Genomic DNA, 144,179 nt, shown 5'->3' with positions numbered 1-144,179 from the left:
TGGTGGGTATGATGTGTTTCAAATCAACCCTAGTGTACTTACTGAGAGTCTCCACTGGAAAGGTGAAGATCATGTGTGCTGTGTCCTTTTTATATGGGTTGGTGTAATGCTCCCCTGTGGTAGTGTCACCTCTGTGTGTATCGTGACTGCCCATTGGTCGTATCCTATCTTACTGACCTATTGGTTGAATGTCTGTGTGTCATGTCTCTGGTGCTCCCTCTAGTGTCTAGCTAGTCTACGTGTATTTACATTAACCCCTTGTGTATTTACAGTGATGTAATCACCACGTCCCCCTTTTTTTCGTGTTACATATTTTCTGTACCATGTTAAAGAAAATTGAACAAAAACAGGTCGATAAGTGATGCTATGTACAAGCCATGATAACAGTGATCATCAAACAATAAGTCCAAATCATATGTATGAGTTCAAAATTCATTAATTATTATGGTCGCGTGTCTTTTTTGTTTGGCTGGTGAGGTGGTGATGTTGATGGTGGCATTGCTTTGTAAACGCTGTCAGTGTCCCGGTGTGTAAGGAACCAAGAAGTGGGCAAATCACTTTGTTGTCTGATTTGGAGTCTTTTTTTCTTCCGATGCTTGTGATAGCGACATTTGCAATCTGTGTCCTCCTCCTGTGGTATGTCATTGTACTGAGCTGAGCAGTAACAGTGTCCCTCATGGGCAGAGTTGTACCATGCCCTACCAGTCGTTGGCCCATTGGTGTTGTTTTTGTCATACTTGGGGCATGGGAACCTGGATTGTAGTTTTGGGGTACGGGAGATTGAGAGTATAGAGGTCAGGAGCACAGATTTGACTTCGCAGAGGGTGCCAGTGTTCAGGTAGGTGGTTTGAAGTGTGTCTACTTCAATGCCAGGAGTATACGAAATAAGGTAGGGGAACTGGCAGCATGGGTTGGTACCTGGGACTTCGATGTTGTGGCCATTTCAGAGACATGGATAGAGCAGGGACAGGAATGGTTGTTGCAGGTTCCGGGGTTTAGGTGTTTTAGTAAGCTCAGAGAAGGGGGCAAAAGAGGGGGAGGTGTGGCGCTGCTAGTCAAGGACAGTATTACGGTGGCGGAAAGGATGCTAGATGGGGACTCTTCTTCCGAGGTAGTATGGGCTGAGGTTAGAAACAGGAAAGGAGAGGTCACCCTGTTGGGAGTTTTCTATAGGCCACCTTTGGTTTGCACTGAGTGCTGAGCTTGTGGCATTTGAGTGCTACAGTGAGAGTTTGGTGACTGAGGGAGTTAGGTGAGGAGGGAGTAAGGTGCTCCTTACATTTCATTTCCTATATTTATCAAAGAGCGTGAAGGGAACCAGGAGTTTAGAGTACAGCTGACTGGGAGCAGAGTCGGAGGGCGGAGGTCCAGTTGGTCCACAGGGCAGCTAATTCTGTAAAGTAAGAGGGGATGGAGGCTAGGGCAGTTGCATGCTCCTCCTGTAGGATGTGGGTGGTGAGGGATACCACTGGTGTCCCCGCTGACTATACCTGCGGGAAGTGCACCCAACTCCAGCTCCTCAGAGACCGTGTTAAGGTACTGGAGCTGGAGCTGGATGAACTTCGGATCATCCGGGAGGCAGAGGGGGTCATAGAGAAGAGTTACAGGGAGGTAGCCACACCAAAGGTACTGGACAAGAGTAGCTGGGTTACAGTCAGGGGAAAGAAAACTAACAGGCAGACAGTGCAGGGATCCCTCGTGGCCATTCCCCTTCAAAACAAGTATACCGTTTTGGATGCTGTTGGGGGGGATGACCTACCGGGGGAAGGCCCCAGCGACCAGGTCTCTGGCACTGAGTCTGGCTCTGGGGCTCAGAAGGGAAGGGGGGAGCATAGAAAAGCAATAGTAATAGGAGATTCAATGGTTAGGGGAATAGATAGGAGATTCTGTGGTCGTGAGCGAGACTCCCGAAAGGTATGTTGCCTCCCGGGTGCCAGGGCCAGGGATGTCTCTGATCGTGTCTTCAGGATCCTGAAGGGGGAGGGTGAGCAGCCAGAAGTCGTGGTGCACATTGGTACCAACGATGTAGGTAGGAAAAAGGGTGTGGAGGTAATAAACAAGTTTAGGGAGTTAGGCTGGAAGTTAAGGGCCAGGACAGACAGAGTTGTCATCTCTGGTTTGTTGCCGGTGCCACGTGATAGCGAGGCTAGGAATAGGGAGAGAGTGCAGTTGAACACGTGGTTGCAGGAATGGTGTAGGAGGGAGGGCTTCAGGTATTTGGATAATTGGAGCGCATTCTGGGGAAGGTGGGACCTGTACAAGCAGGACGGGATGCATCTGAACCAGAGGGGCACCAATATCCTGGGGGGGAGGTTTTCTAGTACTCTTCGGGAGGGTTTAAACTAATTTGGCAGGGGAATGGGAACCGGATCTGTAGTCCAGCAACTAAGGTAGACGATAGTCAGGACGCCAAAGCACGTAGTGATGCAGTGGGGAAGGTAACAATGACAAAGGAGAGTACTTGCAGGCAAGGAGATGGGTTGAAGTGTGTATACTTTAATGCAAGAAGCATCAGGAATAAGGTGGGTGAACTTAATGCATGGATCGGTACTTGGGACTACGATGTGGTGGCCATCACGGAAACTTGGATAGAAGAGGGGCAGAAATGGTTGTTGGAGGTCCCTGGTTATAGATGTTTCAACAAGATTAGGGAGGATGGTAAAAGAGGTGGGGGGGTGGCATTGTTAATTAGAGATAGTATAACAGCTGCAGAAAGGCAGTTCGAGGGGGATCTGCCTACTGAGGTAATATGGGTTGAAGTTAGAAATAGGAAAGGAGCAGTCACCTTGTTGGGAGTGTTCTATAGGCCCCCCAATAGCAGCAGAGATGTGGAGGAACAGATTGGGAAACAGATTCTGGAAAGGTGCAGAAGTCACAGGGTAGTAGTCATGGGCGACTTCAACTTCCCAAACATTGAGTGGAAACTCTTTAGATCAAATAGTTTGGATGGGGTAGTGTTTGTGCAGTGTGTCCAGGAAGCTTTTCTAACACAGTATGTAGATTGTCCGACCAGAGGGGAGGCCATATTGGATTTAGTACTTGGTAATGAACCAGGGCAGGTGATAGATTTGTTAGTGGGGGAGCATTTTGGAGGTAGTGACCACAATTCTGTGACTTTCACTTTAGTAATGGAGAGGGATAGGTGCGAGCAACAGGGCAAGGTTTATAATTGGGGGAAGGGTAAATACAATGCTGTCAGACAAGAATTGAAGTGCAGAAGTTGGGAACATAGGCTGTCAGGGAAGGACACAAGTGAAATGTGGAACTTGTTCAAGGATCAGGTACTGCGTGTCTTTGATATGTATGTCCCTGTCAGGCAGGGAAGAGATGGTCGAGTGAGGGAACCATGGTTGACAAGAGAGGTTGAATGTCTTGTTAAGAGGAAGAAGGAGACTTATGTAAGGCTGAAGAAACAAGGTTCAGACAGTGCGCTGGAGGGATACAAGATAGCCAGGAGGGAACTGAAGAAAGGGATTAGGAGAGCTAAGAGAGGGCATGAAAAATCTTTGGCGGGTAGGATCAAGGAAAACCCCAAGGCCTTTTACACATACGTGAGAAATATGAGAATGACTAGAGTGAGAGTAGGTCCGATTAAGGACAGTAGCGGGAGATTGTGTATTGAGTCTGAAGAGATAGGAGAGGTCTTGAACAAGTATTTTTCTTCAGTATTTACAAATGAGAGGGGCCATACTGTTGGAGAGGACAGCGTGAAGCAGACTGATAAGCTTGAGGAGATACTTGTCAGGAAGGAAGATGTGTTGCGCGTTTTGAAAAACTTGAGGATAGACAAGTCCCCCGGGCCTGACGGGATATATCCAAGGATTCTATGGGAAGCAAGAAATGAAATTGCAGAGCCGTTGGCAATGATCTTTTCGTCCTCGCTGTCAACAGGGGTGGTACCAGAGGATTGGAGAGTGGCGAATGTCGTGCCCCTGTTCAAAAAAGGGAATAGGGATAACCCTGGGAATTACAGGCCAGTTAGTCTTACTTCGGTGGTAGGCAAAGTAATGGAAAGGGTACTGAGGGATAGGATTTCTGAGCATCTGGAAAGGCATTGCTTGATTAGGGATAGTCAGCACGGATTTGTGAGGGGTAGGTCTTGCCTTACAAGTCTTATTGAATTCTTTGAGGAGGTGACCAAGCATGTGGATGAAGGTAAAGCAGTGGATGTAGTGTACATGGATTTTAGTAAGGCATTTGATAAGGTTCCCCATGGTAGGCTTATGCAGAAAGTAAGGAGGCATGGGATAGTGGGAAATTTGGCCAGTTGGATAACAAACTGGCTCACCGATAGAAGACAGAGAGTTGTGGTGGATGGCAAATATTCAGCCTGGAGCCCAGTTATCAGTGGTGTACCGCAGGGATCAGTTCTGGGTCCTCTGCTGTTTGTGATTTTCATTAACGACTTGGATGAGGGAGTTGAAGGGTGGGTCAGTAAATTTGCAGATGATACGAAGATTGGTGGAGTTGTGGATAGTGAGGAGGGCTGTTGTCGGCTTCAAAGAGACATAGATAGAATGCAGAGCTGGGCTGAGAAGTGGCAGATGGAGTTTAACCCTGACAAGTGTGAGGTTGTCCATTTTGGAAGGACAAATCTGAATGCGGAATACAGGGTTAATGGTAGGGTTCTTGGCAATGTGGAGGAGCAGAGAGATCTTGGGGACTATGTTCATTGTTCTTTGAAAGTTGCCACTCAAGTGGATTGAGCTGTGAAGAAGGCCTATGGTGTGCTAGCGTTCATTAGCAGAGGGATTGAATTTAAGAGCCGTGAGGTGATGATGCAGCTGTACAAAACCTTGGTCAGGCCACATTTGGAGTACTGTGTGCAGGTCTGGTCACCTCATTTTAGGAAGGATGTGGAAGCTTTGGAAAAGGTGCAGAGGAGATTTACCAGGATGTTGCCTGGAATGGAGAGTAGGTCATACGAGGAAAGATTGAGGGTGCTGGGCCTTTTCTCATTGGAACGGAGAAGGATGAGGGGCGACTTGATAGAGGTTTATAAGATGATCAGGGGAATAGATAGAGTAGATAGTCAGAGACTTTTTCCCCGGGTGGAACACACCATTACAAGGGGACATAAATTTAAGATAAATGGTGGAAGATATAGAGGGGATGTCAGAGGTAGGTTCTTTACCCAGAGAGTAGTGGGGGCATGGAATGCACTGCCTGTGGTAGTAGTTGAGTCGGACAATTTATGGACCTTCAAACGACTATTGGATAGGTACTTGGATTAGGGTAGAATAAGGGAGTGTAGGTTAACTTCTTAAGGGCAGCACGGTAGCATTGTGGATAGCACAATTGCTTCACAGCTCCAGGGTCCCAAGTTCGATTTCGACTTGGGTCACTGTCTGTGTGGAGTCTGCACATCCTCCCCGTGACTGCGTGGGTTTCCTCCGGGTACTCCGGTTTCCTCCCACAGTCCAAAGATGTGCAGGTTGGGTGGATTGGCCATGACAAATTGTCCAAAATTCTATGATTAACCTAGGACAAAAGTTCGGCGCAACATCGTGGGCCGAAGGGCCTGTTCTGTGCTGTATTTCTCTATCTCTATCTAATAGTTCTAGGGATGTAGAGGAAAGGATGGCGAAGATGATTCTGGAAAAGAGCGAAAGTAACAGGGTAGTTGTTATGGGAGACTTTAACTTTCCAAATATTGACTGGAAAAGATATAGTTCGAGTACATTAGATGGGTCGTTCTTTGTACAATGTGTGCAGGAAGGTTTCCTGACACAATATGTTGACAGGCCAACAAGAGGCAAGGCCACATTGGATTTGGTTTTGGGTAATGAACCAGGCCAGGTGTTAGATCTGGAGGTAGGTGAGCACTTTGGAAACAGTGACCACAATTCGGTGACCTTTACGTTAGTGATGGAAAGGGATAAGTATACCCCACAGGGCAAGAGTTATAGCTGGGGGAAGGGCAATTATGATGCCATTAGACATGACTTAGGATGTGTAAGTTGGAGAAGTAGGCTGCAAGGGTTGGGCACACTGGATATGTGGAGCTTGTTCAAGGAACAGCTATTGCATGTTCTTGATAAGTACGTACCAGTCAGGCAGGGAGGAAGGGGTCGAGTGAGGGAACCGTGGTTTACCAAAGAAGTGGAATCTCTTGTTAAGAGGAAGAAGGAGGCCTATGTGAAGATGAGGCGTGAAGTTTCAGTTGGGGCGCTTGATAGTTACAAGGAAGCGAGGAAGGATCTAAAGAGAGAGCTGAGACGAGCAAGGAGGGGACATGAGAAGTCTTTGGCAGGTAGGATCAAGGAAAACCCAAAAGCTTTCTATAGGTATGTCAGGAATAAAAGAATGACTAGGGTAAGAGTAGGGCCAGTCAAGGACAGTGGTGGGAAGTTGTGTGTGGAGGCTGAGGAGATAAGCGAGATACTAAATGAATACTTTTCGTCAGTATTCACTCAAGAAAAAGATAATATTGTGGAGGAGAATGCTGAGACCCAGGCTATTAGAATAGATGGCATTGAGGTGCGTAGGGAAGAAGTGTTGGCAATTCTGGACAAGGTGAAAATAGATAAGTCCCCGGGGCCTGATGGGATTTATCCTAGGATTCTCTGGGAAGCCAGAGAAGAGATTGCTGAGCCTTTGGCTTTGATTTTTAGGTCATCATTGGCTACAGGAATAGTGCCAGAGGACTGGAGGATAGCAAATGTGGTCCCTTTGTTCAAGAAGGGGAGTAGAGAAAACCCCAGTAACTATAGGCCGGTGAGCCTAACGTCTGTGGTGGGTAAAGTCTTGGAGAGGATTATAAAAGATACGATTTATAATCATCTAGATAGAAATAATATGATTAGGGATAGTCAGCATGGTTTTGTGAAGGGTAGGTCATGCCTCACAAACCTTATCGAGTTCTTTGAGAAGATGACTGAACAGGTAGACGAGGGTAGAGCAGTTGATGTGGTGTATATGGATTTCAGTAAAGCGTTTGATAAGGTTTCCCACGGTCGGCTATTGCAGAAAATACGGAGGCTGGGGATTGAGGGTGATTTAGAGATGTGGATCAGAAATTGGCTAGTTGAAAGAAGACAGAGAGTGGTAGTTGATGGGAAATGTTCAGAATGGAGTTCAGTTACGAGTGGCGTACCACAAGGATCTGTTCTGGGGCCGTTGCTGTTTGTCATTTTTATAAATGACCTAGAGGAGGGCGCAGAAGGATGGGTGAGTAAATTTGCAGACGACACTAAAGTCGGTGGAGTTGTAGACAGTGCGGAAGGATGTTGCAGGTTACAGAGGGACATAGATAAGCTGCAGAGCTGGGCTGAGAGGTGGCAAATGGAGTTTAATGTGGAGAAGTGTGAGGTGATTCACTTTGGAAAGAATAACAGGAATGCGGAATATTTGGCTAATGGTAAAATTCTTGGTAGTGTGGATGAGCAGAGGGATCTCGGTGTCCATGTACATAGATCCCTGAAAGTTGCCACCCAGGTTGATAGGGTTGTGAAGAAGGCCTATGGTGTGTTGGCCTTTATTGGTAGAGGGATTGAGTTCCGGAGCCATGAGGTCATGTTGCAGTTGTACAAAACTCTAGTACGGCCGCATTTGGAGTATTGCGTACAGTTCTGGTCGCCTCATTATAGGAAGGACGTGGAAGCTTTGGAACGGGTGCAGAGGAGATTTACCAGGATGTTGCCTGGTATGGAGGGAAAATCTTATGAGGAAAGGCTGATGGACTTGAGGTTGTTTTCGTTAGAGAGAAGAAGGTTAAGAGGTGACTTAATAGAGGCATACAAAATGATCAGAGGGTTAGATAGGGTGGACAGCGAGAGCCTTCTCCCGCGGATGGAGGTGGCTAGCACGAGGGGACATAGCCTTAAATTGAGGGGTAATAGATATAGGACAGAGGTCAGAGGTGGGTTTTTTTACGCAAAGAGTGGTGAGGCCGTGGAATGCCCTACCTGCACCAGTAGTGAACTCGCCAACATTGAGGGCATTTAAAAGTTTATTGGATAAGCATATGGATGATAAGGGCATAGTGTAGGTTAGATGGCCTTTAGTTTTTTTTTCCATGTCGGTGCAACATCGAGGGCCGAAGGGCCTGTACTGCGCTGTATCGTTCTATGTTCTATGTTGTCGACATTGTTGCCTCTGGTACGCCTCTTGCTATTGTTTTTGATGTTGCTATTGTGTTGGTTGGTTTTGTTGTCGTGTTTGCTCCACTCAAGGACCACACTCTGTGGATAATATGAGTCCTTCACACAGTTATTTGTGTCAGCATCCTTTGTGGCATCTTCTGTTTTCTTGAGCGTGCCGTCACTGAGTTTGCGGCGCTCCCCATCTGGAGTCATGTCCGACTTACTTGAATCAGCTTTGGCTTGTGGTTGCTCCCCGTCTGCAGTCTGGTCTGTTTCACCTGCGTCAGTTTTGGCTTCTTGCCGCTGCTCCCTGTCTGGAGTCATTGGAGGTTCACTTGCATCTTCTGAGGTTTCTTGATGCTCCCCGTCCAGAGTCATTTCAGGTTCATTTGCATCTTCTGAGGTTTCTTGATGCTCCACGTCTGGGGTGGCAAATCCAGCGTCCCGGTCAATTTGCGTGTGAGCAAAGATGGCTACTCACCACTTGGCTCCCCACAGAAGCCCTTCCGCAGGCTCACGTTTTTCAAAAGGAGTACCAATCGGCGCCAGTGTGGGCACTTGCTGGTGAGGCCACTGAATGATGTGGGGCCGTTGAATATGGCGTCGTTCTCATTAATTGTATGGAAATGAGGCTTAAGTGGTGATAGGGGGCTGGTTTAGCTCACTGAGCTAAATCGCTGGCTTTGACAGCAGACCAAGCAGGCCAGCAGCACGGTTCGATTCCCGTACCAGCCTCCCCGGACAGGCACCGGAATGTGGCGACTAGGGGCTTTTCACAGTAACTTCATTGAAGCCGACTTGTGACAATAAGCGATTTTCATTTCATAATTGGTTTCTCGCCATGCTACGGCAGGATCCCAATTTCTCCTACTGGAGCGAGCCAGTTGCATCGCAAACTATTTGGCACCTGGCGCGGATCTCATTTTTGGCCTCTCCCACTATTCACTGGCCTCGTTACGCTTGAGCGAGACTGCAACGAGGCCGGAGAATCGCGCCCCTTAACTCTATCTTCCCTCTCCACAGACCCTGACACATCTGCTAAGCTTTTCCAGCACTTCCTGTTTTTGTTCCACCTCAGGTTTTTGTTTGTCCTCAGGTTTTTCTAAATTGGCTCTTGGGGTTTAGGCAATGTTGGAATACCTCATTCATTGCCCATCCCTAGTTACTCGAAGAAGATGCTTGTGGTTGGCTTTTTACTGATCATTTTTCTTATATTGCTGAGGGCTTTTCTGGGATAGTTCAGTGGCATTTAGCCATTCAGGCTGTGTGGACTAGAGCTTCTTTCAAGCTAAATTGCATAGGCATGGCCTTTCCCTTTATTCCAGGACATTTGTGAATGATTTGCATTTTGCAACAATTCCACCAGCTTCGTAGTTGTCTTCTCTGGTACCCGCATGTAAATTATTACCATGGCCTGTGATGTTCTACAACGATCAATTGTCCATTAGAACCAGAGAACACCTGCTCCCCACAGCAGACATTCTGCCTTGTCTTATCCTCCTTACCATTATTTTAATGCTCCCCCACATTCTTCTCTGTCCAAGGTTTGAAGAATCTCTTTGGCCATGAACCATTAATTGATCATTTCATTATGATTATCTTTTTTTTATAATAATCTTTTTATTGTCACAAGTATGCCTTCATTAACACAGCAATGAAATTACTGTGAAAATCCCCTAGTCGCCACATTCCGTCAACTGAGGGTATCAACAGAGGGAGAATTCAGAATGTCCAATTCACCTAACAGCACGTCTTTTGGGATTGTGGGAGGAAACCGGAGCACCCGGATAAAACCCACGCAGGCACAGGGAGAATGTGCAGCTCCACACAGGCATTGACCCAAGCCAGGAATCGAACCAGGGACCCTGGAGCTGTGAAGCAACAGTGCTACCCATTGTGCTATTGTGCCGCTGGTTAACATTATGTCGCCCTGTTATAGTCTTGGAAATAATTTGGAGAAAAACAGAAAAGACGAATTGTGTGACACATTTTGAACATTCATTTTCCAAAGAGTTAAACCTTGTCAAAAGAGGTCAGGCATCACTAAGCCGCCACATTGGGTGACTATCTGTGTGGAGTTTGCACATTCTCCCTTTGCCTGTGTGAATTTCCTCCAGGTGCTCCGGTTTCCTCCCACAGCCCAAAGATGTGCAGGTTACGTGGATTGGCCATGCTAAATTGCCCCTTCGTGTGCAAAATGTTAGGTGGTGTTACTGGGTTGCGGGGATAAGGTGGGGAAGAGGGCTTAGTTGGGGTCCTCTTCGAAGGATCGGTGCAGGCCCGATGGACCGAATGGCCTCCTTCGACACTGCAGGGATTCTATGAGAAGTAAACATTCTCAGATTGGCTATGAGCTCCTGCACAAAGGTGTCAAGCTGATAGATGCCCCATTTTCGAAGGATAGCCTGGTACCTTCTTTCAGACTGAAGCAAGTTTTGATATCACTTACTATTGGAAATGGGTGGACTCAGATCTGCTTGCCTCTCAGCATCTCCTTCCCAGTTGCTCACAGTGCACAACCAAGACAAATTGGACAACAGCCGTACTCAGAACAGTGGTCATATCCTGCAGGGCAACCCAGCCGAATCCACGGCCGTTCGGAGTGGACTGATACTGTTGCCAGCACAAAGATATCAAATGGTTCTTAACCTGAGGCAGCCTCTGAGTTCATTAAACTTTCCCTCTCCCATTTTATTGAAGTTAAAGAAAATCCAAGAGGAAACCACTGGAGACGCAGGAAAACAAACAGAAACTATCCAAGTGTCAAAGTGACAGTGAGGAAATTGGAGTGATTTATGGGTAAATAGAAAATGCTCTCACAATAAATTTAAACATCAGTTATGATGAAGGCTCACACCCGAGACACAAATTTCTGATGTTGCCTGACTTGCTGTCAATTTCCCTGCATGTTCTGTTTTGATTTGAGGAAGACTGGAAGCGGGTATTCAGTGAGTCTGGGGAAGCTGTTGGTGAACCAACTCATTAAGTCACACTCATGTTTATGGAAACTGACCATGTTTGCGCAAACTCATTTCACTAGAACCCTGAACAGTATAGGAGGGAAGAGGCTTCCATTAACTCACATGTCTACAGCTCTATTGTACAGCCGTCCTTATCTCTTAATTAATCTGGCACTGTAGTGTGATCCGCTAAGGAGCATCAAGCTACATCATTGAAATCACTGGATGCTCATTCTGGACATTGTTAGAATTTAATTGATTAGCATGCTCACAATCAACTCAGAAAGTTTATGATGGTGACTTCCATAATTATTTGGCTGTCATTAGATTATCAAATGCATCATTGTATGATGTTTTAGTTTGCTAGTGACTAAGATTGTGTCAATGAGCGATGGCATTGTTCTGAGTTTTGCTCCAGGCAGCACGGATGCAACCACTATGTGAATAGGCAGTAGCCTACAGTGGCAAAGGGAGGATGGCCTATTAATTGAACCATGTAAGTAAACCAACAGGCATCAGCAGTGGAGATGGAAGGTCGAGATCTATTGATGTCCATCCACAATTACTGAGAGACATGAACATTTTCATGTATTTACATTGCAGCCTTTCCCAAGATATCACATTTTATTCCTCATTCTTTTCATGCAACGGTTTTACTCGTTTGTGCATGACCATTCGAAAAACTGAGAACCAGTAAATAATATCAAAGATCGCAATTTAATCTGGCCCACTGAATCATAATGATTATTGATTGAGGAAATCGTGTATAAAATCATCCATAACTGTTGCAGGGACAAAGTATTACATCATGTGAACCATATTACACATTATAATGCGCATTTTTTCCAGTACATTTCCTCTGATAAGTGTAGAACAATAAGAATGTACAATCAATTTCATAATATTCTCCTTTTTCATGAAAGATGAATCTGTAATAAATACAGAAATTCTATTCATACTAATGCACAATATTAATTTTTGAAAGTTAATTGTGTGTGTGGTGTGTGGTGAGAGGGGGTTGGTGGTGGTGAGTGGGTGCGCCTGACTGAAGGTTCGCATAAGGTGCCTTATACTTTTGTACCAGCCTGATAATATGTGTTTTGTTATGCTCTTGACGTAGCATAAGCTGCTTCCTTGATGTGCACTCTGCCAAAGGAAGGTTCAGACTTGGAGATAGCTTTAACACATTTATTAAACTGTTAACGATTCTCCTACATGGATTGGACTCTCCTGTTAACCCTGTTATAGCTACTCAGACTGACGAACCAGTCTGCTACAATCCAGGTGGTGGGCATGATGTGTTTCAAATCAACCCTGTGTACTCACCGTGTGTCTCTACTGGGAAGAGGAAGATCATGTGTGCTGTGTCCTTTTATATGGGTTGGTGTAATGCCCCCCTGTGGTAGTGTCACCTCTTGTGTGTATCGTGAATACCCATTGGTCGTGTCCTATCTTACTGATGTCTCTGGTGCTCCCCCTAGTGTCTAGCTAGGTGTAATGTATGTACATTAACCCTTTGTGTATTTACAGTAATGCATATCATCACAATGTGTACTCTTGTTTCCAAAAGCTTTGACTATTCATTTTGCCCTGGGATTTGTCTTCCCCCACAGATGGTGGTACGGTGGCACAGTGGTTAGCACTGCTGCCTCACAGCGCCAGGAACCTGCCTTAATTCCAGCCTTGGGTGACTGTCTGTGTGGAGTTTGCATGCTCTCTTCGTGTCTGCGTGGGTTTCCTCCGAGTGCTGCAGATTCCTCCCACAGTCCAAAGATGTGCAGGTTAGGTGGATTGGCCATGCTAAATTCCCCCTTAGTATTCAGGGATGTGGAGGTTAGGTGGGGAATAGGACAGGGTGGATGGGGGAGTGGACATGGGTTGGTGCAGACTCGATGGACTGAATGGCTTCCTTTTGCACTGTAGGGATTCTAAGATTCGATGAAAGTGCTTCTTTTCCTAGTCACACTTTATCCCCTTGGACATTATCCCAAGTGCAAAATATGTATGTTTTCTTTTCCATCCCTCAATCTGCTGAGAGCTCTACTCTTTCAAACTGCAGGGATATCCAGCGATCTGACTAAAAATCAACTTTTGGGAAGGAATTTGGATGCATGTTACCACTCTGTGCAATCTGGATACCAAATTCTGGTGCCTGCGGGCTGCCCATGGCAACACCACATTCCAAGGGGTCTTTGAAATTGGACAACAGGGACTGTACTTGTTTAAAGAGACACACAGCAGTTGGCATTTTCTCCAGCATGGCAATGTACAAAATAATTGGAAATAATAAACGCTGACTACAATCTTAATGTTGATTAGTTCTCATTAAAGCCATGGCTGCTGGCTGAGAACAACAGTGTCATGATACACAACACAACAGTAGATGTAATTTTCTGGTGTAAATATTGTTGATGAGTAAATCCTAGCCAAAGATTAAAAATTGAACAGAAGGTACAGACTGAATGTAGCAAATCAGGCAGAACGTTTGCGGTTTACTTGAGCAAACAAGTCGAATGTAGGCAGTAAATGACCTGGGTGATGTGCAGAATTTTGTCCACCGCTATAATTTTTTTAAAGGTTGGAGAGAATCAAATCAAATTTTTATTATATAGCAAAGGGGAGTGATACCAGATAAAAGAAATGAGTCAATTTGGGTCGGTATTGAGCCTGAGGGTAGAGCTGAAGAGGTCGATCAGAATAACGACTTTGAAAGCACAGGAGCAACTATTGTGCTGCTGAATGGATACCTGGCTTTGATCTAGGCACTGACTATGGCGAAGACACAGCCTGCCTAGCTGACTCTGCAAAGTCCTCCTCACTAACATCTGGGGCTTGTGCCCACATTGGAAGAGCTGTCCCCAAGACTGGCCAAACAGCAGCCTGACATAGCGATAATCACCGAATCATACTTTATAGTTAATGCCCCAGACTCTTGCATCACTATCCATGGGTGAGCCCTGTCTCATTGACAAGACAGAACCATGAGAGACGATTAGACAGTGGGAGACAGTTAGGAGCTTGTGGCCCTCGGAGTTCTCAACATTTGATTCCAGACTCCATCCAGCCTAATGGCATCAGATCAAACACAGGCAAGGAACTTTCCAAAGCCGCAATCCCTACCACCTAGAAGGACAAGGGCAGCGAATGCATGGGAACACCACCACCTGCAAGTTCCCTTCCAAGCCACACGCCATCCTGACTTGCATTCACTCACTGTTACTGGGTCAAAATCCTGGAACTCCCTTCCTAACAGTGCTATGGGTGTACCTACATCACGTGAATCGCAGCAGTTCGAGAAGGTGACTCACCACCACCTTCTCAAGGATAATTAGGATGAGTAACAAATGCTGGACTAGCCAGCAGCACCCAAATTGTGTGAATGAATAAAAAATATCTCCTGCTGATTACTGCCCATTGCCATCTTTCAACTGATGAATTGGTTCTCCTCCATATTGAACACATTTGGAAGAAGCGCCGAGAGTATGAAGAGCACAGAACTGACTCATCATGACAAATGGCTTAATAGCACCACTGCCAGCAGAGCTGGCCAAGCCCTGAGAGACGTATCTGCCAGACTGGGCTTGCAGAGGTGGTGACAGAACCAATATTGTGAATATCATGTGGTTCATGTGTTTTAGAAGATGAATTTTAGTTTTAGGAATTAAAGTTTAGCTTTGAAAATATGATAAATGCAATTAACCAAGCTTGGCGTCTATTATCCCAAAAAAGGTTGGGGTCATGGTGTCTTAGAGAAATGTAAGATTACAAAACAGCAGGTGGGTGTTTACAGCAAAAGGACTACAATTACAATCCCAGTTAGTGTTATAACTGGACGGGAACATCCCAGATTGGAAACCTGGCTCAAAAGACCAACTTAAAAAAATAACAAAATAAAAGGAACAGTAAATAAAAGGAATGTACTGCTAATTAGTTTCAACAACGAGGGGAAAAAACATTTATTTAATATGGAAAAATTGGTTTATAATACAATACTCCTTTACACCTCTCCTAGCTTAAGAAACACACACAGATTTAAAGATTAACATGAATAACAAAGTACGTTTTAAACTACGATGGTATCATTAACACAAAAAGTCAATTTTAAGCATTACTGTGTTCAAATACGTTCACTCCGCTTTGAACCCAAGTTAGTGTGGATTTCGCTTCAGAATCCCCGCCAGATGATGATCACATGAGAGTTTTCAAATTTCAATCCCAAAAACGCGCTTTAAAATCTTATCTTATAATTATGCTTTCCCTTAATGGTTTGCATTCCGAAACCCAGTCCAGGATTTACAAATGACTCTTTTAACCTGTGCTTCTGCTCCACTTTCAACAACAAATCCAATGCAGGAATTTACACCAGCCAAGGACAATCAAAGATCGTTTCCCGAGGACGGTGCCATATTTGTGGGTTGCGCTTATAGAAGTAAATAACTTTAAAATTAATGGGTGGGGTTCTCCGTCGGCCAATGCTGGAATCGCATGTCAGCTGTAAATCGAGATTGGCGCTGGGCGCCAAATAGAATGCCATGCTCCGGACCCTCGACAACACCGTGCATATGTTCTACACCAGCGTGGGCATGAAAATTGTATAGTAAGGCCGGTTGGCATATCATTTATGTGCCTGGCCCAGCATTTTCCGAGCCTTTTGCACTGCTCTGCCTCCGCAAGGAGGAATTACCTACGGCAAGGTTCACTTGTGGTATTTCAAATCGGGAAAAACTTGCTGTGGCTGCTGAAGGTGCGGGAGGCTATACAAACAGTGCTGTGTTAGATCAGAGGATTAGATAGGGTGGACAGTGAGAGCCTTTTCCTCGGATGGGGATGGCTAGTACGAGGGGACATAGCTTTAAATTGAGGGGAGATAGATATAGGACAGATGTCAGAGGTAGGTTCTTTACTCAGAGAGCAGTAAGGGTGTGGAATGCCCTGCCTGCAACAGTAGTGGACTTGCCAACATTAAGGGCATTTAAATGGTCATTGGATAAACATATGGATGATAATGGAATAGTGTAGATAGGCTTTAGAGTGGTTTCACAGGTCGGCGCAACATCAAGGGCCGAAGGGCCTGTACTGCGCTGTAATGTTTTATCGGTTGCTGACAGTTGTGACGATGGTAGGGGGGAATCTGCTAGGGCCAGGGAGTGCAGTGGGGGGTGGATAGAAGGTGGGCCGTTGGGTTGGGATAGCAGGGCATGGACTGTCATTGCCACAACCTTCAAGGAGTCATGCGGCTGTGCATGCCGCTAACTGCCCACTGGGAAAGTAGCGCCACGAGTATGGGTCGCTCCCCCGCCCCCCCCCCCCCAGACTATCCTCCTAGGTACCCTCCGGCCCAAGGCGACCCATCAAAGCGATTGGCATGCTCCAGCACAACCAGTGCCATCACCTTGGCTAGGTTGAGGGCCATTCAGCCCATCGAATCTGCACCAATTCTCTGAAAGAGCACCCCATCTAAGCCCACTCCCCCATAAGCCCATAACCCCACCTAACCTTTGAACACAAAGGGACAATTTAGCATGGCCAATACACCTAACCTGCACATCTTTGGATTATGAGAGGAAACCAGAGCACCCAGAGAAAACCCACGCAGACATGGGGAGAAATTGCAAACCACAGAGTCACCCGAAGTGATAATTAAACCCAGGTCCCTGATGCTGTGAGGCAGCAATGTTAAACACTACCACTGTGCTGCCCAATCAATTACTAAAACTTTTCTGGAGAGGGAAGATTCATCTCCTGAGTGATTTTCAGCAATTAGGTAATTACATTAGCAGAAAAGTTGAAGTTTGAGTTAAAAGCAGGGGGTAAAAAAACAAGTTGTGAATATTTTAGTCCAGCATTTGGAAGTGGCAGAAAACAAATAGTCCAGAGAGCAATTCAGTTGAATTGGCGAGAATTCAGTTGCAAATTAAGTAGCTTGCGATAGAAAGGGGAAATGAAATGTAAAAACTTGACAGACAAAGAAAAAGAAAGAGAAAAACAAAAGCTTTAACTTGAGAGAGATGTTAGCGACCGAAGATGGGCAGCACGGTGGCACAGTGGTTTGCGCTGCTGCCTCACACGTCTAGGTCTGGCCTCGGGTGACTGTCGGTGTTGAGTTTGCACTTCCTCCCCGTGTTTGTCTCGGTTTCCTCCGGGTGCTTTCATTTCCTCCCACAATCCAAAGGTGCGCAGGTTAGGCAGATGATAAATTGCCCCTTAGTGTCCAAAATGATTAAGTGGGGGTTACTGGGTTACAGGGATAGTTTCATAGAATTTCATAGAATTTACAGTGCAGAAGGAGGCCATTTGGCCCATCGAGTCTGCACCGGCTCTTGGAAAGAGCACCCTACCCAAGGTCAACACCTCCACCCTATCCCCATAACCCAGTAACCCCACCCAACACTACGGGCAATTTTGGACACTAAGGACAATTTATCTTTGTGACTGTGGGAGGAAACCGGAGCACCCGGAGGAAACCTACGCACACATGGGGAGGATGTGCAGACTCCGCACAGACAGTGATCCAAGCCGGAATCGAACCTGGGACCCTGGAGCTGTGAAGCGATTGTGCTATCCACAATGCTACCGTGCTGCGGTAGGTTGGAGGTATGGGCTCCACCCACATTGGGCGCTCTTTCCAAGGGCCGGTGCAGACTCAATGGGCCGAATTACCTCTTTCTGCACTACAAATTTTATGATTCTGTGATTCTGAGAAAGAGTTTGGGAAGGTAACAACAGACTTCAAATTTAGTCAAAGGAAGATCAAAGAGAGGATGGAATTATGAATTGTCTGAGGAAAAGCTTAGGTTGAAAGAAGAGACAATGGGCAGGATTTGCCGGTTTCATTGCATCCATCTTGGTGACGTGACAAGGCCGTTGAATCTCGTGAGAGGCCACGTGCAATGCTTGAGACGTCTCACGAGATTAAATGCAACCTCACGAGACATCATGATCTGGATCTCGAGCTCACTGGGCGTGATCCAGGCCAGCATATTTAATTGAGTCATTATGCTCATTTAAATATGTCTGCACCGTATACGCCCTGGGCCCGGGAACTAATGGCCTCCCCAGCGACACCTCAACCAGGTAGTGTTTAGTGCTAGTCCACACAACGCGGTTAAACAGGTTGACTGTGTTAATTTGCAAATCCTTCCAACATGCCAATGGCTGGCAGGAAGAGTGGGAGAAACTCCTGGTGAGCCACGCTTGATGTGGAGGGATTACCTTCAAGCTGTAAACTCCTGGTGGTGAAATAGCTGTAGTGATATGCATCACTGTATATACACAAGGAGTTACTGTAAATACACTACAACTAAGTAACCACTAGAGGGAGCACCAGCGATGTGTATATACATAGACAAACAGGAAGTCAGGCTCTCTCTTCACAGGCACGGCGGCTGGTGAGCAGGAGACAAATAGGCAGCTCAGATGTAACATAGTATAAGTGCTGGTGAGAGAATGCACTCATACAAATAAAGCATATACTTCAACTGTAAGACTACGAGATTTATTCAGACACAAGGAATAATACATGGTACCAAGTGACTTCAGAACGCTTACTAGAAAAGTTACGCAAGATGTAGACAAAGCACGATCGAAAACAGAAGAAAACTCGGACATGGGGAGACTTCGCTGAGTCAATGCAACTTGTTGGAACTCCACTGCAGCTGAAAACAACTGGTAATTTAAGTCATGGATGAAAAATCTTTAAACAAACATTCGAACTGTATATCGTAGCTAATGGGTTGAGCGCAGCCTCAGAAGAAATGAAAATAGCACTTCTACTAGCAGGATATGAAGCTAGACAAATATGTAACTGCTTTAATTACTTGAAAGGTGAAGACAACACCAAGTTAGAAGTAATACTTAAAAAATTTGGAGATTACTGTAACACCAGTAACAATGCTGCTTTAAGACATTCAATGCACAGAGACTAAATTGCACAGGGGATGAGTGATGTGAAACTCAAATAATCATCAGAACAGAAAGGTTTAATGCTGGAAATCGCGATTGACAAGTACAGATCGCAAGAAAAAAATAACTACGTTTTTAACAAGAAAAAACGGGAAAAAAGTTATTTTTTATTGGTATGAAGAAGTTAAAATGGCATGCGCAGTTGAAAAAAAAGACGCACAGCTCGAAGAGGGATCTGCGCATGCGCAAGCCACGCATGCGCAGTTTACAAAAAAGCGCACAGGAAAGGAAAATGGATTTGCGCATGCGCAATCGATTCCTACGCTTTACGTCACGATCGTCATGATGTCGGAGGCCCCAGACCATGCCCACTTAAAGGGGAAATGCCCTAAAATTGAAAGAAAGAGTTTTAAAACTACAAAACACAATTTGTTTACCTCGAAAGACAGAACAATGCCTGAACTTCTACCAGACATTGAAAATAACCTCTGCAGCACCCTGGAACAAGCAGTTTGCACCACCTGAAGTGAAGAGCACAATGACAAACCCAAAACAAAAGAAGATGATTTATTTATCGAAGAATATTATTCAAACATGGCCGAGTTATTTGAATATGATGATCATAAAAGCATCAGCCCCACAGTTTAAAAGCTCAACAAGACTCGACTCATGGTAGATGAATCCAATACCATGATGCAATAGCAGATCGTCCAGACACTGGATGACAGCAACCTGTCAAATACCCAAGAAGAAAACGATGCCACACAGCGAGTACTGAACGACTCCGTTGGGAGAGCACAGATCTACTCCACAGAGAGACCACTGCACGACTTCACACAGAGAGCGATGAAAGACTCCACACAGAGAGCGATACAAGACTCCACAGAGAGCTCGTTGACAGACTCCACAATGGAAGCAACTCAAGACTCCATAGCAAAGTCCGTGCATGAACAAGACCATGAAGGTCTACCAACCTTATCTGAGCAACCAGCAGCAGACCATGAAAGTCTACCAAACTCACGTGAACAACAAAAAGACTATGAAAGTCAACCCAGCTTATTTGAGCCACCAGAAGAAGACTATCAAAGTCTACCCAGCTTATTTAACCAACAAGAAGACACTGAATGTCTACCCACTATATGTGAGACAAGTGACGAAGAAATCACAATTCCCATACAAGATGTGCAAGATCACAGCGAGACTGACAGATCTCAGCTCGTCTGTACAGAAGCACTCAACAATCAAAGTGAAACTACTCTTGAGTCCAGTGAGACCACGTCAATTAAAACCTCATCTACTCTGTGAGCTGTTTAGCACAGGGCTAAATCGCTGGCTTTGAAAGCAGGCCAGCAGCACGGTTCGATTCCCGTATCAGCCTCCCCGAACAGGTGCCGGAATGTGGCGACTAGGGGCTTTTCACAGTAACTTCATTTGAAGTCTACTTGTGACAATAAGCGATTTTCATTTCATTTCATTTCTTAACTACCCACAAGAAAATTAAATCAAGAAAATGAAATCTTGAAGATTTTGACTCCAGAAGAGGAGCACCAAGAAACCAAAGATGATTCAAATAAACCTGAAATGACTCCAAAAGAGGAGCACCAAGAAATAAATGATGATTCAAATGAACCAGAAATGACTCCAGAAGAGAAGCACCAAGGAATCAAAGAGGAATCACATCAACCACAAAGGAGTGATGTCACCAAGATCAATGCAACATCAGATCATTCTCACAAACGCTCAATGAAACATCAGATACCACAAAGGACACAGGCACAAATTACTTTGAGAATTACTCAATTATCCACACGGAACAATCATTGAGCGAAACAAGAACAACGAAAACCGCAAGAAGCACAACAGAAACAAGAACTACAACAGCAGCAAAAAAAAAACAAGAAGCACAACAAGCACAACAACAAAAACTACAAGCATGACAAAAAACTACAAGAACAACAGCAAAAACATCAACAAGAAGCATAACAAAGGCAACAACAGCAACAACAAGCAAAGTTGGACAAAAGGAACAACAACAACAATGGAAACAACAAAGACAGAAATGACAAAAATAACAACAATAAAGCAACAACTTGTACGACATGGTACAACTCTGCACATGGAGGACAATGTAACAGCACAGCTCAAAACAATGGCAAGAGTACAAACATACCACGGCATAACAAAGAATCTCACAGATTCAAATTTGTTCAACTACAAACAAACAAACCAGCTTTCAAGGCAGATGACATACATAATCAATACCTTAAACATAGGTAAAAGTACAGGTCAGACAACAAAGATGACATACAGAATTGCTACCACAAGCATAGAAATTAAAATCTAAATCGGACAAAAAAGTGATTCGACCATTTGAACACCTCATGATGACTTCTTGGTTGCTTAAACACAAGAACACTGATGACTTTCACAAAGAAATGACGATATAAACATCACCACTTCAACAACAGAAGAAGAAAGCAACTCAACCGAACAAATTCATAAAGTTTGGACTCATAATTTTTTAAAATTAAGATTGGAATCATAAATATTAATTGGTTTTGTATAATCATCAATATCATCACAACTTGTACATATCTGTACAATATACCTGTTTTTATATACCTGTTTTGTACAATTTTTAACAAAGTAGAGAAAATATGTAACAAGAAAAAAGGGGGGGTGTAGTGATATGCATCACTGTATATAGACAAAGGGTTACTGTAAATAAACTACAACTAAGTAACCTCTTTTTTTTAAGTGTATTGCAATAAGGCAATGGATGTTTATACAAGTCTTTCAGCAGAGCAACCCTCACCTTATTGGCAGCATTTTACAGCCCCATCGTAGCAGCGTAGGGACCGTGAAATACGGTGAGCCATTGAAAAGTCTGTTAACTTGGTGGGACCAGACAATCCAGCCAGCGAGAAGGCCCAGAAATTTCTACCAATGGACGGAATTTTTGCAAATGGCAATGCAGGTGCAAAGTCCCGAGGGAATCTCACTGGTGAAATCTCGAGATGGGATTGTCCCTTGTTGCTCGTTCTGGGTGAGTGTGCTTAACACTCAATTTGGCTCTGTTTCTTTACTTAGCTCTGGAGTCGCCAGGTATCGTTAAGATACCGCCACAAGTTTCAAGGTGAAGTTCAAAGCAATAAACCATACACCAATTAGTAAGTTCAAACAACTGAGTTTATTATAATACAATTATAATAACTACCCATGCACACGCTAAAAGGATTAAACTATTCCTACCACTAAATAAACTAATACTTATCTCGAAGGAACTGCCGGATCAGGGAACAAGGCCTCTTGCTCTGCTCTGGTCTGCAGACTTCAGGTTGGTATAACTTAAAAGGGGTCAGGAGTGTCTATCTCTGGTAGCGATCGTTGTGAGACACTTGCTGGCGGCTGCTGTCCCAAAACCTCTCTCTCTCTCCTTCAGGGTCTTCTTGGCAAAAGCTGGTCGAGGTGCTGGTCCACAGGGGAGGGTTGGTCAAGGAGAGAGGAGGGCTGGACAAGAAGACTGAACCATGTGTGGGACCTGTCTTTTAAAGGTCCCAGGGATCCGCGCCCCTTTGGGCGGACTCCCTTACCTGTGTGGAATCGATTGGGTCTCTTCCCAATCGATATGTTTGAATCCCCCCCAATACTGAGGCTGTTCCTTAGCTACTGGGCGGGCCTTCAGGCTCTTTGTTTTCGAACCCTGCTGGTGCCGGGGTGTCTGCTATTCTTTACAATGCTGCAGTTACTTCCCCATTTGTGTCCATTCTCTCTGGAATCATTCCATTAACACGCTAACTATCTCGGAGATTGCCTCATTAGTATGCGGAATGTTCGTTTCGGTGCTGTCTGCTTTCTTAGCAGACAGAATCCATACCTGCTTGGTGCAGCCTGCTGGTGCTGCAAACATTGTCCATTTATCCTATATGCTTTGCGTTCCTCCATTTTGTATTCAGGCCAACTTCGGTGGCTATACCCTGCTCCCTGCCATCGACGTAATGTTGTTCCTGCCCAGGAAGGTGATGGAATACCCTCCACTTGCCCAAATAATTGCCTCTCCAGCCACACTCAATTCAATATCACCTGTAAGAAAGCAGTCAGCTTGATTGATGCCCTGTCCACCAGCTTAAACATTCACTCCCATCACTATAGTGCACAGACACAGCAATGTCTACAGTCTACAAGATGCACTGGAGCAATTGGTCAAGGTACCTTTGACTGCACTGCTGAACCCACAAATTTTACCCACTCGAAGACCAAGGGCAGGGGAACATGAGAACGCCACAACTTGCATGTTCCCCTTCAATCCACATGCCATCCTGACTTGGGAATATATTACCGTTCCTTCACTATTGCTGGGTCAAAATCCCAGGTCACCTCTCTAGCACTGTAGATGAACCTACACCACATGGGCTACAGTGGTTCAAGAAGGCAACGCACCACTACCTCCTCAAAGGCAATTGAGGATGGATAATAAATGTTGACCCAGCCAGCAACACTGAACTAATAAAAGTCATCTTTATTTATGAATCTTAGATAAATAATTGATAATGTTCAACATGCCAGCATTTCCCTTTCTCCCGTACATTTTTAAAAGTGTTATGGACTACAATTTCTAGCATTTGGGGTTTCACCAACATGTTGCTGATTTATGGAATTTCTTATATATTAGCTAAAAATTACCAATAGCTGATTTGATGTGTTTAATTAACTATCCAAAGAGAAATTGGACAACCACAAGACGAGTTTAACATGTTAGTGTAACTTTGAAACAGGTGGAAGGGCCTCAGGAGGCAATTAACTAAAATGGCCACATCATTTGACATCACATAATAATAATATCCTTGGTTAACAACAACTTTGTTTCCAGTCTGTGTGGTTGAACATACATACGAATTAGAAGCTGGAGTATTCGTCTCTGAAGTTTACTCCGCTATTTGATAAGATCACAACTGATCTGCTTGCGGCCTCAACTCTACTTTCCTCTCTCCCCAGTGTGCCTTTTGACTTTGCCAATCAAAGATTATCACATTGGATTAATTGAACCAGGAAAGACAGTCGTACACTGTCACTCAGCTGATTGAAGTTCCCATTTATCAAAGGGAAGAAATATTGGTTTGAATGGTAACATTGATTGGAAGTCTGACCTGACAGACTTTCTTTTACATGCACAAGAGTTAAGGGACAGTTCAGAGAACAATCTTTCTCTTTCTCTCTCTTTCACATACAAAGTTACCTACGACAGCATGCAATCATGTTTTGCTTGCATTAGCAGAAATCGTCAACAAAGGCCCAGCTAGCTTTAACCTGGAGCAGCACCAAAGGGAAATTTATGTTGTTTTAAATGCCCTAATTCCTTACAGTTAAATTCAGTGGGCTGGATTCTCCACACCCCGACGCCGAAATCGCCGGGGCGGAGAATCCATTTCCGCGCAAGTAATCAGACCTGCACCCGTTCCCCGATCTCCGGGGCACGAAAAGCGATGCACTCTCAGAGTATGCTTTGCCGTGTATCTCATACCTGTGGCCATTGCTGGAGCCCGCCACATTCCCGACCAGCCAAATACCCCACGGCGTGGATCTAACATGGTCCCGCCGGTCAGGATTCTAGCATGGCAGCTGCGGACTCATTCTGCAGCCGCCATGGTCGGGGTGGGCCGATCGGAAGGCAGGGGGCACCTTATACGGCACCAGGCTAATTTTGGGCGAGTGGTCCGGGTCGGGCGCGCGGCTGATCGGGGGCACTATTTGAGAGGTCCAGCTCTGCTGTTTGAGTCCACCATGGAGAACGGCGCAGCTTCTGGAGGCCGCGGCTGTGCACGTGCGCAGCCTCTGACCCGGATGTGCGGCGGCCCATATTTGCATCAAAAACTGCGAGCTTCCCGACGGGTCACTGCTAGTCCCCTGCAGGGCTATGAATAAGTGGCTCTTTCACACCAGTTTTTCTGTCGTGAAAGGCCACAGTTTTTACGACAGCGTGGGGGCATAGTCCCAAAATCGGAGAATCCAGCCCAGGGAGACAAAAAATATTGCCCTAAGCCAATATCATAAATTTGTAATGTTACCAAATTTCCAGACCACACCCCTTCTCTCACAAAGATTACGCAGTCCAACCTTTGCCTGCCTTAACGCGACCTCTGCTATCTTCAGACTCAACTATTCCAGTGGTCAACTGGCCAGACTCCCTTCCTCTATCATCTGTAAATCTCAGCACATCAATCTTCTGTCTTTATTCAATCCCATGCTAAACCCAGCTGACCTATTGCCTAATTCCTTGTAGACCTACATTGAGTCTCTCACAACCCCCAACTTGAAATTCTCAGCCCTGCGGTTAAAATGTTTCATCGTCTTCCTGCAACCTCGTCGTACTCCAGAACTCTGCATTCTTTCAACTGCAGTCTCTTGGACCTCTTTGTCACATTTTAGTTCTTTATTCGTTCATGGGATGTGGGGTGTCGCTGGCTGGGTTAACATTTACTGTCCGTACCTGAGGGCATTTAAGAGTCAACCACATTGCTGTGGGGGTCTGGAGTCGCATGTAGACCAGGTAAGGACGGCAGATTTCCTTCTCTAAAGGACATTAGTGAACCACATGGGTTTTTACCACATTTGACACCAGTTTCATGGTCATCAATAGACTTTTAACTGCAGATTTGTATTGAATTCTCATTCCACCAACTGCCCTAGTGGGGTTCGCCTTTCACGATGGCGTCAACACTTTGCCTCAGGATCAGAGAAACCCGGCCATTATATATTTCCAAAGATGCTGTATCCAGAATTGCTCACAATACGTTTCGTGCTGTCGATTCAGGGCTCTATATGGATAAAGCATGACGTGCACCATCTTGTATTCTAGCCCAGTGAACTATTTACATTGTTGATTATTTTCTGCACGCATTCATGACATTATAATGATCTATTGACCTGCACACCAAGTTTCTTTGGACTTCCTGCTGTTTCTATGTTTCCACTATTTAGAAAGTGGCCTTTTCTTTCCTTTTTAGGAAAACCTCTCATCTTCCTTAATTGAAATACATTCGTCACAGTGTTGCCCAATCACTTAATCTATCAATATCTCTTTGTAATTTTATGCTTCTATCTACGCTGCCTACAATTTTCCAGCATGCTTTGTGCCATCAGCAATGTAAGATACATAACTTTCTGTCCTATCATCCAAGTCATGAATAACTCCGATGAATGATTGAGGTACCAACTCAGATCCTGCCAATTAGAATGCAGCTCTATATTCTTCCTGCTTCCACTCAGCCAATTTTCTTCCCAAATCCTGGGCGGGATTCTCTCAGCCCGGGGCCAGGCCGGAGAATCCCCATGACTGGGCCACGCCGCCCCGACGCCGGCACGCGATTCTCCGCACAGTGGAGAATCGGCGCCATTGGCGGCAGCATGTTTGGCACGGCGCCAGTCGCGGGCTGCTCTACGCGGCTGGTCTGCCAATTCCCGGGCCGGGATGGGCCAAGCGCCGTTGAGGAAATGCTGAGTCCCACCGGCGCCGTTCTAACCTGCTCTCAGCCGGCGGAACCTCAGCGTGGAAGGATCAGGTGACGGCCTGTGGACGGGGAGACGGGTGCCTGGCCCGCAATCGGGGCCCACCGATCGGCGGGCCGGCCTCTCTGGCTGGGGACCTCCTTACCTACACACCGTCTCTGTAGTCCTCCGCCATGTTGCGTCGGGGCCGGCGCGTTGAAGGAGGCCACTGCGCATGCGCGGATCCTGCGGTAACCAGTTCTAACCAGGATCGGCAGCTGGAGCAGCGTGAACCGCTCCAGCGCTGAGCTGGCCCCCTGTAGGAGCCAGGATTAGTCCTGGCAGTGGCCTGTTCATGCCGTCGTAAAACGCAACGTCGTTTACGACAGCGTGGACACTCAGACACAGGGGCTGAGAGAATCCCTCCCCCTTAATTTGCCCTAAATTACATGAGTTTTAAATTTATTGTAAGGAGCTTTATCAAAAGCCTTCTTGAAGGGTATGCAAATGGCTACGATGAAAGTCAAAGGGTGGGATTCTCTGCGAACCGGCGGACAGGGCCACTCCGGCGCCGAGGAGTGGCGTGAACCACTCCGGCGTCAGGCCGTCCTGAAGGTGCAGAATCCTCCGCAAGTTCAGGGGCTAGGCTGGCGCCACAGTATTTGGCACCGCGCCAGCTGGCGCGGAAGGGTTTGCTGCCACATCAATGGGTGCCGAAGGGCCTCCGCCGGCTGGCGCGAGTTGGCGCATGCGCTGGAGCACCAGCGTGTGCTGGCACCATCCCAACACATGTGCAGGGTGGTTCATCTCCGCAGCAGCCATGGCAGAGGCTGACAGCGACCGGTGCGGAGGGAAAGAGTGCCGTTACGGCACAGGTATGCCCACGGGTCAGTGGGGCCTGATCACGGGCCAGGCCACCGTGGGCGCACCCCCCACGGCCAGTTCCCCCGTGCCTCCCCCGAGGACTCTGCAGGACGCCCGTGGAGCCAGGTCCCGCCGGTAACGACCTGTTGTGATTTACGCCGGCAGGACCCTCCGAAAACGGGTGGACACTCGGCCCATCATGGGCCAGAGCTTCATTGGGGTGGGGGGGGGGGTGCTGCCAGCCACCACCAAAACGCAGGCGCCAGAGAATTCGGCAGCCGGCGGGGGCGGGATTCACACTGCCCCCCGCCGATTCTCCGACCCGGCGGGGGGGTCGGAGAATCACGACCAAAGTCACCATAGTCCCCGAGGTCTATAAGCTACTCGTTCCTTTTGACCACACTTCAGGCAAGGGACAAGGTTTAGAAGGCAGGGGCTTCATGGAGAACCTCAGCCGGTAGGAGAATGGCATCAATCTGCATAACGGACCAGCCGTCCAGCCAACTGAGCTAACCAACCCCCGAAATGGCCACTATAAACCTTCCTCGGTCCACTACTCTGGTCACCTCTTCCAAAAAATTCATCATCCCATTAGCTGTGATGTACCTTTCACAAATCCAAACCGGTTCTCTCAGATCAGCTGAATATTTTCATGGTGTTCAGTCACCCTGTCCTTAATTACAGGCAACAGATGTTCAGCTAACTAATTTATAATTTCCTGGATTTCCTCTGTCGCCTTTCTTAAATAGCGGAGTGGCAAGCAGTTTTCAAACCTGCGGGAACGGTTCCTGAATTCAGAGAATCTTGAGGCGTGAAATCACAATATAATTGCAAGTTTTTTTTCTTTATGTGAATTTCATCCTCTTTTAATTTCTTTGACATATCAGGTTTAAAATGAAATATAAAGCCTGTTAGTGTGTAACAATACTTGTCCCAATTATGCCTGAATTAGTAACATTGTGATGTTTTTTTTCTTGTTTTCATTCATTCTCTCATTGATCAGTTCCTGTATATTTTAACCCTGGTACAGTGAAATCGCGATGAGTCAAACTCTTCTGACACAAAATTCTGGTGATGCTGGAGTCGTCAGTCATTCCCACTGGCAGAATAGGAAATCCCATAGAACGATGCCTCAGGATAAACTGAAATTCCGGACTGGCTACTCTAGATTAGCCAAACTTGTCGAAGCTTATCATATATGACCGTGCCGACCAATCACAGCAGAGTTAGACAACTCAAGACTGCGATCATCATTTGACATTAAGCTCGCTTTGTGAAAGGACATGTATGTAAAACCTGAAAATGTGGCTAAACCTGTGAAAAAATTATAAGTGTTGGCGATCAGAGAGAAGGTAAAGTTGTGACAACGGCCGAAATTTTATGGTCGTTTCCAGCTCCCGCTGATGGCGATCTCCACCGCACGTTTCCTCCTGAGGAATGGGAAACCCCATTGACAGCGGCGGGACTGGAAGACCCCGCCACTAGCCAATGACAGGCAGCATCCGCTGCCGCAAAACACGTCGTGGGGGGCTGGGAAATCCTGCCCATGTGGAGTGGAAAACCAAGGAGAAAAATGAACAATGCGAAGGAGCGGAAGATTTCACCATCGAGCTTGTTCACAATTATGAAATGCAAGGCGACCATTTTGGAACAGCTCAGCAAGCAGGAGTTCTCTCCGGCAAGGATTGGCGATACGAAAGGCTGTCTGTCCTGATACCACACAAGGGCTGTGAAGATGCTCTGAGATTTTGCACAGCAGCACAAAAACACCAAAAACATTTTAAGGCCTCATTGAAGATATGGTGGACAATATTGCTCATGACGGAAGACAGCACACCAAGCAAGGAAAGTTAAGAGAGCTCTTCCGGAGATATATCTCCTGGCAATTTTCATTGGAAAGCTCCAACATTTTACAAGATCAGGCCATTGTAAGGTGCGAACAAATTGAATAAAGGTTTTTTTTTCACACCGTCAGTACTCTACTGTGTTTGCATTCGGCATTCAAATCTGTTCTTGACCTCAACCTTGTTTGTGAGCATGGAGTTTGTGTTCCACAGAAACCCATTCACATGGGAATGAAACCTCCCCGGCTACCACAAAGCTCCGCATAATATTCATTTGTGGACAGATCCCCTGGGATTCAACTCACTGAGATTTTAATACAATTCTTTAATTTTATCCTTCTGTAATTTTGATACACAATCCCACTGCGGTATCTGTTTGACACACGGGCCTTGTTTATCCCAAAATTTACGGCAAGGTGGAAAATGTAATCTGCGGTCAATTTTGGAATAAATCACAAGATGGAGGAGAAGATTTAAAAGTTGCGACCTGTAGCTTTGCTGCCAGCCTGGGTACTTGTACATGTACAACATTAAAGCAGTAACGTGAATTAAAACTAATTTTGCGTGACCAAGATAGAGTTTCCTCTAAGGCCCTGCATCTCTAATCGGCCTATTTGGCTCTCTGCCTCGAAGCTCAGTGCCACCAGGTACTTCCAGCTCTTTCCTTGCTCTTTCTGCTGCAATTTATTCATTGAAGGAAGCAGACTCAGTTCGCGAGAATATCAGAAAGAAGGAGTCACCGAGTGAAAGGAACTCAAAACTGAGGGATTCAAAATGTGACACGGGAGTTCATGCAAATCAATCAATATGAACTCAAAGCAATTGGTCACAAAAAACTGTCTCACTTAGTATTTTATGCCAGGCCCTGGGAATGTGACTGAGATATCCTCACTGGCTGTGACAGAGGATTGTTAAGCTTGTATACGTATCACGGTTTCATGGAACAGGATGATGATTAAGTCAAGCTATGGGTACATCCCCTCCAAGCAAACGTGCACTTTGTTTTGTTCATTCAAGGGAGGAGGGTGACGCTGGCTCGGCCAGCATTTATTGCCCATTCCCTAATTACCCTTCAGGAGGTGGCCGTGAGCTTCTAACAAACAACAATGTGATCATGGCCAAATAGTCTGCTTTTAGTGACAGTGATCCAAAATAAATGTAACCTGGATACTGGGGAAATTCCCTTGCTCTGCTTTGAGGCTGAGCCAGGTGTGTCCTTGAGGCTGGATTTTCTTTTTTTTTTTTTTTAAATAATTTTTATTGAAAGAGTTTTTCCATACAGACATTTACCCCTACTAATTTTTAAATTATTTACAACACAATCCCTCTAGGCAAATGTCCCTCCCTCGCCCGCCCTCTCGCGCGCACCAGTCCTCCCCCCCCCCCCCCCCCCCCGGCAACCTTAGCAACCAAGGCAGCCTACAGTTTCAGACATGAGCAGCGAGCAGGCTTGCCCGCGTTACAGTCGTGCGTGTCCCCCCACGACCCTTGCTGCCCCCCCCCCCCCCCCCCCCCCCCCCCCGGGTTGCTGCTGCCACGACCCCGAACGTCTATCTCTGATCTAAAAAGTCAAGGAAAGGTTGCCACCCGCCTGGCGAATCCCTGTACCGACCCTCTCAGGGCAAATTTGATCCTTTCTAGCTGAATATAGCTAGCCATATCGTTAATCCAAGTTTCAACGCTTGGAGGCCTCGCGTCCTTCCATTGAATTAATATCCTTCGTCGAGCCACTAGGGACGCAAAGGCCAGTATTCCGGCCTCCCTAGCCTCCTGTACCCCCGGTTCTACCCCGACCCCAAAGATCGCAAGCCCCCATCCTGGTTTGACCCTGGACCCCACCACCTTCGACACCGTCCTTGCCACCCCCTTCCAGAACCCTTCCAGCACCGGACATGCCCAGAACATATGCACATGGTTCGCTGGGCTTCCCAGACATCTGACACACCTGTCCTCACCCCCAAAGAACCGGCTCATCCTTGTCCCCGTCATGTGAGCTCTATGCAGCACCTTAAATTGAATGAGGCTCAGCCTCGCACACGAGGAGGAAGAATTGACCTTCTCCAGTGCATCCGCCCACGTCCCGTCTTCTATCTGCTCTCCCAGCTCCCCTTCCCACTTGGCTTTCAGCTCCTCCCCTGATGCTTCTTCCGCCTCCTGCATTATCTTGTAGATGTCTGATATCTTCCCCCCTCCGACCCAGACCCCCGAGAGCACCCTATCACTCGCCCCCTTACTGGGGAGCAGGGGAAACCCCTCCACCTGCCGCCTAGCAAATGCCTTCACTTGTAGATATCTGAACATGTTTCCCGGGGGGAGCTCAAACTTCTCCTCCAGCCCTCCCAGGCTCGCAAACCTCCCCTCTATAAACAGGTCCTTCAGCTGCCGTATGCCCACCCTGTACCAGCTCTGAAATCCCCCGTCGATGTTCCCCGGGATGAATCTATGGTTCCCTCTTATTGGCGCCGCCAACAGACCTCCCATTTCCCCCCTATGTCGCCTCCACTGCCCCCATATCTTGAGGGTGGCCTCCACCACCGGGCTCGTGGTGTACCTCGTGGGGGGGAGCGGCCATGGTGCCGTTACTAGGGCCCCCAGGCTTGTGTTGCCACAGGACGCCCTCTCCATTCGTTTCCAAGCTGCCCCTCCCCTTCCATCATCCACTTGCGCACCATTGACACATTTGCCGCCCAGTAGTACCCCGAAAGATTGGGTAGTGCCAGCCCTCCACTGTCCCTACTCCGCTCCAAAAAGACCCTCCTCACCCTTGGGGTGCCATGCGCCCACACGTAGCTCATGATGCTACTCGTCACCTTTTTGAAGAAGGCCCTAGGGAGGAAGATGGGCAAGCACTGAAATAAAAACAAGAACCTTGGGAGGACCGTCATTTTGATTGACTGCACCCTCCCCGCCAGCGACAACGGTACCATGTCCCACCTCTTAAACTCCTCCTCCATCTGTTCCACCAGCCTGGAAAAGTTCAACTTGTGGAGGGTCCCCCAGTTCCTTGCCACCTGCACCCCTAAGTACCTAAAGCTCTTTCCTGCTCGCTTGAAGGGGAGTCTCCCAATACCCTCTCCCTGGTCCCCCGGGTGTATCACAAAAACCTCGCTTTTGCCCAAATTTAATTTGTACCCCGAAAAGTCCCCAAACTCTGCTAATAGTTCCATTATCTCCGGCATTCCCCCTTCTGGGTCTGCCACGTACAGCAGTAGATCATCCGCATACAGCGATACTCGATGTTCCTCCCCTCCCCTAGTCAGTCCTCTCCACCCCCCTGAACCCCTCAGTGCCATCGCCAACGGTTCAATCGCCAGTGCGAAAAGTAGGGGGGATAGGGGACATCCCTGCCTGGTCCCTCGGTGGAGCCCGAAATACTCCGACCTCCTCCCGTTTGTCACTACACTCGCCGTCGGGGCCGAGTAGAGCAACTTCACCCACTTAATAAACCCTTCCCCAAACCCAAACCGTTTCAACGTCTCCCACAGGTACTCCCACTCCACCCTATCGAATGCCTTCTCCGCGTCCAGCGCTACCACTATCTCAGCCTCCCCCTCCACTGCCGGCATCATAATTACATTCAGCAATCTCCGCACGTTCGTGTTGAGCTGCCGCCCCTTCACGAACCCCGTCTGGTCCTCATGGATTACCCCTGGCACACAATCCTCTATTCTAGCTGCCAGGATCTTTGCCAGCAACTTGGCATCCACGTTCAGAAGCGAGATAGGCCTGTAGGACCCGCACTGCACGGGGTCTTTATCCCGCTTCAATATCAGGGAGATCAGAGCCTGCGACATTGTCGGGGGCAGAACCCCCCCCTCTCGCGCCTCATTAAAGGCTCGTACCAGTACCGGTCCCACCAAGTCCACATTTTTCTTATAGAATTCCACCGGGAACCCATCTGGCCCCGGCGCCTTCCCCGCTTGCATCTGACCTATTCCCTTGACTAGCTCCTCTAGCCCTATTGGCGCCCCCAGCCCTTCTACCAGCCCCTCCTGGACCCTTGGGAACCTCAATTTGTTTAGGAAGTCCTCCATTCCCCCTCTCCTTGTCGGCGGCTCAGACCGATACAACTCCTTGTAAAAATCCCTGAAGACCCCGTTCACTTCTTGCCCCTTCTGCACTACCTTCCCGCCCCTCTCCTTCACTCCCCCAATCTCCCTAGCCGCATCTCGTTTGCGAAGCTGGTGTGCCAGCATCCTGCTCGCCTTTTCCCCATACTCATAGACCACGCCCTGTGCCCTTCTCCACTGCGTCTCTGCCTTCCTGGTGGTCAGCAGGTCGAACTTGACCTGCAGGCTGCGCCGTTCTTCCAGCAGCCCCTCCTCTGGTGCCTCCGCATATCTCCTATCCACTTCCAATAGCTCCCCCACCAGCCTCTCCCTCTCCTGCCTCTCCTTTCTTTCTCTATGCGCCCTTATGGAGATCAGCTCTCCCCTGATCACTGCCTTCAGGGCCTCCCAGACCATCCCCACCTGCACCTCACCCGTGTCATTCAAGTCCAGATAGCTCTCAATGCTCTTCCGGACCCTTTTACACACCTCGTCGTCCGCTAACAGCCCCACATCCAGCCGCCACAGCGGGCGCTGGTCCCGCGCCTCCCCCATTTCCACATCCACCCAATGCGGTGCATGATCAGAGATCGCAATGGCCGAGTACTCAGCTTCCCGTACCCTCGGGATCAGCCCCCTGCTCAACACGAAGAAATCGATTCTGGAGTACACTCTATGGACGTGGGAGAAAAAGGAATACTCCCTCGCCCTCGGCCTACCAAACCTCCATGGGTCTACTCCTCCCATCTGCTCCATGTACCCCCTCAGCACTTCTGCCGCTGCCGGCCTCCTATTGGTCCTTGCGCTCGATCTGTCTAGCCCGGGGTCCAGCACTGTGTTAAAGTCCCCCCCCATGATCAAGCCCCCTGCCTCCAGTCCCGGAATGAGGCCCAATAGGCGCCTCATAAAACCCGCGTCATCCCAGTTCGGGGCATATACGTTGACCATCACCACTTTCTCCCCCTGCAGCTTACCCTTCACCATCACATACCTACCCTCCTTATCCGCCACCACCTCCTCCGCCACGAACGACACCCTCTTTCCCACCAGAATCGCCACCCCCCGGTTCTTTGCGTCCAATCCAGAGTGGAACACCTGTCCCACCCACCCCCTTCTCAGGCGAACCTGGTCCACTACCTTCAAATGGGTCTCCTGTAACATTGCTACATCAGCCTTCAGTCCCTTCAGGTGTGAGAATACCCTTGATCTCTTGACCGGCCCATTCAACCCCCTCACGTTCCAAGTGATCAGCCGGGTCGCGGGACGACCCGCCCCCTTCCCCTGCCGATTAGCCATGTCCTGTTCCCTGCTCGCCCCGGGTCGACCCTCCCCTTCTGACCCGCTCCCCATGGCGATGTCCCCCTCCCCCCACCTCTCCAGTCCTCCACTTCCCGTTTCTGGTCTTTCAGCAGCAACCCGGTGTCCCTCCCTAACCCCCCTCCCCCCCCCCCAGGCTAGGACCCCTCCTAGCCGCGATGTACCCTCCATCGTACTCCCGTAAGTCAGCTGGTTCACGCTGACCCGGCTGCTCCTGCCCCACTCCGACTCCCCCCGGCTCGGGGGGGCCTCCCCCCCCCCTTGCCACTCCTCCCTGGCCCCGCTCCAGCGCGGGAAAGGTCGCCATTGCTAGCCACGCCCCGCACTCCTCCCCTCCCCCCTCCTCTGCCCCGCGCGCGGGAAAACAGAGGAAAGCCCGCGCTTTCGCCCTGCCACACCCCACCCCGCCATCTTCAGTTCCACCCCCGTCCCCGTCCATGCCTGTAAAAGAACCCCCCCTAGGAGCCCAAATCCCCGATCTGCTCTCCCCCCGTCCCACCTCCCCAACTTAACATTATAAATAACAGATAAATAACAAATAACAATGTACTTAACAGTCGCCCTCTACCAAACAGCATAAATAACCATAAATAACCATGAATAACCACAATAACAATAACTAAGGGAAGTTGGCAAAGGGGGAAAAAACATCAGAAGAAAAACCACAGCAAGAGTTCAAAATCCAAACAAAGAATTCAGCTGAAAGTACCCGAGCGGCTACGGCCGCCAAGTATCCCCTGGGTCTAATTCGAGTCCAGTTTCTCTTCCTGTACAAAGGCCCACGCCTCCTCTGGGGACTCAAAATAGTGGTGTTGGTTCCTGTAGGTGACCCACAAGCGCGCTGGCTGCAGCATTCCGAACCTGATCCGTTTTGCATGTAGCACCGCCTTCGTCCGGTTGTACCGGGCCCGCCGCTTTGCCACCTCCGCACTCCAGTCCTGGTAGACCCTCACCGTCGAATTCTCCCACTTGCTGCTCCTTTCCCTCTTGGCCCACTCCAGCACTCTCTCACGGTCGCTGAGTCGCTGGAACCGCACCAGCACCGCCCTCGGGGGCTCATTTGCTCTTGGCCTCCTAGCCATGACCCTGTAGGCCTCTTCCAGCTCCAGGGGCGAAGGGACGGCCCCTGCCCCCATCAGGGAGCTCAGCATTTCTGCTACATATCCCGGGAGGTCTGACCCCTCCAGGCCTTCTGCCAGGCCCAAGATCCTCAGGTTCTTCCGCCTCATTCGGGTATCCAGCTCCTCAAAACGGCTCTGCCATTTCAGGTGGAGTGCCTCGTGCACCTCTACCTTTCCCACGAGGACCGTGGCCTCCTCCTCCCTCACAGTCATCTCCTGTTGCAGCTCCCGAATCGACGCCTCTTGGGTCGCCTGGGCTCCCATCAGCCTGGTGGTCGTCGCATTCATTGACTCCAAGAGCTCCATTTTCAGCTCCGTAAAGAAGCGCAGGAGAGCGGCCTGCTGCTCCTCCGCCCATTTCCTCCATTCCTCGGGTGCTCCACCGGCCGCCATTTTGGTCTTCTTCCCCCGCTTTTTTTTGGGAGCTGCTGTTGCTTTCTTTACCACCCCACTCCGGGTACCGACCATAAAGTTGGTCTGGTTCTCTTCAGGGAGCCTTCCTCCACCGGGATTTGTCCTTACAGCGCCGTTGGGGCCCTCCAATCGGCCCGAAAACACCTTTGTAGCAGGAGCAGCCAAACGTGCGACTTAGCTGGTCATAGCCGCAACCGGAAGTGAGGCTGGATTTTCACTTGCAAATCGGGACTGCCGCTGTCTCACACCTGAAATCCAGTGCCATGTTGTCTTGCTACAAACTAATCATTTTTGTGGATCTCATTAACAAGTGTTTACGCTTGTTTACAAGCCAAATGATTGAAAAAAAATGCCGTGCCCGCCATAATGCAGGTGAGTGGGTGGGAAATGCAGTCAGCGGGAGGTGCTTGTCTTTTCATGAACCGGTGAAAAGGTGGGTTGAAAAAGCTTTGATCCTGCGCCACACAAGGGGCCAGCATGGACGCTACGTGATGTGCGGGTGGAGCGGCACCAGACCGGCGTCAGCTACACGGGCCGCTTAAGTTGCGCAGAAGGTAGGAGTCGGCGTGGGGGGGGGGGACCTAGGGCTGGCGGAACAAGCAGGGCCGTGGCTGGGGGGTGGGGGGCGGGGGTGGTGAGTCCCTCCAGGTTCGGGGTGGGACACGACTGGCTGACAATTTTTAAAACCGCATTAGAACCGTTGCTGCGTGACCTCGGGACTTCGGCCCGTCCGGGTCGCAGTAGCGCCGGGAGCCCGGAGAATCGCTCAGCGGACCACCTCAGGCAATTCATCGGGCCGGGTGGCGCCTTTCATGACCACGCCGTTTTCGCTTCTTCGGACAATTGCGAAACGGCGTCGGACCGGCATCGCGCGACCTTCCGCCGTGAATCTCCCTCTCTAGCCTTCTAAACCAACTTCTTCTGGCAGATCTGTGAGAGCTGCCTTCTCTATCACTACTTACCTTCAACTGCAATCAAATTAGCTCAAAAAAAACTTTGTGTACGTGGAACATTTTTGCTGATTGGTTACTTGGGCATCTTCACTTAGCTCTGCATTGTTTTATTTCAAATGTTCTCTATCGTGACAGTAATGACACTCAGTTTTTTAAAACCTACATGATTCAGGAGCATGGCCACCCCCACAACGATAACATTTCACCTTAAGAATCATTGTCTGTCTCTGCTATATTTTTTAGTTCTGCGGGTGACTGGAAATGTTTCCTGTTTCGCGATTGCTTCAGTGCTTTTGGTACCACAGTTGGCTGCAGGCTCCGACCCTGCTGTGATGTGTACATAGCAACTCCTGTGAATCTTTCTCAGTGCTTTCCATGGCCAGCGCTATCTCCATAGCCCGTTTAAAATTTATGTTGACTTCTGCTGGCAATCAACACTGTATGACATTGGTGATTATGCCACAAACTAACTTATCCCACAGCATGCTGTTTAGGGTCACTCCAAACTGACAATCCCCTGATCATTTAGCAATGAAGTAACGATCAATTCAATTGCGGCCTTCGGATTAATCTTGGATTAAATCTGAATCTCAGGATTATGATTGATGGTTTGGGTTGAAAATGACCCTTCACTAAATCCACTAGCTTACTGAATGAGCTGGAGTTAAGCATGCTTGGGGGCTGTGAGACTGCGAATAAGATTTTTTTCAAATTAATTTAGGTATGTGGGCATCGCAAGTTAGGCCAGCATTTATTGCCTATCCCTAGTTGCCCTTCAGAGTTGGTAAGTTGCCTGCTTGATCCGTTGCAGTCCTTGAGGTGTAGGTACACCCACTGTGTAGTTAGGGAGGGAGTTCCAGGATTTTGCCCCAGCGACAGTGAAGGAATGGCAATATTTATTTCCAAATCAGGGTGGTGAGTAACATAGAGGGGAACCTCCATGTGGTGGGGTTCCCAGGTATCTGCCACTCTTGTGCTTCTAGATGGTAGTGGTCATGGGCTTGGAAGGTGCTGTCTAAGGAAACTGATTGAGTTACAGCAGTGCATTTTGTGTGGATTGTAGGTCCACAGGTGCTCAGGGTAATTGCTTTGAGCTTTACCTCCTCCCTTACTTAGTTTGCCTGAAGATAAAATGGAGGTGCTCGATCTAATGACTCCAGTTCCTATTGGGGGAGTCAAATGGGTCTATTCTCCAAAGAGTGAGTACATCGGGCGAGATTCTCCGCAGTAAAGGCTGCCGTGGGACAAGCCGTGACCCACGGCAGCCTTCACGCCCACTTCCGGGGCCGATTCTCCCCCCCCGGGCGGGGCTAGGAGCGCGGTCCGGCTGACGCGGCCGATGACGTCAGCCGCGCATGCGCAGGTTGGACAACGCCAACCCGCGCATGCACAGTTGGCGTCTTTTTCCTCAGCCGCCCTGCAAGACGTGGCGGCTTGATCTTGCGGGGCGGTGGAGGGAAGTGAGTGCGTCCATTACGGACGCACGGCCCGTGATCGGTGCCCACCGATCGCGGGCCTATGCCCCCCTTGGCACCACCGTACCGGGCCCCCAGATGCCCCAAACGGGCATCTGGCGCCTGTTTCATGACGGCAGCAAGCAGGTGTGTTTGCTGCCTTGTTGAAACGGGCGCGAAGGCCCGGCCGCTCGGCCCATCGGCCTCGGAGAAACGCCGCTGGCCGTAAAAAACAGCGAGCACCGATTCGTGGCGTGGGTCGGGCGTGGGGGGGGGGGAGAATAGTGGGAGGGCATGAAAAATGTCGGGAGGCCCTCCCGCTATTCTCCCACCCGGCGTGGGGGGCGGAGAATTGCGCCCATAGTTTTTTCTTCAGTCTTCATTTAAAATGCAATATTCACATGTTTAGGACTAAAGGCAGTGCCAGGATTATTTATCCTCAACACCAGATGTGAAGATTGTCGTGTTAGACACACTGGTATAACACTGGCTGCAGCTGGATGCAGCTTAGATCAGAAAGATACTCCAGACCTTGAAGTTCGTTCAATCAGGTTTATTGAACTAGTAGCACAGTTAGCACAGTTCTCTGAGTTCGACTCTCTGCTAACTTAAGTGTGGTTACTGTCTGACTGAACCAGACTAGCTCTTAGCCACGTGGTGGAGGTGTGAGATTGTAACAACACCCCTGACTGACTCTCCAGATGTTCATCAGTGGAAAGAGGCAGAGTGTGAGTGCCTCGTGTCTTTTATAGTCAGATCCCACCCCTGAGTGTCCTGCCTGCTTATTGGTCATGTCCTGTTCTCTGTGTCCATTATCTGCTTGTCTATGTCTGCCTGTATATCATTATGTGTATGCCTGCATATCATGACATCTCCCCTTTTTTTATGCTTGGATGACATATGTGAACGTATTTACAAGAATAGGCCAATATTAACATATATATATGCAGTGGATGTGAACATTTGTACATGTGAAAACAGCTGTCTAATGCGAGAACACAGAACATAGCAAACAGAACAAATGTTCAGAAGTCCAGTCTCTGTGGCTTGCCCTGGTCGACTGCCGGAGAGGTGGTGGTGGGGATGACAGTGCCTTGATGGGGGGGATTGAAGCCTGACTGGTGGCCTCGTGAGTCGACGTATCAAGAGGTGGCAAAACAACCGAAGGAAACGGAGAAGAATGTGGTTGCGGGAATGCAACTTTGCGCAGTGCCTGCATCTGTTTCGTCGCACAACATACGAGCGGGGGGCAGCCTGTCGAACAATGACAGCTGGAGCTGATGAGCCTCCATCAGGAATCTGGACCCAAACAGTGTCTGACGGGGATAACACGGGCAAATCGGTGACATGAGCATCATAGCCCTGTTTTTGTCGGTCTTGGAGTTGCTGCACCGGGAGGTGATCCAGGGCCGGCACGTGTATGGCTGGAAGCGTCGTCCGCAGGTCCCTGTTCATCAGGAGTTGAGCCAGCGACATGCCAGTGGACAGTGGGGTCGCCCTATACGCAAGCAGCGCAAAGTGAATGTCAGACGCAGAATCCGTGGCCTTGTAGATGAGCTGCTTCACTCTGTGCACCCTTTTCTCAACTTTTCCGTTTGAATGTGGATAGTGTGGACTGGAAGTGACGTGTTTGAACTGATACGACTGGGCAAACAGAGACCATTCATGGCTGCTGAAGCACAGGCCATTGTCACTCATGATAGTGAGTGGGATACCATGCCATGGAGAACGTCTCCTTACAGGCCTTGATGACGGTCTGAGATGTGAGGTCTGAGAGCTTCATGACCTCAGGGTAATTGGAAAAATAATCAATGATTAACACATAATCATGACCATTTGCATGAAATAGATCGATGCCAACCTTGGACCATGGTGAGGTTTCGATTTCATGCTGCTGAAGTGTCTCCTTACTCTGCGCTGGCTGGAAGCGTTGACAGGTCGCACAGTTAAGGACCATGGGCGGCATTCTCCCCTACCCGGCGTGACGGAGGGTGCCAGCGTAGGGGAGTAGCGCCAACCACTCAGGGGTCGGGCCTCTCCAAAGGTGGGGAATTCTCCCCACCTTTGGGGGCTAGCCCCGCGCCGGAGCGGTTTGCATCAGAAGACTGGCGCAAAAAACCGGCGCCCCCGGCAGCGGGGCTGGTCGAAAGGCTTTGCCGGTCAGGGGCATAGCGCCGACAGTGACGTCAGCGGCCAGCTGCCGCTGACGTCACTGTCGGCGCATGCGTGATGTGGGGTTCTCTTCCGCTTCCGCCATGGCGGAGGCCGTGGTGGCCGCGGAGGAAAATAGTGCACCCAGGGCACTGGCCCGGAGTTTGAGCGGGGGGCCCCGATCGCGGGCCAGGCCTCCGTGGGGGCACCCCCCGGGGCCCGATCGCCCCCCGCCCCCTCCAGGACCCCGGGCCCGCTCGCGCCACTGATCCCGCTGTTCCAGAGGTGGTTTAAACCTCGGCGGCGGGAGAGGCCTCCCAGCGGCGGCACTTCGGCCCATCCGGGCCGGAGAATCACCGCAGGGGGCCTCTCCGATCGGAGTGGCGAGATTCCCGCCGCCGCCGGTGCACTTCCCGGTGTGTGGAGAATCTCTGCCACGGGGGGGGGTTGGGTGGGGGGGGGGGGGATTTTCGGCGGCCCCAGGCGATTCTCCGACTCTACATGGGGTTCGGAGAATTTCGCCCCGGAGTGCCGAGATTCCACCGCCCACCACTTCCCGGGTGGGCGGAAAATCTCTGCCACGGCGGGGGGCCGGATTTTCGGCGGCTCCAGGCGATTCTCTGACCCTGCTGGGTGTCGGAGAATTTCGCCCCATGTTCGCAATGTCCTGGCTAATCCCGGGCCAGTAGACAGCCTGCCTGGCTCTGCGTCTGCACTTTTCCACTTCCAGGTGGTCCTCATGGATTTGACGGAGTACCAAGCTCTGGAGACTGTGTGGAATTACAATCCAGTCCAGATTGAGGAGGATACCATCAACCACTGTCAGGTCGTCCTTTAGATTGAAAAATTGTGGGCACATGCCCTTGTTTGCCAGCCATTGGCTAGGTATTGCATAACATGCTGCAAGAGGAGGTCTTGGCTGTCTCCTCACGGATACGAATCACCTTCTCATCAGATGTCGGGAGGGTGCTAGCACACAGCTGCACCTGTGACTCAACCTGTGACTCAATGTGCCGGATGACGTTCAGTAGTTCAACTAGGCACGGTGATGGAGCAGGGCAGTGTATCGGCCATGATGAGCTCCTTGCCAGGCATGTAGACCAGGTCAAAGTCGTATCTTCTGAGTTTGAGGAGGATGCGCTGAAACCGAAGCGTAATGTCATTAAGGTCCTTGTGGATAATGTGGGCCAGGGGCCTGTGATCCGTCTCGACTGTGAATGTCGGCAGGTCGTAGACACAGTCGTGAAACTTGAGAATGCCAGTGAGGAGGCCGAGGCATTCCTTCTCTATTTGTGAATACCTTTGTTCGGTGGGCATCATTGCCCTTGATGCGTAGGCAACCGGTGCCCAGGATGAGGTGTCATCGCGTTGCGGCAGCACCGCACTGATGCCTTCCTGGCTCGCATCTGTTGAGATTTTCGTTTCCCTGTCCGGGTCGAAAAATGCCCAATAAGGGTGCAGTGGTGAGCTTGGCTTTCAGCTCCAACCACTCTGCCTGATGTGCTGCCTTCCACTCGAAGGCAGTGGACTTCTTCACTGGGTTTCGTAGGGCCGTGGTGTGTGAGGCCAGGTTTGGGATGAACTTGCCCAGAAAATTGACCATGCCCAGGAAGCGCAATACCGCCTTCTTGTCTTAAGGGACCTTCATGGCTGCGATGGCCTTGACCTTGTCTGTGTCAGGGCGCATGCCCTGCTGAGAGATCTGGGGCGAAATTCTCCGACCCCACGCAGGGTCGGAGAATCGCCCGGCGGCGGCGTTATTCCCGCTCCCGCCGGGTTTTTAAATCTCCGACCGGCCAAAAACCGGCCTTGTGCAAATCCCGCCGGCAGCCTCTGAGAACAGATGGCACCGCGGGATTTCATTATATTTTACTTTCACCAAATCTCCGGCCCGGATGGGCCGAAGTCCTACCGACGTGGCCACGGGTCACGTCGGCGAAAAACAGAGTAGCTTTAAGGGGGGGGGGGTTGCGGCAGTTGAGAGTGGGGGGGGTACCGGCGTTGAAGAGAGAGTGGTGTGGGAGGCGTTGAGAGAGATGGGGGGGTGGCGTTGGATGGGGCTAGGGGTGGTGGGGAGGGGGTAGGGGTTGTGGTGAGGAGGGTGAAGGGGTGGGTGGGGATGGTGGTAGGGTGGTGGTGTGGGAGGGGGGAGGGTTGGTGGGTGTGTGAGGGGTAGGGGGGAGGGATAGGATAGGTGTGGGGGTGTGGGGGCAGGCGGCGCCCCCTCTGCCCCCACACCACCACCCCTACCCACCTCCACCACCACCCCTAACCCCCTCCAACGCCCCTACCCCCTCACCACCAACCCCTACCCCTCCACCACACCCTTTCACCCCCGCAACCAACACCCCCTAACCCCCCTCCAACGCGCCTCCCCCCTCCTCGTCATCAACGCAGGTACACACACCCCCCTCCCCCTCCCTCTGAAGGCCTGGTACCCACACCCCCCTCCCCTCCCTCTGAAGGCCGGTACCCACACACCCCTCCTTCTGAAGGCCGGTACCCACACCCCCCTCCTCTGAAGGCCGTACCCACACCCCACTCCCCCTCCCTCTGAAGGCCGTTACCCACACCCCACTCCCCCTCCCCCTCCCCCTCTCTCCTCCTTTCCCCCCTCTCTCCTCCTCTCCCCCCTCTCTCCTCCTCTACCCCCCTCTCCTCCTCTCCCCATCTCTCCTCCTCTCCCCCCTCCCTCTCTCTCCTCCCCCTCCCTCTCTCTCCTCCCCTCCCTCTCTCTCCCCCCTCCCTCTCTCCCCCTCCCTCTCTCCCCCCCCCTCTCTCCCCTCTCCCCCCCCTCCCTCTCTCTCCCCCCTCCCTCCTCCTCTCTCTCATCCCCCCTCCCTCTCTCTCCCCCCCTCCCCCCCTACGCCCCCCTCCCCCCTCCCCCCCTCCTCCCTGCCCCCTCCTCCCTCCCCCTCCTCCCTCTCCCCCTCCTCCCTCCCCCCTCCTCCCTCCCCCCCTCCTCCCTCCCCCCCTCCTCCCTCTCCCCCTCCTCCCCCCTCCCCCCTCCCCCCCCCTCCCCCCTCCCCCCTCCTCCCCCCCTCCCTCCCCCCCTCCCTCCCTCTCACCCCCTCCTCCCTCCCCTCCTCCCTCCCCCCCCTCCTCCCTCCCCCCCCCCCCCCCCTCGCCTCTGGTCTCCTAGGAACTTGAGTGTCTACATGCCAAAGCAACATTTGGCCCTGTTCAGCTTCAGGCCATTGGCATGGACCACGGCGGAATACCTGCTGGAGACGGGAAACATGCTCTTCAGGGGTCGTGGGCCATATGATGATGTCGTCCACGTACACACGAACCCCTTCGATGCCCTCCATCATCTGCTCCATGATGCAATGAAATATCTCAGATGCCGAATGGCATACGGTTATAGCAGTACCTGCCAAACGGTGTATTGAAGGTGCAGATCCTTCTGCTGGACTCATACAGCTGGATTTGCCAGAATCCATGTGACGCATCCAACTTTGTGAAAAACCGTGCATGCGCCATCTCACTGAGGTCCTCCCGCTTCGGGATGGGGTAGTGTTCACGCATTATATTCTGGTTGAGATCATTGGGATCAATGCAGATGCGCAGGGCTCCAGAGGGTTTTTTAACGCACACCATCGAGCTGACCTTGTCAGTCGATTCGGTTACCCTGGAAATGATCCCCTGCTGCTGCAGCTCCTTGAGCTGTTCCTTCAGGCACTCCTTCAGCGGAGCCGGGACCTGGCATGGTGCATGGACCACTGGCTTGGCATCAGGTCCCAGTAGGATCTTGTACTGATATGGCAGAGTGTCCATCCCATCAAACACATCTGGATACTGAGCGAGGATGTCATCAATGCCAGCTTGAAGATCCACGTTAGAGGATGTCATTGAATAAACCCGCTGCACCAGGTTTAGCTTTTGCAGGCGTGCGCGCCCAGTAGGGATACCCTGTCCGTCTTGACAATTTCAAACCTTAGCCGTGCATGGTTGCTCTGGTTGGAGATGAGTAGGTGGCAGGACCCCAGTGCCATGATGGCATTACCGTTATAGTCCAGGAGCTGGCAGGCTGCTGGAAGGACCTTGGGGGGCTTCTTGATGCGTTTGAAGTCTGCCTGTGAGAGGAGGTTGGCAGGAGCACCTGTGTCCAGCTTGAACTGGATGGAGCAGCGGCTGACCTGCATCACCGCAGGCCATTCGTCCTCCGAATCTACAGCGAGGATGGACTAAATGCGCGATGAGTTAGGTGTGGCAGGTTCATGTGTGGTAATGATGCCTACTCGGTAGACGGACTCCAGGCACTCGTGCTCTGGATCCGTTATACTGCCAGGATCAGAATCCTGTAACCGCCGTTGCACATTCTGGATGAGCCATCATTTGAATTGGGAGCTCTAGCCTCTGACTGGTGGTGCAGACCTGCACAAGGCTGCATAGTGTCCAGGCTTCCCACAGTTTAAACATCGCCTGCCTCTTGCAGGGCAGTTTCCCTTTAAGTGGGCGTTGCTGCAGTTCGTGACGTGGTGTACGTCGTCGCACATATGCAGTGCGGTCGGCAGACGTCTGCAACTGCGCCGTGTGGGTGCGGCCGCTTTGTCATCCCGTTCGCATCGGGCTCCAGGAAAAGCGCGCAAGATGGCCGCAGTCTTCAATGCTGAGGCGCTGCATCCGGGAGATCTGCCTTGTGGGAGGCAAGTTTCTCATTTTCAGCCGATTTGTATTGGGAATACCAATTTTCTGCGTGCTCATGCACTGTACATGTTTCAATCGCGACTGGCAGGGTCATATGCTTGATTTTTAAGAGCTGCTCTCTCAGAGAATCAGAGTGAACTCCAAACATGATTTGGTCTCTAATCATGGAGTCAGCAATATCACCAAAGTTGCAGGACAGCGCTAGCAGGCAGAGGTTAGTTAAGAAGGCATTGAAAGATTCATCTTCACCTTGAAGACGTTGTTTGAATATGTAGCGCTCGAAGATTTCATTGGTGTCCACTTCACAGTGACTGTCGAATTGTCCAGGATGGTCTGAAACTTTGTCTTGTCCTGGCCTTCGGTGAAGTTAAACGAGTTGAAGAGTTGGATGGCTTGATCACCCGCTGTTGAGAGGAGAAGCACGATCTTTCTTGCATCAGGCACACTCTCGAGGTCTGAGGCTGCGATGTACAGCAGAAACTTTTGCTTGAATGTCCGCCAGTTGGCACTGAGATTGCTGGAGGTCCTGAGCTGGTGAGGAGCCTGAATCTTCTCCATGGTGCCGGGATACATTTGCTGGTCGTCACAGAATGGATTGAGGTAAGCCACCTTAAATTAGTAATCTTGTGGTATCATGGCATGTTAGGCACACTGGTATAACACTGGCTGCAGCTGGATGCAGCTTAGATCAAAAAGGTACTCCAGACCTTGAAGTTAGTTCAATCAGGTTCATTGAACTAGTAGCACAGTTAGCACAGTTCTCTGAGTCCGACTCTCTGCTAACTTAAGTGTGGCTACTCTGTCTGACTGAACCAGACTAGCTCTCAGCCACGTGGTGGAGGTGTGAGAATGTAATAACACCCTTGACTGACTCTCCAGATGTTCATCAGTGGAAAGAGGTGGAGTGTGAGTGCCTCGTGTCTTTTATAGTCAGATCCCACCCCTGAGTGTCCTGCCTGCTTATTAGTCATGTCCTGTTCTCTGTGTCCATTAGCTGCTTGTCTAAGTCTGCCTGTATATCATTATGTGTGTGCCTGCATATCATGACAAAGATGTACTCTCAGAGGCTTCTAAAGATGAACAAACAAGCTTTATTTATAAGGTTGCTTCATTACCTGCACGCTTTGAGCTAGTCCACAGTGCTCTAACGAGGAAATCTCCTCGCCTCAGAGAGATTCCCTATGTTAGGTGTTGATTGGTTGTCCGGACCATGTGACCCTTACTCAGTAAGGCAGGTCTTAAAGCGACAATCACCAGAGCCACATCCTCTGATGATGAGTTTAATGACGAGGAGGACGGGCCATTAAAGGCAGCTATCCGACTGCTTTGCAGCAGGGCTGGATGCTCGAGAGACATGAGATTCTCTTATACCTAGAATATTCAAGTATCAATATTTCTCCAGCTCACCAGCACCTCCCCGGCCCTTAGCACCTTCTCCTGTTACTTTCTCATCCTTATGAAACTCAGGGCAGTGTAAGTGCAATGTGAGTTACCAAATAATGTCAAGCAGATGGGCCCACATGAAAACAAACTCCCCTAACAGCAGATATATTCAATTGGAAGCCATCACATCCTATTCAGATGGTGCACAAATACAGCCGGAGCATCACCACTTGGGAGTCTTCCTCCAATCTAGCCTCAATCAAAGGGTGTCAAATTGGTCACATTGGGTATACCATCTCTAGTCCTTTTCTCTCAAGGGCATTGTGCGCTCGCTCGTCCTGCAAATAGAGAAAAGTTATAATGATGATGGTGTGCTCCACCATGCCTTCAAGTGTTAGGACACCCTGGGCTAGCACGTGGTCAATTCTCCAGCCCCACTTGACCCAGAGTCACAACACAATTGAATTAACCAATAATTCTTAGAAAAATACCCGAAGCATCTGGCCCTTGGCTGCCCAATAATTACAGTAACTAGGTTTGTAAAAGTAAACACAATTACTTTTATTTAATAACAATAACTATAATGAAATATGCAGGAAATACAACTGATTAACTATTATCTAATTTCTAATCCCCACTTTAACTTGCCCCCACCCTTTTCACACGTAGACACAAGACAATCGCAGAGGGGAAGAAAGGGGTAAAAAAAATCATAAGTCAAAGGAAAAAAGTTTCAGATGGTGGCTTTAACCACCCTTCCTCCTCTTCAAACTTTGCTTTCAGTTTAATATTTTACTGTAGATTCATTTAGGTCTCAGTAATTTTGAAATACAGCACTCACAGCCTTTCTCTCGAGAGTGAGATCAGGTTCTTGTCTTTGTCTACAGCCTGCAATATAGATTAATTCATTCAGGTTATCTGCCGCTTCAGGAATAGAGCACGCACAGTCTTTCAGAAGAAGGAGAGACAGCAGGCCCTTGTCTTTCTGTGCCTCGGACTCAACTGCTCCCTCAGGTCTCTGAGAACCATCCCACTGGGATAGGATCCAATCAGCATCTGTTACCAGGCAATATACGGCCTTTTGGCCAATTCATTGGCCACCAGTCAACCAATCAAACCGAGTCCAACTCCATCTCTCTCTATGATGCTGAAGAGTCTGAAGCTCCTGTTAGAGACTAGCAGAGTGTTCTCTCCTGTAACTTCTGAATTGCTCATTCTCTCTGCTGCTTGTTTTAAAGGTATATATCCATTAATCACCCATGGAGCAAAAATAATAATGACAAAATAAAAAGAAAGGTGAAATAATTGAATAAACAGGAGGCCAACGTGTAGTTTGTCAGTGGCCAATATTTTGCAATTCATTTTGCCAAATAAAAGTTGCAGTTCACCACTCACACCCATTCCTCTATCATAACCATTGTTTCCAGGAATCATGCCTTCAGCTGCATTAAAATGTTCTTTCTTCATGGCAAAGATCCTGAGTGCTTCAAAACTAGCAGAGTTGTGAACAAAGAACAACAAACAATACAGCATAGGAACAAGCTGCCTGTACCGGTCATGATACCAATCTTTGCAAAAACCCTCAGCCATATCTCTCTATTCCCATCCTATTCATGCATTTGTCAAGATGCCCCTTAAACATCACTGCATCCCTGCTTCCACCACCTCCTCTGGTAGCATGTTCCAGGCACCCACCACCCTCTGCATTAAAAAATCTGCCTCGCACATCTCCTCTAAACTTTGCCCCACGGACCTTAAACCTATGCCCCCTCATGATTGACCACTCCACCCTGGGAAAGAGTGCTTGCCCATCCACTCTATCCATGCCCCTCATAAGCTTGTAGACCTCTATCAAGTCACTTCTCAACCTCCATCTTTCTAATGAAAACAGTCCGAGTCTATTCTGCCTCTCCACATAGCTAACACCCTCCAGACCAGGCAACATCCTGGTAAACCTCCTCTGCACCCTCTCCAAAGCCTCCACATCCTTCTGATAGTGTGGCAACCAGAATTGTGCACAATATTCCAAGCGCGGCCGTACCAAGGTTCTATAGAACTGCAGCATGACTTGCCACTTTTTATACTCGATGCCCCATCCAATGAAGGCAAGCATTCTGTATGCTCTCTTGACTACCATGTCCACTTGTGTTGCCACCTTCAAAGATCTGTAGACATGCACTCCCAGATCTCTCTGACTTTCTATATTCCTCAGAGTTTTACCATTTACGGTATATTTCCCCTCTTTGTTAGACCTACCAAAATGTATTACCTCATATTTCTCCGGATTAAACTTGATTTGCCATTTCTCTGCCCAGGTCTCCAACCTATCTATGTCCTGTTGTATCTTCTGACAATCCTCAACACTATCTGCCACTCCACCAACCTTGGTGTCGTCCGCGAACTTACTAAGCAGACCGGCTACATTTCCCTGCAAATCGTTTAAGTACACCACAAACAACAGATCCCAAGCACAGATCCCTGTGGAACACAACTAGTTACGACCTTCAATTCAGAAAAATACCTTTCTACTGCTACCCTTTGCCTTCTGTGACCGAGCCAGTTCTGTATCCATCTTACCACCTCACTTCTGATCCCATGTAACTTCACTTTTCATACCAGTCTGCCATGAGGCACCTTGTCAAAGGCTTTACTGAAGTCCATGTAAACAACATCCACCCCCCTCCCCTCATCAATCATCTTGTGATCCACATTTAAAACCAAGTTCGTACCTCTGGCAATATTCCACTCCAGGGATTTTAAATTCTTCCTCAGAAATAACTTCAGCCTCCATTTCAGTAGCCACAGTCCTCTGCCAGTGTGTGTTTAAATGGGTGGCCATGACCGACTTCCGGTTCACGGCCTGCTCGCTCTGTCCCTGGATGCCTTTCAATAACAGATTGGATGTGCTTCCCACCCTTCCTGCACGTAGTGACCAGTTTCCCGCCGGGCAGCAATTCATGGTCCACTACACTTTCGGAGAGTCGTTGCAGACTCGATAGATCAATTCGCCTCCTTCTGCAACGTAGGGATTCTATGGATTCTATTTGTCCACATTATTGAATCTCTTTCAAAGGTAAGGGCGGGAGTTGAAGAGGCATGCTCTTCCGGATTGGGCCCCCACCCATTGTTAAGCAGCGTAAAATTCAGCTCTTTGTTTACTAACACACCGAACTGACAGTACCGCCAACAGTGCAGCATTTCCTTAACTCGCATGTCAGCCAATATTTTTGTGCATACATCTCTGGAGTCTGATTTGAACCTTCTGAGTTAGAGGTGAGAGCGCTAACAACTGAACATACAAATTAAGGGCAGGAATAGGGCATCAGGCCCTTTGAGCCTGTTCCGCCAATCAGTAAGATTGTGGCTGATCTGACTGTAACTTCAAATCCACGTTCCTCCCCACCCCAGATAACATTTCACGTCCTTGCTTACCATTTAGCACAGTGGGCTAAACAGCTGGCTTGTAATGCAGAACAGGTCCAGCAGCGTGGGTTCAATTCCCGTAGCAGCCTCCCCGAACAGGCACAGAATGTGGCAACTAGGGGTTTTTCACAGTAACTTCATTTAAGCCTATTTGTGACAATAAGCGATTATTATTAATCTATCGAGCACCACCTTAAAAATATTCAGTTATTCTGCTTCCACTGCCCTTTAAGGAAGAGAGTTCCAGAGGCGCACAAACCTCTGAGAGAAAAAAATTCTCCTCATCTCTGTCCTAAATAGACAACTCCTTATTTTAAACCAGGACCCCATGTACTCGATTCTCCCACAAGGGGAAACATCCTCTCCACATCGGCCCTGTCAAGGTACCTTCAGGATCAAGAGGCCAAGCTGACAATTAAACCTACATACACACCCAATCCATGATATCATTTCACTTGAAAGCATAAAATAAAGGGGGGAGCTTTCACAGCAGTTGCACCAAAATCATAATTACTTCTGCTTATAAAGTGACTCTTCCATCATTTATAACAACGACCTGTATTGTCATAAATGTAAGAACTGCAAGGGTTAATGAAATGTCCAGAATAGCCACTAGAGGGAGCTATCGTTACAAGTATATAAGGCACTGATGCTAAGCCTTGTGGTGGTGAGTAGTACAGGAGTTAGCTAGAGACAGACTAAAGTAAAGATAGTGTGATTAAGAGCAGATCATAGTTTAAATATGAATAGTTGTAGATGAGTGTAGTTTATATGTTAACAATCAACTACGTAGTGCGTGTCGAATCCAAAATAGCAGTGTTTAGAAATTTATAGCTTTGTTTAAGTTTAAGCTATTTTGTGGTCTTTTGTGAACACTACGCCAACCATCCTGAATTTAGCAACACAAAGAACACTACGCTACCCATGTGTGACAGTTGGGGCAGGTGATGAGTAACGGTGGAACAAACCTTGCACATTTCTCCAGATACGTGAACCATGATTTGAAGTTTTGTATTAGAGTCCTGGAGGAAATGCGAGTGTCAACATCTAAACCGATCTCAGCAATAACACATCACTTGTCACAACAAATAACTTAGCTTAATCATAAATCAGGTTTTGTTGCTTGTCTTGATAGAGAAATGCTTTATCGCCCACTAAATAGAAGTATTTTTTAAAACAATCTAATACTTAAATTATATTTTTGGAAGTCAGAATAGCTTGACATTCAAGGAGATTTTTTTAACATTTTGATTGATTGTTTTGACCTCTTACCAATGGCTGCCCATGCAGCCGAGATACAGTATTACAACTGCTATTCATCTCAATTACAAAGACACACATTCAGACAGTTGGGACGTCACTGAAGTCAATTCTTCACAACAATCATTGAAATGCTCCCACTAGACATTGTCGGACCCCAGAATTCTTCCGTTGCCTTCTGAGAGAATGGTACAGAGACAGACCCGGAAAATGACCTGCAGAAAAGCATGTAGCTCAAATGTTCAATGACTGTGAGTGACGCAAAAGCTGTGTAAATATGTCCGACAAAGAAAAGAGGCTGCAAACATCTTTTGCGGGGTTTTTTCCTTGCTGAATGAAAATGAGGAAAAGAGAACAGATCCTAACACGGTGTTATATGATGGGTTTGACAGCGGCATTTATGCATCTGGTTCGAAGGTGTCTCAAAGCGGCCCAGAACTACACAGGAAACCCAATGAAATCAGCTCTCAAAAGGCTTAAGGATTCAATTACTGAAGCATTATTATTTCAATAGCTGTTCCAACTCCATTACAACTGACTCACTACTGACATATCAGATTTTTTTATTCTCGAAGCACAGAAGATCAAGAGTGACTGTGAAGCTGTTTCACAGCTATCCAGTGACAGAAAAAAAAGAGTTAGAAATACCTTGAAGGCAAAAGCTCAGGTATAATGTTTTGAGTTCGCAGGCATTTAATCTTTTGGGATATTACTTGGAATGATTTAGTGGAAGGGTTAACAAGGATAACAATAATTCATAAATGGAATGTATTGGTGAGATGAACACTCCTGTGGAAGAGCATCCTAACAGCTGATGACTGTGGTTTAAAAGAATTCTGTTGCCACAAACACCTGCAAGAGCAGCACCGTCAATATCCTGGAGGTCACCACCCAAACGAACAATGACATAATCAACATTGGGGCATATTCAAGCTTCTGGAAGAAACACGGGGCTGAATTCTCCCATGGCCCTGCTGTTGGGCTCAATGGTGGGCAAGGGGGGAGAATTAAGTGGGAGTGCAAAAATCAGTTGCATGCCAGCATTAATGTCCCGCAGTAACTACTTATAAATAAATCTATATTACGTTTACGGTCAGCCATCTCAACATCATTATGTCAGTGTTACCATCTCAGCAGATAATATCTGGTTTAGCGAGCGCTTCCCATATAAATGTTGGTGGAATAGGGGGTTTGGAGTGGAGGAGGCAATGTACACACCGAGATGGAGAGAAAAACAAAACGTATGTTATTTAACACGTGAAGTATTATTTATAGCTCCTGTAGTTCCCTACTAGGTCTTCTTCGGTGCCTGACTGGCCAACTCTATTTGTACAAAGGAACATTAACTGTGTTAAAGGTCCCCCGCCCACTTATCAGGGGAGTTCGCACTGTACAAGCTCCACAGGGTAGTGGCTCATCTCTACCCCGTGAGACTTGTGCGGGTTATAACAGGGCCCTTCTCCCTTCTCTGCAGCCCTGAATCCATGAGCCCCTCTCACCATCACTCAAGCTTTGGGTCCCTTGATATTCTGGGGGGGGGGGGGGGGGGGGGTAAGGGGGGGTGCATTACTGGCAGCAACCACAGCCTCCCTGGTGATGCTGTCAATCAATGAACAGGTGTCAAATTCTGATTGGATAGCAGCTCTCGGGAAAGGGGGGAGATTTTCACCCCCGGGATCTTTGATCCCGGGGAAGGCCCATCGCCATTCACCTAAGTGCCTGACTCACCTATCTCTTAACTGGCCTCGAAACTGGTTGCACCTGAAGCACGCCTTCCTAAAAGGAGGAAGCTCAGGGCTTTCATAGAATAGAATCATAGAATCTCTACAGCGCAGAAGGAGGCCAATCGGCCCATCAAGTCTGTACCCACTCTTGTAAAGAGTGCCCTACCTGGGCCTATTCCCCAATGCTATCCCCATAACCCACCTAACCTCTTGGACACTAAGGGGCAATGTAGCATGGTCAATCCACCTAACTTGCACATATTTGGACTGTGGGAGGAAACCGGAGTACCCGGAGGAAACCCACGCAGACACGGGAAGAAAGTGCAAACTCCACACAGACAGTCACCCCAGGCCGGAATTGAACCTGGTGCCTGGCACTGTGAGGCAGCAGTGCTAACCACCACTGTGCCACTGTACCGCTAGCTCTCCAGCAAGTGTACAAAACCCCCATCGCCTACATTAAATACGATGTGGAGACGCCGCCGTTGGACTGAGGTGAGCACAGTAAGAAGTCTTACAACACCAGGTTAAAGTCCAACAGGTTTGTTTCAAACACTACCTTTCGGAGCACTGCTCCTTCCATTCACCTCAGAAATTCTAAAGACCTGACCAGGAAAGATCAAAACTGAAGTTGTGACATAATTGTCGCTGTGAATACAATTCACAAGTCCTTATCAATAGCTGCACACCAATCTTTCAAAGATCAAATTGACACCTTGTAGGATTATGACTGTACAATGGGAAACAAATAAGTGCCAATCATGCTTTTAAAATAATCACTGCTTTTGTTTAAGGTCTGGAGTAACAAGGCAACATATTCTAGAGTATTCACACCAACACCAACAAAAAAAGAGAAATGTTGCACTACTTGATGACATTTGGAATCAATAATCCAAACAAAATGAACACAGTGGTATAACCAAACCTTTCAGGGAAATATTGGTTTGTCTTCACTGCCATTACCTGTATGTCAAAAAAATACACACAGCAACACATGACGGTAAGACAGTTTTATTTTTATTAATGGAAAAGGTATCACTCACAAGGTCAGTAGTCCTAACATCACAATAATGGCTTGCTGGAACATTTTAGAGGACAGTTAAGAGATAGCTTTATTGCTGGAGTCACAGGTAGAACATGTAATAACAGTAGATTTACTTTCATGAAGGATTTTCGAACACCAGTTGAATTTCTGGTTAATTAACTGAATTCAAGAACTTCCGGTGGCAGTATGTACAGGGAAGACACACACGAGCTGGCTCCCACTAGGCCACATAAGGAAAATGCCCAGAAGGACCAGGGCAAAGAAAGTTGAAGAAAGAAGTTCAGCAGCGGAATCAGAGGCTTCATGGGGCTCCTCGCTGGAGATAATGGCGGAGTCTGCTGCTGCGACTTTGTCCGCTCCACTAACGACTGAGATGCTTACTGGCATCTTTGCAGCGGAGATCGTAAGGCAAGGGCGGGTAGTGGCTGGAGACCGTTGCAAGTCTATAGAAGAGGCCCTGGCTCCCATTTGGTCGGCGTTGGAGAAGACCAATGAGCCAGTGAAAACATAAGGTACTGCGATAAAGGGTGTGGAAGTGACTCTCTCGAGGCATAGCAACCAGATTGCCTCTCTAGAAGCTAAGATGTTGCATATTGCCAGTGTGAACAAAACACTGAAGGCCAAAGTGGACGATTGGGGGGAATCATTCCAGGAGACAGAATGTCAGATTTGTGGGGTTGCCAGAGGGAATGGAAGGTCCAACGATGCTGATGCTGCAGTTGGAGGCCTACCTGCCAGACGTGATCGCAGAGGACAAGACAGGTTTCATCAAGGATTGGCAATTGTTGGCCAATATACGTCCTCTGTTAAATATTGTCCTTTCCCTCACTCCTGTGTCCGAACTGGAGGTAATTGTTTCCCTGGATGCCGAAAGAGCATTTGATAGGTGGAGTGAGGATATCTCTTGGGAGGTTTGGCTTTGGGCGAATATTCATACCCTGGATTTGATTATTGCACAGGGCCCCCACTACCAATGTTCGCACAAATGCCTTAAGCTCAGGTTATTTTCTGCTAAATAGGGTTACAAGGCAGGGATGTCCATTGTCTCTGTTTCTACTTGCTTTAACAATTGAACTGCTGGCCATAACGGTAAGACCTTCCAGTAAATGAAAGGCGATTAATCGGGGAGAAAGGGAGCATAGGATGTCCTGTTATGCAGATGATCTGCTTCTTTACATTATGGACCCAGTTTCCATTATGGATGAGATAATGAAGCTACTTAGGAATTTTGGTTCCTGCTCTGGGTAAATATTGAATTTGGGCAAGAATGAATACTTCCCAGTTAACCCCCTGGACTATCTGGGGAGGTTGCCTTTTTGCCTTGCCAGATCTAGCTTTCATTATCTGGGAATCCGGATGGCCCATGATTGGGCCTCGCTCCATAAATTAAATTATGCCAGTCTGGTGAATGGGGTCAAATCTGACTGACAGAAGTGGAATAATCTCCTGCTGTCCTTGGCGGGCAGGGTTCAGACTATTAAATTGAATGTCCTCCCGAGGATTTTATTTATTTTTCAATGTCTCCCCATGTTTCTCTCTCAATCCTTTTTTGTCAGAGTTACCAAATTAGTTTCCTCTTTTATTTGGGTGGGTAAATCCCCAAGGAACCTTAGGCCATTTCTCCAGAGGGATAGACAGTCGGGTGGTTTAGCTATGCCCAATTTGTTACTTTATTATTGGGCAGTCAATATTGAGAAGGCACTGGGGTGGTTTAATGTTCCGAGTTCTGTATGAGGACAAATGGAGGCGAGTTTTGTAGGGCCTCTAGTTTAGGTGATTCAGTAACTGCTTCCATTTACTCCTGCGAGATTTTCTTTGAATCTGGTAGCGATGACCACCCGGAGCATCTGGAAGCAGTTCAGACAGCGCATTAAATATAGTCCCATGTTGCTGTTGGTCTCTATCTATAGTAATCACCTCTTTGTGTCGGCAACTTAGACACAACATTTAGAGCATGGGAGGTGAAGGGTCTGATAAGGTTGGGGACTTCGTAAAGGGAAGATCTGCCACCTTTGAGGAGCTGTTGGAAACATTTCAGCTCCCTGGAACCAATTTGCTTAGATATTTCCAGATTGGCGATTTTCTGCGGAAGATCATGCCTTCATTTCCTGTGGCACCACCATCCACCCTGTTGAAAAGGATTTTATCTTTGGCCAGGTCTTGTGGGGGGAATATTTTGGGTATTTATGGCCAGATCCTGTCAGAGGAGTTGACTCCGTTGAATGAGGTTAAGGAGAAATGGGAGGGTGAATTGGATGGGGAGGTGTGGAGCGAGGCTCTTCACAGGGTCAGCACTATGTCCTCCTGTGTACAGCTTAGTATGATCCAGTTCAAGGTGGTGCACAGGGAGCATCTGACCATGGAGAGAATGAGTAGTTTTTTTTCGGGGGTGGATGACTGGTATGAACGGTGTTCTCGGGGGTCGGCTAACCACACTCATATATTCTGGCCGTGTCCCAAGTTGTTAAGCTTTTGAGTCTCCTTCTTCAAAACCATGTCAGAGATTCTTAATGTCTAACTGGAGCCTTGTCCGTTGGTGGCCATTTTCAGGGTATTGGACTCACCAGTGCTGCAGACATGGTTGAAGGCAGTTGTCTTCGCCTTTACCTCGTTAATAGCCCAGAGGCGAGTTCTGCTTGGGTGAAGGTCTCCTACTTCTCCCAATATCTTGGCCTGTTGGGTGACCTCATGGAGTCCGAACATTTGGAGAAGGTCAAGTACACCATTAGGGGGTCAGTTGAGGGGTTATACCTAACTTGGCAGCCATCATTTCCTTTTTGTAAAGAGTTAGTTACTATCAGCTGTTAAGGGTTTTTTAGTTTATTGTTGGAGGGTTAGAATTGGATGCTTTCTTGATTGTCGATTGTGTTCTTTTCATATTGTAACTTGAAGCACCTGTTTTATAATTTATTATGTTGTTATATTGTTCAAATGAAAAAGTTTTCAATAAAAATATACATTTTTAAATTAACTGAATTCAAATTCCCCAGCTGCCTTGATGATGGCTGGAGTGCTACGGTCATCGGGATTCACTTTTCCCACTTTTGTGCGTTGGTTAGAATGGGAAATCTCATTGCCAAGCGGCGGGAAAATAGAATCCTGCTGCCAGCGAATGGCGCACCCCTGAGCAACACGCAGCTGGAGAATCGGAGAATCCATCCTGAGATCAGAACTCGCTCCTTAGATTATTAGCATAGGCTGAATGGATTAACTAATGCAGAGACCTAGCCACCAGTCTGACAGACATTAAATCAGGGGTGGGCAAACTTTTCCGTGCAAGGGCCACATTCAGAAATTCACAATTCACAAAGGGCCGCATAGTATATTAAGTAAAATAATTACTTCACCCGGTTATGATTCTGGGCGCCTCATATAGATCATAGAACAGTACAGCACAGAACAGGCCCTTCGGCCCTCGACGTTGTGCCGAGCAATGATCACCCTACTCAAGTCAACGTATCCACCCTATACCAGTAAGTAACCCAACAGCCATTAACCTTAAAAAAAAATTTGAAAAAAAAAAAAAAATTTAAAAAAAAATTTTTTTTTTTTTTTTAATGACTTGGTGGGCCGCAGAAATACCTTTGGCGGGCCGCATGCGGCCCGCGGGCCGTAGTTTGCCCACCCCTGCATTAAATGGTCAGGTTTGATATGGTAAATGTACAAAATGATGAGGTACATAACCTTTCATTCAAGATTAATTTTTAAAAACTGGTTACAAAGTCATGGAATAAGTCAGATCATGAAAGTTAAGCTGCAAAACTGAATAGTGGATTATAGATTCTGATCATTCTCAGTATGTAGATTTTAGACAGTATGTAATGTAAGCTGCATTGTGGGAAAAATATCTTCAGTACATAATGTATTATAACATGACTTTGAATATGTATCTTCTTTCACTTTCCTACATATTCTCTAATAAGTAACAGGTTTATAATGTAACACAATCCAATAGTAGAGTAGAGTTGGAGTTAGAAGGGCATAGTAGAGTTGGAGCTAGAGGGACATTCTGCAGAACAATAAACATGGTGCGCAAACTGTGATGTAAAATGAATAATGTCCCCTCTCCGAGGGCCCACAAAAATAATAGGGCTGGGGAACATGTCCCCTTAATAGCAGGTGTAACGATTGAAGTACAAACTGATCAATGTCCAGTGAATAGAGGAGGGTGGAAGGAAGAGTTTTTTCAATAAACAGTGTAGAAACTTTAATATAAAATGATTGATACCCATTCTAACATGGCTAGACAGTTTAGTTTATGGAATAACATTCTCTGGATATTGTGAGGTACAGAAATATTCCAGTCATGGATCTTATTTCTCCTGCAAAATAGTTAAAGTAACTCACAGGCTATTTTGGCTCCAACATTCTTCAGCATATACATGCCATGTGTATATTTGATCAGAATGTGAGCAGGTTATCCTGAATCAAGAGTACTGTGTAATATCACCCACTGCACAAATTGCAAATTGAGGCATTTTGAGGGAATGAAAAGCAGAACCACAATTCAGCAACATTTGGTAGAGTCTTTGGAATAGTAATTAGACTTCCTTGTGCTTGTTTTACTGCCATAAAAAGATGGAACAATCTTCAGCATCAAAGTCCTGCACAGCAAGGACACCTAAAGGACATCCCACTATATTGGGTCAGGATGTTTTTCAACATTACCTGTAGCTGCCTAAAAGAGGTGTTGTGTTCCTTACATGCATGAGGAATCTAATTGAGTCAGGCCTCTGCTGAACTCGATTCTGATTCGCATGCAGAATCAGGAGATGTAGGTGTGTTCCCCCTCTCTTGCCCTCATTCGACAGCATTTGGTATAACCCCTGCATTGCCACTCCAAAGAGATTGAAATTGATTTACTGTATTATTTCTTCACGCACACCTTTTCTTTTGGGGAATACATGGGGAAGTGTCAGAAAAAATAACAGGCTGGGTATCAATCTGTTGAACCACATCATGAATGGTCCTTTCATGACCTACAAATCCTGGAGTAGGACTTGAACCCAGGGCTTCTGGTTCAGAGGCAGGGGTGCCACCCACTGAGCTAAAAGATCTCTGAATATTAAGATTATTGAGAAGGTTGTGATTCCTGCCCTGTGTGACCTTATGTATAATGTATAGCATATTACGGGTTAATGTAATACTCTAACTAACCACTAGATGGAGCTGGGGAATAGACATATAAAAATGAATGCCTCTCAGGCTTCTGGGAGAGTGTGTGAGGAGAGTGTGTGAGGACAGCTAGAGAGAATAGGAGAAGAACAGAGAATAGTTTAAGATAAAGTGCATGAAACAGATGTTAGTATAGTGTAGACTGTAGTTTAGTTATAATATTGCTTATTTTAAGAATAGTGACCGCACTGCATAATAAGTAGTGTAATAAATTTAGCTTTGTTTATTAGACGTAGTTTTTTGTGGTCTTGGTGTACACGGCGAAATCCATCCTGATTAATAGCAGCATAAAGAACACCACACCCTGTACCATGATGAAGGCCACCTCCTCTATGTGGGAGAGGAAGCTGCGATTGGGAGGGGGAGGATTGAGTTGTTGTGGTGCACATGCAAAATTTAACTTAGGACTTCTGCCAAGTGAGTGGAGTGGGCCATACTTAATATGGGTGAGCTGCCCACGAATGTGCAACCAGAGCCAACAGCTCATTCAAAGACGGTAAATGATAACCCATGGCCTAACTTCAGCTGGGGCCTCTCGGTTTGAGCAAGAACTGATGGTGCATTACTCACTGTGTAATAAAGCGGGCCCTAAAATTTACATACCTTCTCTTTGCAGCTTACAATTTTACCACTTGGTGGAACATTAAACAAGAAGCAATTTCTTGATCTGGAGTAATTATCATTATGCTCTTTAAATGTAAGACCTCAGTTAGGAATAAACATCAAAGTGGCTAATCATCAGTTTTAAAAGTTGGATCTGACAAAAAAATAATTCACCTAAAAATGTTCCATTTTTGTGAATAAAGACAATGAATTTTATGGTTCTCATATTGAACTAAAAATCTCTCCTTACTTTCTCCTGCATGTTCAACTGCTATGATTTATAATCTGTGACCATTAATTATCATTGGCTATAGTGCAATCTTAGTGAAGTTCTAGTTGTATTAAATGATGTTTGAACATTTCAAACTAACCACAATTATTCTAACATAATTTATTTATAGCGATAGCTATAGAATAGGAAATAAATGGAAATGAGATTCTAAACTTCAGTCCTAAAAGTAACTGGCACAAGGTAAAGTAACTTACTGAATACAAACTGTGATAAATTAATGAGCAGGATCTTAAAGACCCAGGAAATAAAAGCACTGGAAATATTGGGACCCACATAGTTTGAATTAGAAATTGGCAGACAAGGGTTCGAGCCAATTAGATAGTCTGATAGGTAATCCCAGGCGTGGGGATTGTCGACTTGGTGCTACCCAGTCATTTAAATAATTGCAGCATGAAGCAAGCACTAACTGTACTGTTTATTGGCTGCGCACATCAGCAGGGGACCCAAAATAGTAACTTGCAGGCATCTCTTAAAGCTAGCCTGCATCTCCTAAAAAGGAAATGCATTGTGGCTGGAATAGGTGCTGGAACCTGTGCAGGAAATGAACTTGACTTGTGAACAGCATCGGAGAAAGTGAGTTCCAAAGTTCCCGAACATGGCCCTGAAGGCCTTGGCAGAGGTGGTGGAAAATGGAAGAGATGTCCTGTATCCACAGCGAGTCTGGGTCTGGGTGCAGATATATGCCAAAAGGCACACAGAGCAGATCACCTTGGAGGTCAATGCCAAGAGCTCAGCTCAGAGTACCTGGTTGCAGTGCATCAAGAGGTTTGATGACCACACATGAGTCATCTTCAAACACCACATCATACCAACTGCATCGCTAGCCTCACACACTGCGCAAATCACAAAATCCCATCACTCACCTACCAACAATCCTGCAACAGTCCCTTTCAATGAATCTTAATATTCGGCTGTCTTTTAGCTCAATGGGTAGCGTCCTGCCCATGAACCAGACGCTCGGGGTTAAAGTCCCACTCCAGGACTTGATCATGAAAGGGCCGTTCATGATGTGGTTCCACAGGTTAATAATCAGCTTGCTAATTTTTCTGACACTTCCCCATGTATTCCCCAAAGAGGAAAGGGCTTGAGAAGATACAAAACAAAACATCAATCTCAAAAATCTACCAATCATCCCCAACATTCATAGCTTCAACTCACCCTCACGTACTGTTACCAAAGCATAGTTAGGGGTATAGCTACAGTTCTCTACAGCCGAGAGTGAAAGTCACGAAGATTGTGCTGCCAGCCCAGTGCCAGGGTGAAATACATCGTCTCTGGGCTGGAGAGTAAGCTGGAGTGGGAGGGGAAGGCTCGAGTTGTTGTGGTGCACTTGGATACTACCAAGACCATGGGTAGGATCAAGAAAGATGTTCTGCTGAGAGTGTATGAGCAGCAGTAGGTAAAATTAAAAAGCAGAACTGCAAACATAATAATATTCAGATTATATTGTGTTAGAAGATGAATTCCCACAACTGGATCCAGACCTGTGAGCTACTGGTTTGTGGAGGAGCCCAGAGGTCAGTAGAAAATTCCTTCAACCCTGCAACAGATTTCTGCAACTTGAAACATATTTTGGGAATAGCTCATTGACCACCAACCAAGCCAGCCAGACTGCGTCATCATTGGTGTCAGACCAAACAACACCCTCCTGGGGTTTCCTGTTTTTAAAATAAAGATAAACTGCTTTGTCTTAAATACATAGACATATTAATTGTCCAGGTACAAAAATTGAAAGAGCAGAATAACAGAAATTAAAAGGAAAAAAACAAGGGACAGAGAGGGATTAACGGGAGGATCCTTACAACACAAAATAAAAGACGGAGTGGGCAATTTGACCCTTTGAGCCTGCTCTGACAATCATTATGATCATGGCTGATCATCAAATTCAATACCCTGATCCCGCCTTTCCCCATATCCCTTGATCCCTTTAGCCCAAGAGCTATATCTAATTCCTTCTTGAAATTACACACCATTTTGGCCTCAACTACTTCTTGTGGTATTGAATTCCTCAGATTCATCATTCTCTGGGTGAAAAATCTTTCCTCACCTCAGCCCTAAAAGGTTTACCCCTCATCCTCAAACAATGACCCCTAGTTCTGGACTCCCCGCACCATCTGGAATATTCTTTCTGAATCTACCCTTTCGGATTCTATGAGTTTCAATGAGATATTCTCTCATCTCTATGTCCTCCCCACAGCTCACCCTCCCACCCAATTTTGTATCATCCTCAAATTTGGAAATAATACATTGAGGTCATCCAAGTCATTAATATATATTGTGAACAGCTGAGGTCCTAGCATTGATTCATTTATATGCCACTAGTCACTGCCTGCCATTCAGAAAAAGATCCATTTGTCCAACACTTTACTTCCTGTCGGCTGACCAGCCCATGGTCACAATCCCATGTGGCTTTATTTTACATCTAGGGCAGCACGGTAGCATTGTGGATAGCACAATTGCTTCACAGCTCCAGGGTCCCAGGTTTGATTCCCGGCTTGGGTCACTGTCTGTGCGGAGTCTGCACATTCTCCCCGTGTGTGCATGGGTTTCCTCCGGGTGCTCCGGTTTACTCCCACAGTCCAAAGATGTGCAGTTTAGGTGGATTGGCCATGCTAAATTGCCCATATTGTCCAAAATTGCCCTTAGTGTTGGGTGGGGTTCCTGGCTTATCGGGATAGGGTGAAGGTGTGGACTTTGGGTAGGATGCTCTTTCCAGGAGCCGGTGCAGACTCGATGGGCCGGCTGGTCTCCTTCTGCACTGTAAATTCTATTCTATGAAATCTAAAGAAACAACTGAGGAAAACACTAAACACTCACAGAATCGAAGCAAGAACCAGAAGAAATTAACCAGCAAACAACCTGTAAGCAGTTGGAAATTCTCTAAATAGTAATACTCTTTATTAGTGTCGCAAGTAGGCTTACATTAACACTTCAATGAAGTTACTGTGAAAATCCTCTATACTCGCTATACTCCAGTGCTTGTTCGGGTACTCTTTGAGGGCGAATTCAGAATGCCCAAATTACCTAACAAGCCTGTCTTTCGGGACTTTGTGGGAATAAATGAGAGCAGCACTCGAAGAAAACCCACGCAAACATGGAGAGAATGTGCAGACTCCGCACGCACAGTGATCTACGCCGGGAATCAAACCCGGGTCCCTGGCGCTGTCCTTTCCTGGAGCTGGAGCACTGAGCTCCAAAGTTACATTTCTGGTGTCAAATTGGTGTTGCATACTGATTGATGTCACAATCATCCTTCTCTGCATACATTCACCACATGTGCACTAATGCCCTCATCAATATGACCTCCAGCGTAACTTACCTTACAGTGAACATGCAGCATCACAGACACTATTTTTGATCTCTAAAGGCACTTACAGCACCTACACAACAAATGCCCATGGACCCAGTTTCTCATCCATGTCTGCTGAAGCAGTATTGGTGCTAAATTGCATTTCCTGAAACATTTTGTATCAACGTACTGAAAGTACCAGGCATGCCAATTTTTAGAGGGCATGCTCATTATATTAGTAGGACATTGTTTTACAGTATGATTTACCCCTGATGTTATCTGCACTGTATGTCACACTCAGATTTGATCTCAATATAGTTTTGCACTAAATTCTGTTGGTTTTATTGCGACACGGTATGGGTGGCATGATAGCACAGTGGTTAGCACTGTTGCTTCAAAGTGCTAGGGTCCCGGGTTAGATTCCCGGCTCGCGTCACTGTCTGTGCGGAGTTTGCACGTTCTCCCCGTGTTTGCGTGGGTTTCCTCCGGGTGCTCCACAGTCCAAAGATGTGCAAGTTAGGTGGATTGTTTATGCTAAATTGCCCTTAGTGTCCAGAAAAAGGTCAGGTGGGTTTACGGGGATAGGGTTAAGGTGTGGAGGTATGGGCTTCAGCCGGGTGCTCTTTCCGAGGGCCGGTGCAGACTCGATGGGCCGAATGGCCTCCTGCACTGCAAATTCTTTGATTCTATGATTATTATTAAATAGTGGATTGTTCACTTATTGCATTTGGTTTTATTCGAGGAAAAATAAGGTGAAAGGATAATATGATAGTGGAGACAATCAAGGGCCTTACTGTGATGAATGTGTAACAAAGACACATCTTAATTCCCTCGATAAGCCAGGGGGCCATGTGCTTCAAAAATTCAGGATGAGCTATAACTGAACTATGACGAACACAGCACCTAATTTGAAGATGCCGTCTATGATTCCAACTGTTTTTCTGAGAGCTGTGAATTGAACTCCAATCATGAATGTAGTGGTTACTGACTTATTCTCATCAAGCAGGAAGATTTTACTGACAAAGGGAACTATGCCTGCTCACGCTCAAAGGGTGACATGCTATTCCCAGAGGCTGGTACAAGGCCATTAACTTTGGCAAGGCTACAGATAAACAATGTATCAAAGAGCAAAGTCTTTTATGCTATTGTCACCCTACCCTGCTGCACCCGTGTGGAGATGGAAGTGCATCATCCAATCTGTGCATCATCTGTGAGCACTTATTTCCTCAATTTATAACTGATATGCTTGAAAAAAAGACTGCAGATAACTGGCAACTTTTGAATTAGTTGTGTTCTCTCAGTTTATTTGAATAGTGAAAGACTTTTGAGAGGCTACGGTGACCAGTGAAAGTATAGCTCATACACCTATAATAAGCTGTAACTGTCCTCTCAGTATGGACAAACACGCAAACACTTTTGTTCTGCATTAGAACAAATCTTGTGGCTGATGACCCAATGGTATGAGTCACATAAAGCCTATTCTTTTGGCTATGTTCTTTGTCGCAAAGGCTTTGTAATACAAGGATTGTCTGCCAGCACATCACAGAAGAATAAATACATCTATTGCATGGCAATGGGAGAAGAGGAATGGCATTAAAAACATGTGTACATTACTGGGAGTACTTGCAAATCCATGATTTTGAACACCTCATGATTTTGAACACCTGTATAAAATCACCTCTCTGCCTTCTCTTCTCCAAAGGAAACTTCTCCAATCTATCTAATTGAAGTTCCGAGAACCACTCTTCTGAATCTTCTTTGCCCACTCTCTAATACCTTCAGATCTTTCCGACAGTGTGGCACCCAAAATTGCACACAATACTAGTTTAGATGTTTGACAAAACCTCCTTGCTCTTGTATTTTATGCCCCATTAATAAAGCCTAGCATACTATATTCTTTATTAACCGTGCACTCAGTCTCTCCTGCCACCTTTGCTTCACATATATCCCTCTGGTCCTGCAAAGCCCTGAGAATAGGCCTCTATTTTATATTGGGCACAATTCAGCAACTCCATTGTTGCCGGCGGGGATCTGGACGCAACGAGTGAATCGTGTGGAAGCCCCAAATCGGATCATACAGAATTTCCAGTGCAGAAGGAGGCCATTCGGCCCATCAAGTCTGCACTGGCCCTAACAAAGAGCACCCTACTGAAGCCCACGTATCTATCCTATGCCCGTAATGCAGTAACCCCCACTTAACATTTTTTGGACACTAAGGGTAACTTAGCATGGCCAATCCACCTAACCCGCACATCTTTGGATTGTGGGAGGAAACCGAAGCACTGGAGGAAACCCACACAGACATGGGGAGAATGTGCAGACTCCGCACAGACAGTGAGCCAGCTGGGAATTGAACCTGGGACCCTGGAGGTGTGAAGCAACTGTGCTAACCACTATGCTACCGTGCTGCCACAAAATCGGCCTCTGCACTGGGTGTGAATCCTTGTGCAAGTTGTCCGACTCGTTCTGCCTGCCACGATCTGGATCTCACCCGCATTGGGTGAGATTCAGACTGAATATTTAAATTAGCATCACGCTCATTGGAGGCCCTGAGATGGTCAGGGTCAGCGACAGGCCAGGGTGGCACCCTGACACCCCCCCTGGTACCTGGGAATCTTGGCACTGACAGCCTGGAACACTGGCAGTGCTAGGGTGCAAGGGTGGTAGGGTGGCACAGCCAGGACGGCACTGCTAGGGTGCTGGGGCATTACCAGTGGCTGGGTACCTAGGTGCCTGGTTGGCATTGCCAGGGGTTCAGCTCAGGGGTGCCTTGCCAGGTAGAGGGAGGGTGAGGGGGGCCTCCCCAAGGTTGAAGGTGTGCGGCGGGGCGGAGGCATTGAAGCTAGCCAGCAGGAAATCAGATTAAGTGGTTACCAGAGTTGGCCAGGCACAGTGTTCTGCCTGACAATGGTCAGTGATTGATTCTTGCACGATAAAGTGCAGCCTCTTCGGGGAGAAACTCCCTGAGGCCAAAAGAAGGCAAAGTGCCCATGGATAGCGGGGTGTTTTACAGTGCTGCTGCTGCTGAGAATGATCCCGCTGAACATGGCAGTCAGCGGACTTTAACTTGAATCCTCTAAATCGTGCCCTTTGTCTCTCTGTGTTCTTCCCATTGAACTGAATAACTTCAAACACCTCTGCATTGAACTTTATCTGCCACTCCTCCGTCCATTCCCCCAAATTGTCCACATCCTTTTGAAGTTTAAACTATACTCCTCACAGTTCACAACTCCTGCAAGTTTTGTATCATTCACAAATTTTGAACTTGTGCACTTGGTCATTAACCTCAGAAAGAGCAGGTGTCTCAACACTGACCCCTGGGGACTGGCACTACAAACCTTCACCAGTTTGAAAAACATTCATTAACTGCTACTCTGTAGAGATTGAGTACACCTGGCCTATATTTCCTGCTGTTGTGTAGATATTGGGTCAGATCCTCTGGCCTTTTACGTCTGCATCTTCTGGTCCTGTTGACAGTGAAGCCCTTGACAGTGGCTTCCTGGCAGCATGGGGTGGAATCAACGGGAAATCCCACTGACAGTGGTGGAACCATAGGATCCTGCTGTCAGCCAACGATGGGTCGCCTTCATAGAATTCATAGAATTTACAGTGCAGAAGGGGGCCATTCGGCCCATCGAGTCTGCATCAGCTCTTGGAAAGAGCACCCTACCCAAGGTCAACACCTCCACCTTATCCCCATAACCCAGTAACCCCACCCAACACTAAGGGCAATTTAGCATGGCCAATCCACCTAACCTGCACATCTTTGGACTGTAGGAGGAATCCGGAGCACCCGGAGGAAACCAACGCACACACGGGGAGGATGTGCAGACTCCACACAGACAGTGACTCAAGCTGGAATCGAACCTGGGAACCTGGAGCTGTGAAGCAATTGCGCTATCCACAAGGCTACCGTGCTGATGAGAAACACACTGTGGAGAGGCCAGAGAATCCTGCCCATTATTAAAGGCAGCACAGTAGCACAGTGGTTACCATTGTTGCTTCACAGTATCAGGGACCCAGGTTCGATTCCTGGCTTGGGTCACTCTCTGTGTGGAGTTTGCACGTTCTCCCCGTATCTGTGTGGGTTTCCTCCGGGTTCTTCGGTTTCCTCCCACAGCTCGGGGTTAGGTGGATTGGTTACACTAAATTTCCCTGTAGTGTCCAAAGGTTAGGTGGGGGTTGCCAGATTGCGGGGATGGGGTGGAGGTGTGGGGTGAGGTAGGATGCTCTTTCAGGGGCCGGTGTAGACTTGATGGGCCAAATGGCCACCTTCTGCACAGTAAAATTCTAACAACAGCATTGTTTCAAAGCAATAGAGTGCAGATAGTTTATTGCCCAATCTTTGTCTGTTCCCATTTTGTGGATGAGTGAACTAAGATAGGTCGTTGGACAATGTTTTGCATTCCAATGTGGAAGTTGAATAATTGAAGAAAAATTGTCCATTAAGGAATGTTTTGGAGCCAAGGAGCTCAGTTTTGTGAAATAAACCTAAGCTTCACCTATAAACTGTTATTCTCGCTTCATTCATACGTGACCTATTCATTTATATACTACCAAAAATCACATGACCTCTTTGCCCATTCCTTTTTGTCAGCTGACCAAGCTGTAGACATATCAATTTTGCTTATTTGTATGTTTAACCCATGTGTCCCCTGTACTTCATTGTGGTGAGTAAATACATGTTCCTGTCTGATCCATGCAGTGGCTCTGCAGCTACACTACCAGAATCAGAGTGAGTCACATTGAAATGCAAAGAATATTGATCGAAGTCTCAGCTGCACTCAATCATTTCTGGCTATCAGTGAACAAAGTGACTTGTCTCAAAAAAGATACATTTATATTTTGGAGGAAAGGTTACATAACCCTGCATTAAAAAAAAAGGGAAAAAGAAGGTTACCTGGCCACACCAGATGTGGCATCACAGTGGCATGTAGTCAGAAGGGATTTGCTTTGGCAGTCCTCAACATTGACTCTTGACCCCATGAAGTCTGATAACATGAGGGCATTCGGTCAAATAGGGGTAAGGAAACCTCCTACTGATTACCAACAACTACTTACCACTCCCCCCTCATATACCTCCCACCCCCGCTTACTGCCACCTTCAGCTGATGAATCAGTAGTCCTCCATGTTAATCACTTTGAGGAAGTACTGAGGGTGGCAAGGGCGTATATTGTTCTTTGGGTTGGCCACTTCATTGCCCATCACGATGAGTGGTTCTCTGCACCGCTGCTGACTGAGCTGGCCATGTTCTATTGGGCATAGCTACTGCTGGAGCTTTGGCAGGTGGCGAGAGAACCGAAAAGGGGAAAAGTTTGCTTGACCTTGTTCTCACCAACCTACCGGTCGCAGATGCATCTGCCCATGACAGGAGAGGTAGGAGTGACCACTGCACAGTCCTTGTGGTGACCAAGTCCCATCTTCACATTGAAGATGCCCTACGTCATGTTGTGTGGCACCACCATTGCGCTAAATGGGATAGATTTTGAACAGATCTAGCAACTTAAAACCGGGCAATCATGAGGCACTGTGGGCCATCAGCAGCAGCAGAATTGTGTACAACCAAAATCTGTAATCTCATCGCCCGGCATATTTGCACTTTATCAAGCCCTGGCTCAATGAAGAGTGCAGGAGGGCAAGCCAGGAGCATTACCAGGCACATCACAAAATGAGATGTCAAGATGGTGAAGCTACAACACAAGACTACTTGAATGCCAAACAGCAGAAGCAGCAAGTGATCAGCAGAGCTAAGGGATTCCACAACCAATGGATCAGGTCTAAGCTCTGCAGTCCTGTCACATCCAGCTATGAATATTGGTAGACAATTGAATAATTCACTGGAAGAGAAGGCTTCAAAATGTCCCGATCCCCAATAATGCACATTAATGCAAAAGATACGGTTGAAGCATTTACAACCATCTTTAGCTAGAAGTGCTGAGCGGATAATCTATCTCAGCCGACTTTGGAGATTTTAGTCAATTCAATTTTCTCCACATGATATGAAGAATAAAATGAAGGTACTGAATATTGCAAAGGCTACAGGCCCTGATAACATTAAGGCAATAGCATTGAAGACTTATGCTCAAGAATTAGCCACCCTCCTAGTCAAACTTTTCCAGGACAGCTATGACACTGGCATATGCATGGCAATTGCCCAGGTATGTCCTATCCAGAAAATGCAAGACCAATCCAATCTGGCCAATCATCACCCTATCAGTTAACTCTTGATCACTAGCAAAGCTGTGCTGTTGACAGTACCTCAAGCTGCATTTATGCATCAGTAATTTGCTCACCGATGTTCAGTTTGGGTTGTGCCAGGGCCACTCAGCTCCTAACCTCATTACAGCCTTGGTCATAACATGGATCAAACTACTAAGCTCAAGCGGTGAGGTGAGAGTCACTGCCCTTGACATCAAGGCCACATTTGATCAAGTGTGGCATCAAAGAGCCGGAACAAAACTAAAATCAATGAGAATCATCTGGAAAACACGCCACTGGTTCCAGTCATACCGGCACAAAGGAAGATAATTGTTGGCGGACATCATTGCAGGAGTTCCTCAGGGAACAACCATCAAGGACCTTTCCTGCATCATAAGATCAGAAATGGGATGTTCGCTGAATGCCAGAGGTGAGGTAAGAGTGACTGCCCTTGCCATAAAGGCAGGATTTGACTGAGTATGGCATCAAAGAGCCCGAGCAAAACTTGAGTAAATGGGAATCAGAGGAAAGCTCTCCGCTGGTTGGAGTCACGCCTGGCACAAAGGAAGATGGAGTACAATCCTCTCAGCTTCAGGGAACCACTGCAGGAGTTCCTCAGGGTAGTGTCCTAGGCCCAACCAGCTTTAGCTACTTCATCAATGACCTTCCTTTTATCATAATGTCAGAAGTGGGGATGTTCGCAGATGGCTGCACAATGTTCAGCACCACTCACGACTCCTCAAATATTGATGCAGTCCATGTCTAAATGTAGCAAGATCTAGATAATTTAATGATTGGGCAGATAAGTGGCAAGTAATATTCATGCCACCCAAATGTGAAACAATATCTCCAACAAGATAGGATCTAACCATCATCCATGGACCGTGAATGGCATTATCATTGCTGAATCCCCTCCTATCAACCTGGGAGCTACCATTGACCAGACACGAACTGGACTGGCCATATAAATACTGGGCTGGATTCCCCGCTTTGTGACACCGGCAGGTGATTTTTTCCAATTAAGCGGCAATTTAGCATGGCCAATCGACCTATCCTGCACATCTTTGGGTTGTGGGGGCGGAACCCATGCAAACACGAGGAGAATGTGCAAAGTCCACACGGAAAATGACCCAGAACCGGGATCGAACCTGGGACCTTGGAGCCATGATGCAGCAGTGCTAACCACTGCGCCGCCATGCTACCAAAAGTTTGATGTTTATCAACATTGCGGTTAGTTTCACTGCTGACCAATGAAAAGTCACTCAACCGTAAAAGGCGATGAATGGAAAATGCTGACCGCTGGGTATGTGTGGATGCAGCTTAGTAAAATCAATATCAAAGACGAATGAATGAATGAATGGCTAACAGGGGGTTTAAACCCAGCTGTTTTCTCGTTCCAGAAATTGACAGGTGCTGCTTCCTCGGCCTGAGCCAGCAGGTTTATTGCACAGGTGAGTTTTAAAGCAGTTATTTTTTTCACTGCCTCTGTCTGGACTGCTCTCAAGCTTCCAGACTGCAATCTCTCTTTAGGGGGAGTGTCTGGGGGAGGGGGATGGTGGAGTTCTTTTTAATTAGGGGGTCTCTGGAGGGGTTTATTGGGGTCTCTTTAATTAACAGGTCTCTTTATTTAGGGGGTCTCTTTAATTAGAGGAGTCTCTTGTGCAGGATGTGGTGGGGGGGGTGTGGCCAGGTCATCCGTGCACTGAGGGTGGAGGGGGATGTGACCCAGAAGTACCTGGGAGATAGGCTGAATTGTGCTGCGGGGGGGGGGGGGGGGGGGGGCGAGGCTGAAGTGCTTTGCGGGGAAGGGGGGGCCCAGCTCAGTAAAAATTTGCATGGCTGAGGATTGGGAATGGCTTCCTGATGTGTGCTTCTGGTGTAAGTGTATATCAGGTGCAATTCAGCTCCTACGGGAGAGCATAGACTCCAAACAGGGAATCCTGCCCATTGTGGCTACAAGAGATGGTCAGAGGCTGGGAATTCTGCAGAGAGTCACTAACCTACTGACTCCCCAAAGTCTGTCAACCATATACAAGTTGCAAATCAAGAGTGTGATGGAATACCCTCCACTTGCCTGGATGTGCAGCCTCAACAACAAAGTTGACACCAGCCAGTCCAAAGCAGCCTGATTTATTGGCACCCCTTCCACAAAAATTCACTTCCTCCACCACTGACACACCGTGGTAGCCGTGTGTACCATCTGCTCCTTCAAGAGCACCTTCCAAATGCTTGGCCTGTACCACCTAGAAAGCCAAGTGCACCAAATGCATGGGAGCACCACCATCAGCAAGTTTCCCTCCAAACCACTCCCCATCCTGATTTGGAAATATATCAATGTTCCATCACTGCCACTGGGTCAATATCCTGATACTCCCTCCCTAACAGCACTGTGGGTTTACCTACACCTCATGGACTCCAGCGGTTCAAGAGGCAGTACAACAACACCTTCTCAAGGGCAACTAGGGATGGGCAATAAATGCAGCCCTAGCCAGCGACACCCACATCCTATGAATAAAAAAGTAAAAAGCACTTTTGAAGTATTGTCCTTGTTCTAAGGCAGAGAGTGCAGCAGCCAATTTGTGCACAGCAAGCGCCCAACAACAACATCATAAGGACCGGGTAACCAGCTTTAGTTAATTGTACCCTTACAGGCAGATCACTGACCTGAGAATATCATGTGTATAACAACTTCATTGGCAGACACTGAATGCTGGCATTGATCTGACTGGGACAAGACTCACTTCTGTCTGACCTTTCCTCAGCAAATGACCTGAATGTCTCTCCAGTATTGAACATCAGATTTTGTTGAGAGTATCTTGTCGAATTAGCCCAAAGCCCATTGCAGTTTTCATTCTTGGTTGCATTTCAGTAGAATGACTGAGAATTCTTGTATTCCCATCATATTGGTTTGCAATCATCTTATTACGGAATTTGTGACTTGAAGATAAATTGATGTGGTTAATTTCCTACTAGCTTATCGCACTCTAGAAATTAACATTTCTGTTGACATCAGGGGCGGGATTCTTCCGTAATAGGCGGGGCAGGCAATTCCGGCGGAAAGGAGTGGCGTGAACCACTCCGGCGTTGGGCAGCACCAAAGGTGCAGAATCCACCGCACCTTCAGGGGCTAAGCCTGCCCCAGAGTGGTTTGCGCCACACTGGCCAGCAGGGAAGGGGCTTGGCACACGGCAAGCGGCGCCGAAGGGCCTCTGCCGGCCAGCGCGTGTTGCGGCATGCGTGGGAGCGCCTGTGTGTGCTGGCGCCATCCAGCGCATGCGCGGGAGGGTTCGTCTCCACATCGGCCATGGCGACCACAGTGGCCGGTGCGGAGGAATAGAGTGCGGGGCAGGCCACCGTGGGGGCACCTCCCGGGGCCAGATCCCGCCACCCTCCCCCCAAGGACCCCGGAGGCCGCCCGCGCAGCCAGGTCCCACCGGTAAGGACCTACTCTAATTTACGCTGGCGGGACTGGCAAAAAACGGGCAGCCACTCAGCCCATCGCGGGCCGGAGAATCGCCGGGGGTGCCGCTGACAACGGCCACCGACTGGCGCGGCGCGATTCCCGCCCCCGCCAAATTCCTGGCGCTGGAGAATTCGGCAGCCGGCAGGGGTGGGATTCACACCGACCCCCCGGCGATTCTCCGACCCGACGGGGGTCAGAGAATCCCGCCCCAGGTATTCTAATAATGCTTCAGGACATGGGCCGGGATTCTCCCCTACCCAGAGCCCGCCCGCACCGCCTGCTCCCGCCGGTAAGGTAGGTGGTTTGATCCACACCGGCGGGAGAAGCATGATAGCGGCAGGACTTCGGCCCATCGCGGGCCGGAGAATCGCCCCGTGGTCAGGCCGATCGGTGCGGAGCGATTCCCACCCCCGCCGAATCTCCGGTGCCGGAGAATTCGGGACATGGCGGGGGCAGGATTGACGCCGGCCCCTGGCAATTCTCCGACCCGGCGGGGCGTCGGAGAATCCCGCCCATGGTTACTCATTCTGTCACCTTTATTGTGCAAGACTGTGTGTCTACGGCATTGTAGAAAAGACTTATGTAATCCGTAATGAGTAAAACACTTGTAAATAAAATACGCCCATTGTCTTATTAGGGCAGAGCTCCATGCTATTATATTTCAGCCTCATAAAGATGTTGCGGTGAGGTCATTTTTGACAAGTGTCAGTATTTCTCAGCACAGATGGCATGAGGCGTGTTTGGACCTGAAAAGGCATCTCTCACATGGCAACAGCATATTCTGCTCCCCTTTTAAGCCCTTAGAAATATTTGATTGCATCAGTTGTTGTGCACTGTGAGCATGCTCCGGAATAAATTTAATGTGTTGCCTTCTGCACAGTATTCCCAATGAAAGGGGTGTGGTAAAGAGACGCAGCAACATGCCAGGCCTGGAGAAGATAATGATGGTACACATCCCTCTGTGGAACAACTGGTCATGATTGAAGGGACAGGGATGGTATAAGCACTCTTATGACAAGGTGATCCAGCATCAGAATTGTTGGGTAGTATTCAACGGTGGGGTTTCCCACTTTCCCACCCTGCCACCAAAAAAAGTCCGGGGGGGGGGAGCACCCCCAAGTCTGGGCAACTACCTTGCGGCCATGTTATGCTCAGATGTGCAGGTTAGGTGGTTGGCCATGCCAAATTGCCCCTTAGTGTGCAAAAGGTTAGGTGGGGTTACTGGGATGCGGGGATGGGGTGGAGGCGTGGATTTAAGTAGGGTACTCTTTCCAAGGGCTAGTGCAGACTAGATGGGGGGAATGGCCTCCTTCTGCACTGTAAATTCTATGATTGTATGATTCTATGTGTGTTAATTAGCAGGAGTTGGGCTTTCCACCCATGGAGGTATGCGTCCAGTTAATTAACATTCTTCAAAGCATTCAGTGGCCACAAGGCAGCTGTCCACCTTGATGCAGGTATTGTAGGCATGTTCCTATGGCTTGGTGCTGACCTTAGCCTGCTGCTACCTGTTTACTGTTTAACATGTATTTGCCTTTCTTTGTGTTGCTGCACAGTTGTGGTTTTGTACTTGTATTACTCTTCTACGGCGCATGTGCCTGTGTGTAAGCAGCACGGTGCCTCTGCCGGGTGTTGTAAACAGTTTGGTTTTGTCCACTTGTAATGTTTACCGTTTAACAAAGAAAATATTCACAAGGCAGCTGTCCAGAACAGGGGTGTTTTCCCTGCTTTTATGGATTGACCGCCATCTACCCGCCGTCAGCTCTCGGGCTCCAATACCACCACTCGGAGTGATGACCCTACTAGGTCCACATCCATCTCCGAGAACAAAGATGTGGGAATGGGGTGAAAGGTAAGTCTGGGTCAGCAGGCCTCTGAAAGAAGCACCTCACCCTTACCCACACGGGACCTGAGCAGGCTGACCTGATGGTTTTGCCATCCATCGCTGACCTCCATCTGCCAGCTGAAATGTTGCAGGCAGGGCAGGATGTGGCCATTAAGTGAGCCTGAAGTGGCCACAGGGACTTCAATCGGGGTGAGAGTAGATGGGCCACCCTAGGCCTCACCCTCTGCCTGTGGGATTCCGGCAAGTAAGTGAGCGGCAGGAAAATTGCCTGCAGAATTTCACAAGCTCCCCATTCCTGTTTGCATCCCAGCCTGTAGGGGACCATAAAATACCACCTGTTAACTTAACAGGTCAGAGCTTTGTGATTGTGGGCGCAATTCAACTAAAAAGGAACAAACTCCCATAGCGAGCTAGGCACTGCCATGCTGGCACACAGGCTGGCAGTACCAGGGTGCCAGGCTGGCAGTGCCAGGGTGCCCAGGTTTCACCAGCAGTGCCAGAGTACCACCCTGCCCAAACGGCATGTACCTGGCGGCCTCCGATCCCCTGGGAGACTCCACGAGTGCTGTTACTGGGAACCATTGCTGAACGGCGCTAGCCCGAGGTCTCCAAGGTGAAGCTGACAGATCCCACACATCAAGTAACTCAAGAATTGGCACGTTAAAGTGAGATTAGCTGTCTCACTTAAATATGCGGGTTTTCTAAAAAGTGATCCTGCCCATAATGGGCAAGATTTACATCGCAATGCCTTGTGAGATCGCGGTAGATCTCAGGAGGCGCTGTGAGCCAGATAGATCCCGGGAGCTTTTATCGGCCATGCTGCACCATGGCGCGCTGCTTTTCGGGCACAGCATGGCCATTGGACCGCGCCTTATATATTTCAGTCTCATAAATATATGTTGTAGGGCAGCACAGTGCTGTGGTGGTTAGCATTGCTACCTCACAGTGCTGAGGACCCCGGTTCGATTCCGGTCCCGGGTCACTGTCCGTGGGGCTTTTGCACATTCTCCCCGTGTTTGGATGGGTCTCACCCCCACAACCCAAAAAGATGTGAAGGGTAGCCATGCTAAATTGCCCCTACATTGAAAAAAAAGAATTGGGTACTCTAAATTTATTTTAAAATAGAAATATTTTTAATATTCTTGACCAGCATCAGTGTGTTTCAGCACAGATGACATGAGGCATGTTTGGACCAGGCAAAGCGTGCCTCACACGGCACCATCACATTCTGCTCCCTTCTAAAGCCCTTAGAAATATTAGATTGCCTCAATTCATTGTGCACTGTGAGCATGCTGCAGAAAGCAACCGTTCACAATTTTACAAGTTGTAAGTTCATGGAACATTAATTCATTTTCTTAATAAGAGAGAGGGCATTGCCCCACAAACCCACAGATGGGAATGTGTGTGAATACCATGCTAAGTGATTAGGGAGCATCATGTGGTTCCTGCATCACCACAAATAACAACAAAGGGAAAAACACAATTAAGGAGAATATATATCCAAGGCTGACATGCTGCACTATATGGTGCTCTGGGACTGTACTGTGTTCTAGTTGCTAAGGCTCTGGAAATGATTTCAGAGGGCTGTGTCTGAGGAAGGTTATAAAAACTCAAACTTGTCAATCGTGAAATGAGTAAATGAGAGGTAGCATTGTAGAGATCCAAGGGGTGGGTTTTCCTGAGTCTGAATTAAACGAATGGAGGAAAGTCAGGCAGGTTCCTTTTTTACACGTATGTGTTCTGATCTGCCCAATTTCCCAATATTCTGATATCTGCTGGAGCGGAGTGATTCAATACATGTGGCAAAGACCCAGAAGAATATGTCCTCCAACATGATATAGAAAAGCTTAATCGAACTGTGCAACACTGTAACTTCAATACAAGGGACACTGGTACAAACTACTAGTCCAAAAGCAATGCAAAGAAATATTGCACAGAAACAATGATCAAAATCTAAACTAAACATTGGGCTGTGTAGTGGGGTCACAAAGACTTGATAAATTGAACATGACATTAGATGCTATGATGGGGAGCTGTAGGTTTGTGTTGAAAGATGAAGGAGTGAAAGGATGAAGAGATTGTCCTTCAAAGAAAGTTTGAGCATATTGGGCCTTCACCCATTGGATGTGAGGTGATCTTATTTCATCATATTAGATCCTGAGGGGAATTGACAGGGTAGATGCTGAGAAGATTGTTTCCCACCTGTGGGAGAGATGAGAACGAAGGGACACAGTTTAAAAATGAGGGATTTCCCATGAAGACAGAGATTAAGATAATTTTTTTCTTTCATAGGGTCGTTAGCCACTGCAATTCTGCTCCTCAGAGAACAGCGGATATTAGGAAAACGTTAATGTTCCCCAGTGTTTAAGTTAGAATTGGAGCTTTAATTGTTTAATAGACCACACTTATTGTTTAATAGACTCACATATAATAAAGGGGATACAGATGGCACTGTGTTGATGGATGAGAGTTGATTCAAGAACACAATAAATTGGAGTTGAAGAAGTCAAGACTTCTTTTCCAGTTTTTATTAGATACCATCGGATATCAGCACTGGAGTTGGTCAATGAATATATCCAAGGCTGATTTAGATTTTAGATAGACAAGGGAGTCCAGGGTTATCGAGGAAGACAGGAAAATGGCATTGAGTCAACAATCAGATCAACAATGATCTTATTGAATGGCAAAGCAGCTTTGAGGACCCAAATGGCCGACTCCTGCTCCACTCCACTTCTTCTCTTTTTGCATTTTTGTGATCGAGATTGTCCAAGCAATCTCTTTCCTCTGGATTTACCTTTGTTAATAGCGACTTGTATTTAGGAAATGCCACATAACTCAAAATACTGGGCCTGCATTGGGTCTAATTGCCAGTGTCATAATATACACACAGGTATATGATGGTGCACAGACAGGCAGTGATTGACACACAGGATGACCAATGAACACACAGAACACAGCAGCCAATCACCAGACAGGACACGACCACTATAAAGCTAGAGGGCACTAGTTTTCCCGCTCCCTTGGGATCCAGCCTCTGAGACAGTCAGTGCCCGTGAGTAACAACGAGAACATACAGGTTAGCCTCAGGTCTCCAGTCAAGTCAGCATAGTGTCAACCCACAGTTAAAGTATGTATGATAGTTAAGAGTTCAATAAAATCGAGTTTCATTTCTTCAAGTGTTGGAAGCCTGTCTCTCTCACTGCTGCAGTAAACGCAGTCCTCGCAGACCCAGCTGACCCAACACATCAGCAAGAACTTACACAGGTCAGAGATCTCGTCCTCTGTTAGCGCTATACACTCTCCCTTTTAAAGATCCACTTTGTGTTGGAAATATTTGCTACCAATGCTGTAGTGAGTGTCCGGTAAGTACAGTTCTTTGTCTTTGAATCTTACTATCAACTCCTTCTGTTCTTCAATCTATGAAAAGCATCATTGCCAGCCGTTCCTGTTCTTCTAAAGTTCCTCAGAGTTATCTTTTCCTCTAGACAATACCAGTTAAATACCTCTTGCTCTGTTCAGCTTTGAACTATACCAATTCACTTTGTTGCTTTGAGGCCAGTTTCAGAATAATGCAATTAATTTCTGAATGGAGGGAATTGCAAAAACAGAGAACAATTAGTTCAACTCAAACAGGGTCTTGGTTGGACCTCATGTGGAGAAGTATTCACAGCTCTAGTATCCATCCATGTCATAAAGAATATAGAGGCCCTGAAGAATGTGCGAAGAAGATCTACAAGATGAAAGGCAGAACTAAGATCATTTCAGTCAGGGAAGATCAAATTGATTGCAGCTCTTTTCTCAAGAAAGGGGAAGATTGATAGATAACCTGGTGGAAGTCTTTAAGATTGAGAAAGGGTCTGAGAGGGAGGTGTAGGGAAGATATTTCCACTTTCAGAAGAGACCACCCATGAGTCTCATGCGGGATATTTTTATTTATTTTTATTTAAATTTTTCCAATTAAGAGGGAATTTAGCGTGGCCAATCCTACCCTGCACATCTTTGGGTTGTGGGGGTGAGACCCACGCAGTCACGGGGAGAATGTGAAAACTCCACATGGACAGTGATCCGGGGCCGGGATTGAACCCGGATCCTCGGCACCATGGGGCAGCGGTGCTAATACTGTGCCACTGTGCCGCCCCCATGTGGGATATTGCAAAGTGATTGCAGTTCCTTCCAGCTGGACGATGGACGAGAGGCATTGAGGAGGATGGTGATGATGTGAGGATGGGAAGCTAGCTATACAGATAATGGGGAAAGAAAGAGGAGGATACATTGACAGAGTTAGATGAAGCAGTGTGAGAGGTGGCTCATGTATGAACATGAATAACACCGTAGAGCAATTAGCTCGACTGTCCTGTTCCTGATATCTGTGCAGTCTATGCAATGTTACGAATTCTGCGTTATGTGCAAATCAAGTAAAACATTGAGTTAACGTGTACTTATGCCATTTAATTCTAATGTGCACTAACCCTGTTTACTCTCAGGGGCAATTTGAGATGCTACAACAACAAGTTACTGAGCAGGTTAATGTACAATATGATGACAATTTGATCCACAATTACTGCAAATACATAACTCACACACGAGTGAACCACATCCAGGCAAAGCACTTGCCATAAATCCATGGGAGTATCCAAGGCACATATTTCATAAAACGAAACCTCTGGATACCAGCATTAAAATAATATTTTCCTAGCTGATGGTAAACTACAAACCAATGTGACAATGCTGCACGATTGTAATGAGTTTAAGTTACAATCCCGCAAATAAACAAAATTGTTCATGAAATGGAAGCCAAAAATGCAAGGGCTGAAAACATTGATGCACAATTTCCTTTGAATTTAGTATGAAAGACGGGATAGACAAAGCAGAAATAGGAAAAAATGACAATGGGGTTGTATGTGAAATCTGAATGGCGAATAACCTTGAAAACATGTTTTAATTTACAATTACTCGCATTTGCGGATGATGGGTAGCATGCAGCTGTAATGCTGCTGACCTCTACTGCACCAAAATAGCTTTTACAACTGAAATATTCTGAGCACAGGGTCACACAGTGCAGCCTCCTCTCTCGCTCCATTGGCATAACGATTCAGAGCACAGGTCCAGACTAGAGAACCTCCCTGATTGTTTCAGTGATACGAATATGCAGAGCCCAAACAAAAATCCAGTAGGTTCACTGTGAAGCCAAGCTAGAAGCAATGGCTTGAATACTCACATAAAGGTGGGTTCCGAGCTTAGGACTTCAGTTTGGCAGTAGGGGGAGGAATGAGGGAAGTTGTGTTCACCAAACCTGGAAGACAACCAGATGCTGATAAGAATTTTCCTTCTGGGTTTCATGTTTTGAAGCTGCCCAGAGGCATGATGCACACTAGCATGACACAATCACAAGTCAAGTATTTAAACGGCCAATGCAGCAAGGACATTTGGGCGAGCTGGGATGTATTTAACATGGGTGTAAACACAGCAAGTCCGCACCCAGATTCAATGATGCATTCCTTGATTTATTATTGGGTACTTCAGGAGCAGGATGGACCTACTTTTCCCCAGCAATAGGAGGAAGAAAGTTGATGCTCTGACCAAGAAGTTGTAGATGGAGGCAGTTGGAGGAGTGAGTACGGAAGTAATTCAATGCCCTAACTAGCTGTGAGTATATTTACTGATTCACCTGCATCCTATGGTGTATGACCCACCCATCCTCAATCTGTCTTGCCAAACATACTGGCTGGGATTCTCCGGCCCCCTCCCCGCCAGGTTGGAGAACCCCAGGGGGGAGGTGCAAAACCTGCCCCGCCGCCCCAGCGCCTGCTGCCCTATTCCCCAGCACCATTTTTTGGGCGGCGGTGGGATTCCTGCCACGGCGGACATGGGCCGTTGCTATCGGCCCCCGGCGATTCTCCGGGCCCTGATGGGGCGGCGTGAATTGCACACCTCATGCACGGCGGGACCTAGCAGGTGAGTGTGCGGGGGCGGTCCTCGGGGGGCCACGGGGGGATCAGACCCTGGGGGGGGGGCCCTACGTTGGCCTAGCTCACGATCGGGGCCTACAGTTCTGCAGGCGGGTTTGTTCCATGGGGGGCCTTCTTTCCTCCGAGCCGGGCCCCGAAAGGGTTCCGCCATATTGCCCGGGGGCCTGCACGGAGAGAGAAAACCCGTGCATGCGCGGAAATACGCTGACGTTCCGCGCATTTGCCGTTAGGCGCCGGCTGAAGCAGCGGGGATGACTCCGGCGGCAACCTATCCCCCTAGAACATTGGGGCCGGAGGCGTTGGCGCCGGTTTTCCCACCGGCGTGGGGACATTGCCGCATTTTCAGAGAATCCAGCCCCCCTATCACTACACTCCTCGCACCCACTTAGCTTTAACAGCAACCAGGTTTCACTTTCTATGCACTTCCTCATCTCCCTATTCACCATCCATCTTTGCCACTAACTCCAACATTTATGCAATGTAATGCATCTGCCCGAGTCGCTCTCACTGAAGACACTGCAGACAAAGGGTGAAAGCGCGATCTTCATTGAATCACAGGCTTGTCGTTTTGCAGGAAAGGGAACTGCAACAGGCAAGGAGGAGGGAGAGGACTGAAGGTGGCCTGCCACAAATAATCAAATCAAGGAGAAAGCCCTGAAGGTCAGTGGTAAACCTGCATTGGCACAGTGGCACAGTAGTTAGCACTGCTGTCTCACAGAACCAGAGACCCGAGGCCGATTCGACCTTGGGTGACTGTGTATGGAATTTGCACGTTCTCTCCGTGACTACATGGGATGGGATTCCACCGGGTGCTCCGGTTTCCTCCTACAGTCAAAAGATGTGCAGCTTAGGCGGTTTGGCCATGCTAAATTGCCCCTCAGTGTCCAAAGGTTAGGTGGGGTTACAGGGATAGGATGAAGGATTTGGCCCAGGTAGGGTGCTCTTTCGGAGGGTTAGTGCAGACTAGATGGTTCGAATGGTGATGAGGGACAACTGAAGTGCCTTCCTGCTGTATGAAAATCGGGGGAGCAGACCTCGAGTAAAAACTTTTCTATTGAAGAAAACGTGTTTCACAGTCCGTGAGTGACGATGCCTTTTTTTCGTAAACTAGAACACCTTGACCCCCAACCAGAGCAATGGGCACTATATGTAGAGCATCTCCATTACTCATTCAACGGAAATTGGGGTGGGGGGGTGGGTGCGGTGAAACAGTGGCGGATAATTCTACTAAAGGCCTGTGGGGCTCCCAATTACAAACTAATCAGGAATCAGGGGCGGATTCTTCAACCCCCACCCGGTCGGAGAATCCCCGGGGGCCGCCGCAAATCCCGCCCCACCACCCCAACCTCCGTGGGGGCACTCCTTCCTTCCGCGCCAGCCCCTATCGGGCTCCGCCATGGCCGGCGCGGAGAAGAGAACCCCCCCGCGCATGTGCCAAAACATGCCGGCGGTCCTGCGCATGCGCGAGATCACGCCGGCCCTTTGGCGCATGCGCGAACTCGTGCAGTCTCTTCGGCGTCAGCTGGAGCGGCGCCAACCCCTCCGGCGCCCACCTAGCTCCCGAGACAGGTGAGAATTCTTCACCTAGGGGGCCAGTTGATGCCGGAGTTGTTGCCGCCGGTTTTCCCACCGGCGTGGGGACTTAGTCCCCGGAAAGGAGAATCCCGGCCCTGATGTCTCCAGATGCCCCTGACTCCAAAACATTCGAGGAGTTGATGGAGTTAGTCAAGGGTCGCAAAGGCACACAACGACACACAAAGCCGCGATAATCTTGCAGCGTTGCAAATTCAATTGGACAACAAGGGTCACGGGGAGACAATTGCAGCATTTGTGGTGTGCCTAAAACATACAGGTGAACAATGCGAGTTTGGGACTGCACTCGACGACATGTTAGAGACAGGGTGATCTGCGATGTGAATGACATGGCCATAAAAAAAATTGCTAGCAGAGGCAAAGAGTACCATGAAGAAGATTGGGCAGCACAGTAGCATGGTGGTTAGCATAAATGCTTCACAGCTCCAGGGTCCCAGGTTCGATTCCCGGCTGGGTCACTGTCTGTGCGGAGTCTGCACGTCCTCCCCGTGTGTGCGTGGGTTTCCTCCGGGTGCTCCAGTTTCCTCCCACAGTCCAAAGGTGTGGGGGTTAGGTGGATTGGCCATGCTAAATTGCCCATAGTGTACTGAAAAGTAAGGTTAAGGGGGTTGTTGTTGGGTTACGGGTATAGGGTGGATACATGGGTTTGAGTAGGGTGATCATTGCTCGGCACAACATCGAGGGCCGAAGGGCCTGTTCTGTGCTGTACTGTTCTATGTTCTAAGATATTCAAAGCAACCCAGGCTATAGAAAGCACCGAGGGGGGGGGGGGGGGGGATGGAGTTACAGAGTGTGCAAGTGGACAAGGTCCAGCAGGTTTGATGGGAAACCGTCTGCAGTCGTGACACCAAAAATGATGGTGCAGAGACCATGGAGCAAAGCGACTCAGAGCAGAAAAGGATCCAGAGATATCGGGAATTTGGTCAGCAGACCAGGAGCTATGAAGAATGCTACGGATGTGGGGGAGATCACCCCCCAGGAGAAATGCAAATTCAGGTCAGTGAAATTTAATGCATGCAACAGAAGGGATCACATGAGAAGGAAATGCAAGATTAGGCAAAGCCCAAAGGGGGCCAGTAAATAAAAAGTCTGACTTCAGTACACAATGTTGAGAATAACACTGCCGAGGAAGCTGAGGGACCCAGTGCTCCTCCACTGACACTTCTACCTCCTGCCCAGCCTCATTCCCTAAAACTAGGGCAAGTACCGCCCCCTCCCTTGGAAGGCTTTCGGGTGCTGGTTCAAAAATCTCTCCTGGATGCACTTTATGAATTCCGCCCCCACTAAACCTTTCACATTTTTTCTATTGCAAATTATATTGGGGAAGTTGAAACCCCCAACAGTTATTATACAAGCATAAAATTTGCAGTGCAGAAGGAAGCCATTCGGCCCATTGAATCCAGCCCCTGGAAAGAGCACCCTACTTAAGCCCATGCATCCAGCTGATCCCATAACCCAGTAACACCACCTAAACCTTTGGACACTAAGGGGAAATTTAGCATGGCCAATCCACCTAATCTGCACCACCTTTGTACTATGGGAGGAAACCAGAGCACCCGCATGAAGCCCACGCAGGCATGGGGAGAAAGTGCAAACTCCACACAGACAGTCACCCAAGGCAAGAATTGAACCTGAGTCCCTGGAGCTGTGAGACAACAGTGCTAACCACAGTGCCACCGTGCTACTATTATTATTACCCTCTTATTTGTACACTTCTCTGAGATTTGACTACATATCCGCTCTTCTATCTCTCCATGACTGGAGGCCTACAATACAATCGTAGAGATATGATTGCCCTCTTTTTGTTTTTAGGTTCCACCCACATGACCTAAATTGAGGAGCCTGCCAAGATATCACCCCTTCTCTGTGCGGTAACTGACACTTTGATCAATAATGTGACCACCTCCTCTTGTACACCTCCCCACCTGAAGACCCTATACCCTGGAATATTGAGCTACCAGCCTTGCCTCTCCCTCAACCATGTCTCTGTGATAGGTAATGTGTTAATCAATGCCCTCAGCTCATCCACCTGACCTGTAGGACTTCTTACACTCAGCCTTGCCATATTCCATTCTGCCTTAACATGGGCAGCACAGTGGCTAGCACTGTTGCTTCACAGCTCCAGGATCCCAGGTTCGATTCTCGGCTTGGGTTACTGTCTGTGCGGAGTCTGCACATTCTCATTGTGTCTGCATGGGTTTCCTCCGGGTGTTCCGGTTTCCTGCCACAAGTCCCGAAAGACATGTTGTTAAGTGATTTGGACAGTCTGAATTCTCTCTCTGTGTACCCAAACAGGCGCCAGAATGTGGCGACTTAGGGGCTTTTCACAATAACGTCATTGCACTTTTAATGTAAGGCTACTTGTGACAATAAAAGTTATTATTATACATGTCTCTCTTTGCACTGCCTTCCAGATTGACAGTTTTCCTTCTATTTTTGGTTGTGCATCACCCCCACTGTCCCACTGCATTGTGACCTATTCCATTGCTAAATTAGCTACAGGTTGCAACTACAGGATCTGAGTGGTTTAAATACAGGTCACAGCTGTTCTCTTTCCAGGAATGGGCACATTTGATTTGATTTGATGATTTGATTTATTGTCACATGTACAAAGTACAGTGAAAAGTATTTTTCTGCGGCCGAGGAACGTACACAGTACGTACGTAGTAGACACAAGAATAATCAACAGAGAACATTGACAAATGGTACGAAAGAGAAAATGCTGGAAAATCTCAGCAGGTCTGGTAGCATTTTTATGGAGAGAAAAGAGCTAACGTTTCGAGTCCAATGACTCTTTGTCAAAGCTAACAGTCAGAGAATTTGGGGAATATTTATACTGTGGAATGAGAATGAAAGATGAGTCATAGCCACTGTAACCCAGGGAAACGGGGTGCTAATGGCCACAGAAACCAAGGAGAAAGAGTACTAATGGCAGTCCCCCCCCAGAAAGAACAAAAGGTGTGAGAGACCAAACAGCAGAGAAACTAACATCAGAGGGTGAACTGTGACAGGTGGAGGGGGGGGGGGGAAGCAAAGGGGAGAAGGGGTAAGGGAAGGTGGATAAGATTAGGGCGGGAGTTAAATATATATTAAGAACGATAATCGTTTCAGATTCCCGCATCTGCTGTAATTTGCTTTTATTGACAAATGGTATATTGACAAAACAGTGATTGTTTACATTGGGGAACAAGGGGCCATACAAAGCAAATATATGAGCAAGAGCAGCATAAGGCACCGTGAATAGTGTTCTTACAGGGAACAGATCAGTCCGAGGGGGAGTCGTTGAGGAGTCTTGTAGCTGTGGGGAAGAAGCTGTTCCTATGTCTGGATGTGCGAGTCTTCAGAGTTCTGTACCTTCTGCCTGATGGAAGGGTCTGGAAGAAGGCAATGCCTGGGTGGGAGGCGTCTCTGATAATGCTGTCTGCCTTCCTGAGGCAGCAGGAGGTGCAGACAGAATCAATGTGGGGGTGACACATTTGTGTGATGCGTTGGGCTGAGTTCACCACATTCTGCAGTTTCTTGCAATCTTGGACCGAGCAGTTGCCATACAAAGCTGTGATGCAGCCGGATAGGTTGCTCTCTATCGCACATCCGTAGAAGTTTGTGAGAGTCGATGCAGACATGCCAAATTTCTTTAGTTTCCATAGGAAGTAGAGACGTTGTTGGGCTTTCTTGACTGTTGCATCAACGTGAGTGGACCAGGACAGACTGTTGGTGATGGTGACCCCCAGGAACCTAAAGTTATCGACCATCTCCACTTTGGAGTCATTGATGCAGACGGGAGTGTGTGTTGTGTTGCACTTCTTGAAGTCGATGATCAGTTCCTTGGTCTTTCCAACATTTAGAGAGAGGTTGTTTTCGGTACATCATGCAACCAAGTGATCTATCTCCCTCCTGTAGTCTGATTCGTTGTTGTTTGAGAGACGGCCCACCACAGTCGTATCATCCGCAGGGCTTTAGGATGATTGGTTTCTTGGTTGTTGATGGCGAAATGTAGTTCGTCAAGTGCTTTCTTCACTTCTGCCTGGGGTGGGATGGAGACCGCCGTGAAGAGTACAGAGGTGAATTCACGTGGGAGGTAGAAAGGGCGACACATCACGGTTAGGTATTCTTGGTCTGGGGAGCAATGGCACGCTAGGGACACCACATCTGAGCACCAGGAGACAGACACTGCCGCCTTTCAACTTGCCTGAGGCCTTCGTGCGGTCCATTTGGTGGATTGAAAAACATTCGGGTTGGATGGCACAATCTGGTGTGACTGGAATGAGCCATGTCTCAGTGAAGCAGAGCACACAGCAGTTTCTCACTTCACTCTGGTAGGTAAGTCTAGCGTTGAGGTCAAACAGCTTGTTCTCAATCACTTGGACGTTTGCCAGGAGTACGCTAGGGAGAGGAGTCTTGAAGCCGCGTAATTTAAGTTTCACCTTCAGGCTGGCACGTTTTCGCGTTCGTGGGTCGGCGGCTGCTCTCGGCTGACAGGGCTGACTTTGTGTAAACATGGTGCCTCCAGTTAAGTGTTACAACTGTAATTTGTTTAACTTCCCCTGTCTAGACTGCTCTCTAGCTTCCAGGCAGGGTTTTTTTTTCTGGGGGGTCTGAGAGGGATGCGGGTGGGGGGAAGTCCCTTTATTCTCTATTTAACGGGTCTCCATATTTTGTGCGACCCTGTGGAGGTGTCCCTTTATTTAGGTATCCCCTCTATTCAGAGGGTACCTCTATTAAAGGGGTCCCTTTAGTTAATGGCACCCTTTGGTACCTTCATTAGTTTGGGAGTCTCTGTGAGGTTGCCATAGAATCAAAGAATTTACAGTGCAGAAGAAGGCCATTCAGCCCATAGGGTCTGCAGTGGCCCTTTGAAACAGCACCCTACTTAGGCCCACACCTCCCCATAACCCAGCAACCCCACCTAACCTTTTGGACTCTAGGGGGGCAATTTATCATGACCAATCCACCTATCCTGCACATCTTTGGACTTTGGGAGGGAACCGGAGCATCCAGAGGAAACACACTTTGCGGGGGTCCAATTGCTTCCAGGTTTCCAATACATTATCGGTGATCGGACGGAGAATCGACTCCGATGCCCAAATTGGTGCCGGCACCGGTTTGATGTTGGTCAGCCATGCTCTGCCTCAGGGGCTGGTTTAGCTCACTCGGCTAAATCGCTGGCTTTTAAAGCAGACCAAGGCAGGCCAGCAGCACGGTTCGATTCCCGTACCAGCCTCCCCGGACAGGTGCTGGAATGTGGCGACTAGGGGCTTTTTACAGTAACTTCATTGAAGCCTACTCGTGACAATAAGCAATTTTCATTTTTTTCAAATGGGTCATCAAAGAGCAGCAGGTGGCGCAGTGGTTAGCACTGGGACTGCGGCACTGGGGACCCGGATTCGAATCCCAGCCCTGGGTCACTGTCCGTGTAGAGATTGCACATTCTCCTCATGTCTGCGTGGGTTTCACCCCTACAACCCACAATGCAAAGATGTGCAGGTTAGGTGGATTGGCCATGCTAAATTGCCCCTTAATTGAAAAAAAAAACAATTGGCTACTCTAAAATTAAAAGAAAAGAAATGGCGTCATTGTGTCACGCGCCACACGCCGTTGCAACAGCGTTAGCACTTCATCGGTCAGCCCTCCCATGAAGCTCCGCCTCTGATGGGCCAAGTTCCTGATAGCGCGGGACAAGTGTGGCCTCAGCCGTGCGAGAACCTGGAGTGGCTGCTGCGGACTGTGTCCAGCTTCGTCACACTCGACCAGCATCTATGCCGTGGCCCGGGGGGCTTCCACAAGGGCTGGGGGGACTGGTGGGGGTGGCCAGGGGTTGGGCTGTGGGGTTGAAGATTGTGGATCGGGTCCGCCGGTGTCATATTGTACGGCGTGACCACTGCAGGGCGTCAGCCATGCGCAGCTAGGGGCCTGGTCATTCTCCACCATTTTTGGCGTGGGAGGCGAGAGTTTCACCCCCCACCGCTGCTGGCCCCTCACAAATCCCGGAATCGATGAGAGTTTTACGCAGAATCTTTGGTCGTAAAAGACCACACATGCTCCGTTGGCTTCAACACTTGGGCTGGATTCTCCAATTGCCGACGCCGAAATCAGGTTCAGCGATAGGCCGGAGAATACGTTTTTCCGCTGGAATCAGGGGCGGCGCTGTTTTTACGATGTTCTGCCTCCTCAGAAACGGTGTACCCACCTTTGAGACAGCCTCAGAATGTCACCTGAGGCCCTCCCCCGATGCTCCGTCCCCGATGGGCCGAGTCCCCGATGGCGTGGGGTGTGTGTCCTCACACCTTTCGGGGACCTCGCGTGGCGGCTGCGGATTGTGCCCAGCGCCGGCAGAGTCGGGGGGGGGGGTGTTCCCCTCAGCAGCTAGCCCCCCACCAGGTGAAGGATTGGTGTCGGGGCAGCACCAACATTTGGTCGTAAGACCAGACGGATCCCGAGGACGTGACCGCAGAAGTGGAGAATGCAGCCCTAGTCTCCCAAACGGGGAATCTCACCCTTTTTTTTTAAAGCTCGATCTCTCATACTTCCTTAAAGTAGTTTTCAATTGGAGAGAAACAACTTGTCCACTATTTACCAATCAGCTCTTTCCCTTGTAGCCTTTACTGCTGCAGCAGGACAAGACCGCTCTCTGAGATTAAAAAGTTAGAAAGCAAAAAAACACCACTTTTCTCTCTGCACCAAATTTCCACTGTGCTCCAAATTCCCAAAATACGCATGCGCAGTCTGTTTGTCTATCACTGAGCATGTGGGCCGGGATTCTCCGAGCCCGTGCTGAGTCGGAGAATTGCCGTTGACGCCGAAAATTCCTGAGACGCGGCTCCGACGCCGGGACGCGATTCGCTGGCAACCGGAGAATCGCACCAGCCATGTGTGCACGGTCGGTGTGCCGCCGGTCAGGGGCCATGAAAGAGGCCTCCACGGCGATTCTCCACGGTCGACCGGCCGTGTTCCGCCAGCGTGGTTCACATATGGTACCAACCGGCGGGAGCTCAGGCCGCGGCGGCAGTGGCCATCCTGGTTGGGGGGTGGGGGGGGGCGGGAGGATCAGACTCTGTGGGGTCCTCCATGATGGCCAGGCCCGCGATCGGGGCTACAGATCGGCGGGCATGGGTGACCTGGGGGGCCTACCTTCTTCTGCGCTGACCCGCTGTGTCGCTATGCCATGTTGCGCACCGTCGGCGCGGAAACGGCTATCACGTGCATGCGCTGGAGCAGAAACGGCCACATGCGCATGCGCGGACCTGCGCCGGCAGTGCAGGGCCGCGTATCGGCGCCAAAGCTGCGTGGAGCACTCCAGGATGGAGAATCCCACCCATAGTCTCCCAAACGGTGAATCTCGCCACCTGTGTGTTCTTGTTTTCTTTTCATGTTAATAAATCTTTTAATTTTCTTAAATCTTAAAATGTTGCTGAAATTCTATGTGGGATCAATTTATCTTTCCCCTGTTTTCAAGAATTGACTTCCTCAGCAAATAACATTTTCTGTGGTTGTAACAATGGACATTCACAGTCATCCAGGGAATTCACACATCCTTTTTTTAAGGTTGAACCATCAACAAAAGACCTATAGCGTTCCAGGCGTCTCATCTTTCTGTTTTACAATGGACAAAAGAAACATCAAAACTCAATGTGTGTTAGATAAATGTGAATGGAACCTATCGACCTTCCATTGTATTACAATGGTCCCTGTCCGAACCAGACTGGATGAATTTTAAGCTGACAAGCAACAACATGGATTGTGTAATCAAAACACCACTCTGTTTTTGAACAAGGACTTAGAACTATCACAAGTCGAGTGGTGAGGAAACAATTCTGCTGTCTGCTTTAAAAATAACAGCAAGAAGCTTTTATGCAGACGGATTTCCATTAGAAAATCATCAAACCAACTGAAAGTCATTGAAGCAGACAAGCCAATAAACAGAAATGCCTTAAAAACAGAAGGACTCCTCCCACCTATTGCAAATTCGAGTTCACCTGAGAAACAACCTCCAGGAAGTTCAACTACAAGAAGCCTCACAGTTTACTGAGAAGTCTCCGCTTTGCAAAGCCTTCACTTCAACTAAAGCATCAACTTATTTATGCTCTGCCAGAAAAGAATTGAAACAATCATAGATTGTAATTGCTTTACCGTAATCTTTATCTAATCTTTGTGTTTGTGATTGTGTGGATGAGGTGGGTGAGTGAGGTGTTGCATTTTAAATTCTGGAGTGAATATGTGTTAATAAATAACTTGCGTTATTTTCAACTCACAAAAAGGTTGCTGTTGGAAATTATTGAATTGGGATTCTCACTCTAACGGCTGGATTCTTCCACCCCGCCCGCTGCACGAATGCCACGGCGGGAAGCGGGCAATGGAGAAGTCCATTGACTTTGGGTGGTATTCTCTGGTAGCCAGGCCGATGAGCCGGAGAATCCTGCCCTAAGGGGAAAGAAACACACATCTTTTACTTAAAAACATGTTGATTATAGACAATAAAAAGGAACACATGAATTCTGTCCATGGTACTGCTCTCACCCCTTTCTTTTGCTACAGATCATAAGTGAGAGAGGTGCTTTCAAAACAGTCTCAGTGACTTGCTGTTGTGCATGCCGTAGATGGTACCTACTACACCCACAATGTGCTGGTGGTGATGGAACAGGTGGATACTGTGTCCAATGACAATGGGTCACAATCAAACAAACTGTTCCCCTGGAAGAAGTCGAACTTCTTGATTGTCTTATAATTTTGCATTCAACCAGACAAGTGGCGAATATTCCACCAGACTCTTGCCTTGAGTGTTGTCGGTGCTGTAGGTGCTGGAGGGATTTTGAGGTATCAGTTGGTGGTGAACCACTTGTCACAGGATACCCAGCCTCTGCCCATGCTTTCAGCTGACCCTCACCTGGCACTTAAGTGCTGCGGGCATAAAGGGTATATTGCATGGCAAGGTTTCTTTCCGATTACAGAATTCCAACTTCCAATGGCCCAACATAGAACATACAGTGCAGAAGGAGGCCACTCAGCCCATTGGGTCCACGCCAACCCACTTAAGCCCTCACTTCCACCCTATCCCCGCAACCCAATAACCCCATCTAATCTTTTTGGTCACGAATGGCAATTTAACATGCACATCTAACCCCTGCACATCTTTGGACTGTGGGAGGAAACTGGAGCACCCGGAGGAAACCCACGCAGACACGGGGCGAACGTGCAGACTCCGCACAGACAGTGACCCAGCGGGGAATCGAACCTGGGACCCTGGCGCTGTGAAGCCACAGTGCTATCCACTTGTGCTACCGTGCTGCCCAACCTATTGAAGAATTTGCAGTATTGCTGGACAGAACATTAAAAACATTCAGTGTTGGCAGAATCCCAGGAGAATGCACAAGGTCACTTTATAGTTCTGTCTGTTTAAAAGTGGAGCTCAGCAGCACAGATTTAACATCAGCAGCTATAACATGGCCAAAGATAAAGAAATGTGACAAGGGTGAATTGAGGAGCTATTCCACCTCGCTTTTATGTACCCCAATAAAATACTTCATGTATGACATAACCTGTTCTTCAATAGTGTATGTTTCCAAGCAATGTAGAAATGCATGGACTTTTTAACTAGTCGATTTCTAATGAAACCAGCTATTGTTTTGGGGCGAGATCTTCCAACTGTTCACGCCTGCGGGATCTTCCAGTGCCGCCAACAGAGCACCGCTGCCATTGCATTCCTGGTGAAATGGGATGGATTCAACATCCATTGGCAGCGGCAGGACCAGAAGATACTGCTGCCGAGAAACATGTCGCGAGGAAACCAGAGAATCTTGCCCGCATGGTCCAAATGTCTTCAAGTTGCCTGAATTTCTAATGAATGAACTAAGAAATATTATGGGTGGGAATCTCCACAAACTGGCAGGGCGGCCAACTCCGGCGCAAAGGAGTGGTGTGAACCACTCCGGTGTCAGGCTGCCGGAGTGGTTTACGCCGTGCCGGCCTGCGCAAAAGGGGCTTGGCACCACGCCAACTGGCGCCAAAGGGCCTCCACCACCTTGCGCGAGTTGATGCATGCGTGGGAGTGCCAACATGTGCTGGCGTCATCCCAGCGCATGCGCAGGGGCGTTCATTTCCGCGTCGGCCATCACGGACGGTTACAGCGGCCGACGCGGAGGAATAGAGTGCCCCCGCGGCACCGGCCCGCCTACGGATCGGTGGGCTCCGATCGTGGGCCAGGCCACCGTGGGGGCACCTCCCGGGGCCAGATCCCCCAGCGTCTCCCCCCCCCCCCCCCCCCAGAGGACCCCAGGGCCCGCCCGCGGAGCCAGGTCCTACCTGTTGTAATTTACGCCGGCGGGACTGGCTGAAAACAGCCGGCCACTCAGCCCATCGCGGGCCGGGAATCGCCGGGGGGCAGCTGCCAGCGACCGCCGACTGGTGCGGCGCGATTCCTGCCCCCGCCAAATCCCCGGCACCGGAGAATTCGGCAGCTGGCGGGGGCGGGTTTCACACCGCCCTTCCCCCGGCGATTGTCCGACCTGGCGGGGGGGTTGGAGAATCCCGCCCTACGTTCTTATATCTCTACAGATGTATCAACCAAATCTTCACCTCCCAAGGGCCTGCTCTGTGCTGTACTGTTCTATGTTCTATGTAAGGGTCAGATGAACAACGGGCTATTACAGTCTTGGCAGGAAAGGTGTGCTTAAAGACAAGGTATGAAAGAGAGCCCTTGGTGAGAGATGGAAAACACACATGAGCATCAATTCATGCAATAGAAGGTAATTTGTCCAATTGCCAAGTTATAACCTGCATGAGACCTATAGGGTTGGAGCAATCAGTCTGCCCGTGAATCTCGCTGAATGTCATCTCCCCCACTCTGGCGTTGGGGAGCGTTGTCGTGATTGAGATGTGTATAAAGTCAGACAGGTGCGGAACCGACAGGGCAGGCTCGGTTAGGAACTGATGTAGACTGAAAATATAATTGCTTTGCAATAAACCAAGTTTTCTTTTGACCATAAGACCATAAGACCATAAGACATAGGAGTGGAAGTAAGGCCATTCGGCCCATCGAGTCCACTCCGCCATTCAATCATGGCTGATGGGCATTTCAACTCCACCTCCCAGCATTCTCCCCATAGCCCTTAATTCCTCGCGACATCAAGAATTTATCTATCTCTGCCTTGAAGCCATTTAGCGTCCCGGCCTCCACTGCACTCTGCGGCAATGAATTCCACAGGCCCACCACTCTCTGGCTGAAGAAATGTCTCCGCATTTCTGTTTTGAATTTACCCCCTCTAATTCTAAGGCTGTGCCCACGGGTCCTCGACTCCTCGCCTAACGGAAACAGTTTCTTTGCGTCCATCCTTTCTAAGCCATGTATTATCTTGTAAGTTTCTATTAGATCTCCCCTTAACCTTCTGAACTCCAATGAATACAATCCCAGGAACGCCAGCCGTTCCTCATATGCTAGACCCGCCATTCCAGGGATCATCCGTGTGAATCTCCGCTGGACACGCTCCAGTGCCAGTATGTCCTTCCTGAGATGTGGGGCCCAAAACTGGACACAGTACTCCAAATGGGGCCTAACCAGAGCCTTATAAAGGCTCAGTAGCACATCGCTGCTTTTATATTCCAACCCTCTTGAGATAAAATAACCATCTCGGTTCGGACTTGTTTGTAGCCTACACAAGGCCATGTTTGCAAATGTTTCGCGCGCAAGAGTGACTCACTTGCCACAGTCTACAGCGAAATAGGGGAAAGGCTACATGTGCTTGTGGTCACGTGCTCATTCTGGCATAAAACAAATTTACAAGGTCAGAGGCCTTGCAGCATCTTGGAGGCCAGTTATTGCAGCTTGTCATCTTTTTTTTTTGATGTGATTCATGCAGCAGTCGTCCACTGCGCCATGCCAGAATACTGTCATTTAGATCTACACAGATTTGGGCTGAAGATCATTTGAGGGGAATGGTGATGCATTGCTGGGTGTCAGTGCATCTAATGTGTCAGTCAATTTTAATGGCAGGGCTGCAGAAGAGATCTCAATGGAGGATTTCTTTCAGAGCACATCACATGCTGGTGCTTAAGATGCATGGTAAAGGTTCAGTAAAAGAGCAGACATCCTAAAGTTTAACTGTCTTACATTTAGACTCACAGTTCATTCTTTAAAATAATTTGTTTTACTGTCACAGATTGCATTACTTTAACACGCTTTACATTTACTGCACACCGGGGCATTAACAGGAGTAGGGTGAATAGAAATTCATGCACTTTTTAAACATTGTCAAGTCAAATTGTATTAAAATAGTGGAATCACAGAATCACAGATATGAGTTACATATCAGAATGCTATTGCTCACTTTTCCTAGTATGCTGCAGTTTATAACTATTATGTTTCTACTTGCCACATGGCATTGTTATTTTTTTAATTCTTTCACGGGATGTGGGTGTTACTAGCTACGCTAGCATCGTCACACATCCTTAATGGCCATTGAATTGAATGGCCTGCTGGGCCATTTCGGAGGGCAGTAAGGATGGACGATTGCCTTCTCCGCAGGACATGAGTGAATGAGGTTATTTATTACAATAGTTGATGAGTTCCGCGGTCAACATTAGCTGAGACTAGTTTTTCAGTTAATTGAATTGAAATTCCGTCAATTGCTGTCGCGGGATTTGAACCCGTGTCACAGTACCGGTATGCCATCGTCAGTTACCAAGGTGATCTGTTCCTTGCATCATCTGCCATTCCTCTTCTCAACTCCGGTTGGCATTGGATAATGGCAGCTGATAGATTCAGGCAGCCTCTGCCTGCCACCTCTAGTTCAGGGAGTTCTGACAATGCTCAAAGCAGCCATCAAGCAGCTGGTTCAGCATCCTGATTTTCCCCAGTTGGTCAGCCCATCCTGAAGCCATGTTGGTGTAGCCCAAGAGAAAATGCTGGAAATTCTCAGCAGGTCTGGCAGCATCTGTAGGGAGAGAAAAGAGCTAACGTTTCGAGTCCAGATGACCCTCTGCCAAAGCTAAAAGACAGGGAAAGTGGGAAAAATTTATACTGTGGAGTGAGAATTAAAGATGAGTCGTAAGGCAGCATGGTAGCACAGTGGTTAGCATGGTTTCTTCACAGAGCCAGGGTCCCAGGTTCGATTCCCAGCGTGGGTCACTGTCTGTGCGGAGTCTGCACGTTCTCCCCCTGTCTGCGTGGGTTTCCTCCGGGTGCTCTGGTTTCCTCCCACATAGAACATAGAACGATACAGCGCAGTACAGGCCCTTCGGCCCTCGATGTTGCACCGACATGGAAAAAAAAACTAAAGGCCATCTAACCTACACTATGCCCTTATCATCCATATGCTTAACCAATAAACTTTTAAATGCCCTCAATGTTGGCGAGTTCACTACTGTTGCAGGTAGGGCATTCCACGGCCTCACCACTCTTTGCGTAAAAAACCCACCTCTGACCTCTGTCCTATATCTATTACCCCTCAATTTAAGGCTATGTCCCCTCGTGCTAGCCACCCCCATCCGCGGGAGAAGGCTCTCGCTGTCCACCCTATCTAACCCTCTGATCATTTTGTATGCCTCTATTAAGTCACCTCTTAACCTTCTTCTCTCTAACGAAAACAACCTCAAGTCCATCAGTCTTTCCTCATAAGATTTTCCCTCCATACCAGGCAACATCCTGGTAAATCTCCTCTGCACCCGTTCCAAAGCTTCCACGTCCTTCCTATAATGAGGCGACCAGAACTGTACGCAATACTCCAAATGCGGCCGTACTAGAGTTTTGTACAACTGCAACATGACCTCATGGCTCCGGAACTCAATCCCTCTACCAATAAAGGCCAACACACCATAGGCCTTCTTCACAACCCTATCAACCTGGGTGGCAACTTTCAGGGATCTATGTACATGGACACCGAGATCCCTCTGCTCATCCACACTACCAAGAATTTTACCATTAGCCAAATATTCCGCATTCCTGTTATTCTTTCCAAAGTGAATCACCTCACACTTCTCCACATTAAACTCCATTTGCCACCTCTCAGCCCAGCTCTGCAGCTTATCTATGTCCCTCTGTAACCTGCAACATCCTTCCGCACTGTCTACAACTCCACCGACTTTAGTGTCGTCTGCAAATTTACTCACCCACCCTTCTGCGCCCTCCTCTAGGTCATTTATAAAAATGACAAACAGCAACGGCCCCAGAACAGATCCTTGTGGTACGCCACTCGTAACTGAACTCCATTCTGAACATTTGCCATCAACTACCACTCTCTGTCTTCTTTCAACTAGCCAATTTCTGATCCACATCTCTAAATCACCCTCAATCCCCAGCCTCCGTATTTTCTGCAATAGCCGACCGTGGGGAACCTTATCAAATGCTTTACTGAAATCCATATACACCACATCAACTGCTCTACCCTCGTCTACCTGTTCAGTCACCTTCTCAAAGAACTCGATAAGGTTTGTGAGGCATGACCTACCCTTCACAAAACCATGCTGACTATCCCTAATCATATTATTCCTATCTAGATGATTATAAATCGTATCTTTTATAATCCTCTCCAAGACCTTACCCACCACAGACGTTAGGCTCACCGGCCTATAGTACCGGGGTTATCTCTACTCCCCTTCTTGAACAAAGGGACCACATTTGCTATCCTCCAGTCCTCTGGCACTATTCCTGTAGCCAATGATGACCTAAAAATCAAAGCCAAAGGCTCAGCAATCTCTTCCCTGGCTTCCCAGAGAATCCTAGGATAAATCCCATCCGGCCCCGGGGACTTATCTATTTTCATCTTGTCCAGAATTGCCAACACTTCTTCCCTACGCATCTCAATGCCATCTATTCTAATAGCCTGGGTCTCAGCATTCTCCTCCACTATATTATCTTTTTCTTGAGTGAATACTGATGAAAAGTATTCATTTAGTACCTCGCTTATCTCCTCAGCCTCCACACACAACCTCCCACCACTGTCCTTGACTGGCCCTACTCTTACCCTAGTCATTCTTTTATTCCTGACATACCTATAGAAAGCTTTTGGGTTTTCCTTGATCCTACCTGCCAAAGACTTCTCATGTCCCCTCCTTGCTCGTCTCAGCTCTCTCTTTAGATCCTTCCTCGCTTCCTTGTAACTATCAAGCGCCCCAACTGAAACTTCATGCCTCATCTTCACATAGGCCTCCTTCTTCCTCTTAACAAGAGATTCCACTTCTTTGGTAAACCACGGTTCCCTCGCTCGGCCCCTTCCTCCCTGCCTGACTGGTACGTACTTATCAAGAACATGCAATAGCTGTTCCTTGAACAAGCTCCACATATCCAGTGTGCCCAATCCTTGCAGCCTACTTCTCCAACCAACACACCCTAAGTCATGTCTAATGGCATCATAATTGCCCTTCCCCCAGCTATAACTCTTGCCCTGCGGGGTATACTTATCCCTTTCCATCACTAACGTAAAGGTCACCGAATTGTGGTCACTGTTTCCAAAGTGCTCACCTACCTCCAGATCTAACACCTGGCCTGGTTCATTACCCAAAACCAAATCCAATGTGGCCTCGCCTCTTGTTGGCCTGTCAACATATTGTGTCAGGAAACCCTCCTGCACACATTGTACAAAGAACGACCCATCTAATGTACTCAAACTATATCTTTTCCAGTCAATATTTGGAAAGTTAAAGTCTCCCATAACAACTACCCTGTTACTTTCGCTCTTTTCCAGAATCATCTTCGCCATCCTTTCCTCTACATCCCTAGAACTATTAGGTGGCCTATAGAAAACTCCCAACAGGGTGACCTCTCCTTTCCTGTTTCTAACCTCAGCCCATACTACCTCAGAAGAAGAGTCCTCATCTAGCATCCTTTCCGCCACCGTAATACTGTCCTTGACTAGCAGTGCCACACCTCCCCCTCTTTTGCCCCCTTCTCTGAGCTTACTAAAACACCTAAACCCCGGAACCTGCAACAACCATTCCTGTCCCTGCTCTATCCATGTCTCTGAAATGGCCACAACGTCGAAGTCCCAGGTACCCACCCATGCTGCCAGTTCCCCTACCTTATTTCGTATACTCCTGGCATTGAAGTAGACACACTTCAAACCACCTACCTGAACACTGGCACCCTCCTGCGAAGTCAAATCTGTGCTCCTGACCTCTATACTCTCAATCTCCCGTACCCCAAAACTACAATCCAGGTTCCCATGCCCCTGCTGAATTAGTTTAAACCCCCCCAAAGAGCACTAACAAATCTCCCCCCCAGGATATTGGTGCCCCTCAGGTTCAGATGTAGACCATCCTGTCTATAGAGGTCCCACCTTCCCCAGAAAGAGCCCCAGTTATCCAGAAATCTGAATCCCTCCCGCCTGCACCATCCCTGTAGCCACGTGTTTAATTGCTCTCTCTCCCTATTCCTCATCTCACTATCACGTGGCACGGGCAACAACCCAGAGATAACAACTCTGTTTGTTCTCGCTCTGAGCTTCCATCCTAGCTCCCTAAAGGCCTGCCTGACATCCTTGTCCCCTTTCCTACCTATGTCGTTAGTGCCAATGTGGACTACGACTTGGGGCTGCTCCCCCTCCCCCTTAAGGACCCGGAAAACACGATCCGAGACATCACTTACCCTTGCACCTGGGAGGCAACATACCAAACGTGAGTCTCTCTCGCTCCCACAAAATCTCCTATCTGTGCCCCTGACTATTGAGTCCCCAATTACTAATGTTCTACTCCTTTCCCCCCTTCCCTTCTGAGCAACAGGGACAGACTCCGTGCCAGAGGCCCGTACCCCATGGCTTACCCCTGGTAAGTCCCCCCCCCCAAGTATCCAAAACGGTATACTTGTTACTCAGGGGAACGACCGCAGGGGGTCCCTGCACTGACTGCTTCTTCCCAGTCCCTCTTACAGTTACCCATCTATCTCCAGTCTTTGGTGTAACTACTTCCCTGAAGCTCCTATCTATGACCCCCTCTGCCTCCCGAATGATCCGAAGTTCATCCAGCTCAAGCTCCAGGTCCCTAACACGGTTTTTGAGGAGCTGGAGTTGGGTGCACTTCCCACAGATGAAATCAGCAGGGACACTGACGGCGTCCCTCACCTCAAACATTCTGCAGGAGGAGCATTGTACTGCCTTCCCTGACATCTCCTCTAGATTTAAAAAAAAACAAGAAAAAGAAAAAGAAAAAGAAAGGAAGAGCTTACCTGATATTACCTCAAACCCTGCTCCCGCTGAAAGTTAAGCAAATTTAAAGGCACTCACTCACCTTCACGACAGGCCCCTGCTCCCGCTTCCCAACCACCGTGGGGTGGGGGGGTTGGTTAGAGGAGGAGGTAGGGTGGGAAACACTCACGAAGTGTTTCGGGTTTAACTGTCACTTGCCAACAGCCCTTCCACAAAACACCTTCAACTTAGGCTGACCGCACTGCACGTATGCAAATTCCCCCAGAACAGCTGATCAGTAGCTTTGCTCTGCTGCCCTCTGCTGGATGCTTGCTTTCACTCAAACTCCTTGGGTCTCCTTCGCCGGTTCACCTTCAACTTAGGCTGACCGCACTGCACGTATGCAAATTCCCCCAGAACAGCTGATCAGTAGCTTTGCTCTGCTGCCCTCTGCTGGATGCTTGCTTTCACTCAAACTCCTTGGGTCTCCTTCGCCGGTTCACCTTCAACTTAGGCTGACCGCACTGCACGTATGCAAATTCCCCCAGAACAGCTGATCAGTAGCTTTGCTCTGCTGCCCTCTGCTGGATGCTTGCTTTCATTCAAACTCCTTGGGTCTCCTTCGCCGGTTCACCTTCAACTTAGGCTGACCGCACTGCACGTATGCAAATTCCCCCAGAACAGCTGATCAGTAGCTTTGCTCTGCTGCCCTCTGCTGGATGCTTGCTTTCATTCAAACTCCTTGGGTCTCCTTCGCCGGTTCACCTTCAACTTAGGCTGACCGCACTGCACGTATGCAAATTCCCCCAGAACAGCTGATCAGTAGCTTTGCTCTGCTGCCCTCTGCTGGATGCTTGCTTTCACTCAAACTCCTTGGGTCTCCTTCGCCGGTTCACCTTCAACTTAGGCTGACCGCACTGCACGTATGCAAATTCCCCCAGAACAGCTGATCAGTAGCTTTGCTCTGCTGCCCTCTGCTGGATGCTTGCTTTCACTCAAACTCCTTGGGTCTCCTTCGCCGGTTCACCTTCAACTTAGGCTGACCGCACTGCACGTATGCAAATTCCCCCAGAACAGCTGATCAGTAGCTTTGCTCTGCTGCCCTCTGCTGGATGCTTGCTTTCATTCAAACTCCTTGGGTCTCCTTCGCCGGTTCACCTTCAACTTAGGCTGACCGCACTGCACGTATGCAAATTCCCCCAGAACAGCTGATCAGTAGCTTTGCTCTGCTGCCCTCTGTCCAAAGACGTGCAGGTTAGGTGGATTGGCCATGCTAAATTGCCCTTAGTTTCCAAAAAAGACTCGGTTGGGTTGCAGTGATGGGTGGAGGTGTGGGGCTTAAGTGGGGTGCTCTTTTTAAGGGCTGGTGCAAGCTCGATGGGACAAATGGCCTGCTTCTGCACAGTGAATTCTATGTTCTAAACCCAGGAAACAGGGTGCTAATAGCCACAGAAACCAAGGGGCAAGAGCAGCCTTTCACAGCTTTTGTTTTCTCTGGGGACTGCCATTTGCACTCTTTCCCCTTAGTTTCTAAGGCTAGTAGCACCCGGTTTCTGTGGCTTTGACTCATCTTTCATTCTCACTCCACAGTAAAAATATTTCCCACTTTCTCTGTCTCTTTTTTAATATAAATTTAGAGTACCCAATTCATTATTTTGCAATTGAGCGTGGCTAATCCACCTAGCCTGCACATCTTTGCGAAACCCACACAAACACGGGGAGAATGTGCAAACTCCACACGGACAGTGACCCAGAGCTGGGATCGAACCTGGGACCTCGGCGTCGCGAGACAGCATTGCTATCCACTATGCCACCGTGCTGCCCCACTTTCTCTGTCTTTTAGCTTTGACAAAGGGTCACCTGGACTCGAAACGTTAGCTCTTTTCTCTCCCTACAGATGCTGCCAGACCTGCTAAGATTTTCCTGCAATTTCTCTTTGGTTTCAGATTCCTGCATCCGCAGTATGCTATACGTGAAGCTGGTGCAAAGGCTGCTGAGGGGAACTGAGGAGGCGAGCAGACATTTCCATTTTGGGGCATGCAGCACAAGGGCACTGGAGCAGCTGCCTTAGTGCTTGGGGAGGGATGGGGGGGTGGGGGGGTGGGGGTGGGGGGTACCCCTCAGGGGGTTGGACTTGGTCCTAGGGCTGAAGCGTTCCAGGTCGGGGGTCACTCCTCGGCCGGAGTGGTAAGGGGCTTTTTGTCTGTGAGGCCTTCAAGCCATCTTTAAATATTGTGGATACCGATAACAGGAGCAACTACAGCAGCTGCCTGTCTGTCCTATCAAAGGACAGAGTCCTGCTTTTGGTTCTCTGCTGAAAGTCACTTTACTCCCTTTGACTGTGAGCAGCCTCTAGCTTCACAGCTGAAGGCTATTGCTAATGAGGAATTGGCCTTGTTAGTTGTGAGAACATTTCACAGCTCTCAAGTGGATTCTTGCGGGTACACATGCCATGTCTCAGACGATGATTACTGTATTGCATTTCAAGCAAACTTTGAACCCTGAACACTCTGCCTGAACTCTAAAAGTGTCAGCACAATAGAGGCAGCAGCCAACAATCAAACACTCAAGAGCTGAACTTCAGCACTGGGGATTTCTTTGTGACCATAGGGTTAGTGTGTGGATCAGGAGAGGACACCAGAGCACTGTCTCCCAGATGGCCCTGGTCTGGGGTCTGGGCCGAGGGATTCCTGCTGTGGCCGTGGGTGAGTGTGCAGAGTGAGGTTTTTGAGGGTGGCACTCTGAGAGAAGGCAGGGCACGTGAAGGGTGGGGGAGGCTTGGGCGATTTGAGGGTCCCGGGGTGGAAGCCCTAACAGATTGTCGGTCTCTCTCCTTCTCCAATTCCTTACAGATATACAAAATATGGTTGATTATGTTGGTCCCGCAGAGGCTGCCCTCGTGGCACCGCTGTCAGCCCAGGTGGCCAGATGGCGAGAGGACAGCAGTATCGATGCAGGGTGGAGGCAGCACCTCATGTGCTGGGGCCACCACACACCTTGAAGATGCGGCCACCCATCAGGCCAAGAAGAGACCCAAAGGGGAACAGCAAAGACGGCCCAAGGTGTACAGGCGCCATTGGTCTTTCGAGGAGATAATGGACAGCATGTGCCGCAGGAGACTGCATCTCAACAGAAAGACAGTTCGGCACCATGACCTTGCGGACTTGGCACCCCTTGGAGGAAGAGGACACCCACTCCCAGTGGCCGTGAAGTACACCACAACTGTGAACCTTTATGAAACCAAGTCATTCCATGGCTTGAGCAGGAGCTTGTGCGGCATTTCAGCTCACAAAGGGGCAGCACGGTAGCATTGTGGTTAGCACAATCGCTTCACAGCTCCAGGGTCCCAGGTTCGATTTCAGCTTGGGTCACTGTCTGTGCAGAGTCTGCACATCCTCCCCGTGTGTGCGTGGGTTTCCTCCGGGTGCTCCGGTTTCCTCCCACAGTCCAAAGATGTGCAGGTTAGGTGGATTGGCCATGCTAAATTGCCCTTAGTGTCCAAAATCGTCCTTAGTGTTGGGTGGGGTTACTGAGTTATGGGGATAGGGTGGAGGTGTTGACTTTGGGTAGGGTGCTCTTTCCAAGAGCCGGTGCAGACTCGATGGGCTGAATGGCCTCCTTCTGCACTGTAAATTCTATGTAAAAATAAAAAAGTGTTGCCCTGTATGCACTGACATCAGACTATATCAACTTTGACCTGTACCAGGCCCACCAAGGTGCCCGGGCTTAGGGTGATCCGGCCCCATCAGATGGAGACCCTGCGAGACAATGGACATTTGGTCAGTGAGAGGGAAGAATCATTTTGTCTGACATAAACAACTCACTTGAGGCAGGTCATCTGGGTGAAGGGACAGTTGTTCCTCAGCTCTGCGGCGCAGGCCAACCTCGCTGTCCGTGACTGATCTCTCCTCGGTAAGCCCAGCGATTTCTCGTGCCCATTCCTCATAGAGGGTGAGGACTCAAATCTCTAGAACTCCCCCCCCCCCCCCCCCCCCCCCATCTTGGCTTTTTCCCGTTTATTATGGCCTATCTCCTCCTGCGGGAACAAAGAGAGGGCATTGTGAGCCGTACGCTTGATGGGTCAGGTGAGGTCTGTAGCAGATGGCATGTAGTGGGCACCGCACCCGGACATGAAGGAGTTGTGCTGGTGGTGCTACTGGGTCCTGAGGAACAAGCTTGAACACTGGATGTTGGGAGGGTGCAAGGTGTCAGCCAGTGATTTGGGGTGGGTGGGGAGGGTGGAAGGGGTTGGGAATTTTAGGGGTAGCAGGTAGAACTGATGCCAGGAGAGAGGTGATAACTTACCCTTACAGCTCTGTGGAGGTCATTGGTCTTCTTCCGACATTGGATGCTGTTCCTCCTGGCCATGCTGCACGTACTGACAGCCGCTGCCACTGCCTCCCAGGTGGTGCTGGTGACCCTGGTGCTGGTCCTCCGACCCCCTCAGGGGAACAGGATGTCCCATCTCGCATCCACAGCATCGAGAAGTCTGGCCAGGTCGGCATCCCCAAAGTGTGCTGCCATGCTTGTGTGTTGACTGGGTGTGAGGTGTGAGGGAGCGTTTAAAAGCAGCTCCTTGTTCGCGGCAAGACACTGAGGCGCAAGTTTGGCGACTCAGACGGTGAGACAGCCAGTAATGGCGAGAGGTTCATGGAGACTCATTTCCGGCACTCAGTGCCGTTAAGTACGGGCCGCAATCTCGCCAATGGCGTCGTCGAGCAACACCCTGCCAAACCCTCCCAAAGTGACACTTAGAAGTGTTTCCATTAAATCACGCCTAGTATTGAAGATATTGAACCTCATCTTAAATGAAATATTTAGCACAGACAATTGTTTGCCTTGACTTAGTTACATATGTCCCATATAATTGGTGGTTTAGTCACCCTGCAATAATCCATTATGATGGAGTGTAACTCTATGTTAAACATACAGGTAATTGTGCCAAGTGTTGCATTATTGTCTGTGGAAAGGCTACGGTATTTAACATCACAGTACATCACTGTGCACACAATCATAGAATGATATAAAACAGGAGATTATTCTCAGTGGGCTAGTCAGCTGGTTTGTGATGCAGACAAAGGCCAGCAGCGTGGGTTCAATGCTCATACCAGCTTACCCGAACAGGTGCCGGAATGTGGCGACTAGGGACTTTTCACAGTAACTTCATACTTGTGACAATAAAAGATAAGCAAGTGAAACCTGACTGTTAACATTATTCACTATATTTGAGTTTGCTTAATGAGGCACGGTTAGGAAACAAGGAAACTGTTGTAATTGTTAAACGGAAGCTATTCCTTTGTTGCGTTTGTGTTTAATTCTGCGTTTAAATTAAAGTTTGTTTTACCATAAAAGCTGTCTACTGGTCAGTGTTATCACTCCTCCCAATCTTTCCAAAGTAAAATGTTGGGTTCTAATCCGGGATCTTAACAAAAGCAAATTGGGGTTCAGGTCCGGATCCGTAACAATTGGGAGCTCGTACAGGATTTAAAATGTATAGTGCGGCATGGTAGCACAGTGGGGGCTCGTCCAGCATTTAAAATGTATAGAGTGGCATGGTAGCACAGTGGTTTAGCACTGTTGCTTCACAACGCCAGTGTCCCGGGTTCGATTCCCGGCTTGGGTCACTGTCTGTGCGGAGTCTGCGCTTTCTCCCTGTGTCTGCGTGGGTTTCCTCCGGGTGCTCCAGTTTCCTCCACAAGTCCCGAAAGATGTGCTGTTAGGTAATTTGGACATTCTGAATTCTCCCTCTGTGTACCTGAACAGGCACTGGAGTATGGCGACTAGGGGCTTTTCACATTAACTTCATTGCAGTGTTAATGTAAACCCACTTGTGACATTGATAAAGATTATTATTATTACTTCCTTGTTTGGCTTGGGATTATTGAATCTGAAGACAGCGAATGTGGGGAACTGTTGATTTCAGGTGTTGATGCTTTATCAGTTTAATAGGGAGTGACTCATAAAATGTCACTCAGAGGCTAAAAGTTTCCTGGCTATGGAAGAAATAACCAGGGTAGGTTAGAAAAGGTGGTTAAAACAAACTTTTGGAATTGGCAGGCAAGTTGCAGTTGAATTTACCTGCCCAGGCGAGGAAGGTAAAGATATTTGAAGTGATCGCTCAGCACTTAGATCTGGAAGAGATGCCAGAAGCACAGCCTATGAGAATCAGTGGAATTAGCTAAACTTCAACTTCAAATGAAACAATTCGAAATTCATCAAAAAAAGATAGCAAAAGAGCTTTTAAAAGGAAATTGAAATGAGGAAACTTTATGTGAAATGGAAAGATTAGCAAGGGAAGAAAGGGAAAAGGAGAGAGAGAATATCAACTTAAAAGATTGGAGTTAAAGTCAGAAGTTAAGGAAAGGCAAGAGGGAGAAGCAACCATTCCCACTTCTGGGCCGGGATCCTCCCCTACCCGGCGGGGCGGGGGGTCCCGGCGTGATGGAGTGGTGTGAACCACTCCGGCGTGGGCCGCCCCAAAGGTGCGGAAGTCTCCGCATCTTTAGGGGCCAAGCCCTCACCTTGAGGGGCTAGGCCGGCGCCAGAGTGGTTGGCGCTCCGCCGGCTAGCGTGGACGGCCTTTGGCGCCACACCAGCCGGGGCCAAAAGGACTTCGCCGGCCGGCGTAAGGCCGCGCATGCGCCAGAGCATCAGCGCCTGCTGACATCATTCCGGTGCATGCGCAGGGGAGGGGTTCTCTTCCGCTGCCATGGTGAAGACCATGGCGAAGGCGGAAGAAAAAGAGTGCCCCCACGGCACAGGCCCGCCGACCGATCGGTGGGCCCTGATCGCGGGCCAGGCCACCGTGGGTCGCCTCCCGGGGTCAAATCGCCCCGCGCCCCCCCCCAGGACCCTGGCGCCCGCCCGCGCCGCCTGCTCCCACCAGTAAGGTAGGTGGTTTGATCCACGCCGGCGGGAGAGGGTTGACAGCGGTGGGACTGCGACCCGCCGACCGGTGTGGCGTAATTCCCACCCCCGCCAAATCTCTGGTGGCGGAGAATTCGGGACACGGCGGGGGCGGGATTGATGCCGGCCCCCGACGATTCTCCGATCCGGCGGGGGGTCGGAGGATCCCGCCCCAGATCCAAGTGGGGATATGTTTAAATATGTTCAAGCACTGCCAAGGTTTGATGAGAAAGACAGGAAAGTATTTTAAAATCACTTTCGAGAAAGTAGGTAAACAATAAATTGGCCAATTACTGTAAAGTTCTCTGCATGCACGGATAGCGAGGTTTTTGTAGTTGAAGTGCTCAGAGAACATGCAACTTTGTAAATGAACAAAACTGTTTATTAATTAACTAAATCACAAAAGGGTTTCTATGATGTAAGATTGCAGTTGGATATTATGGCTCAATATGGCTTAACTCTTATTAATAATTATTGACCCAGGAGCTGCTCGATATGCGTCTGTGCTTGTTGTCCATATTCTTTGTCCCTGTGGTGTCCAGGAGATTACTTTGTATCTCCATGAGACCTGTCTTCTAGTGACCTACTCCTGTCACTACGCCGCCTGTGGTCGGATGCTAGAATCTCAGTCTATGCATACGGCACCTAGCCTAACTTACAGTTCAGTTATTAAATCATACACAAATGATATTCTACATATTACAATAACCATTTGGGTAGTGTTGGTTCAATCAAAACTTGTGAAATGTTCACATCATTGTCAGTAGACATATATCGGGATTGTGATGAGGTGAGAAAAGCTATTTTAAGTGCAAATGAAGTGCAGAAGCTTATAGACAGAAGTTTAGAAATATAAGGAAAATAATGAGGTCAGACGTATACAACATTTGAAAGAATCAAACAAAATAATTTTGATAGGTAGATAAGAGCTTTAAAAATAGACCGAACATATGAAGCTCTTCGGGAAATGATTATTTTGGAGGAATTTAAAGATTCATTTTCTGTAATACTGAGAACTCATGTGGAAGAGCAAAGGGTTACGACTGGGAGACAGGCAGCAGAAATGGCAAATGATTTTGAATTAATTCATAAATCAAGGTTTGGTTTTCAACGCCACTTGCAGTCTAGGGAGGATAGAAACTGGGGAAGTGAAAAATCCACAGGTGGCCGAGGCAAAAGAGGTCTAGCTGGAGATATTACAGAGGTTTTGCCTCAGGTTTAAAAGGAAACTTATGAGAATGAAAGAAAGATAAGAAAACCCAGATGTTTTCAATGTAATGAAGATGGGCATTCAGTGTTGGTAATTTAAGAAAAGAAATAGAAGATAGACTTTTTAAAATAGGACAAGTCAGTGTGGTTTAATAAAGTGGCAAAATAAACCATGGTTGGAGCTGAAGAGTTGAAAAAGTGTCTGCAGCTTGTTCAGACGTTGGTTGACAAGGAGGTATCAGATCTTTTTAAAGATTTTATTTGTGAGGGTAAGTTTTACTAGCTGTACAAGGTGGAATTGGTAAGGAGTTTAAAATCTTCAGGAATACAAGAGCAAGTCAATCCTTAATGTTTAGAGATAAGGAGATATGTAATTCTGAAAGAATATTGCCAGAAATGATGGTACTATGTGGAATTAATGGCAAAGTGAGTACTATTCTATTATATAAGGTACAGTTAGAGAGTCTGGTGAAGAGTAGTGAAGTGGTGGTAGGACTAATAGGGAAATTATCTTTAACAGGGGTAAAGTTTATCTTGGGTAATGATATAGCTGGATCACAGGTAGGAATGATACCTACTGTGGTTGATAAGCCAGTGGACAGTCAAACAACTGAGGTGTTGCAAGAAGCATTTTCTGGGGTCTTTCCAGATTGTGCATAAAAAGAGCACAAAGCCATAAGTTGAAACAGGAGGGGGAGATATCAAGGAATAAAGATAGGAGGCTGAGATTCAGTTACCAGGAACAATCTTTGACCAGATTGTTGAAAAAGGACAAGAGCAGGTGGAGGATGAAGCTGATATCTTTAGTTCAGGAAAGTTGGTAGAATTACAACAGAAGGATTCAGAGATAAAGCGGTTGCATCAGGAAACTGTTACAGAAATAGAACCTGAGTGTATACGGAGTGTTATTACATTAGAAATAATGTATTAATGAGAAAGTGGAGACCTTTACATATTCAAGCAGATGATAAATTGGCAGAAGTTCACCAATTCATATTACCGGTGGGTTATAAAAAGCAGGTGTTGCAGGTAGCGCATATTGTTCCAGGTGTGAGGCATTTAGGAGTAAGGAAAACTCAGGCAAAAAAATAAAAACATTTTTATTGGCATGGACTGCACAACACGGTAGCACAGTGGTTAGCTGCTGCCTCACAACGACAGGAACCCAGGTTACATTCTTTGTGCAGTTTGCACGTTCTCCTTGTGTCTGTGTGGGTTTCCTCAGGGCGCTCTGGTTTCCTCCCACAGTCCAAAGATGTGCAGGTAAGATGGATTGGCCATGCTAAAATTGCCCCTTAGTGTCCAGGGTATGGGGATAGAGTGGTGGAGTGGGCCTGGGTCGGGTACTCTGTCAGAGCGTCGGTGCAGACTCAATGGGCGCTTCTGCACTGCACTTCTGCACTGTAGGGATTCTATGATTCTGTGTCACACATCTCCTGGGAATATATGCAAAAGATATTTTGATGAGGAAAAAAAGCAGAAGGATGTGTTGGTGTTATAACTCATAGAGAAGAGACAAATCCAGAGGATTCTGAATTTGACATTCCTCAAATTGGATTGGACAATGAGGGAGTAATGAGAAATTGGGATAAATTACTGAGTTACCTTCTGGAGGAAAATCAGAGTGACATGAAAGAGCTATTACAATCACATAGAGATATATGTGTGAAGAAACTAGGAAATACAAAGGTGATTATAGTTAATGTAGATGTAGGAATTTCTGCTTCAATTAAGCGCCATCTATATAGACTGAATCCACTCACGTTTGCATAGATTCAAAAGGAGGTTGAAGAGCTTACGTGAACGATTCGGTCATTGCGTTATGCCCAGCAGAGGGGTGGGCGCAAAGGATGAACCCGCGAGAGCTCCGAGTCAGCCTCCACGGCAGGCCGATTGCGAGACACCCGGCTCACTCCGCCCAGTGCACGCCCAGCATATTTACATGAGCCATTAGGGGTCTCGCAGGTCATTAGAATCCCCCGGATGTTCAGGAACAGGGCATGGTGGTACCCTGGCACTCCCAGCGCCTGGACACCTTGGCACTACCAGCCAGGAATGCTCTCAGTACCACACAGGCACCCTATCAGTACCACCCAGGCAACCTGGCAGTGCCACTCTGGCACCCAAGTGACAAAGTCTGAATGCCAGGGGCACTGCCAGGGTGCCAGGATGGCAGTGCCAGTAGTCAGGCCTTAGGGGGCCTTGCCCAATAGAGAGGCATTTGGGGGTGAGTTTCAGGGGAAGAAGAAGGCTCGGGAGTGAAGTTGAGGTCCAGAAGTTGGGGTGGGGGACATGAAATGGGGGGGAGGGGCCTGCTGGTCAACACGTATCCCGATCCGCGGGGCGCTGTTTCTCCTGCGAGAAAAGCTCACCAGCAGGAAATAGACTAAATTGTGGACTCGGCGGGGAGAAACGCTCTGAGGCCCAAAAAACAGGCAAATTGCCGGTGAATCACGACGCTGCAGCTACAGAGAAACACGCCGCGAAACGGGCCGGGTCTTAGTTTCATGTCTGCTGAATCGCACTCAAGGATGCTGCAGAGAAATAACCAAAAGGAAGCGGAAGACATGAAGAAGAAGCTGGAAAAGGGAAATCAGAGCCTGGTCTGTGAATCACAGATTATCCGAGACAGTAAAGAGCACCGGATTTTTGAGCCGCAGAAGATGGCTGAGCAGAGTGTTGATTCTTTAAGAAATGATTGGGAGAGAAAGTTGCACAATACTGAGGCAGGACCAGAGCAAGAGAAGTTTGGATTACAGAATCGACTAACTTTGCCAAACTTTGTTGGATTGATTATGGAGAAACGGCTACTTGAAATGAGGCTTCAAATAGTAGGCTTCAAATGAAGTTACTGTGAAAAGCCACATTCCGGCGCCTGTTTGGGGAGGCTAGTACGGGGAATTGAACCGTGCTGCTGGCCTGCCTTGGTCTGCTTTCAAAGCCAGCGATTTAGCCCTGTGCTAAACCAGCCCTCGGTGTGCAATGTCCCTAGAACATGGGAAAAGACTGGAACAACTGGAAAAAGGCTTCTTTCCAGGCAGTTCTCAAGGATATGTTGCATCTCTTTGACACGAAATGATTCTCACATCATCTTTAATACAAAAGAAGCACAGGGGTAAAGATCGATTTTGTCATGTTGGAGGCCGAATGTCGTGGAAAGTCTGAAACTGACATTTTGTTATTGAAAGAATCAGGCTGAGATGTGACCTATATAGAATACCAACATCTTTGGAGAAGATACTTACAGCAGGAGAAACCAATACCTTTGTCTCAGATGTTACCAAGAGCAAGTCCGGGAAATATTAGCTCATTCTGCAATGAGCAGAGTCTGGTTCGAACGAATGAGAAAGAGTTAGAGATGAAGACAAAATTTCATGAGGAGAAGCTCAAACTGCAGCAACAGTGTGATGCTGATGTTCAAAAGGTTTTGGATCGGGTATTAAGGTTGAGAAAGATGCACTGAAATTAACTATACTGATGTTAAATTTGCATGTATGAATATGACACGATATGTGTTTTACAATGGAAGAGTAGTGTTTAGTAGTGAATAGTTTATTAAATAGAAAAGGCTTTGGACAATGAAGCCAGCTGTTCATATTGCTGGTTCATTTTGATTTTGGGGGTGTGGGGGGCGGAGGGGGGGAGGGGGGTAGTGGAAGGGGAGGTGTGATGGATGTGAGAAATTTTCATATTTTAAAGTTTGAATTTTGTACTTTTGCTTGAATCATTTATTTTTGCAGGGGCAATACAACCTTTTGTAACAAAACACAAGAATGTGGTGTGCGTTTGGATTGCCGTGACTTAGTTAATGGGAGAGGTCAGGTTCGTCAGTTGCTACCAAGCTGGACAGACATGGTTCAGTTTGGTTCTAAATAAATATCTCTCTCCCAAAGACAGTCTCAAAATAAGCAAGTTAAACCTGATTGTTAACACTATTTGGTATTTTAACATAAATAGCTTTGCTTAATTAGAATATATAAATATATTCAGAGAAGAAGGGGTAGAGAACAAGAAAACTGCTGTAACTGTTAAGTCTCAGCTATTCCTTTGTTGCTATTGTGTTTAATTCTGTGTTTAAATTAAAGTTTGTTTTACCTAAAAGCTGTCTGCTGGTCAGTGTTACCATTCCTGGGATGCAGTATCATTTCCAAATCATTTTACTTCAGTGGGAAAGTTGGGTTCTAGTACGGGACCTTAACAAAAGAAAAATAGGGTTCGGGTCCGGACCCATTAGCGACTGGAGTTCACCTATTGTAACGATGCCAAAACCAAATGGAATGCAGAGACTTTCCGTTGGCTACAGGAAAATTAGTTTTGTCACGAGGAGAGATTTGTTTCCTATTCCAAGTGTGGAGAATGTTTCGCCTACATCTATATCATGGTAGCTACACCAATTCTACTTAACCTATCTCTAAAATACGGCAGTAACTCTTCCAGTTTGTCTTGCTTTTTATCTGGAAGATCACTTAGCAAGTCGTCTAAATTTCACAGTACTTCCTCATTACCCAATTGAATTCAAGAAAGGTCACTTTCCAAATTCTTCTTTTTCTCCCTGCTTCATTACTATTAATACCTCTTGCTTGTCCTCTTCTTCAATTCTAAAATATTTCTTTAGCATGTGATATACCCTATGAGATTTTCATTTATCTTGACTGTGCATGAGATAATTCACTTTGTTAAGTTTTTTTTCAATTTGGTATGGTCCACAAAACCTAACTTTTAATGGTTCATCCGAAACTAATAATAAAACTTTCTCCCCACTGCAAAATTACGAGTATTCATTTTCTTATCAGCCTCGATTTTTATTACTTTTAAATGCTTCCTCGCCAATTCATATGCCCCGTTCAGTCTCTCTCTGAAATTTGACATATAGTCGAAGGGTGTAGTTTCCAATTTCTCACTTAACACTTTTCCTTGATTCATTTTTGCGGTCCTCTCACTTCATGTCCATAAATAAATTCAAACGACAATATTCAGAGATTAATTTGGTGCATTCCAAGTGGCAAATAATAAAAATGGAGTTCCTTTGCCCCAGTCACGTGTGTAACTCTGACGATACACTTTCATCATCGTTTTCAAAATTAATGCCGTCTCTCTAATGCTTCCTGTGATGCCGGATGATATGCTGATGAATAATATTGTTTTATCCCCAGGCTATTCACGATTTCCTTAAATAACCTTGACATAAAATTTGACCCTTGAGCCAATTGTATTTCTTTTTCTAAGGCATATCTAGTTTATAGTTTAGTCTATGGGCCATCCTTTCAGCATCAACCCTGTCAACTCCCCTCATGACCCTTATATGTTTCAACAAGATCACCTCTTATTCTTCTAAACATCAATGGATACAAGCGCAACCTGTCCAATCTTTCCTCATAAGTTAAGGAAGCACGCCAGCCAATGTTTAAAAGTTGCTAACGCGTTTGTAGCATGCGGGCTGATGCGGAGGCAGTCTGGTTTGATCCGAAGCTCCATTTCAAAATTCTGGTTGATTAAATTGATGTACCATCAATTGGACTCGAGTCGTGAAGAAGTTCCATATATCAGGCTTTAATCAACTAGTTGTGTGCCCGGCAGTCGACTTACAGAGAAAGGCCGACTGACGGGTCCTTCAGGTTCTTATAACCCGCCTCGTAGGCGGGACTACTTGCCTCTCAGCCAATGGGCGAGCAGTCACATGACTAGCCTCAACCAATCAGCAGGGAGGCACAGGACCAACCTGAGCCAATGGGCAGCGAGTGCTCTGCACCAATGGCATATAGGTACCGTAAACCTCCTAGTCATACCACCACACACACCATGCTTGGACAGCCATCAGAGTCGCCCCCAAATTTCAGGATGCCCTGGGAGGGAAGCCCCCCCCCCTCCCCTCCTCCCCAGGTGTTGCAGGGCCCTCCCCCCAATCATCGAAACCAACAAAAAAAAATAGCAGATACCGTTTGCGGACCCGGCCCGCAAAATAGTGTCCACCTTCAGACGGGTCACGCACCCCGGACCACCCCACCACAGTGCCCCCAGCCCTGAATATGTCCATCCCTGCCCGCTGATCAGCCCTCCCCGACTGTGGTGGCACTGGTTGAGTCATCGGGAACTCAGCCAGTCGGGGGCAGGGCATCAGGGGCGGGCTTCAGGCAATGGCCTGAGGCCGTGGATATTTGATGTCCTCTGCTACCACGCCACTCTGGAGGGGGTGGAACCCCCTGGAAGCGTCGCAGCCCCCGATTCTGTCAGGAATTTGGATTCTCTGGCCCTTCGCTGAACACAATTTCAGCATCGACAACCAGAGAATCTAGCTTGATATGTTGTCCGGGACATTAAGGACCAGCCAAGGACATCAAACCTAAGATGACTATAAGTAACGCTCCTAATACCTCACCAAATCTGAAGTAAAGTGAGGAAGAAGAAGTGTGAAAACTGTCAGAACTAATTCCTCGGTCCAACCGATCAACCAATTCTCTGGGCCCATCCAACTCTCAGGAGGAGTTAACCAAGAATAAAGAGTGTGCCCCACCTTCAGATCTATTCCACTTCAACATCTTTCTGAATATGGACCACTCACATAAGGAGCCCCTCCAACACCCCCAAAGGAGGTGTCATTGCCCACAGAGCAACAGGCCTGGCCTAGCCCAACGTCACCACAAGAACAAAGACACAAAAGAACTGGCCCCTAGAACTACGATGACCCCCCCCCCCCCACTATCCTTACACCCCACCCCCGCCCAAGGCTAGGCCCAGTCGTTTCCGTGGAAGACATGGCACCTAAAGAGGGTGCACCCCACCAGACATACCAGCTACCACCTCAAATAGAGTTATTAAATTTGAGCCCGCTCACAAATGTTCTAACAGCAGAAGTACAGTCAAAGATGGAGATCCAGTTCAGGGGAAATGACCAGCTCCCCCTTACACCTCTTACACCAGTCTGCAGCTCCACCAGTGTTTCAAGGTCTTTCCACCATAAATATAGATACTTGGGAGACCAGAGATACACTTTGGTGTCTCTGGTTGGTGGCTTTAGCACAAAATGCTGGAGCTCTGGCTGAAAGAAAATACCAAGTGTCACATGTCGCTACCAGCAGCCAAACCACATCGTCAGATGGCTTAAACACTGATTCTTCTGAATGGATCAGTTGTTGCTCGTTATGCTTTTACTTAATTGCTCTGTTTTAATAACCTTTGCTCTAGAGTCGGCAGGTATCTTTCTGATACCACCACGAGGTTCAAAGCCAAGTGCTGATCAATAACTCAATACACCAGTTAGTAAGTTTCAAACCAAAACACATTTATTATACACACAGTCAATCACTACTCATGCATAAAGCTCTACTTACTAGACTATCACTACAACTAAAGGCCTGTACTTAGCTTTCAAATGGCCCACCAGGTCAGAGGAACAATTGCCTTTGTCCGGTTCTGAATCTGCTGGCTTCAAGCTGGTATGGAATAGTAGCTAGGAGCGTCTATCTCGTAGCATGCCTTGACTGGAGACATACTTGGTTGGTGCAGCTGCTAGGCAGCTCTCTCCTTGCTGAGAGTCACGGTCAAGAGTTCTTTGAGAGCTGCCAAGAGAGCAAACTGAACTTGGGGCTCTACTTTATAGTCCCCAGGGGTTTCGCGCCCTTTTGGATGGACCCCGGACTTGGTCCCAATCAATTCGACCATGTCCCAATCATTTTTATCGATTTCTCCAATACTGGAGTTGTTCCCTGATCGTTGGGTGGGCCCTATGTGTCCGTTGGCCTGCCTTTGTCCTAGCTCCCGCTGGCGCCGGGGAGTGTGGTTGGGTCCCGATTGATTCAATGTTTCTGATTATTTCTGGGGATCGCTCATTAGTATGTAGATGGCTATTGGTTTCAGTTCTGTCTGGGTTCTGCAAATCTTAATACACAGGAAACCTTGCACCTGCTTGTTTTTCCTGTGGCTGGCCAATTTTCCCTGTACTCTTTGCGGGCATCCATTTTGGAATCGGGACGTGGCCACCCCAGGTGGCTACACAGTCCAAAGGGTTTTGCCATAAAGCCCCAAAATTCAGAGTTATTGCTGCTTGCTGAAAAATGTTCCTGCAGCTTCACTCCCTATGACATGAAGGCAGTGTTCAGAGTGTTTCAATAACTTGAGCCAGACAGCATGAGATTTTCCTATCTCTCTTTCCTTGGATTATGCCTAGTTACAGCACAACTCTATCCCCACCCCCAACAGCACTCCAAACACCTACACGTCCCGCGCTACATGTTCTTCCACTGATCGTAAGTGTTTAGTAGTGTACAATTCACCTTCTCATCCAATCATGCACACACTGATTGCTGCTACCCTCACAACAGGTATTAACTGCTTTCTGCTTTTATGCCGCAGCAACCGCTGAGCATTTCACTCCTCTGCAAACTGCTTTCTCATTTCACAGGAGATCCACTTTCTGGCACATGACCACCACCATCCCCCTCCCTCATTGTGCTCACAACTTGCTGCCTTTCCCTCTCAGCTTGCACTCCATACGAAGCTGACCCTCAGGTCTACATAATCTTTTTCAACAACCACTTGTTAACGCTTTCGCTCTGTTTACTGCAGGGCGAGCTGGCTCAAAATAACCAGGAGGCGATTAGTTCTGGGGAAGTGGGTCGGTGGTCAGCAGAAGGAGGATGAAGCCATAAACATCATCAGGGCAGGTAGAGCAGGGAGTATCAGTAAGGGCAAGGCTGGTGGCTGAGCTCAGTGAGTTGTCTGCCTCAGGTCTGTGCCTGTTGTGATGTGGTGTGAAGGCACCTTAAAGGATACATATCTCCAACTGCTGCCAATCATTATTTACCCCAAAAGAATATGATGCATTAATCACATGACTTGCTGTCAGTCAGCAGACAGCAGGGTTGAGATCAAATGTATAATACTTACCTGTATTTTGTTTTATCTTTAATTAAAGAACCCACATTAATGTATCACCAATCCTTGTCTGTGATTAGTGCATTTACATTGAAAAAGAATGTAAGAGTACACCTCAAGCAGTCGCTCATGCAGGCAATTGATTGACAATAGCTGTAGCATCACCCCAGGCATGGATTCAATGCTGGAAGTTTTGATGACCAAACTCAAGACAGCAAGGGAATTGTTTTTTCGTCCACCCCCCTCCCCGCCAGCATGCTAAACACCTCTGACCCACCCCCATCGACGCCCCACCCCCACTACTCCCCAGGTTTGTCCAGCATTTACTTTTGATTTCAATCCCATAGTCACCCAGTGCTGCTGTGGTAGTCACCACTGATGTACATATTGTATATATAGGATGTTGATATAGGTGCTTTACGGTAAAGCCCCTGTACTACAGGTACGGGGGTAGATCCCTGCCTGCTGGCTCCACCCAGTAGGCGGAGTATAAATATGTGTGCTCCCCGTACAGCAGCCATTTTGTCAGCTGCTGTAGGAGGCCACAGATCTCAGTGTAATAAAGCCTCGATTACATCCTACTCTCGTCTTTGCATAATTGATAATGCATCAATTTATTACACTGAGTTTTTCAGAGATGGACCTCCGCGTCAAGCCGGATCGCCTGCAGCTGCATCCTCAAGCAGACAACGCCAAAAAGACCTTTGAACATTGGTTCAAAGACCTGTTTCGAAGCGTGCATCAGGTCTGCGCCAGACACAATTACAGAAGCACAGAAGCTCCAAATCCTTTACACGCGGCTGAGCTCCAATGTCTTTCCACTCGTTCAGGACGCGCCAACCTACGCAGAGGCCATGGCGCTACTGAAGAAAAACTACGCTCAGCGGTCTAACAAAATCTACGCCAGACACCTCTTCTCACGCAGCACCAACTTCCCGGTGAATCGGTGGAAGGTTTCTCGCGCAGCCTGCTCGCTCTAGTTAGACACTGTGACTGTCAAGCCGTTTCGGCCACGGAACACTCAAATTTGCTCATGAGAGACGCATGTGTTATGGGCATAGGGTCTGACTACATTCGCCAGCGCCTCTTAGAGGGGGCCATGCTTGACCTCGCGTGCGTCGTGGACTCCGCCGACAGCAGCCCCATCGTGGACCCCCTCAGCCAACCTCACGCCTGTGCCGCGCGGCAGCCAACCAACCCCGGGGGGCGCAAATGCTACTTCTGTGGGCAATGAAAACACCCCCGACAGCGCTGCCCGGCATGGAGCGCCCTCTGCAAGGCCTGTAGCAAGAAGGGACATTTCGCTGCAGTGTGCCAGACCCGCTCAATCGCTGCTATTGTCCCGGCACCCCCCACGTGCGGCCAGTGGGAGCTGCCACCTTCCCCTCCTCGGACCACGTGCGGCCAGTGGACGCCGCCATCTTGCCTCCCCCATGACACGTGCGGCTCATGGGCGCCGCCATCTTACCCGACTCAGGACCCCTGCCCGTCGGGCACCTCATCCGGCCGCTCATCGCCTGCAACCGCCACCGACCAGCCGGGTCTCGCCTCGGTCACGATTGACCAGTCTCAACTGCTTCAACTAAACTAAAGGTCAACGGACACGAGATCTCCTGCCTGCTGGACTCAAGGAGCACCGAGAGCTTTATTCACACTGATACGATAAGGCACTGCTCCCTCGCGGTATACCCCGCTAACCAGAGAATCTCCCTGGCCTCTAGATCCCACTCCATGGCGATCTGAGGGTACTGCATCGCTACTCTCACTGTCCAGTGCGTGGAGTTCAGCAGCTTCCACCTCTACATCCTCCCCAACCTCTGCGCTGCCTTGCTCATCGGCCTGGACTTCCAGTGCAACCTCCAGAGCCTAACCCTGAAATTCGGCTGGCCCCTACCACCCCTTACTGTGTGCGGCCTCGCAACCCTTAAGGTCGACCCACCTTCCCTTTTTGCAAAGCTGACCCTGGATTGCAAACCCGTCGCCACCAGGAGCAGACGGTACAGCGCCCAGGACAGCACCTTCATCAGATCTGAAGTTCAGTGGCTGCTTCGGGAAGGCATCATTAAAGCTAGCAACAGCCCCTGGAGAGCCCAAGTTGTAGTGGTCAAAACTGGGGAGAAAAACAGGATGGTCATTGACTACAGTCTGACCATCAATCGTTACACGCAGCTCGACACGTACCCCACTCCTGCGCATATCTGATATGATCACTCAGGTTGCACATTACTGGGTCTTCTCGACAGTGGACCTGAAATCTGCCTACCACCAGCTCCCCATCCGCAAGGCGGATTTCCATACACTGCATTCGAAGCAGACAGCCACCTTTACCACTTTCTTAGGGTTCCCTTCGGCATCACCAACGGGGTCACGGTCTTCCAACGGGAGATGGACCGAATGGTTGACCGGTACAGACTGCGGGCCACTTTCCCGTACCTGGACAATGTCACCATCTGCGGCCACGATCAGCAGGACCATGACGCCAACCTTGCTACATTTCTCCAAACCGCCAACCTCCTCAACCTCAGGTATAACAAGGAGAAGTGCGTGTTCAACACGAACCGCTTGGCCATCCTCGGCTATGTGGTCCAGAACAGAGTTCTGAGGCCTGACCCTGACCGCATGAGCCCCCTAATGGAACTCCCCCTCCCTCATTGCCCTAAGGCCCTCAAACGATGCCTGGGGTTCTTTTCGTATTACGCTCAGTCTGTCCCAAACTATGCGGAAAAGGCCCACCCACTCATTCAATCCACTGTTTTTCCTCTGACAGCCGAGGCTCACCAGGCCTTCAATCGTATCAAGGCCGACATCGCCAATGCCGTGATGCACGCGGTCGACGAGACATTACCACTCCAAGTGGAGAGCGATGCATCAGACGTCGCTCTGGTCACCACCCTCAAAAAGGCTGGCAGGCCCGTGGCATTCTTTTCCCACACCCTCCATGCCTCCGAAATTCGGCACTCCTCCATCGAAACTAAGGCCCAAGCCATCGTTTAAGCTGTGCGGCATTGGAGGCATTATCTGGCCGGCAGGAGATTCACTCTCCTCACTGACCAACGGTCGGTTGCCTTCATGTTCAATAACACACAGCGGGGCAAGATCAAAAATGATAAAATCATGAGGTGGAGGATTGAGCTCTCCACCTACAACTACGAGATTTTGTATCACCCCGGTAAGCTCAATGGGCCACCCGATGCCCTATCCCGAGATACATGTGCCAGCGCACAAGTGGACCGACTCCGGACCCTGCACGACAATCTCTATCACCCAGGGGTCACACGTTTTTACTATTTCATCAAGGCCCGCAACCTGCCCTACTCTATCGAGGAAGTCAGGGCTATCACCAGAGACTGCCAGGTCTGCGCGGAGTGTAAACCGCACTTCTACCGGCCGGACCGTGCACCCCTGGTGAAGGCCTCCCGCCCCTTTGAACGCCTCAGCGTGGACTTCAAACGGCCCCTCCCCTCCACCGACCACAACACGTACTTTCTCAGTGTGGTCGATCAATATTCCCGATTCCCCTTTGCCGTCCCATGCCCCGGCATGACGTCTGCCATCGTCATCAAAGCCCTCAACACCATCTTCGCTCTGTTCGGTTTCCCTGCCTACGTCCACAGTGACCGGGGATCCTCATTCATGAGCGATGAGCTGCCCCAGTACCTGCTCAACAAGGGCATTGCCTCGAGCAGGATGACCAGCTACAACCCCCGGGGAAATGGGCAGGTGGAGAGGGAGAATGGGACGGTCTGGAGGGGCAACCAGCTGGCCCTACGGTCCAGATATCTACCGGCCTCCCGCTGGCAGGAGGTCCACCCCGACGCACTTCACTCCATTCGGTTGCTCCTGCGCACCGCGACTAATAAAACCCCCCATGAACCTCTCTTTGCCTTCCCTAGGAAGTCCACATCTGGGGTTTCGCTCCCGATATGGCTAGCAGCTCCAGGACCCGTTCTCCTCCGTAGACACGTTCGACTCCACAAGGCGGACCCGTTGGTTGAGAGGGTACAGCTACTTCACGTCAACTCGCAGTAAGCTTATGTAGCGTACCCCGACGGCCGCCAAGACACAGTCTTCCTCAGGGACCTGGCATCAGCTGGTTCCCCACACCACCCCCCCCCCCCCCGCCGCCCGGCACCACCCTCCCTTCCCCTGGCACACCCCACCGCAGCCCCCGCTCCAGGACAATCCGTCCTCCCCTTGCCCATACCCGGGGTTGAAGAGGATTTTGACATGCTCCCGGAGTCACCGAAGACCAAGCCGCCACCTGAGTCGCTGCCAGCACTGTGGCACTCTCGACGACAGATCAAGGCACCGGACCGCCTATATTTGTAATATTATCTGTACTTTTAAAACACATTGTCCTGTATATGAGCCCGCTGGACTCATTTTTTAACAGGGGGTGAATGTGGTAGTCATCACTGACGTATATATTGTATATATAGGCTGTTGATATAGGTGCTTTACGGTAAGGCCCCTGTACTACAGGTACGGGGGTAGATCCCTGCCTGCTGGCTCCGCCCAGTAGGCGGAGTATAAATATGTGTGCTCCCCGTACAGCAGCCATTTTGTCAGCTGCTGTAGGAGGCCATACTTCTCAATGTAATAAAGCCTCGATTACATCCTACTCTCGTCGTTGAGTAATTGATAGTGCATCAGAGATGATATAGTGTGCTTGATGAATCACTTAACACAAGTTAGCAGATGCATGGGGTCAGTGGAAAGGTCAGCCCAGGAAATAGCTCTCCACAGTCAATCTCAGCTTTTATTTCTGCTACGGAAGTTACTGACCTTCAAGAGAAAATTCCTTTTTGCACATGCATGAGGTACTGGAAAACCTTCCTTCGATCTGTCTCACCATGTCTGAGAGTGCAGACTAGTTTGCTTTAACCTTGTGTGATGATAATAATCTTTATTGTCACAAGTAGGCTTACATTAACACTGCAATTAAGTTACTGTGAAAAGTCCCTAGTCGCCACATTTCGGCGCCTATTCGGGTACACAGAGGGAAAATTCAGAATGCCCAAAATAGCCACCAGCACGTCTTTCAGGACTTATGGGAAGAAACTGGAGCACCCTGTGGTAACCTATGCAGACACTGGGAGAACGTGCAGACTCCGCACAGACAGTGACCCAAGCAGGTAATCAAACCTGGGACCCTGGCGCTGTGAAGCCATAGTGCTAACCACTATGCTACCGTGCTGCCGAAGTTCTACCATCTACACATCTGCAGTAGTCACCTCTGTGACTACTGCAGCCCGGCTCTCAGACCAGACTATAGTGTCACCTGCCCTTCCAGAATTAACTGAAGCTATTATATCGACTGGTAACACCATTTCCATCACTTTTTGGTGACAGTCACCTCAGTAATATCTCAGTCAGTGTGCTCACTGCTGTTCATGTGGAACTGTGCACTGTGAGAGGGCACCTATTTACCTCCTCACGATGTCAGTGTATTGCCTCCCTCAATGTTCACCATCATGTTAGCTTTGGGGCTGTAGTAGAAATGCTGCTGCCTGCCGCTGAGCACTCTCAAGCCCGAGCCTCTGGCGATTGGTGATCACGTATTGGAACATCAATGGCCCTCCACCACTTATTCTGAAGCCATTGGGATATCATTTAGTAGGAATGGTAGAAAAGGCAAGTTGACATGTGTGAAAATATCCTATAAGTGGTTGCACCATCATGTGAGAAGGGAGATTTGGAAGTCCTGCCTGCCCTAATGCAGCTTCTACCAGAGTATTACCAAGTACCATTGATAAAGGCCCAGAAGAACATAACCGGGCAAAACCGGGCTTGATAGGGAGGCTTTTACCAGCAGCAAAAACTGGCACACAATCTCTAAAACAACCATTTTGCACTCGATATAATAGCAATATGTGGCCAGTTGCAATTTGACGAAAATGCTGACTTTATCCATGAAATTGCACCCCACTAAGAGTCTGGCCCTGCCAAGGTCAGATTCCAGCCATTTCATATATCTCTGCAAGAAATTATTTCCGTTAGGGGGTAGCGCAGGGATAAGGACTGCTTTCTTATCCCTTGGTATCACACCCGATTTTAAAATGAGAGATAGGAGCAATTACCATGGGTGACCATGACCAACCCTATGAGCATAAGATTCATACAATACCCAACAGGAAATAGGACAATATTACCAGCAGGGCAGCGGCCTTGAATAGCTGAAAAATTCTGGGAGAGGGAAATTAAAAATAAATGAAGTAAAGTTCAGGTAAGTTCTTGGATTCAATTCTCTCCTTCCCTCAGTAAATGAAGCATTAATATTATGGGTCACATTTTGGTTGATTCGTTGCTGTAGCACTCGCAGGGTGACTAGACGGAGACGGGAAAGGTTTAATCAGTTTAAATTTAGCAGCAGCGGCTGAAGATTGCAAGTCCCTGGTGGCTAACTCTGCAATGAATGCCGTGAGTGGTACAGCTGCCACGTACTGAATAGAAAAGGGAAAGAGCGTAATTAAGCAATAAACTGAAGGGCCTCAGGAGAGCAAATGAGAAAAAATTCTCCCAGGCAACCAAACAAACAACTTTTAACTTTGAAGTGTCTTTAATCATTCATCTATCTGTGTATGCATGCTTGTTTCTCTCTATCTGCATGCAATCTTAGAGGTCAGTCTGTATGTTTTGGGGGATGTCTGCATCTGAAAATGAAATGAAAATCGCTTATTGTCACAACTAGGCTTCAAATGAGGTTACTGTGAAAAGCCCCTAGTCGCCACATTCCGGCGCCTGTTCGGGGAGGCTGGTACGGGAATTGAACCGTGCTGCTGGCCTGCCTTGGTCTGCTTTCAAAGCCAGCGATTTAGCCGTGTGCTAAACCAGCCACCATCTGTGCATATGTGTGTATTTGCATCTACATGTATGCTTACACATACATATTTAATCCCGTGAACTGGGACACAACTGTATTTGCATCTGTTTATCTATGCTGCTTTCCGTACCTGTGTAGGGCTGTGTGTTTTTGTGTCTGTCCTTTTAGCCACGACTAATTCAGGGATCTGGGAAGAGGACATCGATATAAGGCATTAGACTTCGAACATTCTTTAGAGCATTTCTTTTCACACAGAGAGCTGTGAGACTGTAAAATGCGTTCAAAGAGTTGGGTCCAGATTTTCGCTGATCTGGAGAGAATCTCCGTTCTGCTGGAAATTCAGGAAATGGCAGAAAATTTGAGTCCAGCCCCAAACCCTTTGTGGAGGCTGGACTGGATTTGGGCCGGGGTTGACACATGTGAGATTCGTGAAGACGGCTGACCATTTAAATCACCAGCTGCCACCACTGAAGTGAGATTTTGGAAGGTCAGGAATGTGAAACCTGGAGTGTGCAGTTTAGAACGGGTAAGAGGCAGGTGAACTTGGTGATTTCATTTGAATAGCCAGGGTTCTCCTTTGGAAAGGATCACAGGACATCCTTGAGAAAAGTAAGGCACCCTTTAGAAGAGGTGAGGCACCCTTTGTGGTTTTTCAAATTAAACATGATTATGCACCTTTTTTCCACACAAACTCACTGGAACTATCAAGCTGTCAATGAACTGTCCAGCTGTCAATAAACTATCAAAGTTGGTTGCGAGCTGGCTGGGGTTGGCTGAGCAAGTGCAACTTAAGTGCTGCTCGACCTTGTTCGTGGGAGACTGCGAGCACAGTCCTGGAAAATCGGCTGCCAAGCCTTCATTTGCACAGAGAGGCCCGTGTGGGCTTATTAAGTGGACCAATTAACGTTGCACAGCATTGCTGGCCTTGCTGGGCTGAGCAGCAGGAAGCTCGCGGCAATTCCTGCCCGTTCCCACACTTAGAAATGTTTTGTGTCCTGCTGTAGGTCCTAGTCCAACTATCAACATGAGATGATTGAGCCACTGCCCAGGTATGGTAATCAACGAGGAGTCCCGAAAAGGCAAGTTAAAGTAGTTTATTTCCGACTCACAGTAAGGAGCAAATAACCCCCCTTGTCCCAGCCAGGCCTATCTGAAGATGCCGGCTCCCTTCTCGGCTGACTTTTATCTCAGGGAATTAATGCGCCCCGCTGTTAGGCTTCTGCCCCTCAGCTGGTGAGTTTGTATTTCACGAGCCCCACAGGGAGATCCATCGGGTTGTCCTTGTAGGAGTTATAACATCCCGCCCCTCCAAGTTCGCAAGACTCTCTGCCATAGAAGATGGAGGAGGATGGAAGATGTGCGTCCGGCTGCTACGGGCTGGGCCAGGAGGTTGGCGGGGGGGGGGGGGGGGGGGGGGGGGGGGTGGGGGGGGGGGGGGGTGTCAATTGTCGGGGAACCGATCGCCTGGGCAGCCCCATCAGCTGTCGTCCGAATCGTGGATGCCTGAGCCTCCATCTCGGACCCAGAGTCCTTATAATAATCTTTATTGTCACAAGTAGGCTTACACTAACACGGCAATGAAGTTACTATGAAAAGCCCCTAGTCTCCACACTCCAGTTAGGGAGCATAAGATCATAGGATCATAGAATTTACAGTGCAGAAGGAGGCCATCGGGTCTGCACCGGCTCTTGGAAAGAGCACCCTACCTAAGCCTACACCCGCACCCTATCCCCATAACCCTGTAACCCCACCCAACACTAAGGGCAATTTTGGACACTAAAGGCAATTTAACATGGCCAATCCACCTAACCTGCACATCTTTGGACTGTGGGAGGAATCCGGAGCACCCGGAGGAAACCCACGCACACACGGGGAGAACGTGTAGACTCCGCACAGACAGTGACCCAAGCCGGGAATCGAACCTGGGACCCTGGAGCTGTGAAGCAATTGTGCTAACCACTATGGGAACAGAAACTGTCAGGGAAAGGCAGAAATGAAAAGTGGAGCTTGTTCAGGGAAAAAATACTGCGTGTCCTTGATAGGTACGTCCCTGTAAGGCAGAGAGGAAATGACCGTGTGTGGGAACCATGGTTCACAAAAGAGGATGAATGTCTCGTCAAGAGGAAAAAGGAACCGTATGAAAGGATGAGAAAACAAGGTTCAGTTGGGTCGCTTGAGGGTTACAAGGTAGCAAGAAATTAGCTAAAAAAAGAGCTCAGGAGAGCTAAGAGGGGGCATGAGATGTCCTTGGCGGGTCGGATCAAGGAAAACCCCAAGACTTTTTACTCTTATGTGAGAAATAAAAGAATGACCAGGGTGAGGTTAGGGCCGGTCAAGGACAGTAGTGGGAACTTGTGCATGGAGTCAGAAGAAATAGTGGAGGCTTTGAAAGAATACTTTTCTGCAGTGTTCACCAAGGAGAGGGGCCATGTTTTTGAGGATGAGAGTGTGATACAAGCGGGTAGGCTGGAGGAGGTAGATGTTCTGAGGAAGGATGTATTAGCAAACTAGTCCCCTGGGCCAGATGGGATATATTCAAGGATTCTTTGGGAGACAAGGGATGAGATTGCAGAGCCTTTGGCTTTGATCTTTGGGTCCTCACTGTCCATGGGGATAGTGCCAGAGGACTGGAGAATGGCGAATGTTGTTCTTCTGTTCAAGAAAGGGAATAGGAATGACCCTGGTAATTATAGGTCGGTTAGTCTTACTTCGGTGGTCGGTAAGTTAATGGAAAAGGTCCTGAAGGATAGGATTTATGACCATTTGGAAAGATGCAGCTTAATCCGGGATAGTCAACACGGATTCGTGAAGGGTAAGTCTTGCCTCACAAATTTGATTGAATTCTTTGAGGAGGTAACTAAGTGTGTAGATGAAGGTAGAGCAGTCGATGTCGTATATATGGATTTTAGTAAGGCGTTTGATAAGGTTCCCCATGGTTGGCTCATGAAGAAAGTAAGGAGGTGTGGGACAGAGGGAAATTTGGCCAATTGGATAAGTAACTGGCTATCACATAGAAGATAGAGGGTGGTGGTGGATGGAAAATTTACAGACTGGAGACCAGTTACCAGCGGTGAATCATAGGGATCAGTGCTGGGTCCTCTGCTATTTGTGATTTTTATCAATGACTTGGAGGAGGGGGCTGAAGGGTGGGTCGGTAAATTTGCTGATGACACCAAAATTGTTGGAGTAGTGGATGAGGTGGAGGGCTGTTGTAGGCTGCAAAGAGACATTGATAGGATGCAAAGCTGGGCCGGAAAATGGCAGATGGAGTTTAACCCTGATAAGCACGAGGTGATTCATTTTGGTAAAAAAAAATTGAATGCGGATTACAGGGTCAATGCAGGGTTCTGAGGAATGTGGAGGAACAGAGAGATCTTGGGGTTCATGTCCACAGATCTCTGATGGTTGCCACTCAAGTGGATAGAGCCATGAAGAAGGCCTACAGTGTGTTAGAGTTTATTAACGCGGGGCTTGAGTTTAAGAGCCGTAGGGTTATGCTGCAACTGTACATGACCCTGGTGAGACCACATTTGGAGTATTGTGTGCAGTTCTGGTCACCTCATTATAGGAAGGATGTGGAAGCATTGGAAAGGGTGCAAAGAAGATTTACCAGGATGCTGCCTGGTTTGCAGGATAGGTCTTATGAGGAAAGGTTGAGGGAGCTAGGGCTTTTCTCTTTGGAGCGGAGGAGGATGAGAGGCGACTTAATAGAGGTTTATAAGATGATGAGGGGGATAGATAGAGTAGACGTTCAGAGACTATTTCCTCGGGTGGATGTAGCTGTTACAAGGGGCCATAACTCTAAGGTTCAGGGTGGGAGATATAGGAGGGATGTCCAAGGTAGGTTCTTTACTCAGAGAGTAGTTAGGGTGTGCAATGGACTGCCTGCTATGATAGTGGAGTTGGACACTTTAGGAACAAGCGTTTATTGGATAGGCACATGGAGCACATCAGAATGACAGGGAGTGGGATTGCTTTATCTTAGTTTCGAACAATGCTCGGCACAACATCGAGGGCCGAAGGGCCTGTTCTGTGCTGTACTGTTCTATGTTCTATGTTCCAGTGCCTGTTCTGGTACACAGAGGGAGAATTCAGAATGTCCAATTTACCTAACAGCACGTCTTTTGGGACTTGTGGGAGGAAACTTCCACCTCATGCATCTCAGTGTCAGGGCTTCTAGAGAGTGATGTCCCCCAGCCCCCAGGACCAAAAGCAGCTCTTCCGGTGACATTGGTCCGGATGCTGGCTCCCTGCTCCAGAGGTGGTCCATATGTTTTTGTGCCATGTCTCCACGGATCCTGTGACCTGTTTCCTCATGCACGTCTTAAATGTCTGCACCGCTCATTCAGCCAGACTGTTTGTGGCGTTCTGGATGTGCATTGTGAAGCGCGTGAACTCCTCACTAGTAAATGGGGTACCTTGTCCATGACCAATACCTCCAGGATGCCTTGGGTTCCGAATGAGAGGCATAGCTTCACGATGGTAGCCTTCAAAGTGATGGACGGCAAGTGATGGATGCCTAACCTTTTGCAATGGGCGTCCACCAACAACAAGAATATCGAGCCTTGAAAGCATCTGGTGAAGTCCACATGCAGGCGCACCCAAAGTTGGACTAGCCATTCCCAAGGGTGGAGGGGGGAGGTTGGGGATTGATTCGGGGGTCTCGGAGATCAGGGTGCCATTTTTAAATAGTATCTCTCGCTACAATGGGGAGTTCCGGCAAGCGGTGATATGTTCAGCCTTGGCCGCACGATCCCCGTTCAGGCCCTCTATTCACGCTCGCTCGGGGTTCTCTTTTGGGAAGATCGCGGCCATTAATGAGCCTGTATTCTTTTACATTAAAGAAAAATTACCTATTTACTTGAATTATATGAAACTATGAACTATTGATATCAGACCAAGAAAGATCTCTTAGATTATCTGTTCAGTATGGTGCATCAATTTCAAAGCTGTTACAAGAGCCCTGGCATCAGGGACAATTGCAGCCCACATACCCATGAGGAGTAACTACCATCTATCAAACTCCACCCACGCTAAAGAGCTCTGTTTTCCCTTTATGACACAGAAGTATTCATCCCCATTGCAAGTAAGCACCCATGTTGTATGTCACCAAAGTTGATGCTTTGGCCCCCACTCACCAGGGTGGACGAGGACTGCCTGAACCCTATCATTCTAGCACAGAGGCACAAAAACTATAATCGAGCTAGTTGTCAATCTGCCTGGTACCAAGTGCCCTGCTGCTTGTCAGCCCAATAGGGGGGAACCACACAGTGGCCTGCAATCACCATGTAATGTACCAGCTCCTAAATCAGTTGCTGAACAGCGAACTCATGAGGAATTCTTTCCCCCAATCTCTCTGATATCAATTGTTTATAGCTTTTCAAAACTTTCTCTCAATTTTTGTAAATAGGCCATCTGTCGCGGAAATAAAGGAGACACGGGATCATTCCACTACCAAGCAAGGATTAAGTGAACGGCGTTTTGTGAAGGGCCAAAGGATACATGAAAGGCTAAAAATCTGTCAAGTGCCATGCCACAGTAAAATAATCCGCTGCCTGTTGTACTTCAAATGAATGGTGTCTGGAGCACTCATGTACATCGTTAAAAACAGTTGTGTCCATTTGATTATTGCACCTAAATTGAAAATCTAAATACGCTATCCTAGGAGTAGATTTGCTCCAGAGAGCAAACTACTGCAGGCATATTAATCTTATCCCACTTTATAAGCAAACCAGAGGAGCAGAAAGGCCGGCTGGCAGGCTGTTGTTAAATCATTTTACACAGCTAAAGAGCCCACAGACTTCAAAGACATTTACATAAACTATTCCTCTCTTTCCCTCCTGCCCCTATGGGTGGTTTACTAAGCTGTGTGACCATTTCCAATCTTGTCAAATTTTCATCCTAAAGTGAATCAAAATTTGAAGGGTTTCTTGTCAAAATGGAACCTATTCAGATGAAGTACAGCAGAAAGGAATCTATAAGATGAAGTTTGAGCAATTTTGCTCCTTAATGATCTAGTTTTATAGAATTTTTTGCTAAAGTTCTTCTGATTACACAACCAGTGTCATAAACTGGATTTTAATCTCTTGACCTATTTTAATTGGCTAATTAAATATTTTGGAGGAAATTTGCTTTTGAAATGCACAATGTTCTGCTAATGTCAGGCTCAAACATTGCCAAAGGCAGGTGTGCTTTATTCGCCAAATGAACCAAAAGACGGTTGCAGTTTGTTGAGAGCATTAGTTTGCAGTCACATATCTTCAATCTTGCCGGGGAGTGAGAATAGTGTGTGAATGGGACAGCAGCAGCTCAATTCGAGCTCTGGGTCAGACGATAGAATCCCCATCACCAGGTCGTCACTGACCCAGTTTTGAGGTCTGGACACATTGGGCAGAACTTTTAATTTTTTTTTCCTCCAAGTGTCGTCTCCAGTGGGAAAAGTGGTGGGCAACCCAACAGCTGCCTTCTCTGCCCTTCCCGACCTATTTTCAAACACTTGGGGAAATAATAAACCCACGCCCAGCTGGCAGGGTGGGGGCCGAGAGATTAGGGCGTCCTTTTTAAACAACCCCCGCACGGACACAGGATGCCCCCAACCACCCCCATGAACATCTCACCTCTGCGCCCCCCCCCTCCCCCCTCCACAGACCTCCCAAGCAGAAGCCCTACCCCCGGGGTGCTGCACCCTGGAGATGTGTTGATGGGGCAATGTCCATCTGTAACAAAGAGAAGGCTCAATTTGGTGCATGCGCCAAATAACCTCCAGGGATCGAGGTTAGATCTTGCACACTTGAAGGAAAATTAATTTAACAAGGAGGAAGAATTATAGAATTTACAGTACAAAAGGAGGCCCTTTGGACCATCGTGTCTGCACCGGCCCCTACAGAGAGCACCCCACTGAAGCCCACGGATCTAAACTATCCTTGAAACCCAGTAACCCCACTTAACCTTTTTGGACACTAAGGGCAATTTATCATGGCTAATCCACCTAGCCAGCACATCTTTGGACTGTGGGAGGAAACCGGAGCACCCAGAGGAAACCCACGCAGACTCTGCACAGACAATGACCCAAGCCAGGAATCAAACCTGGGACCCTGGAGCTGTGAAGCAACTGTGCAAACCACTATGCTACCGTACTGCCCAAGGTCACTGTATAAAACCACGAACTGGGTGCAAGCCATGGAGGGTGACCCTTCAGGGTGGTGAGTTTATCGTCCCAAGCCTGAATATTGTCCAGGCCTTGCTACATGTGACCACGGATTGTTTCAGTATCTGAGGAATCGCGAATGGTGCTAAACATTGTGCAGTCAGCAGTGAAAATCCCCACTTCTGACCTTATGATGGAGGGAAGGTCATTGCTGAAGCAACTGAAGATGGTCGGGCCTTGGACACACCCCTGAGGAACTCCTGCATGTTCTGGAGCTGAGATAATTGACCCCCAAGAACCACAACCATCTTCCTTTGTGCCAGGTACGATTTAACCAGCGGACAGGTTTCCCTCGATTTCCATTGACTCCAGTTTTGCTGGGGCTCCCCGATGCCACCCTGCCCGACACCCGAACACCCGGGGTTCTTCAATGAACTGGGCAACTTCCTCCCAGGCGCCGTTATGACTGGTCCACGTTTGTGTGGCCCAGTGCTAAACGGCGCCCTGGCGAGGTCTCCCAGGCATAGCTGGTCCGGGCACCGGATGAATCCGGCGTCCGGGTATTTAAATGAGTCATTAGGCTCCAATTAGCAATTCAGTCGAGTTGGCTAGAATTCAGTTGCAGGTGAAACAGCTTGAGATGGATTAAGAAAAGCAAAAACTTGAATTCAAAAAGGAAATAAAAATTGTTGAATTGAAATAGAGAAAGAAAAATACAAAAGTCTGCGCTTGAACTCCGGAGAGAGGAGGTAACTGGGGAATAAAGCCGATAAGGAAAGAGAGAGAGCCTCAAAAAGAGAAAGAAATCAGACAGTGTGAACTGGCTAATTAAAGGCTTAGGCAAGGGGTAAAAGAGAGTCTGGTAGTTCGGATGATGAGTCAAGTCCCACTCCAAACTTTGAGACAAACTTTCTCCCTAAATTGACTGAGTGAAGAGTTGAGAGATATTTTATCTCATTCGAAAAGTTGTTTTTGGCTGGGGAAAGCTGTCACTGTGTATGCTATCCTCTCAGCCGAATAATTCTCATATTATGAGATAGTTAAAACAGCAGTATTGTACGCTCGTGATCTTGCCCCTGAAGCATATCAGTTGAAACTTTGCACTTGAAAGAAAATTCCAAGTGAAATATTCATAGGATTTGCGAGGGAGAAAGACATGTTGAGGTCGTTTCGGGCACTGACTCATGAACAGAATGATGGGAATGTGAGAGATCCAATGATAATAGAAGAATTTCAAAACAGCCTCCCAATGGCTATCATGATCCATGGAGGAAAGTAAAGTTTCTTAAATAAGGGAAGCAGCAATTCGGACAGGTAGTTCCGATATATCACATAAAAAGCTAGGGGACAGTAGATTTCCATTTGAAGGAATAGAAAATAGTCTAGATTTAGAGAGGATGAAGTTGTTCCAAATTAGCACATAAAGAATTACAGTAAGGTCAAAACTCTTGAAACTTTACTCGCCCTCAGACATGACATGTTGGAAGTGGAATGGTAAACCAACGGCAGATTCTTAAGGAAAGGTTGAACCAGGAAAGATGGCTCAAATTCCATGGCAGTTGGGATTACCTGTTCCCGCCGGCAGCGCACTCCAGCCTTTGGGTTTCCCCGCAGTGTGGGGTGGTTTCATTGGGAAATCCCACTGACAAGCTGCAGGAGTAGAGAATCCTGCTACCAGCGAACGGCGCTGTCGAGAAACACACGTCTGGGGGACCGAATAATCCAGCCACCCGGTGTTAAATCGGTGACACTGGTGGAAGTGATGGGAATTTTCATAGAGAAAGCAGTAACAGAAAGTGAAAATTGTAAGAATCCCATTGCACCCAATGTTTGTATCTTGGAATAGATAGGGATGCAAAGGATTATAAGAGGCTTTATTTGAAGGGGACGTTACTCCAGTTTTATCTAAGAAAGAGCCTGGAAAGATTGTTATCCTGAGAGACACTGGTTTGGCTCAGAGCATTTTATTAGCAAATGATGTAGATCTTTCTTCTGGTTCTCTGAATCAGAATGCATAAGCAAATAGTATTGATGGGAATTGTTTGTCTTTCCCATTTCACAAAGTAAATTTAAAAAGTGCTTTGATGTTGGGCCTTGTGTGGTTGAAATAGTTCCTAAATTACCTATAAGACCACACATGGAATACTGCGTTCAGTTCTGGTCACCCTATTATAGGAAGGATATTGTTAATCTAGAAAGAGTGCAGAAGAGATTTACGAGGATGCTACAAGGACTTGATGGTCTGAGCTATAAGGAGAGGCTGGGATAGGCTGGGACTTTTTCCCTGAAGCGCAGGAAGCTTAGGGATGATATTATAGAGGTCTATAAAATAATTAGGAGCACCAATAAGGTGGATGGTCGACATCTTTTCCCAAAGGTAGAGGAGTCTTGAACTAAAGGGCATAGGTTTGAGGTGAGAGGAGAGAGATACAAAAAGAGACCAGAGGGGAAATTTCTTCACACAGAGGATGGTGAGCATCTGGAACGGGCTGCCGGAGGAAGTGGTAGAGGCGGGTACAATTTTGTCCTTTAAAAAGCAGTTAGACAGTTACATGGACGGGGGGGGGGGTATAGAGGGGTATGGGCCAAATGCAGGCACGTGGGACTAGCTTAGTGACAGAAACTGGGCGGCATGGGCCAGCTGGGCCGATGGGCTTGTCTCCATGCTGTAAACATCTATGACTATGACTCTATTCAGAATGTAGGTTTTATGTTGGGAAATAACATAAAGGCCAATGTTATTTTTCAACAATAATGAACCAAGGCTTGTTATGAACTTTTAGTTGGGAGCCCAGCAATCCATTAACGTCTTGGCAAACCTAAGCCTCAGGGGAAATGGTGCTTGATTGACAATTCTGACTCTCTGATCTATACTGTCAAGTGTGCAATGTTCATTTTCCTAAGAAAAAGAGGTTTTAAAGGGTTGCAGTTTCAGCTATTGATACTTTAAAGGGCCTGGATTATCAAAACTTTTATTGGGCTGTAATAAAAGAGAGTTTTTAAAAAGAAAATGGAATGTTATCAATGATTGATTGTTTTAGTTTTTCTAACTTGCTTTATTGTCACTGTCAGGTTCATTGGCCTTATACAGTGTTAGGTAGGTGCCATACCTTGGCAAAGCAATCATGAGGGATCACAAGGGTGGGTGGGACATGGAGAGTGCATGAGGGCTGAGGTTGGAAGAGCCTTCCTATCTTTATAATAACTGGGACAAGGTTCCACCGTATCAAGGTGGACCTGTTAAACAGCCCGGTCCAAACCTAGTTGTCTCTGTGGCAGCCTACAAACATTTTTACAGGTCAGCTGGCCTGTCTTCACCCCTCACATAGCCACCCCATCCTACCACAATGAAAATCTGGGTCTTGCAGGCACTTTCTCCCAAGGTGGGTAGGGCAGTGTGAATTTTCCAGACTCCACTGCCTGCCTCAAGGGTAAAAGCCATAAGACATAGGAGCAGAATTAGGCCACTCGGCCATTGAATCTGCTCTGCCATTCAATCATGGCTGATATTTTCTCATCCCCATTCTCCTGCCTTCTCCCCATAACCCCTGATCCCCTTATTAATCAGGAACCTATCTCTCTCTGTCTTAAAGACACTCAGTGTTTTGGTCTCCACAGCCTTCTGTGACAAAGAGTTTCACACATTCACCACCCTCTGGCTGAAGAAAGCCCAACACTTTATGTGTGGCCTCACCAACCTATTGTGTCTCCACAGCTCAAACAATGGACATGTTGCCTAACGGGGATCAACTGCTGGTATGTCTTGGAATATACGGTTGGAATGGTCAAAGCAAATGTAGGAAGTCGGGGGCAGGGGGTGTCATGGTGATTGCAATGACCGTGGATATCTTTGTAAAATTAACCTTCAAAAAACTGCACCATTACATATTGTTCACTGAAGGATCCTCAGCAGTGCCGGTGCAATGTCTGTTCAGTTTCACAGACAGTGCCTCAGAGCTGACATATAAGACCTTCACAAGCATTGACAATTCTATGTTCAAGGAGGACCCAACAGCAGATCAGCTTGCACAATGTGGCCCTGACGGACTGTCGCCTACACCTCACCAGTGACCCTGAGAAATGTCTGTCCGTCAATGTGGTTGGGACATCTGGCATGCTTTTCCAATCTGGTCTCCATGATAGACCAAAAGGCCATAACACGTAGGAGCAGAAGTTGGCCATTCAGCCCATCATCTCTACTCTGCCATTTAATGGGATCTTGACTAATCTGTTGCCCCTCTATTTCCTTCCTCCAGGAAACACCAATAGAATAGTATTGCAATTGGGAAACCCACTGTGCCAATTTTATAAAGGAATTTGAAATGCTGCAACGCCAGAATAAATAGTGCAATGTGCACCAGCAGTGGTTCAATAGCAGAATGCTCGCTCTGAGCAAAAAACCAAGTCTGACAACCCAGGACAGTACTGAGGGACTGCAGCACTGTCTAAAGTACCACCTTTTAAATGAAACATTATAACGAGGCCCGCTCTACCCTCTCAGGTGGATAGAAATTATGCTGTGACACTACTTTTAAAAAAAATTGAGGAATTTTTTCCAGTGTCCTGGCCAAAGTTTATCCTTGAACTGACATAATATAAGCCAAATGATCAGATCATTGTTTCCCTGTTCTTTCGGCCACAATTCATACAAGTCCTTCATTGACTGTGAAACAATTGTGAAGTCATAGAGCCATTTGTGGCACAGAAGGAGGCTATTCATCCCGTTGAGTTCATATCGGGAGCGGGATTCTCTGTTAGCTGATGCCAAAATCGGGAAAGGCAATTGGGCGGTGAATCGGTTCCGATGGCAAATCGCGGCAGGCACCGATTTGACACCAAATCACAATGCTCCAGCATCTCGACACCGGCGTCAATGCATTCCGGAACGCACGTATAGCTAACACCGTTTGCATATCATTAGCGGACCCGACCTGGTATTCTCCGGGGCCTCCGCGATTCTCCGCCTCCGATGGAAGAAGTCCCAGCTGCTATGTAACCACAGGCAATGCATCATTCAGGGAATGCTTCTTATCTTTAAAGTCAACACAATTCCTTAATTTTGCAGGAGTCCCCTGTGCCACCTGTATTCTGAAAATTTCCCCTGTGCCACCTGTATTCTGAACATTTCCTATAATGTCGCAGCTCCTTCCAGGCTGCTACTCAGTTTGCAGTGCACTGTTGATGAAGACAACTGAGAGTCTCTACAATCAGAGAGTCAGCTTCACCTCATTTCCTCCCGTCAAGCAAAAGGACAAACACAATGGATTTCTGGATTGTAGGCTTCTCCATAGTGCAGCGTACCATTGACTGCACACAAGTTCTCACAAAAGCCTGGCTATTGTGAGAAGGGTGATCTAGTCATGGCATACCTCACAGCTTAGGTACACATGGCTAGAAAGCCACAATGGGAGCCATGCTGCTGCAAGGAACATTCTAGTGCAAACCATTAGCATCATGCAAAGCTTCCACTGCCTGGGACACTCTAGAAGAACTCTAGACATCAGCTGTGTGGGTATTGAGATGTGTGATAGTCTGCTGCATATTGCACAACCTGGTCACCATGAAGGAACGGTCATGCCACCACCTATCAGCTGAGAAGCTGAATGACAGGAGCACGAGGAGGAGGAGGAAGGGGAAATGGAAGGGATGGGGGGCAGGATAGGGAAGAGGAGTGTGACCTTGATTAATTCAGGTCTTAGAAGGCCCGGCTTCAGGCTGCACTATCCCAGCTGGGGCTGCAGCTACCCGGGGCTGCCTCACTGATAGGAACTAACAAGGGCAGGGGTGCAAGCACAAATCCTGTCATCCTGGGAGAGAAAAGCAACTTTGCTGTCCTTGGAGCTCCTGCCCACTTTCCCAGACAGCACCTCAGCAATTCTACTGATCTGACAGAAAACAGAGCCACAAAATCAGTAATCTGAACTTCCACTGCAGCACTTAGACCTTTGATGGAAGCTGTTTGTGTTGCAATGGAAGCCGTCAGATGCTGCATCATGTTGGGTTCTGATGGAAGTGATCATCGGTTCCATATTGGAAAGGACATGCACCAAAGAATCTGTGCCAAGGCTTGAGCTAAGGTTGTGCTGGTCTCCTCCATGCTCTTTGACATTGGGCACAAGGTTTCAGGAAGGATGTCAGTGCACCATGCATTTGGGCGAGCACACATTCTCCTGCCTAAATATACAGGGAACAATAAATTGTCATGTGGCTGCACAGAACATGGCATCTTGTTGCTTGCAGTAAATAACCTTACATTAATTTGATTTCAAACTTTTGTCAGCATTCTCACATCATAAAAGCAGCCTCTTTACTGTAATCATGTGGGTTAATATGTGGAGTGTACCTGCACATGGCAGTGCCAGCTGTGGCTCAGCTGGTAGCGCTCCTGCTTCTAAGTCACAGGTTCAAGACCCACTCCACGACTTGAGCACAGAAGCAGTACGGTAGCATGGTGGTTAGCATAAATGCTTCACAGCTCCAGGGTCCCAGGTTCGATTCCCGGCTGGGTAACTGTCTGCGTGGAGTCTGCACGTCCTCCCCGTGTGTGCGTGGGTTTCCTCCGGGTGCTCCGGTTTCCTCCCACAGTCCAAAGATGTGCGGGTTAGGTGGATTGGCCATGCTAAATTGCCCGTAGTGTCCTAAAATGTAAGGTTATGGGCGGGGGGGGGGGGGTTGTTGGGTTACGGGTATAGGGTGGATACGTGGGTTTGAGTAGGGTGATCATGGCTCGGCACAACATCGAGGGCCGAAGGGCCTGTTCTGTGCTGTACTGTTCTATGTTCTATGTAAGCCTAGTTTCACACTCTAGTATAACGCTGACTGCATGCTGCACTGTTTGAGGTGCCTTATTTTGGATGAGATGTTAACTGAGGCTCCATCTGCCTGCCAGGATGAATGTAAAGGTTTGCACGACACTATTTCGAATAAGGGCGGGGGAGTTGTTCCTGGTATCCTTGCCTATATTTATCCCACAATCAACGTCACAAAAATTGATCATCTGATTATTAGCACATTGCTGTTTGTGGGAGTTTGGCGAGTGCAAATTGAATGCCGTGTTCCGTACATTACAAAAGTAAATAAGCCTCAAAAGTACTTAATTGGCTGCAAAGGGCTTTGGGACATCCCGTGGTCATGAAAAGCACTCTATAAATGCAAGTCTTTCTTTTCTACCTTGGATGTTAATGATAGTTGGGTTTAACCTCCTGTTTGTACAGTTTGGCATTCACTGTTGAGGCCAGTAAAACAATGTCATGGTCTTTTGACTACATAAGTTTATAGGTTTGTATGGGAGGTATGTACCTTGTGGAATTTATATAGCGGCCAGGATTATCCGTTTGGAAGACAATGGGCGGGATTCTCCATTCGCCGATGCTGGAATCGGGAAACATGATTGGGCGGAGAATCACGTAAGGTAGAAATTGTGACTGTTATATTACTTGGAGTAATATTTTTACTCATTTATTTATGCCGAGATACACTGAACTTTGATGACGATGAATACTCAATGTCGTCCAGTGATAACAAATACTTTATTGAGTAACTAATCAATTAACTTGTGAGTTTGATTCTTCAATACTTTTACTAGTAGTGAAATTAAACAAGATAGAATTAGATAAACAATGAATAATATACTCTGCACTTTGATCTAACTATACGCTTCTGTTCTCAAGCCGCAACACACGTGGGAAAACAGATTGAGCTTGTATTTATATTCCCTGTTAGTGTTGCCCTCTCATGATCATCTCACTGTACTGACTACATATTAACCCTTCATGTAGGTATATATACAGAGATTACTACAGTGGCCAGCGCTGGGCACCCGACAGAATGCCATGGCGGTGCCTCGACAATGGAGTCAATGGGTACTATAAACGACGTTGGCATATCGTTAGTCGGCCTGACCCGGTATTCTCCGAGGCATCCACAATGCTCCACCTCTGACAGGAGGAAATACTGATGCTGAGTTTCACTTGTGATTTTTAAAATCAGGAAAAAGGCACTGTGGCTGATGAGGGAGGGAAGGAGGTACGACCATGGGCTGCCAGTCCTGCCCCTGGCAGGGCTAGCTGTGGGAGGGGGCATCTGCCAGGGTTGGTAGGGGCTGGAGCAGCGGGGGGTGGGGGGGGGCCTGGGGATGGGCTGTGGGGTACGGGTGACCCCTATAGGACCAGAGTGTCTAGGCACGGATCGCCATTGCCGCGGTCTGCAAGGCAGCCATTTTGCTGTGCACCCCATTGACTGCCCTATGTGACCGTATGTTGCACCCACCCCATCACCCCCCCAGACCTCACTCCTCACACTTGACCCCACCATCCTTCCCACCCCACCAGCCCCGCACTCCACCCCTCCTCCACACCACCAATCCCCCTCCCCCCCCAAACCGGGCAGCACCCGCCGGCAGGACATCACACAGCTCACCAAAGGGCAACGCCCAATGTAGCCCCTACAGGAGGGCATCAGACAGGAGCCATGATGCATTTCGGTGGCATGGATAGGGTACCCGCTCTCAGTGGCCGGCAAAGTGACGGTCGTCCTGAACATTTATGTCATGGGGTCCATCCAGGCGCCGATGGGGACCCTTTGGGATCTCGCAGACCTCAGTGCACAGGTACATCTGTGCCATTACAGCTGGTGAGGGGGGGGGTATGGGTGGATTGGGAGGGGGTGTTGGTGGTTGTGGTGGTGGTGGAGGGGTGGTGGGGGTTGATGTGGGGCCAGTGTAGGGGGGCCTTGCCACACATGCCACGGGAACTGCAACTCAGAGATCCCATTTGCTCAGCTGACATCCACCTCAGTGCCTGCCCTCTCTCCGGGCCCATCAACCAGGTTCAGTGCCTGCTGCTCTGATGCAGATCCTGCAGTCCCCTCCCATTTTTTCCCTCTCCTGGCGGTTGTGCGGCGCCTTCGCCAGGGCGGGGGCGGGTGGGGGGGGGGGGGGTGGAGTGGAGAGAGAAGGAGATAGCGCATAATGTTAGGCAGTCGGAGGCATGCAGCACAGGGGCTGGTAGCTGGTGGCATTCGTGGTCAGGGCACCTGGCTATGGTGGCCGCTATGGTTGCTGGCATGTGATACAGGGTGGGGTGCTCGCACACTGCCAGTGGGTGGGGTCTGGTCACCCTCTCGGTGGGGGTGGGGGGGGGTATAGGTATGTGGGACCAGGGTTAGTGCAAGGGGCACTGTGCAAGGGGCACAGGATGTCTACTCATCCTGGCGCCCTGAGGTCGTGCAGCTTTTTACAGCACTGCTGGTCTGCACTGGTGGTGGGGCCCATGGCACTCACGGGCTCTGCCACCTGTGCCCAGGCCCAGTGTATGGCAGTGGGTGGCAGCTTCCATCACACCCAGGGGTACAGGGTAGCCCACCTCTCCTGCACTGCATACAGCAAGGTCTCTGGCTCTATGTCCGCAAACCGGGGTGCCGATCTCCATGCTGCAACCTTGTTGGCTGAGATGAGTGTAGGAGGAGCGGGGAGTGTAAATATGCGGCTGCAGCTTGTGTGGCGCTAACAATTGCACACAAAGACATGTACAATCAAGGCTTTATTGCTATGTGATGCTATTCCTCCGGCGGCAGCTGTAGAATAGGATCTCAGTGACTCACACGCATATTTATACACAAGCTCCCTGTGGGCGGAGCTAGCCGGCAGGGGCTTACCGGAGGAACCTGTATTACAGGTACAGCCATACATCCCCCTACTGCAAGTACACATATCTACAGTGGTTATATCACCACAGCTTGTCAGCTTCTCGAGTGTCAATCCCCACCCCAGCGGATAACACTGTGGCTTAACAGTGCCAGGGTCCCAGGTTCGATTCCCCGCTGGGTCACTGTCTGTGCGGAGTCTGCACGTTCTCCCCGTGTGTGCATGGGTTTCCTCCAGATGCTCCGGTTTCCTCCCACAGTCCAAAGACGTGCAGGTTAGGTGGATTGGCCATGCTAAATTGCCCTTAGTGTCCAAAAAGGTTAGGAGGAGTTATTGGGTTCTGGGGATAGGGTAGAAGTGAGGGCTTAAGTGGGTTGGTGCAGATCCGATGGGCTGAATGGCCTCCTTCTGCACTGTATGTTCTATGTTCTATGTTTTATGAATCCGACACAGATTTCTTTTAGACTCGCCAGTGTTCCACGTGGTGCTGATGCGAGCCCATTAACGGTTCAGGAAGGTGCCAATTTTGCTGTCATAGAAGCCCACCAATTCTGGCACGGCACCAACACTTTGTCCCTTAAATAGAGAAGCCCGCTCTATTCTCTCCCGCCAGAGGTGAATTGGAAAAGATCTGCGCTCCCAGCAGAAGTAATTCAGTATCCCACGTCAGGCATGGCAAGGAATATGAGGGAATCCCACCATCGAGCGACCATTTTCTGTAGGCAGCCCGATAGCGAGGTCCTGCAGCTGGTCAAACCCTCCAAATATCACAAAGCAGCCACCCACCTTCCCGCATCGCGAATTAGCCCCCGACCCCCCTGTATCACGATCAGACCCATTGCAAAGCGGTCAGCCACTCAGCACCACAAAGCAGCACCACAATGCAAACCTATTTTTTTAAAATTTAGAGTACCCAATTTTTTTTTTCCAATTAAGGGGCAATTTAGCATGGCCAATTCACCTACTCTGCACATTTTTGGGTTGTGGGAGCGAGACCCACGCAGACACGGGGAGAATGTGCAAACTCCACACGGACAGTGACCCAGAGCCGGGATCGAACCTGGGACCTCAGCGCCGTGAGGCAGCTGTGCTAACCACTAGGCCACCGTGCTGCCCTCCACAACGCAAACCTGGCCCCCACTGCCCCACGCCGCATCGCAATTCTGCCCGCTGCCCCTACATTTTCTGCATCCTCCCCCTTTCTCCCAAGATTACGAATGACCCGGCCTCCGCTTTGCCACCCCCACCAAAACCCCAAAGCCCCCTGGATAGGGGAACCTCCGAAGCCTTTGAATGGGGACCCCCCCCCCCCCCCCCCCCCACCACCACAGAGATCCCCTGAATAGTCTGTAAACTATGTTTGTAAACATTGTAGTTACGGCACTTAGAGTTACTGACAGCTGTGTGTATGTGGAAGCTGTCAATCACAGCCCACAAAGAGAAATGAATAAATGGCTTGCAGCTAAAGGATGTGAGGGGTTTAGACACAGGTCGCAGCTTTCCTCTTTCCAGGATTGGATATATGATGATTCCTGTGTCTGAGCCAGCAGGTGTCTGCCCAGGCAAGTGTTGCAACAGTAGTTTATTTCACTGCACCTGTCTGGACTGCTCTCTATCTTCCAGGCAGTGGTTTTATTCTCAGGGTCTGTGGTTGGGGGGGGGGGGGTTTCCTTTATTTAGGGGACCTCTTGGGGGGGGGGTCCCTTTTGTTAAGGGGTCTCTGGGAGGTGTTCATTTTGTTAGGGAGTCTGAGGGGTACCTGTATTCAGAAGGTCTCTGGAGGGGCCCTATCCAGGGGTATCGGGGGCTCCACATATTCAGGGGGTCTGTGTGGTGGTCTCCCTATTCTGGGGGTCTTTGTGTGAGGGCTCTCCCTATTCTGGGGGTTTCCCAGGGGGGTGCCCCTCTCCAAGGGTCCCAGGGGATAAGGGAGAGGTGGGTAGGTTGTGCATTGTGGGGGGAGGGGGGCCTTAGGGTGGACTTTGAGGGCAAATCCCTATCGGGATTATCTCCTTGGCCACAGCGAGGTCCACCACGTCAGGGCCACGCTGGTAAATACGAGGAGTAATCCGGAAGACCGGAGAATCACGAGGGCCCAGAGACTCTGGTGCCGGGCCTGCTAAGTGGATGCAAATGGGTTATTAGTATGATCCCATCGCCAGCGGGGACTGTAGCAAAGCGGTCAGTTCGGCGCCCAGCGCAAACCTCGATTTCGGCCGGATGTCTGATTTTCCACCCGATCTCAATCCGTGCTGCCGGAGTCGGGGGCCGGAGAATGCAGCCCAGTATTTCCCAGGGTTACTATTAGGGAAATACTTCATTCTGCAAAGGTGAAGTGCTCACAGTCTCCCTTCGTTATTTAAGTTAAGTTCTTCATGTGTGACCATAATGGCCTGAGGTACATGGTGAATGTTGAAAGTCCAAAATTTAGAGTTGTCAAATTTACTCTCCGGGAAGAAAAAAGGAAGTAATAGCTTTCCAAAAGAGATTGTCAATGGCTGTAATGAGCCAATTAGCAGCAAATGGGAATAAAATGATGGAAATGCATTAGAACTCAGTGCAGGCAATTAGCGAAACCAACAAGCCCATTATTTTTGGCACAAGGTAGTCACTTGCTGGTTTGCTCAAATCTACCCACCATTCTCATGATAAGAAAGAGGTTGAAAATGATCCAATTCTTCATTAGGGAATAGTGATGGGAGAGGCTCTAATTGGTTGACGTTTTAGAAAAACTGCTTATGTTTCCAGGTACTATGAAGCCTTATGAGAAAGCCTTAGAATACAGATTTACAACAGCTTTATAGAACAAACAGAGTTGTTATCTCTGGGTTGTTGCCCGTGCCACGTGATAGTGAGATGAGGAATAGGGAGAGAGAGCAATTAAACACGTGGCTACAGGGATGGTGCAGGCGGGAGGGATTCAGATTTCTGGATAACTGGGGCTCTTTCTGGGGAAGGTGGGACCTCTATAGACAGGATGGTCTACATCTGAACCTGAGGGGCACCAATATCCTGGGGGGGAGATTTGTTAGTGCTCTTTGGGGGGGTTTAAACTAATTCAGCAGGGGCATGGGGACCTGGATTGTAGTTTTGGGGTACGGGAGATTGAGAGTATAGAGGTCAGGAGCACAGATTTGACTTCGCAGGAGGGTGCCAGTGTTCAGGTAGGTGGTTTGAAGTGTGTCTACTTCAATGCCAGGAGTATACGAAATAAGGTAGGGGAACTGGCAGCATGGGTTGGTACCTGGGACTTCGATGTTGTGGCCATTTCAGAGACATGGATAGAGCAGGGACAGGAATGGTTGTTGCAGGTTCCGGGGTTTAGGTGTTTTAGTAAGCTCAGAGAAGGGGGCAAAAGAGGAGGAGGTGTGGCGCTGCTAGTCAAGGACAGTATTACGGTGGTGGAAAGGATGCTAGATGGGGACTCTTCTTCTGAGGTAGTATGGGCTGAGGTTAGAAACAGGAAAGGAGAGGTCACCCTGTTGGGAGTTTTCTATAGGCCACCTAATAGTTCTAGGGATGTAGAGGAAAGGATGGCGAAGATGATTCTGGAAAAGAGCGAAAGTAACAGGGTAGTTGTTATGGGAGACTTTAACTTTCCAAATATTGACTGGAAAAGATATAGTTCGAGTACATTAGATGGGTCATTCTTTGTACAATGTGTGCAGGAGGGTTTCCTGACACAATATGTTGACAGGCCAACAAGAGGCGAGGCCACATTGGATTTGGTTTTGGGTAATGAACCAGGCCAGGTGTTAGATCTGGAGGTAGGTGAGCACTTTGGAAACAGTGACCACAATTCGGTGACCTTTACATTAGTGATGGAAAGGGATAAGTATACCCCGCAGGGCAAGAGTTATAGCTGGGGGAAGGGCAATTATGATGCCATTAGACATGACTTAGGATGTGTTGGTTGGAGAAGTAGGCTGCAAGGGTTGGGCACACTGGATATGTGGAGCTTGT

This window comes from Scyliorhinus canicula, chromosome 4 (genome assembly GCF_902713615.1).
Source record: "Scyliorhinus canicula chromosome 4, sScyCan1.1, whole genome shotgun sequence".
Lineage (NCBI taxonomy): Eukaryota > Metazoa > Chordata > Chondrichthyes > Carcharhiniformes > Scyliorhinidae > Scyliorhinus > Scyliorhinus canicula.
This window is presented reverse-complemented; position numbering follows the sequence as displayed.